Genomic DNA, 144,179 nt, shown 5'->3' with positions numbered 1-144,179 from the left:
AGTCACCCCATTGCATTCACCTCCTAATTGACATAAAAAATTTGTCAAACAATAATTTTAAAAAAAAAAATAAAAATATAAAAAAAAACAACCTAAATATTATTTCTTCTTTCTCAAATAAAATTATCTTGAGCAAGTTAGATATGGTACTTCTTGCAAGGATATCCATCAAATTTATGAAAATGGCCTCGTTTTACACTTTCTAATAAAAAAATTATATATTCCTAACCCACACGTATCTTAATACGTGTTTAGCTGTATTACAAAAGAATACACCTGTGGGCATTCAAAACGACAAATGGCAAAATATGTGCACAAAACACATAAATACGTCACACACAGGTACATTCAAGACATATATTGGACTTGACGTGTGTATATAAGTGTGGATCATGTGCCATCAGAGCATATTATGCCCAAGGTTATGTTTACGATAGTCAGGTTGCCAACCCAAGATTATACGAGTACAATAAAGCTTAGTATTCCATATTTAGAAGAACTTTTTCTAATAGTTATAATCCAATCGTGATTATAATAACATAATTGATGTTGAAACATACCATATCATGCCAAAATCACCAAAATGAAAAACAAAAATGGGAAGTAGAATTAAAGATTATGAAGAACGAACCATTATGCAAAGGCACAAGCAAAATTCTTAGAGCTTCATATAACAAACCCAATGATTAACATCCAACTTTTGTCAACTTTGTAAGGCTCACAAACAATGAGATAAATTAAAATTTTGGTAAATGATTTGTTTTGTAGTAATTGTCAAGAAATTTGGAAGAAAAAGGAAGTGAAAAATAAATTTTCGCTTTTTCGCTTTTTTTTAAAAAAAAATAATAATAAAAGAAAGAGAGAGAAAAAAAAGAGAGAGAGAGAGAGAGAAAAGGACGTGGTGGGATGAAACAATTGTGGAAAGGAGAGGAGAATAATTTTAATTAATTTCATAATAAAAAAAAGATTAATGGATATCCGTTGAAAGCTGCCAAATAGTGGTGGGGGAATGAGAATTTGAGATTTTGTGGGATTCCCCCACCTCTATTTTAAATAATTTTTTTTTATTATTTTAATTATGATTTATGACCATATGATTAGGCATCTTTATGGATTATTATTAGTATTTTTTAATTTAACTTATAACGTGTTTTGTGTGTGGCTGATCACATCATGTGGTCGTTTGTAAAAAAATAAAGTAACTCGTATAACATTGATTGAGTAACCCTTTAACACTAATGAAATACCCCATGGATTATGATGGCCGGTTACACAGTTTGTCCAGTCACATATAAGAATTGTGTTTAACTTAATATTTAGACTTTTAATACATTTCAAAATTGTTTAATTGCACTCTTTCATTAATGCTTATATTGAGAATCTAAAAGGGTTCAAATTGGTATTGTTGATGTTTTTTTGTCTTTTAGAACCTTATTATTATGACTATCCACAAGTGAGTTGTTTCGTACTGAAGCAACTAGTATATTAGCCAACTATTAAAGTTGCTCTAAGCTGAGTAATTACTTACTACGAAGTAGGTACTAGTCAATGCGTGCGTGAATTATAAAACTTCTCCAAATAATAATAACAAATGTAATTTAAAAAATAAAGTCCAAATAAAAAAAAAAAAAAGTTTTATTCATCCAAACTCGAGCATTTGAAAGTGATTTTTGGATACTCAGAAACAGGGTTTTGTGTAAAGTATTTATGGAACCAGGGAGAATAATTGATATGGGAATCCATCCTCTTAGATGCTTGCCCTGCCTTGAAATGGAAACACGGGCATTCGTTAACATCTCTTTAATACTACGTATTACGAAGTAGCAAGGAACACTCATCGGAAAAATTCCATATTGTGACAAACTAACAAAGAGAAGTTTTAGCTTTCTTAGATAACAAAAAGTTTGAATTTAAAGCACATTTTTAGCGTACACAAAACGAATTGAAATGCACTGAGCTAGAGATCCCTGAAAGCTGAGACTTTACTCTTACATTTGGTTGATGGAATCTCAACTGATTTCTAATGTTACATAATTAGCAAGAGCAATAAATGAGTAGAGTACATAGAGAGAATCATTGATCCTTCTACCTCTCTTTGAGTTCCTGTTCAAACTGTAACAGCTTTTCACGCAAGGGTTGTAAGAAAGACTTCAAATCCTTGGTAATACTCTGCTTATCTTGGTGTGGCAAATCACTGCCTCCACTTATATTCACGGTAAGCTGCAAACATACATGGCAAAAGAATTGTCAGAAAATGGTTATAAACCCAGCTGAAATGGCTTCAAGTAGGGAGCACAAACATTCTCACACAGAATCAGCCATTTGACACAGAGAAGAAAATAAATAACTAAATGCTTTATTAAAAAAAAAAAAAAAAAAAAAGCCCAAAATAGAGTGCTCTAACAACAAATACTTGCTACAACCAGCAAGTTATGACATAACCACCTACACAAACTTGTTGGGACCATACTAATATAGTATCAACTTTTTTACAGCTGTTTACACTAATCGTACATTTGGATAACAATGGTACAAGGAAGGAAGAGGAGGGTAAAGGGAAGGGAAGGAGAGAGGATTTATTAGGTTTATCAAAAGAGAACGGAAAAATGGAACCCTCCCATAATTCCCTTCCCCTTTACCCATTCTATTTCCAAATAATAAACTGGATTCCTTACTCCCCTCCGTTTCTTCCAAAATCTTAATCTATATATATTTCGTATTAATTAACAAGGGTACTTTAAAATACCAAATTCCTCCAGGAGGTACCTCTAAGGCTCTAATAACTGCCATTTAAATGAAGCCAAATAGCTCATTGCCCCAACCCTGCATGAATTTCCGAAGTACTTCCACAACTATTATAAGTTATAACTATGTCAACTTCTAAGGCATCATAACATTCATAAGTAATTAAGTAGCCATAGGGCCTTGGTCTATGAACTATGAAAATTTTATAATAGTTCACATTCTAAAAAGTCTTCTGAGGAATCAATCCAAGTACTAGGTGATGGTTGTCAAGATACATTAATGGGTAAGCATTTTCTATCTTTGTCTGGAGAGCAAAACTAGAATGTTGAAGACCACCCAGAGAAAACAGGCAGATATTAGAATATAGGAGAGCATCTTCGTTGGAAAATAAGAACTGGCATATGATAATCCCATATTGAAGTCTATTGACTCCTATCATTGTGGTACATAAACTTTCTTTAGTAATTGTAGCAAGTGATGGTGTTAGACAACACTATGAAATTCAGGACTAATTAGTGATCAGCATAATACTTAAAATAGAGAAACCAAAAAACATTAGGCCCCCAAATTGTAAACTAAACCAGCACCCTTCAGCCAAAACAAATAGTTTTCATAACAAGATGGTGAGTTGGACTGCAACTGCCAATAATTGAAGTCATATAAATTTAAGAGAAAACTACCGCATAGCTAAATAAAGTTAGTATGACAGCACACCCCAAAAGAACCACCTAACACATTGCATAAACAGGCAACTATAGATTTAGTCCCTAAAAAACCTTTAGATTTGGTCAATATATCAAATTACAGTTTTAAACAAAGTTTCAATTTACTGACATACTCATACCTCCAAGTCATCTAATTCACCATATGAGAACTCTGCAATTTCCAGATATCCCTTTATCTTCTTATTCTCTCCACCAACCTGCCATTCACCTGTTCCAAGTTGTCACATGATAATCTTATTAAAGAAAAAACCTAAAAGTGGTATTCTGTGTAAAAGTGAATTCTAAATGCCAACCTTTGACATCAATGGTTAACTCGTAAGTATAGCCAACACGTTTCTTGTTACGAACCGTCACCAAGTAGGCCTGTGTATTATATATTTGACAAAACAGTTAGTTCATATTGCGGATAAAGTATGCACTGATATAAAAATTAAATATGTATATTCCAACTGCCTATGGCCTAGTGCCCAAACTTCATACTAATAAGGTATTAACATTTATCGATATTATACATTTTCTATTTCCTATTTTCCTTTAATCTACTCGAGAACTCCCTTCATCCCAGTTTATGAGCCCAAGTTGGCAGGATATGCACATTAAAAAGTCGAGACAAAGACATAAGTATAACAACCAAACCACATTTCTAGAGTAAGGACACTTGGGGTCTTAGTTTGTGAAAAAGAATTCATTAAGGCATATAAAATGTGATGGAGTTGTGGAGGTAGTACTAATAACACAACTGTGTCAGGAAATCAAATCTTCATGCATGGGTACCTGAAGACAACCACATCCAAAACGGAAGCTCCTGTTCAAGGATTCATTAATCAATAAAGTGAAGCAGCTAAAGAACAACTAATTTTAGAAGGTATATGAAACTACAGCTACAAAAGGTACTTTAAAAGAGGGTGTTGAACAATTTCAAATCCAAATCATAAGCTGAATATAGAAGCTAAATCAGAATTTTGAGAAACAAGTGTTGGATTGACATTCAAAGCCATTTTCAACCAGAATCCAAATTCAAATCCTTTGACAAAAGTTAAAACCTCAGATCAAAGTAACATCTTAATAAAGTTCTACCACTGGCATCATCATGTATATCATATTATTGTAAGTGTAAAATCCATTTTTAAAGAGCAGTTTTACAATAACATCAAATACAATTTATCCCCTATATCCAAGAGCTTTTCTCAATATTAAGTCCAGATTTTAATAGTCTAGACTTGAAAAAGAAGCCCTCCCAGAGTATTAATTATTTTAATACATAACACATGAAAATAGGCTACTTTTATTTTTATTCAATAAGATCAGCAATAATGTGGCGAAGATGTGCGCAAAGGCAATACTCACATCGCCAGAACATTTTGATACTTCACTTATTTCTGCTTTTCCATTAGTAAACTCCAGGGAACCAATAGAACTGAGCAACTCCTGCAAAATGACATAAGGAGGAGCAGTGAGCAGCTAAAGTGCAAATAAAACAAACAGATACAACTGCATGTCTATTGTCAAGCCAATTAATCACCACAAACATGTCAGTACCATATCGACAGGCACGACAGCCAAGAGCATTTTACTAGAAAAGATACACGGGATAAATCAATCAATCGATCAATCAAAGCCTTAATCTCATAAGTGGGGTCGGCTACATAAACCAAAAAGTGATTATTCCGTACAGTCATCCACAAAAATCTTCCTCTTCCATCCCTTATGATCAAATACCTCATTCTCATGCAAATCCATATGCTTCATATCCATCCTAACTCCTTCCAACCAAGTCATTTTTAGTCCCCCTCTACCTCGTTTAACCTCTCATACTCAGGATGGAAAAGGTGCCAAAGTTGTCTGAAATAACTTCAAGATTGGGAGGAAGTATAAAGCTAATTTGAAAAAGGACTCCCCTTTTATACACCAAAATTTATATTGTTTCGTTTAACTTTATTTGCTACTATCTCCGTCTTTTTGTTTGTCCATTTAAGATATTCCTTTTGAAGACAGAAAAATTGACCAAGTGCATCCATTAACATATAAGAAAATACATATTCATGTAAGATCTTGTTAGATTTCACTCGATTTGTAGTTTCAAAACATTAAAATTCAACAATTTTTTATAACACATCGCTGAAGATGATAAAGTGAAGATGTGTGCATTGAAAGGGTAAATGGAACAAACAAAAAGGAGCAAGTTGTAGAACTTATTCCAACTAAATTTGTTTAGGCTTAATTGTCTTGGGCATCTAAATGAGTTCCAAGTTATATGGGTTAATTAAGGGAACGTTAAGTTCAGAAAGTAAATATTTAGGGATCTGAGCAAGGCAGCTTTAGTAATAATATATATCTAGCGTTGTGCATTAAAAGTACATGTTTATTAAGTAAATTTGTGAATTGTGAGATACGTGCTTATTAAAGTTTGGATTCATGAGTGAATTCAGAGAATCCAGTTCAATTTCTTGTTAATATGAGATTAGGTTTTTCTTATTTCTCTTACAGCCAGTCAGCCACTTAATCTCCCCCATCTCACAACCAATTTTAAGGGTCTTCCTCAATTTTAGTGCCCTAATATTAATGGCTATTCAGAAAAGAAAAGGACAGAGCAGAGAAGGGAAAAAAAAAAAATGCATTGCAAGGCTATTTCTCTTCCTTACAGAAATGGAAACAGTACACGTTTGAAATACAAGAATGAACTTGCTTACTATTTTTTCGTATTGAATAGTTGGAATAAGTAACAAAAGGAATGTATAAACCTCGGTTTAGTTGGAAATTATGACATGGATACGATAATGATTGATTTGGGTTTGTACAGGTGAGACTGATACGGGGTGCATTGAATTCCCCAATCCCCACAAAAACCCTTTAATTTAATTATATACCCACACCTATAATTTTAATTTTTTTTTTTTTTTTTTTTTTTTTGACAAAACCTATAATTTTAATTTATTATAGCACTCAAGTTCACATTTCTAATTACATTCTAATCTAAATTGGTGAACTAGACACCACCTAAAAACACTAGAGGGAAATCACATCCTAAAAATACTTGAGCCCCAAACCCCTAACTCGAGATAGAACACTCACTGCACAGAAGGACAAGAGGTATATACATAATTTCTTAATCCATCAAAAAAAAAAAAAGCACTTAATCTACAGACCCAAGAGAAATTTCACGTCAATTTAATGTAATACGTGACCATGTTCACATAAGGAATGTAAGAAAGGGAAGGAAATAGACGATGTTGACTAGAAATAAGCCCTCTTTCTTAAAAACATCAAAATTCATACATTTATAAGATAGATGTGGCAAGTTCCAGTTCAGGGGAGGCAGGCAAATCACAAATAAACGGCCAAAGCACAAAGATTATAATTTGCTTGTGGAGAACAAACCTTAATCCTTTCAGTTGACCATTTGTTAAGGTTCTTCTCCTCCCATGTTCCAGCCTAAAACAAGGATATGAATCAAATATTAGCAAAGTTCAACAAGCATAATGTAACTAAGATAATAAAGTGCGTCAACAAAGAGGACAACTATTGCAAATTAAAATTTTTGAAAGCCAGATATGGAATCACGAGTCTATTACTTTGGCCGGCATAAATCAGCACAATAAACTCCTAAGGCTGCCTCATCAGAAAGTAGAACAAGACTACTTTTTTACACGGAAAATTACTCTACCGCAAAAGCAATATCCAACTAACAGCGTATTAGAGAATTTTTCGACACCCCAACTTAACGACTCAATCATTGAATGAGTAGCACCAGTCATTACAAATAACTCTTTGTCGCTAACAATAGGTTTGTTTTCAACAAATGCCTCCTTAGGTACATTAGTTAACAAAACACGCATACTTACAAGTTACAAGAAACCTCCATTCATTGTAATCAACCTATTACACAATTAACCTAGCAATCCAGCATAATAGTCTAAGTACAAAATTACTAGAATATTCAAGCCAATACCATCCAAACAGAGAATTTAACAATTAAAATACATCATCTCTTACTCCGATAATATCACATTAATCATAAATCATGAAAATAATTTCTAAGAAAACACATAATTGAATACCCATTCCATTTCAAATTAATTGCAACATTCACCGTGATCAAACTTTACAAACATTAACCGTATTTTGTTTCAAAAAAAAAAAAAAAAAAAAAAACATTAACCGTATGTTTACACTAACAAATACCCGTAATAAATAAAAACATATCACCTGGGATCTTATTAATTCATTGTTTAAATTCTAAATATCGACTCTTTAAAATTTTTATTACAACGCAATTAAAGATATTAATGATCAAAACGATACCGTATTCCAAACGGAACCAAGCGCTGGGGCATGAGAAGTTTGTTTGGAAACATCCTGAGGAGAAAGCATCTTAGGAACAGGCGGAGGCGCAGCATCCGACGTCGTTTCTCTCACCCAATAAGTGTAAGAAGATGTCTGCTTTTCCGACACAGCTCCACCCTCCATTGAGCAATCTCTTTCCTCTTCAACCCCAACAAATTGAAAACCCTAATTTGAAAATTACAAGAATGTGGATCAGATTTGAGGGATTTGGGGAACTGGGTATTGCAGATCTGATGAAGGAGGAGAGAGAAAAAGAGGTTAAAAAGATGGTGGAAGTTCGGGAAGTTTCAGAGAGAGTGTGCTTGTGGGGGTGACGTTAGGGATTTGATGGATTCTGGAACTTTCTTTCCTACTTGTTTGGGGAAGATTGACAGTCCAAGTTGACAGTCAACTCGAGCTTTCCAAGCTTTTACAATTGGTTGATTGGGGGCTTGGGGCCTTGGGTAGGGGTGTTAATGAGCCGAGCATGTTCGTGAATTGCTCGAGATTCGGCTGGACCAAAGCTCGGTATAGGCTCAACTTGAGCATGAGTTCGGCTTGAGATCTTAATGAGCCAAGTTTGAGCTATCTTTGGCTCGGCTTGAAAACTTGTAATTTTTTTTGTTCTTTTAAAAAAAAAATTAATCTTCATAACACTAAGGTTTTTGCTAAGTTTTGGAGCTTTCGTTGATGATTTTTTTATTGTTTATATAGAAGAACTAAAACAAAAAAGGAAAGGAAGGAAATAGTTCCACGTTGAAAAATAGAATAAGGGGATAGATATATGAGAGTTATAAAAGAAAACTTTGATTGTCTTAGAAACAATGACTATAGGCACCATTTGGGTCCTTGTTAATTGGACTAAATACTAAAATCCCTAAGCCTCAAACCGAACCGAGTCAAGTCGAGCCTCGAGCCGAATCGAGCCAAGTCAAGCCGAGCTTTTAGGAGTCTCGAGCCTTAAGGAGTATCGAGCTCGAGCCGAGCCCACCTAAGCTCGATCTCAACTAGGGATGTCAGTGGGGCGGGTCAAGTAGGAGACCCGCCCCATCCCCGCCCCAGTGGGGCGGGGATGGGTCTCGGTTTGGCGGGTGGTGGGGCGAGGATGGGGATGAAAACGATACCCGCCATGGGTGATGGGGCGGGGGTGGATTTTAAGTTGTACCCGCCCCATCCCCGCCCCGCCCCACCCGCCCCACTTCGTACCCGCCCCATCTCCACCTCATACCCACATCTATATACTTTTATATTATTTTATAAAATAATTACGCGAAGTAAATATTAATTATAATATTTGTACTACACTTATATTATAAACAAAAATGTATGTAATATTAAGAATTTTTTTTTAATATTATAATCCGTATTAATTATGTAGGATTGTGTATTTGAGACACGGAAATTTGGTGGGTCTTGGGTGGGGATTAGGCGGGTATTTGGTGGGGATTAGGCGGGGATGGATATCCAAGTGGGGGGGTGGGGCGGGGATGGTTTTGGAGTTGTACCCGCCGGGGCGGGGATGGGGATGAATATTAGACCCGCTGCGGGGATGGGGATGGGGATGGGGATGAAAATGTTAGGTGGGGATGGGGATGGGAAGGTCAACATCCGCCCCGCCCCGCCCCATTGACATCCCTAATCTCAACTTGACTCGTGTTTCACTATTCAACTTGAATTGGTTTAACTAGTTGGTTGTAAAATAAAGCTCGAAAATTTGAATACTCGAGTAGATATATTTGTCTGACATATACAGTATGGAGTACTGTGTGTTACCTAAGGTTTAAAATAGAAACTCCTTATATGCTCACATTATGATGCACGAAAACGCAATATCCCTCTATTTTGCATAGTTTGACCATTAATATATTTAATTTATAAGTTGAGACTTATTTTTTTTTTGGGAATTGGAAGTAAAATGAGACTAATTTAAAAAATTTTATACAACAACATTAAGTTATTTATATATGGAGTAATAGGTTCCGATCAGGTCCAACATAAAATTTAATTAGGTCTAATAAATTCAATCAGGTCTAATATATTATTGTAGGGAATTTTTCATCTTCGCCCGTAATACCCCCATATTTTTAAAAACCCATAAACTAACTTATTTTAATATATATATATATATACGTCAATGATTACTCTTAAAGTATCTTATATAATATATTTTAATGCTTATTTTATAAAAGAGTATTATTTACAAAGAATTTGATTTTATAATGCGAGTTGAGTCAAAATTGATGTCTTACCCCAACATCAGATTTCAATTGATAATATTTTGTTCCTGAGTCAAGTGTTGGATAATATTCCTCCTTCTTATTAGAGTTTGCTAAAAATAAATAAAGGAGAATTTACAAGAAAGAAGAGAAAAAGAATGAGAGGAATAGAAGGAAAGAAAAAGAAGGAGAGTAGTAGCAAAATAAGAAATAATCAATGGAAAATTATATAATGATAATTTGCATCATTAGTTATTTAGATATAGGCTGATTATAAATTTGTAATCAGATTATTTGTTAATTGTAAAAAATTGAGATAGAATTTGTATCACATTATTTTTGATAAATAGAAACACAATTTAAATTTGAGATTATACCATCGAATATTAGTTTATAGTTTATAAACACTTTGTGAGTTAGTCTATTATGTTATAGAGATATAATTATTGTTACCTATTTTGTTTATACACAAAAGAAAAGTAAATATTATTTTCGCTGCAAGATTATTTGTGATCTTTCCCAACAGTCTGGTATCAGAGCCGGTTACATATATACACGTTGTATAAAACAAAATGGAAGATTCGATGGTAAGCTTATCGGGAATGATTAAATTGACGTCGTCCAACTATTCTATGTGAAAGTCTCGAATGAAGGATATCCTTTATTGCAAGGATTTGTATAAACCCATCAAGGAAGAAAATAAACCGGAAAGTAAAACCGAAGATGTATGGAAATTGGAGAATCGAAAGGCAGTCGGGCTGATACGACAACATATTGATCAAAGTATTTTTCAACATGTTGCTAATGATACCAATGCCTACAAGCTTTGGAAAAAGCTTGAGTCAATGTATGAGAGGAAGACAACTTTAAATAAAGCTACATTGGTAAGAAGGTTGGTTTGTCTTCTATACAAAGAAGGTAAACATATGGCAAAACACATGAATGAATTTCAAGGCATTGTTAATCAGCTAACAAATGTTAGCATGACAATTGAAGATGAAGTCCAAGCCTTATTACTCCTTAGCTGATTACCCGATAGCTGGGAAACTCTTGTTATCTCGTTGAGCAATTCGGCTCCGAATGGTAAACTCACCCTTGACATGGTGAAAGATAGCTTGTTCAATGAAGAAGCTAGAAGGAAAGAATTTGCCTCCAGAAATAATCAAACTGAAGCACACATTGTTGAGAGTCGAGGGAGATCGATGTTTAGATGCTCCCAAAGTCAAGATAAATCGAGAGGCAGATCGAAATCTAAGAAGAGGTTCACTTGCTTTATTGTCACAAGGCAGAACATAAGCAAAGTGAATGTCGAATATGGAAGAGGGACATGCGATCAAAAAATGACAAGAGTAGTGATAATGAAGAAAAGAAAAATGTCACTGCTACAGCAGTTGGTGACGAAGTTTATTTTAAAAGTGATGACTCATGTTATAGCCTTATAAATGAAGGTTGTAGATGGGTAATTGATACAGGTGCTTCATATCATCTAACTGCAAACAAAGATTACTTCACATCGTACACTAGCGGCGATCTTGGCTTTGTGAGGATGGGAAATAATGGATCCTCCAAAATAATTGGTATTGGAGATGTTTGCTTGGAAACCAATGCAGGGTGCAAGCTAACTTTACATGATGTTAGACATGTTCCAGATATAAGGCTGAATTTGATCTCAGTTGGCAAACTTGACGATGAAGGGTATGCGAATCACTTTTCTAATGGAAAGTGGAAGTTGTCGAGAGGCTCGATAATCATTGCTCATGGAAAGAAGCAACAAACCCTTTATGTCACAAATGGGAAGCTCAACACACAATTGAATGTAGCCGAAGAATGTTCTACCGAGTTATGGCATTAGCGGCTCGGGCATATGAGTGAGAAGGGATTGCAAATCCTCACTTGAAAGAAACTTCTTCCGTTAAAGGATGTTCATTTGAAATCTTGTGTTGATTGTTTATTTGGAAAACAACACAGAGTTTCATTTCGAAGAAATCCACCATCTAGAAGACCACGTATTCTAGATTTGATTTCACACAGATGTATGTTCTATGACAGAAAAATCTCTTGGTGGGGCATCTTATTTTGTCACATTTATTGATGACCATTCCAGGAAAGTATGGGTCTATCTTTTGAAAAGTAAAGACCAAGTCCTTAATGCATTCAAGGAATTTCATGCAAAAGTAGAGAGAGAAATGAGCATGAAATTAAAATGTGTACGATCTGATAATGGTGGTGAGTATAGAGGTCCATTTGAAGAATACTGCAAGAAGTATGGGATAAAGCTTGAGAAAACTGTCCCAAAAACGCCTCAACAAAATGGCATTGCAAAAAGAATGAATCGTACGATCACTGAAAAAGTTCGTTCGATGTTATCTCACGCAAGGTTACCCAAATCATTTTGGGGGGAGGCAGTTAAAAATGCAGTTCATTTGATCAATCTTTCTCCCTCAGTTCCACTTGATGGTGAAGTTCCACAAATGATATAGTCAAGGAGAAAAGTAAATTATGAAAGTTTGAAGGTGTTTGGATGTAGAGCCTTTGTTCATATCCCGAGGGATGAGATCAAAACTTGATAGCAAGACAAAACAATGTATTTTTCTTGGCTATCCTGAAGATGAGTTTGGTTATAGGTTATGGATTCCTTCCGAAAGAAAGATTGTCAGAAGTAGAGATGTCGTCTTCTTCGAAGATCAAACCATTAAAGACATACAAAAATTAGGAAAGTCTACAACATTCCATGAAGAATTTCTTGTAATTATGAATCCAGTTCCTTCCCCGAGTGTAGTTGATAATCACGGGGGAGATGTAAACCAAGAAGATCATCCTCACAACATCGACGATGATGACGAGGATGATAATAATGAGAATGTGGAACAAATGACACAACAAGAAAGTCAACCGACATCACCATTAGAGTTAAGAAGGTCTAATAGAGATAGACGACTTCCAGCAAAATTTGCTAGTGGTGACTTTCAGTTGCTTACTGAAGGTGGAGAGCCAGAGTCTTATGAAGAGGCTCTAAGAGATATTCACCAAAAGAGTGGATTGAAGCCATGCAAGACGAGATAAAATCCTTGCATGAGAATCATACATTTGATTTGGTACAGCTACCAAAAGGTCGACGGCCACTCAAGAATAAGTGGGTGTTCAGATTGAAGACTGAAGAAAATAATCCGCAACCAAGATACAAAGCAAGGCTGGTTGTGAAGGGGTTCAGTCAGAAGAAAGGTATTGACTTTGAAGAAATATTCTCACCGGTGGTGAAAATGTCGTCTATAAGAGTTGTTCTCAGCATGGCAGCATGCATGGATTTAGAAATTGAACAACTAGATGTGAAAACAGCTTTTCTACATGGTGACTTGGAAGAAGAAATATACATGGAACAACCTGAGGGATTTCAGGTTGAAGGAAAAGAGCACATGGTATGTCGTTTGAATAAGAGCTTGTATGGTTTAAAACAAGCTTCGCGTCAATGGTATCGAAAATTTGAATCCTTTATGAAGGACCATAAGTATCACAAGATGACATTAGATCATTGAGTGTTCATCAAAAGATTTGCAGAGGGAGCTTTTATTATTTTACTCCTCTATGTTGATGATATGTTAATTATTGGCCGCGACACCACTAAATCGCTAACTTGAAAAAGGCGATGAATAAGTTCTTTGCCATGAAAGACTTAGGACCAGCAAAACAGATACTAGGCATAAAAATCTCATGTGACAAGAAAATAAGAAGTTATGGCTGTCACAGGAAAGATATATTGAGAAGTTACTTGAGAGGTTGAACATGCATAAGGCTAAACCAGTAAGTTCTCCACTTGCAAGTCATTTTAAGCTGAGTTCTCAACAATGTCCTACAAGTGAGAAAGAAAGAGAAGAGATGAATAAAGTTCCTTATTCGTTTGCGGTTGGTATTTTGATGTATGCTATGGTTTGTACGAGACCAGACATTGCCTATTCGGTAGGTGTTGTCAGTAGGTTCCTCTCGAATCCAGGGAAAGAACACTGAGAAGGTGTAAAATGGATTCTAAGGTATCTACGGGGCACATCAAAATTTGCTTATGTTTTGGTCAAGGAGATCCTATGTTAAAAGGTTACACAGATGCAGATATGGCAAATGATGTTGATTCGCAAAAGTCGGTATCAGGCTATATGATGACTTTTGCAGGGGGAGCTATATCATGGCAGTCAAGGTTACAAAAATGTGTTGCATTATCAACAACGAAAGCCGAGTATATTGCTGTGACAGAAGCTTGTAAAGTGTTATTATGGATGAAGAATTTCCTACAAGAGTTAGAGATTAAACAAGTTAAGTATACACTTTACTGTGATAGCCAAAGTGCTATTCATCTGGCGAAAAATCCTACCTTCCATACCCGTTCCAAACATATAGGCGTAAGGTATCATTGGATACGAGAAGTCTTTGAAGCCAAGCTGTTGCATTTGGAAAAGATTCATACCGACCACAATGTATGGTCAGATCTGATGACAAAAACATTGACCCATGCAAAAGCTTGATGTTTGTCGAGATGAAGCGGGTTTATAAATAATCTCCTAATAAGTCGGAAGGGGGAGATTTGTTGGATAATATTCCTCCTTATTATTAGAGTTTGCTAAAACTAAATAAAGGAGAATTTACAAGAAAGAAGAGAAAAAGAATGAGAGGAATAAAAGGAGAGAAAAAGAAGGAGAGTAGTAGCAAAATAAGAAATAATCAATGGCAAATTATATAACAATAATTTGCATCATTAGTTATTTAGATATAGGCTGATTATAAATATGTAATCGATCAGATTATATGTTAATTGTAAAAAATTGAAATAGAATTTGTATCACATTATTTTTGATAAATAGAAACACAATTTAAATTTGAGAGTATACCATCGAATATTAGTTTATAGTTTATAAACACTTTGTGAGTTAATCTATTATGTTATAGAGATATAATTGTTACCTATTTTGTTTATACACAAAGGAAAAGTAAATATTATTTTCGCATTAAAATTATTTGTGATCTTTCCCAACGTCAAGAAACCTTGTTTTCGAGTCAAACTACAAAATATCAAATTCATTCCTTAAGCCCAAATACATATTTGTAGTACACTAGCACTACACAAAACTAGTACTCTAATCTGGCTATCTTCCCGCTTCATCAAATTAGCAAGTACTACCAAACAAAAAAAAAAAAAAGAGCTATGTCGACAAGGAGGGAACTAACCATCCACTTGCCTCCCACATTGAAGATTACTAGGTTAGGTCCCGTGCCATGCACGGTAATTTTCAATAACTACTCTATAATTATTTACCTTATACTTAATTATAAAAAAAATATATTTAAGTTACTACTTTGTAAAATGAATTAATTATGAAAGAGCCTGTTATTAACAAAATAGATAATTTAAAATACACATATATGGATATTTATATATATTTCACTATCTAATTTATATCATTTCTTCTTTTAACCAAATGAATATCTTACAACTATGTATCTAATTCGTAAATAGATTTACGTTTTACACACTATTAATCCATTCTCTCTTACGCGGTATATAATTTTTTTCTCAATAATCAACTGGCTTAGAAAAAAAATTCATATCTTTCCTAGCAAGCTTTTCAAACATAATTAAATATACAAATATTTTTTACAAAAAATAATCCTTGTTGTAAAAATGGTAAGAGTAGTATATAGCACTATGTATGTCACAAATTATGTTAAGAAGTTGATTTTTATTTGTTTAACTTTAACTTATGGTATCAATATATATAGTGCAAGGATACATTAAATATTTTTAATCTTCAAATTGTATATAAGATTTGTTTCCTATTTTTTTTTTTTTGGACTCACCAGAAAATGACACGTGTCATTGATGGTATGTCTTTTAGTATATAGTTATCCAATATAATCTATTTTCATGATTTAAAAAAAAATCAAATAAAAATAAAGTAAGACAAACATAAATTATTTAAAATAACTTAATATTGGTGTCTTGTTTGAAACTATTGAATCATAAGGTTTCAAATCAAAACCACAAATGGGAATGCTTGTTCCTTCCACCTGAATAATTTTGTACGCATGTCCTGTCAGTTTATATGATCCATTATTAATTCCAACTCCAAATTTTGAAATATTATAAACTTGTCCCTCCGCTAGAATAGTTTGAAATATCACAAGCAAGGAGTTTTTTTACGGAAGCCTGGATCTTTCCTCCCTAATTTATATAAAAAAAATAATAATAAGTATAAAAAAACATAAATATTGAAACTCCATAAAATGCTAGCACAACATATACACATATATAAAAAAAATGATGACAAACATTAGATTACGTACATGTTCATCTAATAGAACCATCTCTAGATAATGTACATCATTTGCATTATTAAAAGATGGAATAGTCCATAAGTAGATAACCCTAGCTTGTATAGTAATATTTTCATTTGACGGATTGATATTTTGTATAAGTGTATAATTTTGTGCCATTAGAAGAAATAGCGTTTAAAGTTTGTAATTCAAAATTTTAGATTAATACTTTTTATAATGGTTAGGTAAGATGTTTTGGAAAAGTTGAGATAAAAATAAAAGGTAAAAAGAATATTGCATGATTTAACTGACTTTTCTTAAATTTATTCAATTTTTCTTATCTTTGTTAAGTCTAAGATTGCATAATTAATTATATAGTCATCATTTTTATTAAAAATATTATATTTGACAAATTTATGTAAATCATTATGTATATAGATGCTCGTATCACTTTTCAAAAAAAAAAAAAAAGAAAAAAGATGGTCGTATCATGTTACCATAATATTTCTAGACTTTACAAATAAGATATGAAATTGCATTTTACTAATTAAGGTATTAGTAATTAAGGAAGTATATATATATGCAAGGCAGCACGGGTCCTATGTTAACATAATATTACTAACAGAACTAAGGAAGTAAACTTTTAACAGAAATTAGGAAATAGTTTACCATAATAAGTGGCATAATAGTTTACTAATTAAGGGAGTATATTTATGCACAGGTGATATGTTACCATAATATTACTAACAAAATTATGCTCTGACCATTTACCATTATTACTATGCTAGACTTTACTAATTAAATATGAAATTACATTTTTTTTTTATTTTTTTTTTGCATAATATTTTACGTAATAATTTAGAATAAGATATCAGAATATTCTTGTTTATGGTATCAATATATATTTGGAAGGATACACTAAAGCTTTTCTAATATTTTTTTTTTAAGGAAAATCTTTTACAGTATTGTGTAATATTCTTTCCTATATAGATATTAAATAATAAAAATAGATGTTATAAAGGGTGGTTACATACGGAGGATACACTCTTTGAATTTTTTACGTTATTATATGTGTTATTATTACTGATTAGGGGATTTTTATCCACCTATCACCGTCTGACAAGTGGACCAACCAGGTTCCGCCACGTGTCCTTCACGTAGGCCAATAGGAGCCTGCCACGTGTCAATCACAGAAACGTCCTCTACGGACCAATTGAGACACGCCAAGTGTCCACCCATGCCAAATGGGAAAACCGGCCAACAAGGCCCAATCCTGTTTAGAGGCCCAGTCAGCTCTAGGTTTACCCTAAACCTAGAGAGTGGCACGCTTCCCGAGGTTATAAATACCCCTCTTAATCCTCATTAAGAGGAGAGGACTAAAAAACAACACACGGATTACACATTAATTACTCTCACCTAGAGAAGTCTAAACACATTGATCACTCCTCCCCTAGAGGAACCAGATCTCCCCCCTTTAATTTCCGCACTTATTACTCCTCAAACAAGTACTGACTTGACCGTTGGAGGCGGAGCTCCTACCACAAGGAGTCTTCGTTGTTTTGCAGGTACAGGCGTCCGGTTCCAGTCTCGGTGTTGTAACTCTCCCGCAGGACATCAGAAAACCCCGAAACATTTTGGCGCCGTCTATGGGGAGAGTACTTCTGAGATGGCATCCGCGTCTGTACCGACTCCTGAAGAGAGGCGTCCCCTAGACGACCCTCAAGTTCAGTCGGACCGCGATACTGAGAATGAATTTGAAGTTGAAGCTCACACAGCTTCAGACGGGACCCTAAGGGCCCGACGTACCCGTCATACCGAAAGGAGGGAGCGGGAACATCTTCAAACTGGAAGTGAGCCAGCAGGCGCACCGCCTGTTCGGCAGCAGCCGACTGATGGGTCTGCTCCCATCACAAGGAACGAACTCATGACCTTCATGAGGGACTTCAAGGGAGAAATTCAAGAGTTGCTTAATAAGAAGCCTGTTCCGGCCAAGGAGCAGTCGGCTAAGAAACCTTCCACTTCACTGAAGAGGAAGCCAGTTCAAGGGCGAGAGGCGACTCCTCATCCTAAATCTAGGAAGCGGGAGCCGACTGCCCTTGATTTCACAAAATACCGTTTTCCTACTCCAGGAAATAGGAAACCTGTTCGTCACATTCAGGCGGACGGGTCGAAGAAAACATACACAGACGCTCGTCTGCTGTTAGAACAGAAGAAGAGTAACCGACTGTCAGAGTCGGCCTCTACTTCAAATTTTCAAGAAAGTCTGCGAAATACCTCGATGAGGCATACCCAGTCGTATCATGAGAGTCAGTCAGGCGGCACCTCCCGTCAGTCAGGCTTTCATAGCGACCAGGCGGTACCGAACTTACCGTTTGTACCACAGCAACAGTATTTTATGCAGCCACCTCCGTTTGGTGGACACGCAGCTAAAAATGTCCAACCTTTGGACTGGCAGCTACGGTTGCTTAGACTTGGTGAACAGCCGTCAGCCTTCTCCAAGGAAATCACTGAAGCCGCTCAGCCGGCCAAAGTGAAAAATGTGTTAGTAGGCGCCTATGATGGCACTACTAACCCAGAAGATCATCTGATGGCATTCTCCAACCTAATGTACCTTCAAGGGTTGGATGATCCCACTTGGTGCAAGTGTTTTCCAGCGACTCTCAAAGGAATTGCACAGCAATGGTTCGGCAACCTGCCGACTGGTTGTGTAAACAACTTCAGGACGCTTGCTTACTTGTTCACCTCCAACTTCGCCATGAACATTCCTGCGAAGAAGACGACCCTTGATTTGGGAACAATTCAGCAGGGTGAGAAGGAGGGGCTTCGATCCTACATCAGGCGGTTTAACCTGATGAGAATACAGATTCAAGGGTTACCGGATGAGGTAGCTTATACTGACTTTTTCAGGGGTCTCAAAGACGGGTCGACCTTCAAATTTGATCTGGTTCGAAAGAGGGTGGCGACTCTTCAGGAGGCCTTGATTGAAGCAGAAGCCTATATACAGGCAACTGATCTTTGTAGTACAGTGAAACAGTCGGACGGGAAAAAGTTCGACAAAAAAGAAGGACGACAGATACAGTCGTCAAACAAGGAAAAGAAGAGAAAAGAGGTCTGGGCGGCTGATTCCTCTAAACAGCCGGCCCAGAAGAAGAAAAAAGAATTCAAACCATACTCCCCAAAGTATGCGTTTAGCAAGGATAGCCAAACTATCCTAAACGAAATCAAGGGACGGATCTCTATTGAGAAGCCGGTCCCCATGAAGGGTTCTGCAAGCAACCGGAACCAAGATAAATTCTGTGATTATCATGAAGATGTTGGTCATCACACCAACGAATGCATCAGTCTCATGCGGTATCTAGACCGCCTGGCTGAGCAAGGTGATCTTGACTCTTTTGTCAAGAAATCCACGGGGAGCACTTCCTCGAAAAAACAGTCGGCCAAAAAGAATCAACAGGCCGACAGCTCTGATACAGATGATGCAGTCGTCTACACTATTGCAGGCGGCTTCGCAGGAGGAGGTCCCACTATTAGGGGCAACAAAACAATATCAGGCGGCTAGATGTAAATTCTGTTCACCCAGAACGGCCCTCCAAAAATTCATTTCCTGAGATTGTCATTACTGAAGAAGATCTAGGAGGGGTCAGGGGGCCGCATGACGACCCTATCGTCATTGAATGTAAAGTGGCCAATCAGAGAGTTGGCCGAATCCTCATAGATACCGGAAGCTCCTCAGATCTTATCAGTAGCAAATGTCTGTCAAAATTGAAGTACAAAACTGATTGTATACATCCGGCCTCCCACCCTTTAGTAGGGTTTGGAGGAGGAGTCGTCTACCCTGTAGGACGAGTAGATCTACCCATCCGCCTGGGTGAAAAAGGGGAAGGACGACACATGGTAGTCCGGTTCCTGGTGGTAGAAGAACTCTCGGCCTACAACATGATTCTGGGACGACCAACCCTAAATAATTCCAAGGCTGTAATAATCCCATCTCTTATGTTGCTCAAGTTTGAGAGGGACAATGGAACAGTCGGCTCCCTAAGGGGAGATCAGAGGATGGCACGAGAATGCTATCTCTCGGATGTCAAGCCCACTGTTATGGCCGCTGGGTCCAGTGGAGGAAAGATTGACAATGTCAAGGATAATGCGCCTGTTCAAGAAGCAGGCGGCAAAAAAAGAAAGGCATCCCAGATGGGGGCCGCAAGAAAAGATAAAAAATAGCAATCATTGGCAGAGGAGCGGTCGGATGAATTCCGCCCTCAGCCGGCTGGTGAGCATACGGACCTAATCTTAGATGTCTCGCGTCCTGACAGAACAGTCAAAGTTGGGACGACTGCTCTAGGGGTCCTAGGTGATGACTTTCACAATCTGTTGAAAGAATACAAGGACATCTTTGCATTCGAAGTCCATGAAATGCCAGGCATTAGTCCTGAGCTGGCGGTACATAAACTGGCTGTGGATCCAAAAAAGAAGCCGGTAAGGCAGAAGAAGCGGAACCATGGCGAAGAAAGAAGACAGGCGGCAGCCGTCGAAGTTAAAAAATTACTTGATGCAGGATTCATTCGGCAATGTTACTTCCCAGACTGGGTTGCAAATGTTGTGCTTGTTAAAAAGCCGAATGGTACCTGGCGAATGTGTGTAGACTACACAGACTTGAATAACGCGTGCCCAAAAGACAGTTACCCTCTGCCTAAAATTGACAACCTGGTCGACTCAACAGCCGGCCATGCTTTGATGAGTTTTATGGACGCCTACTCTGGTTTCCATCAAATTCCTTTATGGAAGAAAGATCAGGAGAAGATGGCCTTCGTCACTGATCAAGGGTTATACTGTTACACGGTCATGCCGTTTGGTCTTAAGAATGCCCCGGCCATCTTCCAACGAATGATAAACACTGTGTTCTTTGATCAGATTGGGAGAAATGTCGAGGCATATATTGATGATATGATTGTCAAGTCTAAACTTCAGACAGGTCATCTGTCGGACCTCCGAGAAACTTTCGCCACACTCAGGCGGCACCATGTCATGCTCAATCCCAAGAAATGTGTCTTTGGAGTTGAGTCTGGGAAATTTCTCGGATTTCTCATTAATCAGAGAGGAATAGAGGCAAACCCTGAGAAGGTGCAGGCGGTCATTGACATGCAGTCGCCCCGTACCGTCCGAGAGGTTCAGAAGTTAACAGGTTGTCTGGCGGCCTTGGGAAGATTTCTAAGTCGATCAGGCGACAAATGCCTATACTTTTTCCAGGCAATTAAGAAAAAGGCAAGGTTTGAATGGGGGCCGGATGCTGAGGCGGCCTTCCAAAAATTGAAAGTTCATTTGCATTCCTTGCCGAGGCTAGTCAGCCCTTTGCCCAAAGAAGTACTTTACATGTATCTGGCCGTCTCTGATCATGCGTTAAGCGCTGTTCTTCTTGCTGAAAGAGACGGCTGTCAGCTCCCGGTCTACTTTGTCAGCCATGTGCTGAAAAATGCCGAGTTGAGGTATCCCTTAGTGGAGAAGTTCGGCCTTGCACTCTTCATGGCTGTTAAAAAATTAAAGCCCTACTTTTTGGCGCATGCAGTCGTCGTGTATACAGATCAACCGATCAAGCGGCCACTGACCACCATGGAGTCGTCAGGCCGAATGATCAAATGGGCCATAGAAATACAGAGCCTCGAAGCTACCTTCGAGCCTAGAAAAGCAGTGAAGGGGCAAGCCTTTGCTGACTTTATTGTTGAGATGACTCGTCCCCCTGACTCTCAAGTTCCAGACCAAGTCTGGAAGGTATATGTGGATGGAAGCTCTACTTCAAATGGTTGTGGAGCAGGCGTCATATGTCAGTCGCCAGAGGGCGACAGGTACGAGTATGCTTTACGCTTCAGTTTTCAGGCTTCAAACAATGAGGCAGAATATGAAGCTTTACTAGCCGGAATCCGCATGTGCAAGGCGGCAGGGGCAAGAAAAATAGACGCCTGTTCCGATTCACAATTAATAGTGAGTCAGTACAATGGCGAATACGAAGCGACCCATACGACCATGATCAAGTATTTACAGGCGGTCCGTCAAGCAGTCGGCTCCCTTGAGGATTTCCATCTGGTCCAAGTGCCGAGATCAGAGAATAACCAAGCGGATGCACTTTCAAAATTAGCATCATCCGCCTCCTGTGATACTCCTCGAACCGTTTTTTGGGAAGTAGTGGAGAAGAGAAGCATTGAGGGAGACCCTATTGGAATCTTAGACAGAAGCTCAACCTTGATGGATCCAATCAGGGCATATCTGACAAACGGTACCCTGCCGGATGATCATCAACAGGCGGCAGTGCTGAAAAGACGAGCCACCAATTTTGAAATAATAAAGGGAGAACTTCACAAAAGGGGGTACCTACAACCCTTCTTAAAGTGCGTTACTCCAGAAAAGGGGCGAGAGATACTAGACGATCTCCACTCTGGTTACTGTGCTTCACATATAGGTGGAAGGACGCTTGCTCAACGGGCAAGGCGCCAGGGCTACTTCTGGCCTACCTTAGAAGCTGATGCTATGGAGATGGTGAAAAAGTGTGACAAGTGTCAAAGGTTTGGCAAACTAATTCACCGTCCGGCTACTGACCTCACCACCATTCATAGCCCCCTACCGTTTTCTAAGTGGGGCATGGATATTCTGGGTCCATATACGCCTGCTACAGGCGGAAGAAGATACATACTTGTTGCCGTCGACTACTTCACTAAATGGGTAGAGGCGGAGGCTGTTAAGGGAATCAAGACGAAGGATGTAATTTCATTCATTTGGAGAAATGTCATCACTCGGTTCGGGGTTCCCATGTCTATGGTTTTTGATAATGGTCCCCAATTTGAGACGCCTGTTCTCAAAAGCTGGTTGGGTGACCAAGGAATTGCACACTTCTTTGCATCTGTCGGCCGTCCACAAGCAAACGGCCAGGTAGAAGCCTTTAATAAAATCATCTCAGACGGTCTAAAGAAAAAGATTGAACGAGTAGGCGGCCTATGGGCGGATGAACTACCACATGTTCTCTGGGCCATTAGGACGACTGAAAAAGGGGCGACTGGAGAAACTCCATTCCTCCTAACTTATGGTGCGGAAGCTGTTCTTCCAATAGAACACTACGAGCCGACTCTTCGAGTAATGCTATATGACGAAGAGGCAAACTGGGAAGCCATGCGCCTGGAGTTAGACTCACTCCCTGAAAAGAGAGGCAATGCTGTCTTACGCCATGAGATTTACCGCCTGAGAATGACTCGATCATACAACAGAAAAGTGCACAGGCGTCCACTCAAGGTGGGGGACTTTGTACTTAGAAAAATGGAAGCTGTTGGTAGGGCTACCGAGTCTGGCAAGCTAACTCCCAACTGGGAAGGCCCCTACCGAATATATGAAGAGGTTAGAGACGATACCTACCGTCTGGAAACACCAGACGGCCAGCCGTTACCTCGAACTTGGAACATAGATAATCTTAAGAAATATTTCTTTTAAAAAAAATGTAAAGTCAAGGACTACTTGAATAAAGTTGCAAATTACTATTCAATTTTGTATTAAGAGGGGCATGCCAACTGACCAACAGTCGGCTACTCTCCATGTTTATATTCATTTTTATTTTAAGAGGGGCATGCCAACTGACAAACAGTCGGCCACTCTCTATGTTTAATTTAAGAGGGGCACGCCGCTTGACCGGCTACCCTCACATAATATAGTTCACCAAGAACTATCAAAAAACATGATCAGACCAGGCGTCAAGCCAACTGATCAAAATATAAAAATTCAATTCGACCTGTCCCAACATTATAGCAGGCGTCCGACGGCATCCATCCGGATGAAATTCGTCGCAGAGAGCAGCTCCCTTTTGGGTGGAACATTGTTCTATAAACTAATCACACGGCACCTATACGACTGTCCCCAAGGGCAACCACGTAGCCGTTTTTGAGACAAGGATAACTTTTATCACTAACCAAACTAGTGGTAACAGTTGACATCTGAGTCGGATTACCGCCTGTATTACTTGGGATAAATGCAGGGGGTACCTCTTGAGTTAATAGCCAACAAACATTGGCGAATCAAAAGGTTCAGCCGGCCTCCGCCGCCAGGTACCTTTACTACTCAAGCAGGAGTGACGGCGACTGAGTAACACCAAAGTTAATTCATAGTCACTATCTCAAACTTAGTATGGAGCCTAAAAGGTATGAGTCGTCCGCCTGTTTTTAGCAAACAGGGGCTCTCAACCACTACTCCTGCTAGGTTAACCTTCAAGGGGTCCAGCCGGCCTCTGCCGCCTGGTACCTCTTCTACTCAATCTAGAATGAGGACGACTGAGTAACACCAACGTTAACTCATGGTCACTCTCCCAAACTTGGTATGGAACCTAAAAAGTTTGAATAGACCACCTGTTTTTTGGCAAACAAGGGCGTTCAAACTACTATTCCTACTAGGTTTCCCTTCGAGTTAATAGCCAACAAACATTGGCGAATAAAGGGGAACAACCGGTACCCACCGCTTGATACCTCTACTACTCAATCACTCGGCGACTAGGACCGCCTGCCTAAAGGTAATCCAGTCTTTTAAACGGGACCAATACCGATTGAATAAATGGCCGACTGATCGCCCAGCTTGGAAACAGACAACCAGTCGTCCAGGGGCATAGGCGGACCATCCGTACCTGTCTACAATCGGCCATGCAAAACAGTCGATATAGTGTACAATTCAATATCAAATATTCAACACTTAGACAAATTTCAAGCAAAATAAAATTGCATTAAAGAAGATTAAAATATTCAAAACACCGGCCCCCTGGCCGGGTAAATACAAGCAAACGGCACGCAGGCCGTGAAAGAAGACATGAAAGCTTAAGAAGGGGGCAAGTCTTCAACATTAGCAGCGTCCGCCTGGTCAGCATTCCCCTTGTTAGACTCGGCCTCAGCTGCATCCTTCTTCGATGCCTTGCCCCCAAGTGGCACAAGCGCCACTATCGGCTGCTCATCCCCATCCAAGGCCTCCTCCAACGCCTCGTCCTCAGCAGCCGCCAGGATCTCTTGATTATATGTTTCAGAACACTGGCGGTACGTTTTTTCCCACGAGGCAAAGTCGGCACTGGGGAAGAGGCGGCTCCAGGTCATGCGCTGGATCTGGGAAGAGTCTTCCATCATCTCTCGGACGAGCTCTCTCTTCTCTTGCTCAGCCTTCTCCGAGAGCTCTTTAGTTAGACTCTTCTCCTGGGTCACCAGGCGTTCCTTTACGTTAGCCAAGGATTTCTCCATGGCTTCGTATGAGAGCATCTTTTGGCGGAGAGGTTTAAGCTCGGCCTTGAGATTGGAGACGGTCGCCTCCAGCTCGCTGTTCCTCTTCTGGGCCGCCTCTAACTGAGCCCGGATAGCGGCGGCAGCCTGCGCCTGATAATAAAGAATATCAATTGTCAGAACTTCATTTTGGGCAATTTGAAACATTGCCTTATCACAGTCAGAGGCGGCCATAGCTTTTGCAGCCTTTACCTCTTTGTTTTTCCGATCAAGCGGCTTGCGAAGGCCGTTCACTCGGAGCAGGGCCTAAGTAAAGAGAAAACATGCGTCAGTTTCCAAACAAAAAGATAACGGGCGTCCTGGAACTCAAATACTCAAAAAATGCTAAGTATACCTCAGCAAGGACCCCTGCAATCCCATCAAGGTCAAGGGTGCCGACACCCCTGACCGCCTCCCTTTCAGATGGAGGAACTGCTTTGATCATGGACTTGGCTACCTCTACCAAGTCAGGCTCCTGAGGGCCGGCTGCATCAAGCGTAAAAAAGCAAGTTAGACCTAGTCAAGAAGGAAGCAAGTGTAAAAGTTTTTACAAGTAATTGTCCATACTTCTAGGCGGCCCCGCCGGAGTTTTAGAAGAAGTGGCCGGCTGCTTCTCAGCCGCCACTGTTTTCCTGGAAGACCCAGGAGAGCTTGCAACAGTCGTCCTCCGGGCCTTGGGGTCCGGCTGTTGCGAGGAAGAAGCACTTGGAGTGCCCGACTGAAAAAAAAAAAAAAAGAGAGTTAGTATATGCATAAGACAACTCCTAAAAGAGGAAGAGTTTCGAAGCCCACCAAGGATGCCCCCTTGTTGGGGGAGTCGGTACAAGACTGTTGCATGAGAGAGGCCCGCAACATGGCCGCCGCAGTCTTGGATGCTGTTATTTTACTCATGGCGTCAGCTGCAAAAAATAAACAGCAAAGTTAGTAAAAATCCCAAGCAAACAAGGCGTGAAAAAACAGAGTATTTGTCAGGCCGGCTACCTCTAGAGCACCGACTGCTGAGGCCACAGGCGGCCAAAAAGTACTCGTCATAGAGCCACTTGAAGCTCGGGACGCAGTTTAGGGGTACCTGCTCTCGTACCCCTGAAGTAGAGTTCACCCTAGTCTCTACTTTGAAGAGTCCTTTGTCTAGGATCTCTTTTTTAGCCTTTGGGGGAACAGGCGGCATGCTGCGGCCGCCTGCGAGAAGAGGCGGATCCCTATTCCACTTGTTAAAGCGTTTGTTCAGCTCCGTGTCTGAACCCTCGATGATAAGGAAGGTGTTCCGCCAATCCTTCCATTTGTTCGCCTTACCTCTCGTCATGAGGTAGCCCCTATGGCTTGTTAATTGATACCAGCCGGTACCGCCTGACTTAGGGGTCCGGCTGAGATAGTTCATGTGGGCGAAAGCCTCAAAGCTTGGCTCCACCCCGTACATTTCGCACCCGGCCACATAGCCGACGGTTACCTGAACGAGTGACGGCTGATCACTAACTTAGGTCGTGTCGTGTGCTTCCATGGTGCTATTTCAAAAAATAATAATAAGAAAAAAATTAAGAATAAGAGAACCGACGGTTACCTGAACGAGTGACGACTGATGAAATTCTGAAATCCTTTGCAAACGGCTTGTCAGAGCACGCGGTAGGCAACAAAAGTCCAAAGTGTCAGAGCAAGTTCAGGGGTCCGAATGTTCTCTCGCAAAGTTCTCAAATGAGAAAATGACCGAAGTCCGCACTTCCTTATATAGGCAAAGTGAGAAGGCGAAGGGTCGCTTCCAAATTCAAAATTTGGGCGGGAAAATCTCTCGGCCATTTGCAAGGTGACACCTGTAGCAGGCCGTCGCCTGTCACCATGCGGCACCTGTCACAGGTGACACGTGACCAGTCACGTGCCACCTGTGAGGGGCAAATGATTAGGGGATTTTTATCCACCTATCACCGTCTGACAAGTGGACCAACCAGGTTCCGCCACGTGTCCTTCACGTAGGCCAATAGGAGCCTGCCACGTGTCAATCACAGAAACGTCCTCTACGGACCAATTGAGACACGCCAAGTGTCCACCCATGCCAAATGGGAAAACCGGCCAACAAGGCCCAATCCTGTTTAGAGGCCCAGTCAGCTCTAGGTTTACCCTAAACCTAGAGAGTGGCACGCTTCCCGAGGTTATAAATACCCCTCTTAATCCTCATTAAGAGGAGAGGACTAAAAAACAACACACGGATTACACATTAATTACTCTCACCTAGAGAAGTCTAAACACATTGATCACTCCTCCCCTAGAGGAACCAGATCTCCCCCCTTTAATTTCCGCACTTATTACTCCTCAAACAAGTACTGACTTGACCGTTGGAGGCGGAGCTCCTACCACAAGGAGTCTTCGTTGTTTTGCAGGTACAGGCGTCCGGTTCCAGTCTCGGTGTTGTAACTCTCCCGCAGGACATCAGAAAACCCCGAAACAATTACGGTGGCATATTCACTCGTGCACCTATATAGACAAAGGGTGGCATATTCTGACATTCATGTTACAAATAGATTATTGATTTGAATAATTGTTTGATTTTCTTAAGTTTGTGGTTTTATTATTGTCTACAGTAAGTCATAGATTAGTATGGATTTTTTAAGATAGCGAATAATCGAATATATAAAGATAGTTAGTGGAGAAAATGGGAAGCAGGTAACGTTATTTAGTTGCAATTAAATAAAATAGTTTCTATTTGGAATTATTACCATTTCAAATGCTATATATTGCTTCAAAATCACAAGATAAGATATTAGAATATTCATGTTTATGGTATCAATATATATTTGGAAGGATATACTAAATCTTTCTAAATTTTTATTTATGGATAATATTTCTTTCCTATATAGATATTCAATAATAATAATAATAATAATAAAAAAAAAAAACCTAAGGGACACACCAGGAGATGACACGTGTCATTGCTGGTGTGTCTTTTAGTATATAGTTATTGATGGATGAAATAGTACCAAAATTATCACTATAAATAGCTATGGTAACATAGCACTACTTCACCCCATTTTCCTTCTCTAAGTTCCTCTTCTCACTTTCTTTCTCCTAATAGCTTCTCTCTCCTCCGAACCACCACCAGTCGCACGCCACCATCGCCTGGCCGTGCACCACCAGCCACCTATCACCTGGCCAGCGACCCTCCGCCGCCTGCTGCCTAGCCGTCATCCACGGCGGCCCCCTCCTTCCTCCCTTGTTCTTTCTTTCGTACCCCTGCTTCAACTAAGAGACCAAATTGGTCCTTGTTCTAGCTTTGATAGTTAATAAAGAGTAAGCTAGCTAGTTGAACTTTTCATCTAATATGGCCTAATGTAATACTTCGTAGAATTGTACTTCACATTTCTACATTTTGTTTTTTTTTTGAACTACTCTATTATTATTTTGATTATTATTGTTATTACTTGTACTACTTACATACTACTCCTACTTACGTATTATTACTACTACCTTTTAATAATATTATTATTACCTACATATGTATTATTACTACCACCTTTTAATATTATTATTATTATTGTTATTATTATTAAATATTAGTTTATAAAAGCAAATATTAAATTTATAAAGGGGTTAAAATAATAAATTGTTCATGCACAACTAGTTAAAGTCAGTATTTTACATCCTTGAGTTTAATGTTTGGAGAGTTCTTGAATAAAAGTTATTTATTATTGTAGGAGAAATTTAGAGTTTGTAATTAGGAATTCCGTACTTGTGTGCAAAGATCGAGGTACGTACACGTGGCTAAATCTTTTATAAAGTGACTTTTATATGCAATGCGATTTACATGTTAAGTGATTTCGAACCATATTTGAATGATTATGAAATATATTTCGGTAAAGCATGTTTTAATTGTTTGATCTTAAATGTTTAAATATTTCATATGGTTGATTATAAATTTGTATTGATATTCAAGATGTTTAAAAAGGAAGTTTTACCGTTTAAATTATCCCGGGTATGGGATATTGAGAGTTTATAATTATCTATCGGATTTATTTATTGGATCTCTGGATTTATGACTCCCACTATGCGGAGATAAAATTGAAGACAATGGGCTATGTATGACCTAGTATTTCCCCCTTGATAGCAATATGTAAGAAGTTACTAGCTTGGGGGGTGTGCACACTTAGGTGGAAAAATGATTTACAAGGATTGAACCCATATTCTATTCTATTCGGAAGTATCTTGAAAGATGTCAATTGCAGAAATTGATACGTTTTAATATGAGAATTTCTATTCATGAGTGGTTTGAATAAATTATGATTTATTAAACTCATATTTTTCGAAAGCATGTTTAATTAACTAAATTGATTTTACATGTCTAGCATTGTATGTACTTAGCATTTTGACTAATACGTATTTCTCTTTTGTTTTTGGCTTGGCCCTACTTATCATTAATGATGTGAGTAGATAGGTGATGGCGAATAGGCAACGCGAACTAAGTGCTGCATTGGGGCGATGAGCGGTGATCACCTAGTCAATTTAGTAAACATAGTATCAGTGTTTTAGTTACTTCAGAAATATTTTGAAATGATAAGTACTTTTCTTCCGCTGCAAGTCTCTATTAAGCCTTATGTAATCACGTGGCGGTAATATCCCCAAGGTACTCCCTAAAGTTGCATTACGATTATTATTATTGAAGAGTAATTTGGGGGTGTTACATCGCCCTACATGTAGGTCATGTTTTTAAGCATGGCGGCGATCCTAAGAAAGAAGCTAGAGAAAAAGAGTCGCCAACAAGTTTTAGGAACTTGTAAACCGTTCACGATTGTGAAGGTTACATCCCATACACAATCACGGAGATTGTTAACTCCATAGTGGTGTGGAACCATGACTAGATGTTCGGGGATGATGGTACGAACTTAACCTTAAAGAGGTCAAACCAGCCCTAAATAGGTCTCTACTTGATTCTTATTGATATTCATGCGCGCTTTTCGATCAACATACATACATCAAATTAGCCCTAAACCTGTTTAATCTACGTTGGTTGATTATTAATGCACAATTAAATCTAATATTGGTGATCACTTGAATTAAAATCATGTTAAACCTAAATTCAATCATCAATTATCTTATTAGGTGTGATTTCAATTACAAATTCCTTTTAAACCTGCAAAAAAGGGGCGTGATCAAGCAATAACAATAAATCATTGTTAATCAAGCAACATATAATTAACATAATAATCATCATAAAAACATCGCAATCATCATCATAAGAACATCGTTAGTAGTAAGATCCTAGGCATGATACTAAACAAAACAATAACAATCCTAGCATATTACTAATAACAAAATCAATACCTTATCCTAAACTTGATTTCTATTCAAGAAAGTAATTAAATTACTTATTTTGATGCTTCGACCTTCTTGCTATAAAATAATACACACGTCATTAAACTTCAAGAAAAATCAATAAACTAAATAATAAACTAAATTAATTAAGAATAAAAAATATAGATTTGGGACCAAACCCTCAGAAATATCAACCTTTCACGTCGAGGTCGAAGACAACGTCGAGTATGGTTTGAAGTATTTGAATCACGCAAAAGGAGTATGGTGGATGATTGGGATGTATCAAGGATGTGTTTAGGTTAATGCTAAGAACATAGGAATTTAGGAATTTATGTGTAGATGATGATCGATGATTGTTAGTAATTGTTGATAGTTGTAGGTGATTGTTTTTTATTGTTGATAAGGATTGTTGGTGATTGTTATTGATTGTTGATGATCTGAAATCGGGGAAAACGACCTCTATTTATAAGGAAAAAAGAGAGTCGAACGATTGAAAAAGATCAGAAGTCTGAACTGGATTAGAACTTTCCCGTCGCGGCGCGTTTGTAACACCCCCGATTTACTAGCTAATAATAAATAATATATAAAGGAAAAATAAACAATCTTTGAATAAAATTGCTGAAGCATACACCTAAATTGGAGGTATTACCGCCACACTCTACAACTTGTCAAGTGCTAAGGCTAACAAAATCCCAGTAATTACAACCCAATAAACTAGGTGAGCTATTTATACAACTTTACAAACTCGTTATAGCATACTAATCGAACACTTGAGCTCCTTTAGCTACGATCACTTGATCAACCTGCTTAAACAATCTTGACTGCTCACCATTAAGGACAAATTCCAAAATAAATCGTCGCAGGGCCACCATAGGAAAAAGACACGGCCACAAACACAAGTAGCACAACAAAAACAACACACACGTCAACAAAAAGCCGAGTAATCACCACATATCAGAATACAAAGAATAATTAACATTACTAGCTCAATTAAATAATGTAGTTCAAAACTACATTACACATTGTACTCTGGAAATAACCTTTATCAAACTCAATCTCGAATAATAATACGATCCTTTTCTCAATCAACTTATCAATCCCATAAGTGTGCCACGCTCTTTGTTTTATACCTAGCCTTGGACATGAGTAATTCGAATAAATAAACCAACAAGTATAAAAACTTGAATACTCTCAATAACCAGAAAAACACCTTGAACCAGACCACATATGGATCAAATCCCACTATAGGGGACCATAGAAAAATATAAATAAAGATTGTATCTCATTCTTAATTTATAATTATCATCTCCTTACCAACATGCCAAGGACTAAGGTATATAATGCTCAGCCTCAAACCAAGAATAAAATAATAATTCTCAACCCTTTTGATCTCATACTTGATCAAATATTCATTTACAGACTCATAATCAATATCTCAATAATGGCACGGGTTCCCAAATAACATAACCATTCGAACTCGATTAAATCATAGTATATCTCAACTCTTATATAGGGAAATAAAACTAATACCCAATTATACTTAATTCACAACCCAAAAACAATACTAATAACCCTAAAACCTTAATAAAAGATACTCCATAAAGCAACAACATTAAAAACCCTAGCATAAGAACACAATCAATAGTACAACAATTAAAGTATATATCACGACATATTAACCAATATATATATGAAACTTGATCATATAAACAATTGTGAAACTTATGCATAATAATACGAATTATAACATAGTTAGTTCCAAGAAAAAATAAACTTGTGTGATTACCTTGTAACGTAATTACTGAAGAATCAAGTGATCTGAGAATGTTTACTCCAATTTTACAATACTCACGAACAAAATAATAAAGTATTGTTGACTTTGCTTGAATTGCAAAATTCATGTTGGAAAAAGCTAAGGTGGGGAATAATTGATGAAGAATTAGTATCCCTTATTTTGGTTTATACGCAAAAGCAAAACTAAGAGAGAAGCAAATTTGATATTATACGGCTGCAATTTATGTATAAAAACTTAATAGGGTTAAAATAGTTTATATACGCTTAAAATCGTAGAGTTCTATTTATATTAAAATAGGGTTTTAAAACTTTTCGAACTATAGAATAAAAAAAGATGTAGATTAGAAAAGCTATTTAATCATTAAAATTAACTATTTTTTAAAAATATATTATATAAAATCATAAAATATTTATTACAACGTTGGCCTTTGTCGTGTCGATGTTGATCACCTCTATTACACAATGTATTTTTCAGGTCGAATTCGGGTTTTTAACTAAAAGTGCGTTTTTAGGCTTGTCCTAACTCACCCTATTTTCGGGCCGAATCGATATTGATCACCTCTATTACACAGTGTATTTTTTAAAACCATACACTGAACCATTTCCTTTTGTATTTTAATTTTTTTTTGGATATAAGAAGCTAAAAGTGAAACGAATATACATTAATTATACACCATCGGAGTTATTGAGTATATTAAAAAATGCTGCATATAACATTAACTTTTTTTTTTTTGGTTGAAATATACTTATTTATTAGATTGTGTGAGTAAAACGCTAATTTGCAAAACCTCCTAGCAAAACCTCGATCAAATTTGGAGTATTTAAGACAAACAATAAAGTTCCAACGTTGAACATTTCAAACAGTCTTTCTGTCCAGTGTTGCAATAAAACAAGTGTTCCCCAGATCAAATATGCCCATTAAGAAAGAACCTTGCAGAAATTTTCTGCGTGGGAGGTAAGCTACATTTTCTTCCTTCTTTATTTTCCTACAATTTTCTCTGTAATTTTTTTTATACAAATTATTATGGGTGTCCTTTGATTTCATTATTGTTCTGTAATTTTGTGTTTTTCCAATTTTTTGTTTGTGGGTTTTGGTGGGTTGGAATTTGGGAGTTTTTGCTCCTCAATTTGACATTTTTTTGGAAGAGAATTGAATTTTTACATACTTAAAAACTCGAGTGGAAGAATGATAAATACATCATTGGTATAAGGAAGAATTTGGATAATACCCAGAAATCCAAAATAGTTAATTTGTTGTTAATTTGCATTGGTATAAGGAAGAATTTGGAGAATACCCACTACCCAGAATGGTGGCGAAGGTTCTTTTGGGAAGAAGTGCTATTTGAGCTAAGATGATGAGTTTTGTTGTACTACCTCCGTCCCCGAAAGAACGACCCTTTTGAGTTGATTTCGCGGGTATTAAGAAGTTAAATTGAAAGTGTAAGAGTGTATGGGGAAACTAAGAAAAGTACATTGAAAAGAGAAATTTACATTGGAATTGCAAAAAATTAGAGAGAGAAAGTAATAAAAGCATATAGAAAAAGCAAAATTTGCATGGGGAAGCTAATTTTGCACAAATATTATTGCAAATTAAAGGGTATTAAAATGCAAATGGGATGAACATTTTGGGACTAAAATTAGGCCATAAGGGTCGAATTTTTGGGGACGCAGGGAGTATAATTTAGCAGTTCTTGAGACTGAAATAGGTTTTTCGAATGTTCCAAATGTAACTTACTACAATTAGGATGGAAAAAAAAAATGAAAGGAAGTAATAAAGTAATGTTCTGATTATGATTTTGGTAAATGTATTTAGTACGAAGGAATGCAAGTAATGAGAAAGAAAGTTTCATAAAGTTCTCACCTCGATTTAATTCGGTTGGATAAAGTGCTGATTATGTAAATTTTGTTTCAATTCACCATATTAGTTGATTAAATAAAGGAATTCTTTCATTATTTACAGCAAAGGAATGCATATTCTAGATTTTTTTGGTATGTGCAAGTCATTGTGCAGTTTTGATTGCATTTTCCAAAGAAGAAAGTGTCTAGTTTGGGAATAAAGTGAAGAAGTGAGTTGATTGATCCATCTTATGTTTGCCTCCTTGGGGTTTTGTTTATATTATAAATTTGTTTTTTATTTTTATGTCACAGCTCATTACTCTTTTCTTTTTAAGAATCGACCACATCATTTTCTTTTGACTTGTAAAATAGTTTTCACTAGATACTTCCCGAGATACTAATGGTAATTGAAATTCAAATATAGAACTCTCTAGAAAAATGTAACTTCATAACAATAAATAATTAAATAATAAAGTTTACTAGGAAAAGTAATAATTTGCAGTAAATAATGAAAGAATTTCTTTATTCTTTCCTAGTCACAGCTAGAAATTTATTTGAAAAATTTATGTGCTCACTAATTAAAGGCAAGTTGGCCTATTTCAGCTCATAAACTATCGTAAGCTCAGTTTAAGGCTTGCGTCTGTATTAGTTATACCCCCCTTATGTCCCACTAAGGAAGAGGAAATATAGAGATGAATAAGAGCTTAGAATTTTGTATGCTCTTTTTGGTGGGATGCACTAACATCTTACCATCCCAGAAGTTTTTCTTATTTATGCTGGGTATTAGCGATATTAATGATGCAAAAGCTGTATAAAGGTGATTGTTTCTTTGATCTGTATGGAGATGAACTGTTGATCCACAATGCTGCAAAGTTGAACATTGTCTTCCCTTCTTGTAATATTGCTACATTTGCCTTCTATTGGAGTTTCATATTTGTTGCAACGAATCCTTGTGTAATAGACTCAACACTCGCTACATTACTCGAATAGAATTTTCAGTGGCTAACAAGAATAAACAAGAAGCAAGTTTGATTGATTTAGTAGCTTGAGGCTACTAGTGTCCTAGCTATTAACTTGAGGTTACAACTCTCAAAAACATAAGTCTAATAGCTTGATTATCTCATTTCAATACATTCCCTTATATATACAAGAACAAGGGCTGCAAGAGGCCTATCTAACATCAATTAATTTTGTCTTCTACTACCTTTGAATTGATTTCTTCCCCCAAGTCCATTCAGTAACACATTCCCTTGGTTTCCCTTTGAATTAATGTCTTTATTTTGTTGAGAAGGAAAAAGTGATTTATTAATTTTGCTTATTTTTGCACCATTAAATTTGCATTGGAAGGACTTATGAAGTGTCTTTAAGTGGAAATTTAATATATATATATATATATATATATATATATATATATATATATATATATATATATATATATATAGGGGAGGGATCCTGTGAGAAAAGGTCCATATGTGAGAATCCATACTTATATGAGAATTGATCTAAAATTTAGAACTTGTGAGTAAAAATTTAAAACATACGAGGAAAAATTGAGAACATGTGACTCAAATTAAAATTTAGAACATATGAGTTTTAATTTAGTGTGTGAGTATTAATTTAGAACATGTGAGTAAATATTTAGAAAATCTGCTTTTTGAAATTTTGAATAATGAGTAAAAATTAGAACATCTAATTTAAGATTTATAACATGTGAATAAAAATTTAGAACACCTAGTATAAAATATAGTAAATATAAGTAAAAATTTAGAACATATGCTTTAAAATCTAAAACATATGATTAAAAACCTTAGAGCACACGTTTTAAAATTTAGAACATCTAAGTTAAAATTTTGGAACAAGTCATTTAAAATTTATAACATCTACTTAACTAATTTATGGTTTAGAACATGTGAGTACTAATTTAGAGCTTCTGATTTAATTTAGAACACTTGAGTAAAAATTTAGAACATCAAATTTAAAATTTAGAATATACGAGTAAAAATTTAGAACATAAAGAGTGTTCTCACATAAAGGAAGTATTCTCACGAAAGCTTTCCCCCCTATATATATATATATATATATATATATATATATATATATAATCTGATCAAGTGTTTGTAAAAAGTGGAACTAACCTGATATAATTTTTCCATAATTTTAATTGGAATTTAACTTGAATATGGGAAATCAGTGTACAATAATATTCGTGAAATGGTGAAAGTGGGAGTTAATATTGTAAAAAAAAAGGAGCTGTATGCAACCTTACCAAATCAAAAGAAATGTGTAATATTTGCGTTTGCTTGGAAAAAAAAGCTGGCTTATTTTGGTATTCTGATCATCACAATTTTCATATTTCATTCAGCTGTCGTTTTGGTGATAAATGTAAATTCTCTCACGCCACTCAGCAACAGCCAAAATCCAATGCTTTTGGGTTTGGTTCACAGACTGCCACAACTTTCCAGCAGCAGAAGCCCAATCCCTTTGGTTTTGGTGTCCAAAATGGTGGTCCAACCGGTGGTTCTTCAGGGGGATTTGGGCAACCGAATTCAAATAAGGTTCTTGTCCCCACTTACCTGAAATCTCTGTGTTTTCTTAGTGAGTAGCTTCTCCATTGTCCATAATGATCTGCTACTTGCAGTCAACTGAGCTTTTTTTTTTTTTTAGTTTTGTTTATACATAAAATCTTTTATGACCACTGATTATAAGATTCATTTGCTATTTACTGATTTCAATTTGTGACTCCACAGCCTTTTGAGAATAAATGGGTTCGCTCAGAACAGCCCCAGAATCAGTCTCAGGCCGCTAGTCACAAGTAAGTTTAATTTAACTTTTCTTCATGTCTGGAGAATGAGTGGAACAATTTTCTAGTTTCTTCTTTCAAGTTGTCCATTACTTATGATGTGGTAATTTGGCATCTGTAGGTGTACAGATCCGGATTCTTGCAAGCGTCTTATTGCTGAAGATTTTCAGAATGAGAGTCCACTTTGGAAGCTAACATGTTATGGACATTTTAAATAGTAAGTCTTTTTTTTGGTGATTTTAGATAATAGGTTTTGTTTACCACATCTGTTTGTCGTAGCCTGTGTTTGTTTATATCTTTGTTTATTGGGAAGGAAGCATTTTTCATTACTCTGATAACAGTTTCAGTAGTTGAGTCTCCTGGTAAAGTGTTTACTATGAGTTTTCTAATGAATTGATAAGTCGTTATCAAAAATTTGGCTGTTTCATGAATCTCTGATTGGATGGTTCCTTGTGCTACCTTTATTGGCATAAATCTCCAAGTTGACAAATTTGATATCAGAGCAAAAAGGGCTATTGGGAGGGTTTTCTGAGCATCTCAATCAATACTAAAAGTGATAAATTCATTTAGATTTTCAGTTCAACCCCACTTCCCTAGAGGGTTTCAACGAAGAAGGGGGTGCCGTGTATGCAATACAAAGACTTCGAAGGAGTTGATCTTACCGAGTAGTGTTCTTGCCTGATTGCACTTGTGAGATTAAGTTGGGTTTAGTGTTTTAATGCTGTTAAGTTTTCTCCTTCTTAAGAAAGGTTTAGTTTTGTCTTTCTTCACAAAAAGTCTTGTTAAGCTGCAACAACCCTTTTCCGGCTAAGCACACTGACCTAAAATTGATCCTTGGTTACTCTTCTCTTTTAAAACTAAAATGCATGATATTAAAGGCGTGTGTCCGCGCACATGCGTGCGTGTGTGCCTATCACTCTCTATCTTGAAAAGACTGATAATTTTTTTGTTTGTTTGTTTTTTTTCCCATTTAAATTATAGTTATTTTTTTTAGAAAATAATTGCAGTTGCATAAATATTATGCATAGCAAGATGTATGTGAGAGCGAACTAGTGAAAAAATATTAAATATGTAATTTTATCTTATTTACCCACTCCTAAAGTGTATTTAATATGTTGGGAGTATATCTGAAGGTGAAAATGTTATCCATTAGTGCCTTTTCGAGCTGTATTAAAAATTCAAAAGTATATGGCTCCTCAGGTTCTATATTTTATTACTAATATTCCAAGGATAGGATTTTTTTTAACTATCTTTTTTTTGCAGCTTTCCATGTGATATTACCGGTGATATTAGTTATGAAGAGTTGCGGGCAGTGGCATATGATGATGCTAAACGTGGCACCAGTTTGCAGTCAATTGTAAGCCTTTTGCCTTCACTGCTAAATGAGGCATTAATTTGCTGTCTGTTGAAATTTATTGATCTTAAGGATCTTTGTCTCTTTGATGATCATCATTTATCTTACACATATTATTTTCTTCCTAGTTGGCTTGCAAGATACATTATTCCCATTCAATGTAATTTTTCTATGTTTATGCTGATTGGTGCTCAATGGAAAACAAAGTGTTTACCTGTGAAATAGCTGTACAAAGTAGTTTTTCTGAAGTCTGGATAAAGTTTTGTATTTTGATGAACCGTATTGTCTGTAATGAAAACTGTAGGGTCTCTAGCTATTAATACTAAAGGGATTCATGGAATCATGGGAATGCATTAGTTTTTTCAAGTAGGATAACTGCGGTTTGTTCTACATATGTGAATTGACAGAAAATATAATTTTTTAACAGGGAAAGATTGTAGCCTTTTGTATTAAATTTGTTTCCTCTTTCCTGCTAAAATATTTCTGTGTTTGGTAATCTCATCAGTTCTTTTTGGTTTCATATTTTGTAAGTCTTCTCTAATTTACCTGCATGGAAAATCTTTGTTTCATGACCAATTTTGTTGAGTTAGTTTGTGCTGAAGCCATATTGTTAGCTAGGGACTGTTGTTTTTGTTTAGAACTAGTAGCTTTATTATTTCCTTTCTGGAATATTGACACTGGGGTTCTGGGTGACATACTTACTTTAAGTTTGTTCAAATTTTTTTACTATGACTTAACTCTTCCTTGCACAGGTTGAAAGAGAAAGGGGTTTAGTGAATTCTAAGAAGATCGAATTTGAAAACTTGCTTAAAAATCCATATACAAAGAATACACTTCCTGCTCAGCCGAACCAAAGTTTATTTCCAGCAGCTAACGCCAGCTCACCATCACCGACGCTTCAAAATAGTGGTTTTTCTTCATTTGCATCTTCAAATCAACAGAGTCCATCTCCTAACCTTTCATTTGGTGTGAGGCAAGTATCACTATGTTGAGCATGTAGCTCTAGGAAGTTGTGTCAAGCATAAAATTGTGAACACAAACAGTAACCTAAGAGGGGCTACAAAAAACACGCTAATGTCAAACATAATGCTTCATATCAGTACTATACTACCATCTAATCTGTAAATGTTGGAGCTCTGAATGAATTTTCTGCTATACTTTTATGATTCTACAATGATTCAGTTTACCTGATATGGTTGAGCATTCACTTGTTGCAGGCCTTCTACTCCATCAAACAGTGCTTTTGGGCAGTCCCAAGGCCCTGGCCCATTTGGAGAAAATAGCACTCCTTCAGGTTAGCAAGTGCACCTTTCACGTCCCAGTGCATCTAGCATGTGCTATCCTGTATTTTTCTCTTTTCTATTTAAGTATTAGACATTCCTACGTGAGATGCTGAGAATAGATACTTGGACACTTCAAGTTAAAAAATGCACCATTATCTGATAAATGTCCTTGTCCAAGGCTTATAGTCTTATACATATATATTGGATACTTTAGCTGAGTCCATGTGCCATACATGGTATCCTTTCATCCGTAGGGTCTCCATTCATCTCCTCATCTTGCCACTTGGAGATAAATTGTTTAACTAGCTTTTACAATCTGCAGGTCCCTTTAGCACTCAAGTTTCTGCACAACCAGGTGGAATTCAGCCTGCTGCCAACAAAAGTGGCTTCGGCAATAGTGGCATGAGTAGTCAAGGTACTGAATATATCTCCTCATCTCGCAACATGGAGATAAATTGTTTAACTAACCTCTATTTTCACTAGGTATTTTTGGCACTCAAGTTCCTGCACAGCCAGGAGGAAGTTTTGCTGCCAACACAAGTGGCTTCTTTGGCAACAGTGCCATGAGAGGTCAAGGCAGTCTATTCCCTGCGCAAGCAGGGGGGAGTACCTTTACTCCTCATGCTGTAGGCTTCAATAATATTGGAATGAATAGTCAAGGGCCTCAAGTGCCAGTGCAAACAGGTGGAGCTCCAATTACTTCCAACACAGGAGGCTTTGGTAATAGTGGTATAAATAGTCAAGGCAGCCAACTACCTTCAACTTCATCAGTATCACTTCATACTCAGACTCCTGCAGTCAACAATTCTACTACAATTTTCAATGGATTTGTTGCTGCTAATGGATCTCAACAAACGACGTAAGTTTAGGTTAACATATCGATTATTGGCATCTTTCCATATCACAAAATTAATGTGTAAACTGATGTATTTGAGCTGATTGATAACTTTATGTTATTGTACTTTAACTTTGACCGTTCTTGGCAGAACATGACCTTGTGTCTGCACCCACCTTCATGTTTAAACCTTAAATTTTATTATATACCCGTGACCATATTGAAACTGCTTTAATTATGATTTTCTTGTTTTCAGAGACAACAATCCTCCAGAGATCTCAGCTGTAGATGCAAGCATTTGGTTGAAGCAGGAGTGGAAGCTTGGAGAGGTAAAACCTTCTATCACCATTTCTTCAGCTCGTTGAACTTACATATTTATATTATGGTATAATAGCTTTTCTAATCAACAACCCCCACCCCACCCCCCCCCTCTCCGCGGTAATTTTATAAGCTGCCAAATGTATCCTTATGGTGAAGTGCAAAGTAGTAAATTTGTTAACACTGCTACAAGAAAGTTCTCAATGTAGTGTAATGACTTTTGTGAGCAGCGTCGGGATACAGTGAAATATGAGAAGTGCTCATATGATCATAGGAAGAGTAACCACCCCCTCACTTGAATTAGAACTTTAGTAGTCATCAGGATGTATAGAAATAACTAGGCATGTTGTCTTCACCTTATTCAAATTATATTAAGTAAAAATAATTTTAGTTGAGGAAAATAATTTCAGTTGAGTAAAAAAAGTTGAGCTCAACCAAAATAAATTAAGTTCATAAAAATAAGTTGAGCTCAACCAAAATAAATTAAGTTCATAAAAATAATTTAAGTTCAGCAAAAATCAGGTGCAGAGAACAGGGCTATTTTCAAATTCTAACAGTGTATGATTGGATTTCCTGATGTCTTTACTAAAAATAAGAGACGATGGAGCTTAGTAGTACTCAATTATTTAATGAGTTGTTTGGTTTGGTACCCAATGTAATACTTTGTAGCTAATTAGTAATTGCAGAGGAGAGACTATTGTGGCAAATTATAATAATCCTTGAAATCTTGACTTTATGTGTCTTGCAATATGAAAGCTGGTTCACATACCTGTTTTGAGCACGAAATGTCATTCATTTGGTTTCAGATTCTTGTGCATATGATCCTATTTGTCATGTATAAGTGTATAACCCATTTAAGTTCCCTCTCTACAGATTCCAGAGCAACCACCTCCGGAAGCTTATGTTAGATAGAGTTTTATGGCTTAGAGGGTATTTGGACTTGCTCAAGAACAAAAGGTACAAGTGAGGAGGCTTGCTAATGATCGTTGATGTCTAAAGAAAGAGTAGCTGCTATGAAGTTCACAGTTCATAAACTGATATATTTTCTCGATCCTATCATATAGGTTGTGATTTTTGTGAACATTTTGTTTTCAACATGAATTGATAGATTAGCGTTCTAACGCCTACACACATGTTAATAGGTTTTAGGGAATCACATTTTATCTGAGGTTTCAGCTACTTGCAATGAAGGCATCATATTATAATGTAAATGAAGATAGATACAACTGACAAACTTACTCTTGGTTTCACGAAAAAGTTTTGGGTTTGTCCATGAGGCCAAACTTTAATCTCCACTTGTTTAGTTTTGTTTCTGAAAGATGGTTTCAAGATAGTATCTTGTACCCCGGGTTCATGGACGTGTTTTCTTGAGATGGTGTGTCAATGACAGACTTAACAATCCATTGATTTGTTTTCCATGTCACTCTAAAACTTTAGGAGTCACCCAAAAACATTAATTCAAGCCTAGATTGTGAAGGGAAGACTGATTTGTTTCGCCTGTACGACTTTTCACAGCTTCTCACTTCTACTAATCTAAGATTGTTTTCTGTAATAGTTTTGGTTTTTGGACAGATCATATTTGGTTCAATATTAGTTTGATGGGTGTCAATTTACGTTTGGGTTACCGTATCAAATCATGTTTGATTAAAGAAAACAGGGGATAGGTAACTTATGGGGATAGAATAACCAAGCATCTACAGAAGGAAATGAGATAGAAGATTTTAATTGCCTAACTATACTATTGGAACATCTTTACAAACTTTGAAAGAAAAATACTCCGTATTGCATCTCTTGAAAAACACAATATTAGTGAACATTTCATGTTTGCTCAGAAACATAGCCTTGCAAATTTATATGCCTGGCAAAACAACCAAGAGCAGCATAATTCATGCCCAGATTTTTATCCTAACAAAATTGGCCAGAGCTCACCAACTCTGCTAGGAACCATGTTTCACTTCGGCTAATCCAGTTCAACTTCAACACATTTAACGATCGACATCTATGAAAAACAAGATCAAGAGACATTGGTATTAGACTGGTCGCCGAAAGAACTTTGTATGCTATAAATATAAAAGATATTGAACAAGCCATGATCACATAATGGCATAAACAGTCAGGGTTACAAGGAAACCCCATAGTGCTCCTGCTATAACTTCAACCTCAGTGTGACCAATTGATTCTTTCAGAGCTGCATTCGAATTAGTTTTCTCTAATTCTTTCCCCCTCTCAGCTGTACTGTTCAGTAGCCTAGATCCGAGTAATTGAGTTGCACTTGTCTGTTCTTTACTTAAAGTATTCAGTTCTTCAAGGAGACGTGAGCCTTTTAAATTTGTCGCTGATAACTTATCTGGTACAGAATTTCTGATTTCTTCATTGTCTTTCATTACAGACTTTATCTGGTCCTCCATCAGCAGCCTGTTTAGTGTTCTAGCATGAATTCCAACTTCTCTCCTTACTCCCTGACAAGAAAATGTATTTTAAAAATCAGGGGCCATTAATTCTAAGCTGTTTAGTAAAAAATCATCACCCGGAAAAACAGAACAGTGAAACAATGTGTATCGTTCTCTTGTGTTGGCAGCAGTGATCCACATAGCTCTTTCCCAAAGTTACAGACTAGGTTGACTTTGTAAAATCATACAGGGCTATTGGCAAATGGAGGTGGGAGCAAGGAACCCATAGAAAAGACAGATTACAGAAAAATAGGTGTCACCAAATGTAAATGAATACATTGATTTATACCTGTGCATCATACATAACAAGTCCTGCGTAAACAACACTCATTCCAAATATTGAATCGGAGAAGCCCCTGCATTTAAATAAAAAACATGTTAAAAATAAAAAAAAAGGACATACTACGAGTACAATGAAATGAATAGAAACATAAAGAGTAAAAAACCATAGCATTGCTAAATAAAAGATTTTACAAGAGTCTAACCTATCAAGTGCCAGAGATGTCGCTGCAGCCACAACTGCCTGTCAATTGGAAAAACAGAAGACCTAAGAAATGCAAAAAGATCAGCTTACAAAAACCCAATCTCCCAAACTACAATCAAAGGTAGTATTCCATATAGTGACATTCTATTACTAAACACAAGGGAGACTACTTCAAACATGGGTATGCCAAAACATATTGACACATAAACCCTGTTTTCTCAAATCTCAGATCAGAAAAGAAAGTACCACATCACAGAAGGACTATACAGAAAGCACTTTCACTTGCTTCACATTAAGCATGCTGAAATGAAATATTTCAATAAAAGCAGTCCTATTTTCCTTTACATAAGCTTACAAAAATACCCTTCATATGAAGGACGTGAAAGCAGTCGCACAAATTTATGTCAAACACCAAAATTACCGTCTTGACAAACCTGGTATGCTACATTTAAGTATATAACTATTTAGTTATATTCATTTTCTTATTTTTTTTGGACACAGAATAAACTATTTAGTTTTATAGATAAGAAGATTCACATTAGAGGCTATTATTGGGAAATTGAGGAGCGGTGTTATGCTAGAATAAGCAGTGCACAACACTTTGTATACGCTCTCATATATTTTTTAACGTAAAAACTTTTTAAAGGCATTAATTTTAAGATCTTTTATCTATGAACTGCCCAAGTATGTGCAAACTTTCAAATCTGGGAAATGTATGATTTAAATATAATCATTGGGATTTCACAATATGACATAAAACAAGAAGGTACATCAATGGCCATGTATCATTTGGTTCATTTCCCACAACTTAAAACACTGAGGATCTTATATAGTGCCCACCTTGCATTTAATGAAGAGGATGATGCAAAACCTAAATGGTGAGCACAACAGGGGACAGGGTTTTCTTTATAACCATCCATATAGACTTGAACAATACCCCTCTCAAGCTCTAACTCCTCTCTCTTGCTGGACTCACTGTATAGGTAGAGTATATATTATGATAAAATAACATTTGATGATATGATTCCTGTCTTATAATACTATGAAATTTTTGGGAGTTAAAAAGCAACTTATATAGCGAACAGGGAACAAGATAGGGTTTTACTTGCAACAAATCTTGCTATAGTCAGATTTTATGCTCATCTTACAACGCTGGAAAATCTATCTCATTATTTTTCTTCATATTGCTAGCACTTCCTTTGCAAATTTTCTTGGTATACATGTTTTAAGTCCTCATACCCCTCTTCCTATTCCTCCGAAAAGAATATACCACCTCTATTTCAAACTAATAGTGAAGTATAAGGTTATACATATACATAGAGTTGGCTATTGCATTGGAATTCAAGACTAATAAGTTATATTGTGTTCATATTTAAACTGCTCAAGTTAATAATACGTTAATATATCAAGTGATTACAAATTTACATTAACATGAAATAAAGTTAGTTAAGTGGTCAAATAACTTGAAATTAAGGCAATAGGACATCGAATTGAGGCCAGGGTGTAAATGATTAACACTAACCATCTTATCTGGTTGAAAGGAATACCCATGGATAGAAGATAAGAGAGTGAAGTAAGTACATCACACACGACCAAGGAAACAAATGAATACCACTAATAAAACTCCATTTAACCAACCAAATTCGCCGAATTCGATGTAAGTTTAATTTGAAGGGTTCTGTTCAGAAAATCAAACACATCATAAAAACCAATTATCAGAATCAAAGTCAAACAACAGCATAAAACAACTAACTGAAAGTGTGTGCTCACAGAAGAATGAGTAGAAGGAAATCCACCAGCTTGAATAACAGCTTTTATATCAAAACTTTTGCCATACAGCAAAACTGATGTAAATGGCTTTGCTAATTGCCCAATTGCTGCTGATACACCTGCTGCAATCAAAACCTTTCCCAAAAAAAAAAAAAAAAAAAAAAAAAAAACCAAATTTTAATCAGAAAACGTAAAGAACCCTCCAAAATGAATAAGAAAAATCCCAAAAAAACATGAAAAAGAAGAATACCCATTACCTTATTTTGGGTGATTGTTAGAATATCATCAAAACCAATGCTAAGTTGACAAGTGAATTTAGGGGGAGAATAGGAGGAATTTAGAGGGAAATGAAAATGACCCAGATTAGGTTTTTTCCTGTTTTGTCTGAGAAAAGAAATGGGTGTTCTTGGATTAGAGGTATTGGGGAGAAAGCAACAATTTACTGACATTGTTGAACACTTGTTAGAATAATACTACAAGTAAACTTAGCTCCTACAAAATACACCCAGAAAATCAAAAGGGTGTATATATATAAAATATATACATATATATAAAAATATATAAATTGGAGTATCGTATTATTACTAGATTTGCTTATAAATGTTACACGCGGGTTTAGTAGATAATGAGTGGTTGAGTTTTTGATTTTCAAGAAATACAGTTAAGCCTATGTGAGTATGTGTTGCGCAAAGGCTACACATAAACCAGGTGGTTTATGTGGGCCATGTATAAACCGATAACGTGATAATCTGTAATTGGTATTAGTTTTAGGCTTCAGACATAATATATTTTATTATTTCATTCAAATTTCAAATCAAATTTTCAAATTATTTTAAATCAGTTTTGTATTTTCAATGCACAATCAATGTCCCCCCACGTTCCCAACCACCCCATTCTCTCCTCTCTCATTTTTTTTGGCCGATTATTTTTTGGTCTAGTTTTTCTCCCTTCTCTCTCTTCTTGTCCTTCATGTTCTCAACTTCAAATTCAATTTTTTTTTTTTGGTTCCAGATTTTTTCTGTAATTTTTTAATTTTTATTTTATATATATATAATGTTTATTATATTTCATAACTAATTCATCGCCTATTATCTTTGGCTAAAAATTGGTGCATTTCAAATTTTGATTTTAACCATTTCAATTTTGTCTCTCTTCTCTTTCTTGTTATGTTCTTCATGTTCTTGCTGATTTTATGAAAAAAAAAATTCATCTTTTACTTGACGATTTATTTGTTTTTTCAAAAATTCATATGAATATACAATGTTATGTTAAACATCAAATTATAAATTTCTGCAAGTTAGATTATTGACAAGTAACAGATGTTGGACATTAGATTAATCACAAGGATAACACATTAAACTCCTTGAATTATCACGATGACATATTTATAAGAAATTATTATCCAGTTTTAGCACCAAACTCTTAGTAAAACAAAGGAAAAAAAATTGAAATTAAAACAAAGGAAAAAAAATTAGGTATCTTAAAAATAAAATGGATGGTAACGTTTGTAAATTTCTAATTTATATAGTAACAACATTTATTTAAATAGTATACATTAACTAGATTACAGTAACAATAATTATTTAAATAGTATTCAAAATATTTATTATACTTTTCAAATAATGGCGGTATATACTATAAAAATATAAAGTATGAACATGTTAGCATGGAGAATATTCCGCAAATTTAGTTATTGATGCAACAATTTTAAGTTCTAAGACATGTTTATAGTAGTAATGATATTAAGGAGCATATATAATTTCACTTTTTTAAAAATAACAATTGATCGAGAGGTGCTATTTGTCCTTATAATAATTAATTATCTAATATAAATATTACGGAGCATAATTTTACTTTTTGATCGAGATTTAGTTGTTAAATATCTCAATATTAAGAAGCATAATTTTCCTTTTAAAAAACAACAATTTATTGATCGAGAGTTTCTATTTTATTTTATAATTACAAGATTAATAAATGGTGTGCCTTATAATAGTTAGTTATCTAATATTAATATTAATATTAATATTAATATTAAGCAATGAAAACATAACTAGTAATGCTAGTTGAAAATGTCCTTACAAGATGTAAACAAAGTTTCGAAAATTTTAAGTATTATTATTAATATGTTTTAAATCCTTTACTTATTTTGCATTTTAAAATCCTTTTTGACAAAATTATATATTTATTAGTAACCAATAACTATTATTTGTGATGCAAAATTAATTTATTATAACCCTCCACCATTTTATTTTAACCCTTCACTATTATTTTGTAAATGATTATTTTTGCATATTGGTGCTAGATAAAAGCAACAAAGAGAAAAGGAAATAAAACAACAGACACAAACAAGTGGTGGTCATCCATCCAAAGGAGCAACAAACACATAAATACCATAACATAAAACATAAGTGCAACTGGCTGAATCACTGAATTTCCAAACAAAAAAGTCCTGATACAAACCATAAAAGAGGCTCAAACAATACACGGTCTTCATCCACCAGTAACAACAAGCTATATATGTTTCCAAACAAATAAGTCCTGATACAAAACATAAAAGAGGCTCAAACAATACGCGGTCTTCATATGCTCCCGTAACAACAAGCTATATCTGTTTCTTCATATGCTCAGAGTCTTCATATTTAATCATAATCAGAGTCTGCATACATGAGTAGGGAAAATTCCGAACTATAACCCAGTTGTATATTAATTTAACGCAACCAATATGGAATCAACAATCACACTAATATTCAAGTAAAATGATAGTACCTTTGCTGCAGCAAACTTAAATGGTCACGCATCGGCCATTAGTTCATCAAGACGTTTCTGCTTCACCTGTGAGGTGTGATGTGTTAAATGTGATATAATAATCAGTGAAGTAGAATGACATAAATTTAGTATTCATACTTACAGGTAGCTTCCGAGAAAACGTATTCGCCTTCCCTTGATTGGAATGCCCTTCCCCTTAGATTGATTTGTCTTCCCCAAAGAAGTATTAGCCTTTCCCTTTACCTTACTTTTTTGTGCATTTCTCTTTCCCTTACCTGCTGGTTCTGCCTTTCCCTTTCCGTTACTTGGTTCTGACATTCCTGCCTTTCTCAGTCCCTTCCCCTTAGGTGCATGTTCATCCTCCTCAACACCATTTCCTGCATCCTATATGATATCCAAACAGCAGTAAGTGAATAAAATAATAAAAGGATAAGCAGTCAAAGCCTTTAATATTGAACGAAAGCATAAATCTTACAGGACTAGGCTTCTTATTCACTACTAGAAATAGGTCGTTTTCCAACGGAATCGTTTCGACGGACTTAATTTTCGTTGGAAAATTCGAATTTTCCGACGGAATTTAGGTCTATCAGAACAGTCCGTCGGAAAAGATAGGCTTGCGACGAAAAATCCCTCGAAAATATTCCGACGAATTTTTTTTCCCTTGGAATTTACTGCTTCCGACGGAATATTCCCTCGGAAAATTCCCTTCTAACGGAAATTTCCGTCGGAAGCTTTAAATTCCGAGGGAAATTAAATCCGTCGGAACATATTAATTTCCTACGGATTTTAAATCCGTCGGAAATTTCCGACGGAATTTAACCCTTTTCCGACGGAATTTTGTTGTTTTTAAAAAAAATAAATAAAAAAAAATAACAAAACCCTAAACTCCTAAATATACGGACCCCCTCCCCCCTCCCCCATCCCTATTCATTTCTCTTTCCTCACCTCTTCTCTCTCCCCGCCTCTCTTCTTCTCTTTCTCCTCTCATTCTCCTTCTCTATCTTTTCGATCTCCTCTTTCTCTCCTCTTCTTCATTACAATCCTAGATTCGCTTTCTCTCTCTTCTCAAACTGCTCATTCGGTCCTTCCCTTTCTCGGTTCCTCGTTCCTCCTTTTGATGCGGCGTTTCGCGGCTTCTCGCTGGTGGTGTGGTGGTGTGAGGTGTCCGCCTCTGCTGGTGGTGAGAGGCTTCGCGGCTTGACTCGGTTTCATCAACAACAACCTAAACATCAGTTGTAGATCTTGTAATTTAGGTTTGTGTTTAGATCTAGTTGTTTTTTTTTTAAATAAATGTTTAGATCTAGTTAATTGTATATGTAATTATAATGTTAATTTATAAAATTTATTAGACAATTATATATTTATACATTTCTATTAATTTTCCTTGTTTAATTTTGGTTTTTTGAATTTTTTAGGGTTTTTTTTTCCGGTTTTTAGGGTTAATGGTGGTGGTGTGGTGGTGTCGGTGGTGGTGGGGTGGGCTGTTTTGGTGGTGTCGGTGGTTATGGGGTGAGGTTGTGGTGGTGTGGGTGGCGTGGGGGAGGTTTGGTGGGTTATTAGGTGGTTCTGGGTTGGGTTTGGTGGGGTGGGGTGGGGTGTCTGGGTCTGGGTGGGGTGGGGTGTCTGGTCTGGGTGGGGTGGGGTGTCTGGGTCTGGGTGGGGTGGGTGTCTGGGTTTGTGTGGGGTGGGGTCTAGGTGGGGTGGGTGTATGGGTCTGGGTTGGGGACGTGGTGGGTGGTGTAGGCTGGTGGCAGGGGTGGATCTGGGTGGGGACTGTGGTGCCGTTTTTTTTTTTTTTTTTATTTACTTTTTCGACGGAATTTTCCGTCGGAATATACCTTTTTGGACGAAAATTCCGTCGGATCATCTCCCCCACCGACGGAAATTTCCTTCGGAACATATCTTACTCCGACGGAAATTTCCGTCGGAACCTTGCGACGAACTTTACTTAAAATCAACTAAAGCACCGACAGAACATAATCCGTCGGAAATTCCGTCGGACTAGACTTTTCCGACGGAATTTCCGATGAAATATCGCGAAATTCCTACAAAGTGTATTCCGACGATGTGTTCCGACGGAATTTCGTCGGAAAAGGGCATTTCCGACGGAATTTCAAGGTTTTCCGACGGATTTTTTCCGTCGTTGATTGACTGTTTTTTAGTAGCCAGTTTCAGCTAACGATTTTGTGCCTTGAACCCTTAGGCCTGCCCCTTTTCCTTTTCTTAATTATAGGGTATTTGATAACAGGGTCCATGGCAGGTGGACAGGGGTCTCAGGCTCTGCAGTAGCAGTAGGGGCAGGGTTCCTAACTAAGGAAATCGTTCTGTCTTCACCGGCTAATGACAGTGTACTAACTACAGGAACATGTTCCTGACTCTTCTTGTCCTTACACTCATTAACAGCTGTTTGAAGCTTCGATTGTGCTTCAATAACCATATGGATCGTTTGATCGTTCACCATGGCAGCAGTTTCACATAAGGGCTTGAATTTTCCCATCATTTTGTTGAATCTCTTCACATTGTCCGACCAACACATTTTCACAGTACAAATTCAACCAACAAAGTAATACAACCAACCAACACAAATCAACCTACCAATTGAACAACCAACAAAGTAAGACAATCAATTTTCAAAAATTAACACAAATCAACCAACACGTTTTCACAGCATAAGACTACAACACATTTTTAAAAAGTATAAATTGCATTTTAAACAAAATCAATTGGCCATTTTCAACAACCTCAAACCCATTTTAACAGAGGGATTGAACCTCATAATCCCATTACTTTCAAAATTATTCTGATTTCGGTCGCAATTATGATTCAATTTCATGAAATGTTGTCGCATCAAGAGAAGAACAAATCAAAACCCTAGAACAGAACAGAACTTATGACTGGAAGAAGCGACGAAGAAAGAGAAAAGAAAACTTCACTTACCTGCTACTTCAATGGAATTTGACAACTTGAATACCCGATTTTTTCATCTGGTCTGGAATCTCCACGAGCTTTAGACTAGCACTACTAGAAAACAGGCCATTTACGATGAAAAAATTCCGTCGGAAACACCCTAAATTCCGTCGGAAATTCCGTCGGAACTGGTTGTTGGAACACCCTTTGTAGGTAAAATGGCCAATTCCGTCGGAACAGTGTTTTCCGACGGAATTTCCGTCGGAACAGTTTTTCCCGACGGAATTTCCGACGGAATTAATTCATCGGAAAAGGTATTCCGGCCACCGGAAAGTCCGTCGGAAAATTCCGACGGAATACAAATCCGCCGGAATATTCCGACAGAAATTCCGTCGGAATACAAATCCGCCGGAATATTTCGACGGACTTTCCGTCGGAATCTCCTGCAAAAAAAATAAAAAAAACACGTCGCGCCACTACCGGCACGGCGTGTCACCACCTCAGACCACCAACGACCACTATATAAGACCCACCCTAACCCACGCATAACCACCCACCCTAACCCAGACCCACCCTAACCACCCCACCCTTTATCCAGACCCACCCTAACCCACGCATTCCAACCCTTACCCTAAACCCACCTAACCCAGACCCACCCTAACCCACGAATAACCACATCCACCAACCACCACCACCGTTTTACCACATCCACCAATCACCACCACCCTAACCCAGACCCACCAAACCCTAACCCTTAACCCGAACCCACCCACCAGACCCACCAAACGAAACCCCCCTAACCCGAACCCACCAAACCCCCCTAACCCAAAAACCACCCACAACCGCCCACAACCACAACCACCACTAATGAAACGTGTGAATTTTTTTTTAAAAAAAAAACATACCTTAAGGGGCGAATTTTGCTTCGAATGTCACTCGAATTTGGTTTAATACGGCCAAATTCGATCATGAAACCTCTAGATCTAGAGGTTTCATGGTCGAATTTGGCCGTATTACCATGGGACGCCGACGAGAAGGAAGAAAGAAGATGGAGAAGTGAAATGACGAGAATGGCGGTGGTGGTGTTGCGTAGCGGCGGTTGGTGGGTCTTGTTTAGCAGCGGCGGTGTGAAAAAGGAGAAGGTGAAGAGAGGAGAAGAGAGCAGAAGAGAGGAGAAGTGAGAATGGCGGAGGAGAGAGAAGGAGGGAGGAGTTCAGAGAGAAAGATAAGAGGAAAGAAGAGAGGAGAGGAGAGAGAAAGAGAAGAGAGGCGCAGAGAGAGAAGGGGAGAGGAGAGAGAAAAGAGAAATGAAGGGGGAGGGGTGTTCCGGTTTTCTTAAGGGTTAGGGGTTTTTTAATTTTTTTTTAATAATATTCCAACGGAAATTTCCGTCGGAATCTTCCGACGGACTATAAATCCGTCGGAAATCGTAATTTTCGACGGAATTATCTGTCGGAACCTTCCGACGGATTTTATTTCCGTTGGAAATTTAAAGTTCCGACGGAATATTCCGTCAGAAAGCCTATATTTTCCTACGGAAATATATTCCGTCGGAACTTTCCTACGGAGTAAAAATTCCGTCGGAAATTCTGATTTTTCCGACGAAAATACACGTTCGTCGGAAACTGTCCGTCGGAAATTGACCTATTTCTAGTAGTGTAGAGCGCCATTGATAGAGAGGAGAGAGAGAGAGAGAGAACATAACGGCTGATACAGAGGAGATGTGTGAATTTTTTTACCGTTTGCTCAAACAGGGAATCGTTAACAAGGTAACGCCATTACTCAAACAAATTACACATAGGCTGTCCCCACGAATTCGACTCAGCAGCTTAAGAAGTGAAAAACATCACATTATTTTCCAAAATACCATTATGAGAAAGGCATGTGTTTCTTATAATGAGGAATTGGGGCTCCCTCCCAAAAAATTGGAAAATGATGATATTGACACGTGTCACAAGTAACCTATTAAACACGTCACCAAAAGATCATGTTCTATTTATAGTAAGCGTGTGTTATTCATGGCAACATTTTGAAATAATTCAAACGTCGCTTCATTTTGGGAAGACCGTGCAAAGATGTTATTATCCATGGCAATTTTTCCAAAAAAAATAAAATATCCTTCTATAAGATGTTGATATATCATTATTTTTACCCATTGAAAATTTGAAATAGATTTTAAAAATGAGATTTGAGAAGGTTTTCATAATACATATGATTATTTTGACTAAATTAATAATTAGTACTCTAATGTCCTTATTATTTTGCCTCATTGCTAATTTTTGGGTTAAACTTTGAAATTTTGTCCATAAATTCCTGTGAAATTCTATATAATTTTTAGATATAATCCTTATTCTCATATTACAATGATTTTCTTTTTTAAAGTAAATTTGCAGGAAATATTTTAATAACACATCGACAAGCGTCCCTTTAGTTTTGCTTCCAATAGTATGTACTTCCTCCGTTTCTTTTTAGTTGATACATTTCTTTAGTCACGTTTGTCAATGCACAAATTCAACCATTGATATCTTTAATTACCGATAAGTAAAATTATGAAAAGTCGAAAATATATATATCGTGACGAATCTAACTAGAACCCACATGAGTATGTTTTTTATTACGTACGAAGCACAAAATACAATCAAAAGGGAGTGTGTGAATAGTGTTAAAGTCAAAACGAGTTAACTAAATAAAGACGGAGATAATATTATTTAATTAATTTAATAATTGTATCACAAGATACAAAACAAATCTGAAAAGTCTCAAGAGTGTGAACTACGTTCTCCCCTCTGTGTTATAATAAGTGTTACACTTATCAAATGCGACTATGTTTTGATAAGTGTTACACTTCCCTTTTGGGCAAAAAACTACATTTTTATATTATATCTTTCTCCTTTTATGGTCTCCACTTAAACTCACTACTATTTTTTTTTTTACAATTTTTTAATACTCCTAATACCCTACTCGCCACTTATTTTATTTATATTAATTAAGTTGCCTAAAATTATGTGACAATAAAAGTGTAACCCTTATTAAAATACGGAGAGAATATTGAAAAATGAAGAAGAAACCTATTGAACATAAATACATCCAATAACAATTGACTCTTGTGAGTACCCACATTTAACATTTCACTTTAAATGTGGCAGTAGTATTAATTCAGTTTTCCACTTCTTTCCACTTTAAACCCCCAAAACTAAGAGAACCTTTCATTTCATTCATAATAATCACTCGTTCTCTGGATTTCCAACTCTCATCTACAATTTTTCTGCAGTTTTTGACTTGATTTTTTTTTTTTTAAAAAAAAGCAAGTATGGCAGTAGTAGAGATAGTAGTTTCAGCAATGTTTAAAGAAGTGTTAGATAAACTGGTGTCGGAAGGAGAGAAGCAGTTCGCGAAGCTGGTTAACAAAGGAAAGAAATCTAAAAATAAAATAAAAATCGAAGAATGGAAGGATGAGCAGGAGATGATTGAAGCGGTGCTGAACAGAAGCAATGTTATGGGCAAAACGGTCGTTGAAGAGTCTGCTGGTTGAATTTTATGGGAATTGCTCAACTCCTCCTTTCCCATCTCTGAAGACTCTAGAATTTTCTCATATGAAATCCTGGGCATTTTCCATCCTTGAAACCCTTTATATGTACGATTGTCCATCATTGCAAGGCAATCTACCTCCTCTTTTGCCTTCTCTTACAATGCTGATTATCAATGAATTGAAGAATATGGAGGGTTTCCAAAATTTGAAGATTGCACGTTTGGACTAAAAACAATGGCATATAAAATCTTTTGCCTAATACCATTGCACACACCTTCTTATACCAGGTGACAAACTACCCTTCTAGAGCTGCAGAAAGCCTCTCCAAGTTCAGACGTTCATTCAAGCAGGGGCTTGGCAATTATTTTCGGTGACAAACATATTGTTATTACCCTTCTAGAAGCTTGTCAAAGCTAGAAAGTTTCAACGATGTTTATTACATTAAGCAACAGTGTGACCAAGGGTTTTTTTTTTTTTTTTTCCTTTATGCAAACGAGGGGCTAGGCCCCGAAGAAAAAACAATAAAAGGGAAAAAAACTAAGGTGGGACTAAACGTGGCATGGCCACGCCAACAACATCATTGTACAAAATTCGACCCAACGATAGTGGGGGACTTGAATCAACTCGATCTTGTTGTTTTGAGTAACACCTTAATTTGCTAGCCAGTCTGCGGCCCTATTTGCTTCTCTATAAATATGTTGCACTTCCACTTCCCACTTTGCATCCTCTAGCATCTCTTTGCATCTGTTTACTATAGGAACACTTTGCCCTCTATAGTTGCTATCGCCATTCATAGCTCTTACCAAAGCCTGATATCTATTTGCACCTGTATCTTTAGAGGATTGATTCTTGCAGCTAATTCCATGTGACCAAGATACACTGGTAATGATATTTTCCTTTTTTTTTTTAATTTTTTTTAACAGAAAATTAGTCTATTTTTAGTACCCTAATAACCTGTGTTATTTAAGTGGGTTTTTTGACAAACTGTGGGCCTTTTGTATTTTTTTTTTGTTTGTTGAGTAGTTCCGTTAAATTGGATTTTCTATACAGATTCTAGTTTCAGATTCATTAGTGAATTTACCGTCTATTTGATTTCCATTGATTCATGAACAAATACAGCTTCTTCTATCATTTTACGTACGTAGGGAATTATATTTGATAGGAATTGTTTATCAAATGTTGTGTTATGAAATTTCCTTTATTCTTACTTCTTCTATCATTTGTATATCAAATGATGTGTTATGAAACCGTCCCTCCTCCCTTTCCCAACCCCCAAAATCGGTGGTTTCGGCGAATCGGCGATGGGGAAGGGAAGAGGGCCAGTGTTAGCGGTGGGGAAAGGGAGGGGGTTGTTTTTGAGGGTGGGGGAAGGGAGGGGTGGTTTTAGGGGTGAGGGGAGGGACAACCATTTGGTTTCAGGGGTTAAGGGGACGGCCAGTCAGTTTTCGATGGGGTTAGGGGTGGGCTGGGATTTCACGGTGGGGAAGGGGGAGGGGGTGGCTGGGATGGGTTTTGGGTTTTTTTTTTTTAATTTTTTTTTTAAAAGTTTTGGAGCAATCACATATTGACACGTAGCTTTTAAAAAACACAAAAAAAAAATTATTTACCCTTTCAACAGGTCACCGGTCATTGGCCTGTTGAAGAAAAATACTCATCAAAATTGGGATTTTAAAAGTATATAAATTGTTCAACTAATGTTGGGATTATTAAAGTGAATTTTTCCTATAAACTTTTATAGCCTAAAATTTTAATAATCCCCTGCTTTTGTTTTCTCACCTTTAGTAATCTCTCCTCGAGATGGTCAATGGCTCTAGGAAGCACCAGTGCTAAGAATAACTTCTGGCATTTCGAATTTTTAAGAATCTTGCAAGCTAGGTCAGCCCCATGTTATAATTAAGGGTGAATTTTTTTTCATAAGGATATAATCTTTATAAAATATGGTAAAATCATGATTCGTTTTAGTAAACTATTTTCATAAGATCCATCATTTATACGAAGTATATATTTTAGCAACGCTTTATTAAAAAAAATGTATTGAAAGAATTAATGTTTTAAAACTACACAACAAGATCTAATCCAGTAAGTTCTTAGATGAAAGCTCATAGATTGTAAATTAATTATTGGTCATAGATCTTCCATATGTAAAATTTTCTCTTTTTAAATTGAGGATTCATAATGTGACAAATTAAAATGAACATAAGGAGTTATAAACAGTGAAAATAGAAAATTATTGTGACACATAACTTAATTAATCTAGTCACTTAAAATTAAAAAAAAAAATATGCCAATACAACACATTTCTCATTTCCATGTCACATTTCAATAAAAGCCAAAGGGCAAAACTCAATCAATAACTAAGCAATAATGCACTACAAGTTGAAATAATTGTAGCATAACCAAGTTAGAGGAGCACTCTTCTAGCTAGGAGCATTTACCATCATCACCAACAATCTCATCACACAAATACACACCCTGACAAGCGATACCAAACGGTGGCTCATCGACGGCCAACCACTCATTAACCGGAAAATTAATCTTCCGACAACCCCGACTTGGTGCAATAGAGGTAACTTCAACATAGTCCACGTACCAACCGGGAGATACGCCGGTGTTATCATGAATTAATGTCATGCTACAAAGGGGGCCTTTTAAGCATTCACAGCAAAGGTATCCAAATTTCCTCTTCTAAAGTAGTAATGATATTTGCTCATAATCCCCCAAGATTGAAGGTTTGTGATGTTTAAACGATTGAAATATTTGTCACGTAATTCAAGGTTTACTTTAGCATACGTTGTTGCCATTTTTACATTTGCACGTACGAAAATTACGTAGGTGCATTCATCATCATCATCCTGAAAGAATTGATCAAATTAAGTAGTATAGGTTAATTAAATGTGCAAATCAACATTAGTAATTATTGTAACTTTAAATTGGAATGGATTATGGAGTGTAACCAAATATAGGTAAATTTCATAAAATTTACATAGAAATTTAGCACTATAAATAATATTTATCATAACAAGTCCCTTCAAGTATATATGTAATTGTTATATCCTAATATTTAAAGATTTTATCTAATATTTTTATGGATAAAATATGATATCTTAAATTATTTTATAAATTCTTATACTCTATTTTTGTTATCCTATAAAAATTATCTTAAACCCTATATATATATATATATATATATATATATATATATATATATATATGTGTGGCCATATGTGCCGCCGTGAGTGAAGAACTATGACTCAAGACAATTTTTGTACGAGTCTCAATCATCAAATTCAACCTCTCAATTCCTTATATATACAACACCGTTGATTATTCCCTGCTAGTACTTGTTTATCGTTCGGCAAATCATTGTTAAAAAGAGCTCTGACACATTAAACTCCCACCATATAATGATCCTCTTACTTTACAAAATTCAAGCTTTTTTTTTATGCGAGTACACTATATGCGTTAATGTGCGATCTCAAGTTTTCGGAAGGTAATCACACGAAACTTATTTTGGAGTTGTTTGTATTATATTACGTATTATTATGTGTGAATTGTTTAATTTATTATTTGTAATCTTGTACATATATATGATAAATTAGTATGGTATTATATGATTTGATTGGTTTTGAATAACGTATTATTTTTGTTGTATTGATTGATGGTGTTATTATTATTTCTAGGGTTTTTAATGTTGTTGCTATAGAGAGTATTATTTTATTGAGGTTTTAGGGTTATTAATGCAGAGTATTATTTTTGAGTTGTGAGTTAATTATATTTGGGAACTAGTTTTATTGTCCAATAAGAGTTGAGATATTTTATAAACCGGAAATGTCGTGTTACATTATTTCGGAACCCGTGCCATTATTGAGATACTATTTTATTAATTTTTGAATGGTTATATGATCGATGTATGAGATCAAAAGGTTGAGAATTATTATTCTGTTTTTGGTTTGAGGCTCGATGTTAATCACCTTAGTCCTTGGCATGTTGGTAAGGAGATGATAATCATAAGTTAAGAATGAGGTACAATCTATAAATTTTTCTATGTTCCCCTACAATGGGATTTGGCCCGTATGTGGACTGGTTAGAGGTGTTTTTTTGGTTATTTAGAGTATTCAAGTTTTTATACTTGTTGGTTTATTTATTCGAATTACTCATGTCCAAGGCTAGGCATAAAACAAAGAGCGTGACACACTTATGGGATAAATGAGTTAATTGAGTAAAGTTCCGTATTATTATTCGAGGTTGGTTTTGACAAAGGTTATTTTCAGAGTACAATGTGTAATGTAGTTTAGAACTACATTGTTTAATTGAGTTAATAATGCTAATTTTTCCATTATTCTTTATATTATGATATGTGGTGATTACTAGCTTTTTGCTGACGCATGTGTGTTGTTTGTTGTGCTACTTGTGTTTGCGGCCATGTCTTTTTTTTTTTTTTATGGTGGCCCTGCGACGATCTATTTTGGAATTTGTCCTTAATGGTGAGCAGTCTAGTTTTTCTAAGCAGGTTAATCAAGTGATCGTAGCTAAAGGAGCTCAAGTGTTTCGATTAGTATTTTATAACAAGTTTGTAAAGTTGTATAATAGCTCACCTAGTTTATTGGGTTGTAATTATTGGGATTTTGTAAGCCTTAACACTTGACAAGTTGTTGAGTGTGGCGGTAATACCTCCGATTTTTTTAGGTGTATGCTTCCGCAGTTTTTATTTAAGGTTGTTTATTTTTCCTTTATTTTTTATTTATTATTAGCTAGTAAATTGGGGGTGTTACAGTAATAATCCATTTTTTTTTCACGAGTGCCACTATATATATTTATATGTTATGTAGTAACAAAAAGGAAATAAGTAAAGGTGAAAATGAGATCACTCATGCCTGTAGATTTACTTTATAGATAAAAGAGGCAGAAAGTAAAGGAATTCAATTACTTGGGTCTCACTTTGTAGGTAATAGATGATAAACCATAACAATAAAATGATATCATAAATAAATAAATAAATAAAGTAAAAGTGAAAGAAAATACAACTTTAGGAAAAAAAATTGATTGGAATTTTGGGATGGAGATATTACGAATGTAATTTTGGCCTCAACTGTTGTTCCTCTAATTTTCTATGTTCCTATATACTCCGACTACTTTCCATAATTTCAAAGATTATTCTAAATTATTCCCAACATACTTTTTCTATATCTTTTTAGTTGACACGTGTTGACTTTATGCAATACTCACGAGTTTTATTGAATTTGCACTGGTGTTGGACTTTTAGTCTACATTCTTATTTTACGGTGCTCAACTTTAAAACTTTATATTAATTAGGGATTCCAACACGCGTGATGTGCGCGGTATGGCTAGGCCTAGCTTTGAAAAAAGTTATTACCGATGACCTTTATACCCTATGCCTATTTGCATGATATTGTATTACAACTATTTGCATAAAGTGATAAATGTGTTGGATGTTGTGTAGATGTGTAATGTTCGAAATCTTAGTAGAGATACTTTGATTTCACGAGGGAGTGGTAAAAAAACTATCTAAATCTAGAAATATAAATGTCTAATAAATTTTAAGTATTTATTGAGACGACCTGAATAAATTAAACAAGACATATGACACAATTATATACTCTGTAATTCTTGTGCACCATATATGTTAATTTAATTTAGAGTCTCTTTAATACTTTGTATTATATATTGTTTAAATTCCAAATAAGAAAAACAAAAAGAAATGGAGAGAGTAAAAGATGGCATTAAATATTGAAATAAACACAACTTTTGAAATCAAATGAGGGCAAATATGTAAAAGAACTTCTTTAGGGATATAAGTGTCCATGCATTAGTCATAAGAGTTTAGTTATACTTTTTATAAGGTAGGGATGGAGTATACATGAGCTAATGCATGACAAATATCAATGTTTAGAAAAATAAATATTCCATTAGACATAAATCTCATTATAGTACATAGATGTGGAAGTTTTGTGGGAAGTTTTACTTTTGACAACATGTACGAGTATAATGGATATGGAATAACTAAAAAATATACTCCCTCTGTATTTAAATAAGTGAATTGAAACGTTATGACTTTTTCAATTACAGGATGTGAAATGCATACTGAATGGAATTAAGGATTCTTGTTATTCCAAGTTCAGATAAACAATAATGAGTGTGTGTGAATTAAATGATTATTTTCTTGTGAATTAATTATGAAATATGACAAATTTGATTAGTTAAATAGACATATAATTTAATGTTGTATGTATATATAACAAGAACTAATTGCATTACTATATAAAAAAATTTATTGAAATTTTTTCTTGTTTCTATATGATAAGTACCCATAATTGATGCATATGTAATTGTCTCATGTATTTCAATTTAATATACTAATTTAATTTTACATATACAGCATCTTAAAATTCATAATTGTTTAAATATGTATACTATCCAAATTTTGATTATGCAACCACATGTATCATACAAATACATAACCATTAATGAAAAGAATATTCGTAATAGTTGAAAAGCCACATCAAAACTCGTAAACTGATAAATAAATAATACTACTATAAGATGATAATTGTGAGAATTATATGGAATGAAAAAAGGGCCCACTAAAGAAGTTTTTATGATGAAAACATAAAACCACTCTTGAATTATAAAGCAAGTTAGTTCCTTTCGTACTTATAATTTTGTTTACATTTTTTTTTTTTTTTTTTTATTATAATATCATTAGATATATTAATAGTTAAATATGTGTATTGACAATTATACTGTATTTCGTATGTATATATAATCATTTTAATCTATATTATATACTTTATAATTCCTCTGTTTTCTTCTAAATGCAACAAACTTTCTTTGCACATGCTTTAATTAAGGAATAAATTAAGCAATGTAAACGGACAAATTATTCAAAATACTTTATATATACACGTAATATATGAATAGACGCATTTACAAAAGTGATTTTTTTACACTGAATTACGAATACTGACACTTAATAATAGAATAAAGGGAGTAAGTATTATTGTTTTTAAAGTTGGTTGACGCGTACACAGCGTTCCAACAAAGAAAATTAGATAAAACTCCATGCTATACACTTATGTTTCATATTTTCTATAATATATGGATAAAAATAAATAACTTTACGTACTAATAATACAATAATTATGTTCCATTTCTAAATTTATTACACTTGAAAAAAAATGCCAATTTATAATTGTATTCTTAAAAATAATGCAAATTTTCATCACACCATTTGTATACATTCTCCATTTTATTCTATCTTTGCAATAAAACTTTTTAAATGGAGTCTTCTTGATCAAACCATGGACTCTTGTTAGGCCTTTCAATGTTCCTAAGAGCCCTCCACACAAGACTATTGCACTTAATACCAGATCCAAAACTTATTTGCCAAACTCTATCACCTCTTTTCATCTTTTTATTAGCTTCCAAATAAGCTAACTCATACCAAACACTACTACTAGAAGTGTTACCAAATCTCTCCAATGTTCTCCTTGATGGTTCCATGTACTCCGTCGTGAGCTCTAAGTTCTTCTCGAATTCATCGAGCACTTTCTTGCTTGTTGCAATGATGCAAAAATGATCAAATGCTTGCTTGAAGTTCGGTATGTAAGGCCTAGACGAGGTTTTGTTACGTAGCAAAGTGGTGAAGAATTGAAATTGTTCGGTGAATGGTAGGACTAGTGGCCCTAGGGTGGTGATGTTAGCCTTGACTGCATTTCCACCAACTTCTAACACATCTTTGCTTACTGAGATGCCTAGCTGCCCTTCGGCGTCTTCTTTCAAGTATATGCTCTTGAAGCTCCTATTGTCCATGCCTTTATTAGTGCGAACAACCTACCGAGCGCATAGGAAGAACCAATAAAAAATCAAAAAAAAAAAAAAAAAAAGGAGAAAAGGAACAAATTGTTAACATTGAATCATATTGATTGGTTCTTGGCCAATAAGATCATTGGTTGTTAGTTATAATGAATCATGAATGCTCTATGAAAATATGTCACTTGAACGTTACGTTGTTCATAATATGAAAATTTATAGTCACACATTATTTATTTTAAAAATGTTTAAATATTATCAACATACCTGGTCTAATGGTTTATAATTGAAAATGCCCTTTTTTTTTTTAAGCAATAGGATTGGACTTGGGAAGAACATAGAATAACATACATTTTTGTACGGTTTTAGCATATCCTTGCCTAAGGTTTTAACACATCCTTGCCTAAAGTAAGGTTGAAACAATATAATAAAAAAAGTCAATACAATATGTACTAAAAAAATCAAATTGTGTGAGTATATGCATGAGACCATGTTGTTTCATAGCAAATACATTAAATCTTCATGATATTTAGAGTAAGGTGATGATGGATATATAGAGATATTTACCTGTTTCAACTCATACTTGGCCCTCCAACGATCAAGGCGACGATTTGAGAGCAGCATAGCAGCACCTCCAATCCTAAGGAAGCAATTTGGGAGCACCATATCTAGTTCTTTTCCTGTATACCAAGAATGGCTAATGATCTCCGTGCTAACAACAAGCGCGTATGAGCCTGGATAAACATTCAAGAGGTCTTGAGCCATGTCAATGGCCACACCTCCGGCAGCACAACCCATACCACCAAGATTAAAGCTTTGAACATTATGCTTAAGCTTGTAATGGTTAATTACCATAGCAGAAAGAGATGGTGTAGTGTTAAGTGTAGTACAATTTACAATGAGTATAGAAATGTCTCTTGGATTGATTTTTGTAGTTGCGAAGAGATCATCAATAGCTCCGAAAATAACCGTTGCTGCTTCTTCTCTAGATTGCTTGAGAGATCTCTTGAATCCAGGCTGAAATATTGCCTTAGGCAAACATGTTTCATCTCCAATGCCAGAATATTTTAGGGCTTTTTCTTGAAACCCTAATGTTTTTTCATCAAAGTTGCCTGATTTTCTAGCCAAGTCAATGAACTCCTTCTTTGAAACCTGTCATGATAGTTACAATTTTATTCATGATTAGTAGATGATTGTCAAATATTATAATAGCATAGAAGAAATTACATTATAATGTGAGCAATACAACAATATTATTCACCTTAAGCTCCTTTGGTGGTGAATAACAAGCAAAATCAATTAAGTAGGTAGGTCTTGGAAGAAGGAAATTATAGGTAAAATCAACCAAGTAAAGAAGACCTAGAAATAAAATGGAACTAGAAAAATCATAGTTGTGGTCATAGTCATCCCATATGAGTTTTCCTAGATGGGCACCAACGATTAAGGCTAAAAGTGGCGCGGTGACAATGTACAAACCATGGCTAATCAAATACTGGTATCCAAGCTTCACATATTTAAGATTCACCGAGTTAAGAAAGTTGGGTAAACCTCGTCGAACCCTAACTGAAAAATTAAGGGACCCTGCATAAGGACCTTCATTCTCAACTCCGGTATTGACAATATCTGTGGAGAAATTCTCCATCTTGGTTGACATACTAGCTTAACTTAAAAGAATAAGAAAAAAAGAAATAGAAAATTTGAGAGTGTGGGTGTATGTAAGGGAAACTTCTCGGCCTGTAAGACAATGACATATGAGAGTGTGGGTGGTTAGAAAAACTAAATTGTAATATAGCATAAATTAATTTAACATGTTAAACAAGAATTGAGTGACATGTAAAATTCATAGAAATATTTTAATATTGAAATAAATGACGTTGAGGCTTAAAAACAACAACAAAAAGGAGATAGGAAGTTGATAACAAACCAAAAGGGTTTATATGCATGATAGCGCATGAAAAGCTGGTTTTTTGTATCCAAATTTGAGAGCTAACGTATAAAATTTCTTCTTGCATTCACCAATTGCTTCTATCTTTCAATCATCTATATCCTTTACTTTATAGGTTCCGTTTGTTTTGGTTAATTCAAATCAGGAGATCGTAACTTATACGTTCAAGTTAGGAATAACAAATGAGAACACATTCTTGAGACTTAAGAATGGAGTAATTAGTATACTGCACAATTTTTTTTTTTTTTTTTTTTCCCAATTACGCTTGAGGAGATAGGAAGTTCCTCAAGGAATAAATGGAGCTGCTGCGTTCATAAATTAAGAGAGAAAATGCTCTAGACAATTTTTTTTTACTTACATTTGCATCAATTGCCGCTCTACAAAATTCTGTATAAACAACACGGTTTCTATAACTACCACAGACATTAACTTCCCCCAAAACTATGCTGCTACATAAATTAGTTGATCTTCGGCTTTGATCGCTTGGGTTTTAGAACCAACCAAAGGATAAAGAAGACAACCAAGAAAGCTGGAATAGTTGTCATGTCAAACACAACCTCAACCTTCTGCTCTCTTGTGCAGTGTATTGGATGGAGCAACGCCACAGTAGTATTCACTTTCTCTGCAAATCTACAAGAATGAAAGCAAACTTCAGTAACTTTTTTTTACCATCTTGCACAGAAGAAATGAATATCAATGAATCACAAACTAAAAAAAATAATTTCTACATCTCGAACAGGAACAAATCTCAGCTCAGAAACGAAAGGCAAGAAACAGGTGTTGGTAAAAGTTTCACATAACCAGAAACAGACAAGACTAAGGCAAGTAAACTAAAGCAAGCACGAAAATTCCAGACCTTTGTAATTTGGTACCATCTAGTTGCCATGTTCATCATTTTATCAAGAAAATAGCAAAAGACTAGAGCATCTTTCATTCTCAACACAAGCCGCCATAGTATCTACTAATTATCTAGAATGCATCACAGGTAGTAATAGGGCATCGTTTTGCAACGGTAATTAAAGGTAATTAAAGGTGATAGTGGTAATTAAGGTAAGGGATGATATTTATGAAATTAAGAATTACTTGGCCATTGTATACATATTAAACTTATGTCATATTATCACGTCTTTTTATCAAAATAAAACATGTACTATGAATACAGAAACATATTCAATGTTTGCTAGAAGTAAAAGCAGTCAAGAGTTCAAGACAGTATATATTTAACGTATGCAGCCTAGATATCTATAAACAGAATGGACTATTCCCCTATCAGCAATCTATTTTTCTCGTATGCCTTACCCTCTTGATGCGTCGTCCAAGGTGTTCAGAAGCTTTAATGCATCAGTGTAACGCAACTCTCCGGTAACAGTAGCAATCTGAAAGAATATTTGATCAGCACAAGCTTAGATATTCAAGGCCAGTGTTGATGAGAATACAAATAACTTCAGCCACTCACTCTTTTCCACAAGCCAACAGCAAAATTATACTTGTTCACTAACTCCCGCTCCTGGGACTGAAAAAGCTTGAACGATTTTTGAGCTGTTTGTAGTCAAGTTCACACCAGGATAGACTTTCCATACGAACAAATATAGGCCTCATACGTTATACCACAAAGTACAAATATCAAAGTAGGCAAGTCAATAAAGAGTAGCATTATCAAGTCTCTTTTTTATGGCAACATCAATTTTTGATACCCATCAATTCTGTCATTAAGTCTCATAAACACTATCACTGAATATATCAATTTCTAAAACCCTTCACTGAATATATCACATAAATGGATCACATAGAGAGAGAGGGGAGGGGGGAGGGGGTGAATCAAATATCTAGCATACAAAACAAATGGAACAACTGAGCAATATTATTCATAGCCTTTCGAAAGGATTTGTTAACTGAAAATTCAAGGATACTAGTCTGTTCAAAGGCCAGACGGTGAATAGCTGAGTTCACAAGCTGGATAGATTCTTCAAGACTTGTGATAATATAGCTCCTGGCTATGGTATCCGAGTGAAATTGAGAAATTCTCCAGCCTTGAGAAGTGATCGAAAGAGGGTTGCATCCCATGGACCATAACCAATCCTATGCACATGAATTACAAACGTCATTAGCAGAAGTGTAGAACAATCATTCATACAAAATCATGTCATCAAATTGTATCATCAAGAAAGCAAGAGCCCATAAGTCATAGTCATGATTGTGATTGATTTTACTCCATAAAGCAAGGGCTAGTTTATCTTAAAATAAATAACAGACCAAGTATTTTTTTTGTTTAAACTGCCCAAGAACATCTCCATCAGCTAACAAAAGTAAAGCATAACAGCACTCCTTTAGGGGTTTAGGTATGTGTTTAGAATGGGTAAATCCTATACCTTGTGTTTGTTAACAAAAATACCAATTTTAAAACCCATACCTCAAACCCACAAGGTACGGGGTTTAGCCGTTTAGAAACCTAGGGGGAATGTGGGTATGGCTCATACCATACCTTCAGGTAACAAATAAAAGAAAACTGTTCATTCCCAAACAAAACCAAACACATGGTATTAAGCATCAAGTTCCAACTCCATAAAAGTCTGATCTCATTCCTGATTCCAAACTCATTCCACCCTACAAACCAAGTGCTCCCTTAGATGTATAAGATCAAGAAGTGCAGCAAAGCGTACTACTACAATTTTAAGCAAATATAGAGGGGGAGAGAGAGAGATCCACAAGCCTATACCATAACAAAGAGCAGCTATTTAATGATTTATACATGTAAAGGGAATCATCCAGAAAACCAATGACACCAGAAAGCAGGATGGACATAATATTTTTAAGAAAGGAATCAATAGGAACCTGAAAACAAAACAGCTATTTGGATTTTTAACAGCTTAAGCAACACTTATATGATTCAGACCTATATAATGAGGTGTGGCTTAAAAAAACTCATAAACTTAATTTACAAGCAACCTTTAAATGCTTCAAATGAAACATCAGATATGAAGAAAATGTCAACCAATTAACACCATGGTTTAACAAGCACCCTGCATACCTCAATAGCAGTTTCATGGGCATGACTATAGACGAGATGATGAGGTAGCAAACCAGCTAAATGTTCAGAAGCAGCAGCAATCGCAGCTTTAACGGGCTTCCTGAAACAAAGAGGAGCACAATGAAGGTTAACACCGACTATAGGAATAATAGCACAACAAAATAAAGGTCTGGAATGTGATACGCGTGTTTATATCTTCTTCTAGCTCAAATCTCATGTTACTAAGATGGAGTATGATCTTAAGTGACGAGTTAGATGATAGTAGCAATTTTAATAGACAAGAAACTGTTTCATAGCATATGATTGCTAAACTCCCAATTCAAACAATTCGAAAATCACTTGAAGAAAGGAAAGAGAAAAGGTAATCAATCTCAATCATGTCTGAACTCTAACAGCATGTTTGGTAGCTGGTTATAAGTAACGGTAATGGGGATTATTAATTTAAGGGTAATTCATCAAGGAAAGTAACATCCTAATGTTCATAGTAATGCAATCTCATCCCCAAACTTGTTGTTCTTTATAAATATCCAGTACCACTCAATACCATCCCCCACTTGCTAATACTAAGTAGATGGTGATGAAAATTTGTGAAGAAAAAGAGAGTTGTTTAAGATAAAATTCAAAATTTAAGGACAGAAGCTAAGATATTACAATCTTCTCAAGCCTGGACACACGATAGAAGGAATACACACCCCCTTTTCCTGCTTCTAAAAGTTGTTCTTTAGTTTAGAGAAAACTAAATGAAATAACTTTTAAAATTTAAAGAAATAGGTTCAATCCAGAGTAATTTGAAGCCAGGAATACTTTTTCAAAAATCTGATAAATTTTAAGTAGTCTACAAGACTTAGAAGAAAGAATAATTTATTCAAAAAAAAAAAAAAAAAAAGAAGAAGAAGAAGAGAGAACAACTGAAACAAGAAAGGAGATCAAACATGAAGTTGCAATGGTAGCATGAAGCTAAAAAACATTAAAAAGGATAAAGGTAGAGGTGGAGGTAGGAAACAAGGGGACAAAGGAACCAAACAGAGTTTCACTGTATTGATTTAAAACACCTTCTGAATTTGATATTTCCTATATTAAAAAGTACGTAGTATTCATTAAGAAGCCCCTAGCCAAAAAAAAATTCACTTAATGAGGCCATACAGCAATTTCTCAGCAAAATAAAAACTGATTTTACAAATATGTCAGTAGGTTAGATGTACTAGTTCATTATAATCAAGTTTGAACCGATGAAATAATCTTGGAAAAACAAAATTGTAACAAAAACAAATACGATACAGACAATTTAACCTAAAATTAAAAATAATAAATAAATAAATAAATAAAAATAAAAAATACTTAAAGAGAAAACTGGTCAAACTAGGGCAACCCTTTGCCTGAACTTTTTTGTAGTGGCTTCAGTAAAATGGTTCAATAGGTTGTTTTCCTAAAGAGAGAGTTTCAATGGTGGGTTTACAAAATTACAGACACGAGTGGGTAGCATACTTTGGTTCTAGTTGCTTTCTATTAACTTAAATATTAATTCTCCTGGATGTTCACGGCCTGGCTGACTACCACATGGGATGTAGTGCTCTACTCTTCCTTTGAACTTTAATATTAATTCTTCTGGATGTTCACTGTCTGGCTGACTGTCACTTGAGATGTAGTGCTCCGCTCTGGCAAAGTCATGCAGTTCCAACATGCCCAGAAGCCAGAGGCAACAAAGGTTCATGGTCCAAGGGCTCAGCACTTTGTAAAGTAAAGCATATAATCTTTCCTCCAATTTGAGATAAACCATTCGAGAAAACCTCTGGTAAAAATGGCTGCTCAAAGTGCACATCCACTTTCTGTGATTGGAAGACAGCTATTCTTCTTTCTACAAATTCTATAATCTGCTGTTAATTTTTTAATATTTCACTTTTTAAAGAAAAAAATACAAAAGAAAAGGATGGCTGCACATCTACATTGTAATAAACTCTGTAATTAAAAGGAATAAAGTCACAAAGGGTTGGTAGCTTGATATTGTACCAGTTCATTACCGACTACCAAGTGTCAAGTACTGGACAACTGTCATCAACAAGGACCATAGGGGTAAAAAATTAATGTTCAAAGAGGTAAGAAAAGGTAACATATACAACTCCATGGTCTTTTGAGGTTGAAACTATCTTCTCAATCTTCCATGTATTCTTCTACAGTCCCTCAAAACAGTTACTATCTTTCTTCCCTGAACTCTTTGTTCTTCCCTTCTTTAAACCAGGCAAAACATAAATTTTCATTTAAAAATATTATTCAATAAAAAAGCAGGGGGACCAGAAAAAAATCCTAGCCATCCCCAATATCTTCCTGCTGTCCCAGGGATGTTTAATAGAAAACCCAAATTCAGGTTGCATCTAAGGCCCACAATGCTAGCCTACTTGCCTATTACAACCATAGGCCAGTAAGTTTCACTATTGCTCAAGCTACGAAATCAAACACAAATAAGAATATGTCCCTGTCCTCAAGAAGCATAAACTTGGCCCCAATATTCATATTAAAATGACACTCTCCTAGAACCCTCAAATTTGTCTTAGAAAAGAAACTATTTAAAGGACAATGAAGAAAATTTGAAAAGCACACAGAGATTCTTACCTTAAATCCCAACGAATTGAATGCCCATTGCACTGCAAATGGCTATCCCAGGAAGAGGTTTCAGACTGAACAACAATGATCATATCAGAAAGTGCTTTTGCCTGATAATATTTGTCAACCAGCAATGAATCGCCATGGATGAACCAGAAAATCGGAACCTCTAATGTCAACCTGCTATTAGCATGCATTCCTGCATCAGCAATACATGCATTTTCAAGTTGGGGTGCAACAGCCCACGGAATACAGGATGATTATTCAATATATTTAATTGGAAAAACAAGATTGCTACGGCAGACAGCTATTCATCAAAGCATATACTTCCTCTGGATGTTAATACTTGCAACATACCTTCTTAGCACGCTATTTGAGGAAGTGGTGATAAAAGGTAAACGGACAAATTAAGATAAAAAAATTTAAACAGTAACAACTTAATACCTTCATCTTATCGGTGGTAAATTTATTTCAATAAAATTGTCCATTAACCTAGTCTAATATCTTCCTTAAAGTGTGTGCTAAAGTGGTGTGTTGCAAGTATATAAAATCAGAGGAAGTATATACTAGTAATTTTCCTACCAAGCCAATATGAATTTGGAGCTCCATGCTCCACTAATGGATGTGAGCCAATGAGCACAAGTGAAAGCAGAGGATGCTTCAATGCATAAACATATTAGTTCCAAATTTTTGAACAAAAAAGGGATATTAGTTCTGAAACATGGTTAGATCGTGTCTCAAGAATACAGCATGTTTGACATTTTTGTACATTTACAGCCAAACTCAAATGAAGGCCATGTATTCACCTTTTAGAGCATTATGATCATTCATCCTCTGCAATTGATGTTGAAGAATGGAAGAATCAAGATAATTGGAGACAGTTTTTCTATAGGTTCCATTCACAAATAACATTGGCACGGCAGCTGCTCGCCGAGACACCGAGAAAGCCATAGCCAAAGCAGGATCATCTGAAAGCACCAACCTACAGGCACCACAAACACATTAATCTATGGTGAAGTGCTGGCTCAGATTGCAAGACAATGCATGACTATCATGACATTGTGACCAATTTGTGGAAACCAGACACAACTGATTGGTTCAGCTGGAAGAAGAGATCAATCATACTAGCTTAATAAAGGAAAGGTTTAATTGACTCAACAGGAGCAATAATTATAAGAAATTTGATTTATACTTTTACACATGGAAGCCTAAATAAAAATATATTCCTAACAAAATATTTCATATCTACTACTTCTTTCACAAAGTTGTCAGCCTCCAATCATAATGTTGTCCAGTTTAAACTTCTATTCGACCCGCTGTATTCAAATAGCACATATACTAATGCAAATTATAAGGTGGCGAAGCAAGAGTATTAACTATTAACAACCCAGGTCATACTCAACGTAATTGCTTCCATTACAGTTAATAAGCACAACGGGCTTAAATCTATTAGCAAATAGCAATGAAGGTGAAGCTTTTTGCTAGCAAATTATTTAGAACGTTCAATTACACCAATCTTTCACCTGACCTGAATCAAACATCACCGAACCTATCTTAGAGCTGTAGCTTCTGCTCAACTCCCTATCTTCTAAAGATGACCACAAACAATAAGGAAATAAGAAAATGCTGAAGGGATTAACCCATTCAGTCACAGAGTGGCTTAGATCCATCCAAGAAAATCAGCAATCTTGTTAGTGTTATAGATTGATTTTATTCAAACTGCTTTGCTTAAATACAAGCTTATTGAACTGAGAAAACATATTTACATGTTACATTTAAGAAAATCCCACCCCCTTCATCCTTAATAAGCTGTCATATATAGGAAAAGTACAAGTAAAAGGGAACATTTAGGACATGTTCTCTTCACCTTATAAAAATAAGTTTCAGGTCTAATAAATTCAGGTAAGTTCAAATAAGTTACAATAAGGTCCAATGATTTTAATAAGGTCTAATAAGTTCAATAAGTTAAATAAGTTAAATAAGGTCTAATAAGTTTCAATAAGTTCTAATCAAGTCTAACAATAAGGTCCAATAAGTTCAATAAGTTAAATAAGTTAAATAAGGTCTAATAAGTTTCAATAAGTTCTAATCAAGTCTAATAATAAGGTCCAATAAGTTCTAATAAGATCGATCACATCTAATACGTTTCAATAAGTTTAATAAGGTCTAATAAGTTTAATAAGGTCGGATAAGTTTAATAAGGTCGGATAAGTTCAGATAAATTCAGTTAAGTTCAAGTCCAATAAGGTGAAGAGAACACACCCTTACTATCTTGTCTCCTGCTATTCTTTTCACTTTTAGGCCAAGCCAATCACCAAATTTCCACTCCATCCTTCCCACATAGTTGTGTCCGTATTCCTTTTCGGGTGCCCAAAAAAATTGTGCTCATTTGTGGATCTTTCCTTTTTTTGTCATATGATTTTGGACAATTATACCCTCATAAGCATATTATCAGATCATGCATGTCCCCTCTCTTTGCACAAAAATCCATGTCATAATTATTAGAGGTGATGAGTTGTTTTGGCTTTTTCCTCTTTTCACATTGGACAAAAACAAATATCACATGTTTTTACTTTTTCATCCATGATGATTTTTTTTTTCCTTATTTTTTTAAAATACAAAAAGAACAAAGCCACATGCAAAAGGACATGAAAATGTTCTGTAATCATTGGGAATGACATGAGAATGTACTATAATCATTGGGAATCTTCTCATTCCTTAAATCCCGTAAAAAAAACTCAAAACAGGCACAACTAAAGTGAGCAAGTGTATTTTGGAACATCCCAAAAAGAAAGCATTGACAACTTATGGAGAGAGCAGCAGAGATACTTACATATGCTGGCTGAACATCACCTTTTGAGAAGGCAAAAGCAAAGAAGAAAGCCCATCCATTATCGCCTTTAGATCCACAGGCAACTGCTTAACATTCCTGACTTTCTGCAACAGCAGTGATGACATTATTTTCTATTGTTCAGGATTGGCCTATCAGCTATGAGAACTGAATACAAGGATCAAGTTGCGAAAGGGAATTAAATTCCGTGTAAAATTTAGAGATGTTTAAAAGAAATTAAAAATATATCACAACTCTTTTAAAAATTGAAGGCATCCATTCTTTGACATCAATTATCCACCAATTTCTTTCATGTATAATGATAAATTACTGCCAATTTCTTTCCTCAATTATCTACCAATGTTTGAGGAAGACCTCTTATCAAGGAGATAAACATTATCAAGGAAGAAAATTTAAGAGACTAAGCAAGACCTCTTACACATACTTAGGAAGCCATAAATGTACATACATGCACATACACACACACGTGCGCATAAGTGCGCACACTCAAGGGTGGGATGAGAGGGGAAGGGGACTAGAGATAGACAACAGATAGAGGGAGAGGAAAAGAGAAGGCTAACTAAAGGGTGAGAATATCATACATCTTGAGTGATGAAAAATAGCTGATAAGATATCTGCTCATAGTAATGGAAACGTCCGTCAGCCACAGAAGGGGCTATAATGTGCCTCATTGATCCCCATAAAATTGAACCTAAATGTGCCAGAAAGGTATCACGCGCAACAGTGTAATTATGAGACTCCTGCAGTAGAAGCACAACTTGTTTGAGCACATAGTTTCCTCTTAATATATAAAAATCCAGTCTAAGAAAGCATATTTACATGTTACATGCCATTGATGCAAGTTATTTAATATTAAGGGCAATTCAGAACAATACCACATCGTCATCACGGAAAAGATTCCAACTCTCCATTCGCTTTAACGCATCCACCGCCTTTCTCCTGCGATTTTCATCATTTTCTTCACCTTCCATAGACTGAAGCTCATTTGTTAGTTCCTGCATTCTCTCGTCGAGTTCTGCAATAGCCGTTCCAAAGTTAGCTCATTCATTAATTCCTGCATTTTCTTCACAGGATTGCAGATATTGCTATACCCAGTATTTTATCAACCCAAGTAGATGAGAACCAGCAAGAATCAGATGGTTTAACATAAAAAAAAGCTTGATCAGAAGTTTAAAGAGCAAAGCCAGTTACCTTCACAAAGAGCAAGCTTAACTCTCCTTCCCTTGCAATGTTTAAAAGAAAAAAGCTCATAGATATCAATTTCTGCTAGAAGGATATCAATAGCCTCATGTTCTCTCTGCAATATTTCCAAAAATAACTAGTTACTAAGAAAGCCAATAGTAAAAAGCTAAAGCAATCTTTTTGGTACCAAGCAATGAACTACAAATGTATTTTATTTTATATCATCATGAAGAAATTATTTTACAAATGAGCAGCAAAACAGCAGAAACTACAAAAGCAAAGGACATGTTGTCTTCAAACAGCCAAAAAAAATAAAATAGAATATGATCCCTTCACTGTGTAGCTATTACAATGCCTTATTCTGCTCACAATAAGAAAAATTCAAATCATAGCCCTACTCCTAAAAGAATGGGATGAGCTGCATGAACAAAAAACATCCTCTCTTCTGTCATCCACAAGGATCCTCTTTCTTTCAGCTTCTACAGCCATATGATCAAGCATACTCATTTTCTTCAATTCATTTTTAACTCCCATCCAAGCCATTTTTGGCCTCCCTTGGCTCTTGAAATCTCCATGATCCCAATCCACCACCTTCCTTATTGGTGCATCCTTTGGTAGGAATCTCACATGTTTAAGCCAACATAATCGGATCTCCCTTATCCTATTCCCAATATCTACAACTCCTACTTTTTTTTTCAAATATAACTAGCTTAAATCCCGTGCAACGCACAGTTTTACCAAATATTATAAAGATTTATAATAATATGTAGTTTAAATTTTTTTTTATACAAAGTTTTTTCTCTTTATAAAATACTCCTTCCGTTTTTTTTAAATGCATCAGTTTGACTTTTGCACTATTCACATGTCATGTTTGACTTAGATTTTTGCTATTATAAAATAAATTAGGTTATTATATGATATATCGTTAGATTCATCACAACGTCTACTTTCATAATATAATTTTGTTACAATTTTTACTAATAAACAATTAAAGATATTAATGGTCAAAATTACGTCTTGACAAATGTGCCGGTTAAACTAATGCATTTAAAAAAAAAAAACCGAGGGAGTATACAATAAGGTATTCATATTCTATACATTATTTCAATAGAAATTTTAAGTTGTACCCATATGTCCTTGTATATATTTTAATTTTAAATTTTAAATTATGATTTTGTTTAGAATAATAATAATGTATGGTTAATTATCACTAAGTAATAGTTTTACTGAATTTGGGAGTGAAAGATTGCATTACATTCAAATTATTATTTCTTGATATACTATATTATTGAATAATATCTTATACAATAAAAGATATGGAAAATATGTGAATATTTTTTTAGAAAGTGAATAACAATTATATGATTTAGTGAATATTTTTTTTAAGAAAGTGAATCACAATTATATAAAAAAGTGAATATTTTTTTGGAAGGAAGTGAATAAATAAATGAATAAATAAATAAATAAAATAAAAAGTTTTGGACGGAAATAAACAGCACCAAGAAGTGACACGTGTCATTTTTTGTGTCTGTTTTAGTATTATGTTATTGATTGTCTATTTAATGATAAATGTTCTATTGTGTAGCATTAAAAACTGGTAGCTGAGTTTGTTTGTTGTGCACTATTCATATACTTCCTTCAATCTTTTCAGTTTATCACATATGCTAACACACAAATTCAATAATTAATACTCCCTCCGTCCCAATATATAGTTCCTATTTGTGTTTTTTTCACGGTATTTAAGAAATGTGAGGAGAAAGTGAATGAAGTACATAAAAAAAGATGAAAAGTACAATTATAGACAAAAGTTAGATAGGAGAAAATGAATGAAGTACATAAAAAAGATGAAAAGTACAATTATAGACAAAAGTTAGACAGACAAAGTGGAAAAAAGTACAAAGCAAGTGGAAAATTCTAGGATAATTTTAAAGTAAAATGAATAATGTTTAAAAAAAATGAGGGTATAATAGTCTTTACATACTATCCAAAAATAGAAACAGGAACAACATTTTGGGTCTCCAAAATAGGAAAACAGGAACTATAATATGGGACAAAGAGAGTATCTAATTATTAATAATAAAAAGTTGATATTATGAAAATTATAAAAAAAAAAAAAAAAAAAAAAAGATCATTCTAACAAGATCACACATGACTATGTTTTATCATAACTATAAATCACAAAAGCTATCAATGTAAAATTTGTGAATAGTGTCAATTAAAAAAGAACGGAGAAAGTATTACTTTGTCAAATTTTGGAGTACAATTGCATTCATCCCCCCCCCCCCCCCGCCCCATCCCACACTTATTTTTTGCTTTCTTTCTTTTTGTAACGTTTAATTGCTCTTACTAGTTTCTTGACTTAAGCAATCCTACATTTACCCCCTTCTCATTTTTTTCCTGCTTAGCTTTGTTTAATGTAGTCATAGGAATGTATTTAATTCTCTTTATTTTTAACTAATTATTCCAATCAAAATTTCCTATTAATTAATATCATCATAAATTACTTAATTGGAGATGATAAAAATAACTTAAAGATAAAATTATCACGCCTAATTAGGCCCACCCTATGATAAATTTCTAGATCCGCCACTGACTTTGTCCAACAATAGGTTTATCTTCTTAACATACTCCTTCCTAAAGTTCAACATCAGACCCATATAGTAATGTTGGTCTATGGGCACACTACGATGTCTTCTTAACATACTCCAACAAATTAGCTCAATTTTTCTTTTTCGTTTTCTTCTTCTTCTTCTTCTTCTTCTTCTTCTTCTTCTTCTTTTTTTTTTTTCTTTTTTTTAATTATTGGGTGGACAAGTAAGACGGAGAATCATTGCACACAAGAGAATGTTTGAAAAAAATTAATTGATAAGGCCATGAGTTGAAGTTTCTGTACAAAATCAATTATGGAGGTAATAAGAGACGAACATTAAAGTTGTAAATAAACAGAATGAGCAACATCACATGTTCACACCCTATCTTTATAATCAAGACATACTTACGTCCCCAAAAACAGCAAATCTTTCTTGAATTGCATCTTGAAGACGATCTTCAGCTTCCTCTTCTGAAATTTCTGAAAGCACAAAGTTCAAAAAAACATTTTCAAAATAATGCTAATCAATAAAAGAATACATAAATATATATTAACAAGTATGATTCCAATTAACCTACTCAAAAATCAAATTCAGGGTAAGAAAATCAGTTGGAGTGCATGGACAAGCAGTGCAACTAGGAACAGCCACTTTCTATACATCTACATTATAATTCCTCCACTCAGTTTAACTTTCGTGTATTAGGCTTTTACACAACAATAAAGGGTTATTGTATTTGTGTTAGTTTCTCTCTTCTATTAACACTTATCCTAACCTAATATAATGGAGTTTCCACATTCTATTTTCTACTAGCTTCTATCTAGCTAATAGGTGTGGGGATGCTGAAGTAGTTATGGCTTCATTGGGGACTCTAATGAAAGGGTGATCCCAGCTTCTTTTTCAGAGTAAATGGACTCTAAAACAACAGCTACTGAGAAACAAATGAAAAGGCTGAAGACATTAAGTAGGATAATTGGAGAGAGGACAAACTAAGTCTTTAAAGTGAGGATAACTATACCTAGACTCTAGAGGCTCTCGCTTACAAGGGAATAATTGGATTTGGAAAACCATGAGCCAACCCCAACCAGGAAAGCTCCATTTTCCGCAAGAACATAGATTGAAAACAATTAGCTGAGACAGCTAAATAAAGGCATCTCATAGACTATTAAATTCATGACTGGTAAATTATCACTCTTCGCCAAACCTGCAACTGCACCCATTGTTTTTGTTACATTTGGCAAACTTTCCTCCGTGCGAACACCTTGCCCTCCGACAGCAGGACCCCAAGTAAAAGGACCAGCACTAAGATCAATAAATGCCCATCTGAAGATCATGTAACCACAGATCATGAAAAAGTTGAAGTGTTGCAGTAATTAACCAGTGGTAAACCAAAGGGGATTAGTTAAGCACCTATCTTTTCCTATCCATGTATCAGTTAAACATTCAGCATGGAGGTTACTGAGGTCCCCAGATTTAAGCTCCTTCTGTAATGCAAGCTTTAGATCTCTGCTTTTCCCATTCAACATCTTCAGACCAACAATAATAAGAAGAAAATTAATACATCGCCAATGACTTTAGAGCTCAAACATCATTTCTTTTCAAGATAAATTTAGAAAATATGCAAAGAACTACCTGCAAAACTTTGTTCTGAATAACATAATCTATATCCTTTCCTTTATATAGTTCTTCAATACTATCTAGAGCTTCTGAGCATCTATTAGACCACTCCACCTGCAAAAAGATAACTTTCAATCAGAAAAAAGAATGGCATCTCGCACATACCTAACCTTCCATTTACCCCATTTCCCATCAGATTTGCACCCAAACACGATAAGCTAGCAACAGTAAGGTTAATTAAACTTAATTTTTCAGCAGTTTAGGGCTAGCACACATATTCATTGAGGTACCCAGGAGAAGAGCATACACGTGATAATGACTTATACATACAGGCACTCTGCATAAAGAGCATACCCACACGTGAGGTACCCAGGAGAAGAGCATACACGTGATAATGGCTTATACATACATGCACTCTGCATAAAGAAGGTGAACATGCACAGACACACTCATGTAAACCCACAAGTCCAAACATGCAGGAACAAGACACATCTATTGTAACACCATCCCAATAACTACTACTATTGAAAGAGAATTCAAAGAGAATTATGGAAAATATGCCAAATTCTAAACATATATAGCACAAACCGTATCAGTTTCTTCAGTTAATGTCCATGCAAACTTAGCCATTGGATGCTTTTCATACAGAGGTCTTTGAATCTTTTCAATAGCTGAAAATATTTAGCCAAAAGAAATTAATTAGCAGAGTAACAAAATGTTCCTTGTCAGCAGTTTAGGGCTATTAGCCAAAACATAGGATTACTAAAAGAGAAAGAAGCTTGAGAGGTAGTTCCCAAACCAATAATACTCTCAGGAACAATCTTTGATTCACGCACTATAGCTTGCAAGCTTGTATTCTGCACCCATAACACCACCATATTATAAACAATAAATGAACCCGAAAAGATAATTATATAAATATAAAAGGAAAGCATTTACTGCAATAATGACCAGAAAGGCTGCCATAATAACAAAGGATTCCAGAGCAAATTTGAAATGAAGATGACGTTTTCCTCAAAAGCATTTATGCATGATAATATACCAAATGGATGAAACAATAATCCAAAAGTATACTAATCCTAAGTATAAAAACAATCAATAGATTGGAAAGAATGGAGCACCTCTCTAAGAAAATTTATCTCAGACTCAGACAATCCTCTCCTGCAATCAAATCATGGGTTCAATTAAAACAAAAGGAGATAAATGACATAGCCATAGGACCTGTCCCCCAACTTAGGCGATACAGCAAATTATGAAAGGTTGCTAGATGTAACAACAAACCTGTAGCCATAGTGGGTTATATTAGTACGATGCTTCGGGTTCAAAACAAAAATGTTATAAGCATTTCCAAGTTGCAAGTACTCAATGAGGCTATCATAAATCCCTTCCATCATATCAAGGTCCACTTGCCACAAAACATCTTTATTTTCCCTGTGGGAGAGGAACATAAAATAGAGTAAAAGGTAAGAGGATTTCCATGATTTGAGAATTTTTACATAAAATTGAGGACCTTTTCAAAAGATGGCATTGCTTAAGGCATTTTACAATTATATACTCCAATTGCTAGAGTTTTTATTCATTAGGCTTTAAACAAAGTTGGGCCAGTATCAAACAAGCAGTTTAAATTTGGATCACATTAGTTGAAACCAAATGTTTCTTCTAAACTATGTTAATGTTTTGCTTCCTCTTCGTTAGCTCTTATGTCCCCATAATATAATAAAGTCATGACAAACTCTCAACTTCTTTTTATTGAGGTAGTAAAGCTATATCCTCAAATATCCCTTTAAATGGAATTAGTTGTTTTATAGAAATGAATGAGTAAAAGGGGTAATTTTCTAGTTTTAAGGGTGTTTTAATGCTCACAACATCAAGAACACTATTTAGACTTATGTGACAAGTATGAAGTAGTTGGTCAATTATATGCCCCCATATAGTATGGAGACACACATATAACACATGTATGGATACATCAAATTTTGACAACTAAGGAAAGTAAATGAAATCACACACACATTATTTTTTAAGGAAAGAGACAGACTATAATAAGAAAAGTTTCCCCCAAAAAGTAAGCCACGTTCGAGTAAAATAGTACTTCCTCTTTTTTTTTGTTACTTACACTTTTTCACGGTATTTCAGAAACGTGGGTCTCACATGATTTAACACACTTAAAATGGGGTTAAAAATTGTTAGGCTTAGGAGTATAAATAAGTGGGCCATGAGCTTTAAATAAGGTTAATAGTATAACTTTCAACAAAAAAAAAAACTTTCCAATTATAGTGTATTGCAAGTATTACGACATTTCCATTTTAGGGAAGTGTTGCATGTACTATAGAACGGAGGAAGTAGTATTTTTAGACAAAAACGGAATAAAGCAAAAGTTGGAAGAGCTTTGTGGAATGGAAGAAGTATAAGACAAGGGGGTAGGAAAGAACATGTTGAAGTATATTATAATTTAAATATTTGAAATTACTTGAATTACAATAATACTGTGGAACTTTTTCAATTTGTCAATTTGCAATATACTAAATGTCATACACACTGCAAGGCTCACAAAGTAGCTTGGAAACAATCCATGTGTTTTACTTTGAAATATACTAAATGATTAAGAAATGCAAATAGATATCCGAAAATACTTTGTGTGTCTGTGCGAAGGTGAATCAGAGATGGGGCTGGAGGTGAGAATCAGAAACAGAATAAGGGAGAGTGATCAGAAGAAGGAAAAGCTTCAGTATCCATCCCTAACGAGGTAAAAATGAAATATTATGGAGTTCAAGTGTTTTAAGATAAGATCTGAGACCACCATCATAAGCTTCCCAAAGACAGTGGCTTACAAATAAAATACTTCACTCAAAGACATAAGGCCCAAACATCTCTATCCTTAATTTTTGTGGATTTCACCTTCTACTAGACCTACAGTTACACACCAGAACCTAGATCTACTTCAAATGCAACACCTTTCTTGTAAGGAAAACCCATGGGCCTACTCAAGCAAAACTTCATCAACCAGACACATCAATCTTTTCCTCCAGGTATCAGACCCGCGTTTATTGTCCATGGTCGAGTTATATCATGTCAATGTGAGAAAATCAGAATTTCATCAATGTCCGATGTCTGCTGCCATCAGCAAGAAAAAGATAAAGACTGAAAGGAAATGAATTATTCCATAATTGCATTGTCCAAAACTAGTAACAGTAGGCATATCCTATGACTTGCGAAAAATCTTATGTGGTCCAGAAAATACCCCCAACAGAAAAGTAGATAATAACTACACATTCAGGTTATATGAACAAACATGGACCTCAGCAGAGACTACTGTCTTACTAATGTTCAAAATTCAAGTTTCCTATTCCAGTCCTCAGCTCCTTAGAAACAAATACTGGAATTACCCTGCGAAAAAGCAGCCTTTTGGAATTTAAGCTCCACATTCATACCATCATTTCACATTATACATGCCCGTATTTAGGAGTTTTGAACTAGAGTGGGTGTCTAGGTATATTCATTTTAGTAGTTTTGATATAGTTGCTGAGTGTAATCAGGCCGTCAGGGTATTCAGTTTGTCTCTTGGTTTTGTAGCTCTTATTTCATATTCACCTTGCCTAAGTGTCCACATATTTCTCATTTCCCTGTTTCTAAAAATCCATGAACTTTAAACAAACTCAGTAACAGTAAAGCTGCTTATAATAACTAATAAATTAGCAATCTGATGAAATCCATTTAGTGTCCTAGTATGGTACTGCAAGCTTTTGGTACCCCCAAGTATTATATTGTTTTATCCCTACAGAAGTATTATCCAACTTGCATAAAGCTAAAAAGTAAAAGCAGCCCAAGAGACAAAAGTCAAATGTACACATTGGCTTGTTTCACATGACATTGCCAACACAAACTTTACAAAACTTTGGGCCCCAGTAGAACACTTAGACTCCAATCTTTTAAAGGCATGATCTTCACAGATAGATGTGACCATATAAGAGGAAATTTTGCAATCACAACATACCCAGTCCCTGAAACATCATCCTTCCGAGACAGAACAGCAATAGCACGCTCCAAAACGGAAGTAACTTTTTCATTCATTTGTATAGCATGAACAGAGAAACTGCATAAATAAGTTCCAAGTTTCAGTATCAGGAATCACAGGGCAATAAATTAAGTAGAGTCTGATAAATACCACCCAAAAACATAATTTGGACTTTGGAGAAAACATTACTTGTAGTTTACATGACTTAGTGTAGGAAAATGATGATTTCCTTTGTCAACGTTGATCGTGTAGAATGGGTTCAGCACTTCTTCAATCTGTGGGACCCGAGTATGTTCAAAAATATGATCAATTTTTGTAAACCATCTCTCAAGTTCTTCAGGTTGCAGTGAAAATGCTGAAATCAAAGGATAAGAGAATTCATAAAAGACCAAATAACAATTGACTCAAAGTCTCCGACATAACTTAGTCAACATGTACTCATGTAGTAGAAAGAAACTCAACATTAGATGATAGATACCTTGGTTTCCACTTCCTTCAAATCCAATAAAAATGAAATTCACGGGAACTGGAAAGTGCATAGAATCAATTTCCTGAAGCTTCAAATATGTAGCAATATTCCCTGCAAATTTAGATTAAGCATCACATGTCCATCAGTTACGAAAAAAATTTCCATCATATAAGAAAATTTACTTCCTGGGTGTCACACATTAGAGAAAGGAGGTCTAGGAGCAACAACAGAAGGGACACGTAGCACAAAGGCCTATGATTCATCCATACATTCTAGAACATAATTGTTTCACTCCAAATACATAATTGTTCATTTGTTCCCACTTAGAGACCAGATTTAGTCATGAAAAAATACAGCAAGATCAAGACTTTTATCTGCTGTAATTTTGGGATAAACTTGATACCCAAGATATTTTACACTGAAGATTGAAAAGAGCCCATTCTCCCGATAGATTTAAGATGTGTTTGATGAACGACAAGAATAATCACTTTTTTGCATAGCGCCATTTGAGATTACTTAAGTGGTATGGATTAGCTCAGATTACATCTTGATACATAATACACCTTCATTTTATCTTATAGGGTTCACTATATTCATTTCGACAAACCATGACTACAGACAACTTCGCTCTCTAATCATGTCCATCTCTGTACTCTTTTTCATGTGTTCCTTTCACCATAGGTCAACCCCAACAACCAACACTTAGCGATGATACCAAGGCATAATCACACAAAGTTGTACCATATAATAATTTTTTTTTATTTATTAAATATAGGGCCATGTTTGTTAATTATCGTAGGGTTTTATTTAGTTTTCTCATAGGGAAGTGTAATATACTATGTAGGAGACATGAGAAAGGTTGGATTTGTCTTATATATTGAATGTTTTAAAGTAAAGTTATTGCTAGGTTTTGCTTGCATAAAAATTCAAGAGCTCTTTCTAAGGTTTGAACATTAATTAACTAGGGTTTTAGGTTCATTGGCATCATTGCTCCAAATATTTGACAAAATGTTCAAAAGACAAACCACATATAGTCAAAACCCAAAGCAAAAGATAAACAAAGCAACGATACGAGCTAACTACCTGCCTTGGAGTAGTTCAAGGCTCCACTCTTTCCAGGACTGGAAGATTCCAATTCATCAAAATCTGAACATTAATTGAAACTGTCATGCCAAAAATTTATAGAATTTATCTAAATTTAAATTTTGCAGCTTCAATAAAACAAAAATTAAATTACCATGGCTCTTACCACCATGTATGACAGACTCGGTCCAGAATCTGCTCTTTTCTTTGAGATTGAACAAGGAAAAGACAGATGACATTCCGCGTTTACGATGCGTTGGAGACTCATGTGATCCAGGAGCAAAAATCTGACACAAAGTTTCCATATTATCATGATGAATAATTGTGAGAGTGAAGAATTTAAAGGCAAACAATAAAGCTTGGTTGAGCAAGATGGTAAATGGTTAGCATAATTTGCCTAATAAGATTTAATTTCATCACTATCTTTTAATCATATGAGAATCTATCATTCCAGAAGCAACTGTGAAATAGGAAGGCAAGGTTTGAGGTTTCCATGAAATATAGCTAAAGAAAGCATTTGATCAACATTCACATCTTGTAAGAAACCTGCAACCCCAGACCACAGAGAAGAATGAAACCCATCCTAAAATTTCACACATCAAAGTAGTCAACAACTTTCAGGTCAAAATAATTCTTCACGCTCCATGTCTGTTTAGCAACAATGGGATCTTCTTTGGCAAGCTATAATCCATAGTTTGTAGGGGATGACAGCAGATCCTGGCTAGGTTTAAATACATAAGCCTGGACCGCAAAATATCAAACCCAACTATTTAGAACTAAACATGTCTTCTATTTACACTAGAGGACACAGCATACTAATTGTAATCTCCTCAACAACCGAAACCCATCATAATCTTAGCCATAACTACTGGACACTCCACAAGGGACAAAAACATAAGAAAAATGGCAAGATTAAATAAGCATAATCTGTGCTCCCAAGGAGATATAAGCCCTATTCAAATCATCTAACTACTTATATACCTGCTAAACCCAAGATAGAAGGAAGCCCTTGTATGATTATCCACTGGATTAATTTCGATTAAACAACTTATCGAAATACACCCATTTGATGCTAGACTAGGACAGATAAATATTAAGTCATGCGAGGAGCTCAAAAGTGAAAACTCTGATAAATGGGTTAGGTAAACATGAACAGCAAGATACTTTGATTCATGTTTACTCGTTTAGTAGTGAAACAGCTACACAATTTGAATTAGGTTATACATGAGTTTTATTATTTGAGCACCTCTTTTCAATTCAGGCAAAAACCCAATTCACCCACTTCTCGAGTCTTTATCAATAATAAATTAATAATAGCCAGCCAATACATGCAAAACACATGTAAGCCATGACAGTGTAGTTTTAATTCATTTTCTTCAGCAAAAGTGCGCAACCATAGCGAGATGCTCATTTAGCCTAACCTTCTCTCATAATGTGTCTATTTATAATACTTCTTCAATTTCACTAAAATTGCAACACTTGAAGTTCACACATTTTTTTTAATGTAAGAGGAGAGTGAATAAAAAATCTAAAAGTACTTGTATATTTTAAGGAAGATAGTGAGGAGGAGAGAGAGTGTGGGCCAAGTACGTATATGAAAAGTTGTGTGAAAAAGAAGTGTTGCAATTATTTTGAGACATCCTGAAAGAGGCAAGTGTTGCATTTTTAGTGAAACTGAGGAAGTATGACATAGAACTGTGAGTATCATTTCGAAAAGCAATGAAAAAAACTATTGAATTCACCGAACAAGCTGATACAGAAGGAATTCAAATCCAAATTGCCGGCCGTATCGATGGAAAGAAATTGCACCTATCGAATGGATAAGAGAGGGTAGGGTTCCCCTACAAACCATACACTCGAAATTATAAGGGTTCACATTGGATTACATAGGAAGAGGTGGGTCGGTCAAGAATGTTACAGCTCTGGTATCAGTCCCATCTGCTCAATGAAAAAAGCTCTTAAATAAAAATAATTATTAAGATTTGTGAAAAAAGACATCAAGTTCAAATGCAGCACTCTAAACCTCATATGGTAGAGCAAGAGGACTTCTTCTTCTCAAGGCGATGGCAAATGGATATCCATTTCAGAAGGATTGCAAATTTTCAAGCCCGCGATCGGTTCAGAGGTAAAGAGTACTCAAGGGTTTTGTATCGGTATGACATATAGCAAGGAGTGTGGAGTAACTCAGTAACCCCTATTAGTTCAAATTCCGTATCGATTACTTCAATTATGGGGCCATTATTTCATCAAAGGTAGCATAGGCGCATAGCAAAGCATAGTAATCAGAAAAATTAGGCATCATAGTATCAAGAATCTCCAAAAACCCATAATATACAAATCAAACGCAGCAATCATAATCAGATTAATCAACACAAATTTTCCTACTTTCCTTACTAACAATCATACAATTATTGATAAAATTAACAAGAGGAAAACCACAATTAATAATCAAATCAAAAGATGCGAAATTGAGGATCAGAGAGATTACCAGTAAAAGAATGAAAACAAAGACGGAAAGACGAGAGAACTTCGGAAAGCGGAGTTGGTAAAGCAGGATAGATCCTTCGGCCGCCATTGTTGTGGCAGCAGAAGAGCTTGACTAAATCTATGGAGTATCGAATTGGTGGAAGGAAAGAGAGAAAATTTCAATGGCGGAAATCAAGGGTGGTTTTCTGGAGTTGTAGGGAGAGAGTGTGATTTTGCGTCGTGGTCGAGGAGGGGAGTGCAGTATGGCTTGAACTTGGGTTATCAATTCTCACATATTGGGTGAAGTGAGTCAACTCCGGCTCGAACTTTAGGATAGCTCGTCTCAGGTTCTGTTCTCTTTACGATATGTAATTTACAATTTTTGCATAGTTTAAACTTTGTTACATCATGTTGAGCTAACAAGGTTTGAATAGTTCTAGAAGCCTATGTCGGCAATATCAAAATTCAACAATAGTTAGATTCTTGCATTAATTTAGACAATTGTAATAGTAACTAAATCAAGGTTATAAATAGTCATAGATGTAACTCGTGAAACTCAAACTTTTGAGTATGAAAATATAATTAAACACTTTTGAGTGTTCTTAGGTTGAGCTTCACATCCCTAACCCCTTGGTGGTGTTTCTGTATCCAAGGTTTTTCTCAATTGTTCTTATTGGTGTTTCTATATCTAGGAACTAGTAGAGTTGTATCGTCGGAGTAGCCAACCGATATGGTGTCTTTGGCTAATTCTATTTGACCCCTACCTAGTACGATGTCATGAGCCTAATATACTTATAATGCTTGAACTTTTTTTTTTTGTGTTTATAGAATTACAATGGTTGGTTGAACATGATAGTAAAATTTCTAATAAGGAAATTATTGGGGGTATTGTAGAAAAAAAATTTATTGAGCTAAAAGTTGAATTCACTTTATAGGTCTTATTTTGGCCATTATATTAATCATCACTTTGGCAATTTCTGATTCAATTACACTCTTTGATTCATTGAGAATGTACCACATACTTGTCGGAATCCACCCGTTGACTCAATTTTTCTAACGTTAACCTCATGTGAGTGGCATGTATTTTCCATTTTTAACATTTATTGGCAAAAAAATACCTATGCAAGTTTCGCACAATTTATTAAATCTTAGATCACATATTCGCACTTATGATATACTAGTTGGTCAATATAAAAATGAATCGGACAATTTTAGTCTTATATTGAGTTGGATCGCTTTTGCCAATTCTAAGTGATTCATGATTAAGGCTTTTAATATATAACCCTAGGCCGTATATCACGATCGAGACCACACCGAAAACGACTTAACTTTTCCAAGTCTGACTAATAGATCATGTATGTCAAAGAATTTAGGCAAAAAAGAGGAAAACAAACATATAGGGAATTACCATGAATGTACTATTTACATCAAGAGACTCAGAATTTTCTTTCAATTTGACTACATGAGGAAAACCAAAATCTATTAGCCTTGGACAATCTAATTAAAGCATACCCAGGCGCCAATTTTTTACTATCCCAACTCCAAAGAGGCACCCCGCTTGCTTGTAAATCTCCCATCATGGTTTCAAGTAGAGTGGCACGGCAATATTACAAAGGCGTGTCATGCCGTCATCCAATGAAAACCCTGAATTTCAAATAAGCTACAATCCTATTTCTGACAATCTAATCCTTGCTTCTTGATTTATAGGCTTGATGGTCCAGTTGCGTTCAGTAGATTGTGGATCCATCTTTCTTATATTCAAAACCTTGCTGTGATAGTTTATCAATGATCTTCGGTGGCCAATACTAACATAGGTTACATCAGCAGCTTCAATCAAGCGGTATAGATGATCCTGAGTAGAGACAATAACAGCATTAAGCTTAAATTAGCAAGATGTAAATATACATCAAGTTTTAAACATGATCATTGGCCAGCATTCCGCTTTCTTATCAACACTAGGTGTTGCAATGGAGAGAAAAGCAATGATCATTAGATTCATATAGTTTAATATCAGATGAAAATATCTTAATGACAGGAAAGATTTGTTCCTAATGAATACCTCATTATCCTCATCCAAAGCACTGGTAGATTCATCCAGGAGGATCAGATATGGTTTAGCAAGCAGAAGACGTGCAAAAGCAAGGCGCTGTTGCTCACCCAAGGAAAGAATACTCGACCATTCATAAGTTGAATCAAGACCAAACCGAGGCACTAAATAGCCAAGGCGAACATCCTCCAATACTTTTATTAGATCCTCGGTAGTAGGCTTAAGTGACCTTGTAAAAACACAGCCTGACCCCTCAGTTTGCAGCAAGAAAGGTGGGCAACCTACAGCATCATGAACAACTTCAATCTTGTTTCTAGAGAGAGATCAATACTAAGAAAGCAACCCATAATATAACAAGAAAGTTAGCAGGAATTGTGGTCAATTTGTGCCGCAGCCAGTGCTCAAAACATTTTTTCTTTGACAGAACAATTTCACTGAAAATTTGACATCTGGAACAGGATATGCAATCAAATTTTCATGACTACTGAAATCAAACTTGTGATCAGCATTCCCAAAAATTGTGGCAGACTGATAGCAACACCATGTTCCTTCAGCCTAATATTCAGTTCAGCCGCCAAATCCTTTTTCTTTATATTTTCAGTAAAGGAGGAGGAGGAGGGGGGGCGGGGGTGGGGGGGGGGGGGGGCGGGTGCATTTCTTGAGTTATAACACTTCTAAGTGCTTACCAGTTTGCTCAACCCCATCTGAAGTTGGAATTTCAGCCCATGTTGGATAAAGCAACTGCTGGCGCAGGGAGCCCAAAACCATATAAGGTTTCTGGGGAAGGAAAAATATACCCCTAGAAGTTCTATTCTTAAATGGATCACTTTCTTCAGCATTTTCATGTGTAGAGATAGATTGGTGATCATCCGATTCTTTCACATAAAATGTGATTTTTCCGCTTCCAGAAGTCCAAAGACCAGCCATAGCTCTTAACAAAGAAGTCTTACCACTTCCACTAGGCCCAGTTATCTGTAGACATAAGAATGAGCCTGTAATTAGCATATTCCAAGCTGACTACTTACAATAGCAACAGAATCAAAGTAATGCCAGATTTGTTATTTACCAACAGATTATCCTTTTCGTTAATTGACAATGTTAAATCCATGAGAATTGTAGACTTTTCTGGAGTCACCAGAGTCAAATGCTCCAAATCGACCAACTTTTTACTACTTCCTTCGGTCAATGATCCATTTGAATCCAATAAAGTCTGAGTTGTTGGACTTGTCACATTCTGATAGATAACATACACATTACTTGTTGAATCAGTGAGGTTTTCTGAGATGTTACTATCAAGAAGATCATCAAATTCGCCTGCGCAAGTCAAGAAGCCAAAATAAACCATCGCAAACACAAAGCTCATTATTTTTAGAGCAGAATTAATGTTCAAAATGACTTCAGGAATTAATGATTCAACATATCATGGGATCACTCTCTGGAAGAATAATCAGCACGCACAGAGCTGCTGTTTGAGCTCTCCACATACCATATCAATGTTCACATAGTTTAAAACTTATGAGACTGTAGTACAAACAGCACTAAGAAAAACGTGGTTTATTCAGACTAGGAATATATGATTACAATTATAATGGTTATTTCATTTGTTGGAACATATAATGTTGCTGTCGGACATAGTATGCTGGGTAGGCAGCCAGGAGTAGAGCTGCATGGGCACTGCCCTCCCAACTTAACCATACTCTAAACTGGGTCTTGTTAATGCTGTTGTATTAAATTATTCAAGGATCACAAGATATATATATATATATATATATATATATATATATATATATATATATATAGGAGAAGCAAATGCTAGCAACAAGTGTTTATATATAAAAATAAAGGCAGCTCAGTCATGAGGCTATCTGCATGCAAGTTAGCTAACTGCAGATATACAAGGGGAAATTTGATACCTAGACGGTCAATCACAGCAGAGAAGGCACTGATGGCTTGAAATTGATAGACAATGAGGGAAACATCTCCAAGGATGTGGTTAAAAGCTGATACGGACTGATTAATGACACCAAATTCAATCTTTCCAGAAAAATACAAGGGTGCAACAACTGCTGCAGGAAGGATTTGAATAAAATACCGGTAACCACTGGTGAAGAAATCCAGGTTTCTCGAAGCTACCAACAGGCGCTGCAGCACAGCCAAAAAAACATGAGATTAATGATGACACACTGACAACAGGAGTTTTAGTTCCTAGTAAATCTACATATTGCATTTTTATCATACGGAAGACATTTTTAAGCAAATGAAGAGAAATTACAAGTGTCCAATGCAGTGGATAAGACAGCTCATCTATATGGTTCAGAAGTCATTTTCTCCAGCATGAAACACATCATAATTTTAGTAGCAGAACTCCACATTGACAGCAGTGGTATCCAGACAGGCTGGTCAGTTTCATATTGATAATATAGGCAAAGTAACACAGCAAGCAGGACATGTGACAGAAATAACCACATTATCCTTTTTTTTTTTTTTCTTTTTTTTCTTTTTTCTTTTTTTTTTTTTTTTGAGAACACTAACCACATTATCTTGCAAAATGGAGATCTTTATTAATGTAGGGCCTCTACATGTAGAAACACAACACTTAGTAAACATAATGAAGAATGGTGAGCTAATTGCAACTTAGTATATGCAATTCCACTTTTTAAGTCTTTTATAAAATTATAAAGGGATATGGTCTCATATAAGGATATGCAAAAATCTTCAAGAACCCTCATGTTTGAGAGATTCGCGTAAAAACTTTGAGGTCAATGTTCAATACTTAATTCCCATTCCCTTTTGGTGCCCTTCTCACCCTCACCCATTTGCTGCCTCCCATCAAAATCCAACAACAGCACAATCATCATCATCGCTCTTATTCAATCTTCTCACCCTTTAATCTTCCATCTCCTTCTCAACCACAGCTCTAAACCACCTCCAACACTCAGTGTACATCACTTTCTACCCCAATAACCCCATGGCAATTTTGAAGACGATTAGATGAAAGAGAGATAAGTCATCACTAGAGAGAGAGAGAGAGAGAAAGCAAGCATAAATGAATCAACACCAAGAAAAAAGAACAAAGCTTTACTCTGCATTAATGACTGAAAAAAGGCATGACAGAGGAGGCAAGAAGTAAAGTAAATATAAAGCAATAGCAGCATCGCCTGACAAAACTCAAAAGAGGAAAGCAGAACTCCAATGCTAGACAATGCAAAGAAGAAAGTGTGAATCATTTTCAAATGTATTATAATTTAATGCACTCTAGCCTATTATCTTGCAAATTAGAAGTAATTGTCAATCTCAACCAACTTTCAATATGCGTTTATGACTTATGTTAGTTATGTACCAAAAAAATTATTGGCATAACATATTTGATGACTGCTTACACATATTTCACTACACTATGAATAGCAAACTGAAGACCCCTCTCAACAGCTAGCTTTATCATATCTCATATTTAGGGAGCAAATGAGTTGACCAAAGTAAGGATAAAGGAAACAAATTAGAAGAAAGGGCTTCTAGGACTCTAGGTGCATGTGCATCCACTCAATTAATCAGACACTAATCCTGAACTCCCTGCATATTGGTTCTGTGAGATAAAACTTTTTCAGTGGTACTTCATCAAGACAAAAACTAGACACTACAAGGCGGCAACTCACTTAAGTTTTTCTTTGAAGAGCAGAGAAGAGTAGAATTGCCATCAGAAAATACATTGCACACAAAGACCAGAGACAAAAAAGATGATAAAAGATGAGAATCCTTACAGTTAAATTTTGAAAAGCACTGCTGAACCTTTGAACTAGCATTTGCAATTCATTTTCCTCACCACTATAGAAAGCAATTGATTCTGCATTTTCCCTGACACGAACAAGTCCATAACGGAAGTCTGCTTCCTTTTTCTCTTGCAAAAAGTTCAAATTCACCAGTCCCTGAAATCAAACATAATGGATCAATAAACAATCAGAGATGAGAATTAAGCAGCAAAATAAATTTTTTAAAAAAACAATTATTGAAACAGCCACATTACCTTTCCCAGAAAAATACTTATAGCTGTTCCCCCAATTGAGTATATCAGAAGAACAATAAATAGCGGAGGATAGATGCCAAATAGTATGTTACTAAATGATATTAAATCAATTGCAGCATTAAACAATGTCAAAGAGAAGGCAAGTGCTGTTCCTGTGAATGTACTCAGATCATCAACAATCCGTTGATCTGGATTGTCAATCGTTGACTGTGACTGAATTTTGTAAAAGCTCTGGTTTTGCAAATAACGCTTCATGTAAAAGGTTGTCATCCAAGATCTCCATCTCAAAGAAAGGGTTTCTTTTGCATAATCTCTCAATACAAAAACCTGCAAAAATGAATCCTTTTATTATCAACAGAATGACAGGCGACAGCTGGTAGAATTACTCGAATACAAACACTATAGCCACCTACAAGCACAAATTATAGTTTATCTGTTCTCAGCTCAGTATAAATTGAAACTCAAAGCACCAGAAGGGGAAAAAAAAAAAAACAAAAATACGAAATGAGCCACCAACCATTAAATAAAAACTTCATTTTCCCACTAAATATGTAAGATATAACACTCTTTGTTTTATCTTTGATATAAAGGAAGGATATTAAATAAATTTAAAAGCTCTGTAGAAAGTTGAGAGTGTTCACACATACTTATTTCTCAAGGAAAAATCCATATTACCTCCATTCATATAATGCTGGAAGATTCTCTTCAACATTATACATTGAAAATTTGCTTGTGTAAATAAATTACTAAGGTAGTGTCATCTTCGTTTGAATTTCACATATTTTATCTTATCCTATTAGCCCTAAACCTATCTTATATGAACTTAATAGCCCTTTTTCTTACCTTATCTAAACTTATTAGCCCTTACATTATCTTATCTAAACTTAACAATCCTTGTTTATGTGAGTTCATTAGCCCTTATATTACCTTATGTGAACTTATTGGCCCTTATATTGTCTAAACTTGTTAGATCTGAAATAAGTGAAAATAAGGTGGGCAGACTTTCTTCCCTGAAAACTTCAACTATACAAGCATCAGTACATTACAGCTACACACTAAACAACCAGTATAAAGAAGAAAAGACTGGCTAGACAGTACCTAAATAAAGTTGAGCGATGTGCTCACCGGAATGCCAACAGAAAACCCGCCAAGGTAATATAATAGCTGCTTCATGAATTGGTCTTGATCTTTGTCTGGAGAATATAATACCAAAAGATGCATCAGTAAGCCATTCAATTGTAGTATAATCTGACAATCCTAAGAAAATGAAGCCAATAAAACCAATAAAAAAAAAAAATGACTTTCCCTCCATTCCTTTTTATTCTTTACTTTTTGACTTTTATGGTCAACTTTAAAAAACTTTGACCTTAAAAACGCACTATTATAAACACCAAAACCATAACATGTGAGATCTTGTTAGCTTTGGCTTGAAATACATTTCATAATATGTATTTTAAAATTTTTACTCAAGACTACTGAATATGTTCGTGGTCAAAGATGTGCATTGGAGATTATAAAATTCAAAGCATAATGAATAAAAAGGAACTGAGGAAGTAAAATAAAAATAATAATGATAATCATAAAATATTGTTGCACATATTCGCATAAAAATGATTTCCAAACTGTTCTACTCTAGGATTTTACGATTGATGATTCATCATCCAATCATATTTTGAATTGTCTAATCTACAACAGCTATGGTTGAACTTCTAGTGAGGCATCAATGACTCCAACTAGATGATCACTGCATGCTTCAGAGGAGACGATAAGGGACTCGAGTATTGAGAGATAATGCAACAATGTATACAACTCTTTATGTGGTTCGTCGAAGAGTTTGGCAGTATCTGAGCAGGCACATAAAGTTTCCTAAGAGAGACAGAGTGTGGAAAATGAAATTCAGAATAAATCACTTAAGGGATTATCCAGAGAGTGCTAGCCTCCTGCTCACCAGACAGCAAGATCATTGTTCGATCATTAATGATCTCAACTGGCAGGCTAGAAATTGATAAATTCCAGCAACAAAAAACAAAGTAACCATGTACAAAGCATCTTATGGAGTAATTCATTAGAAATCAGGTGAAACCTCCTGAGTGGACGCTGGAGAATACACTCCTCAGCATGGGTATTTATTCTAAAGCTTCATCAATCTGTGAATCAATGATGTACTCAAAGTGACAGAACATCATAAAGTGCACTATAACTCAATTTATATTTGAAGGCTGTGGCCGAGATATACATTTCGACTAAACTAGACAGCAACAATTGTCATGTCTAGTTGAAAATACTGGACACAGTGGTAGTACAACAGGTTATGTTGACCTAAGATTTCAATGTCCTTCAATTAACTCACAACTCAATGTATTAATGCTATCTTTTCACACCGTTCTATTGATCTTAAACGTGTTGATTTGCATTCCTGTGATGCTACCAAAGATAAATTAAGATGTTCATGAACATTCTCGATTTTCCATTATTTTACTTTTCTTGTGCCATGAAGGCACACAAAAGATGCAATCCTTGTGATAGGCTAAAATTTTAAGTCATGAATATCCTAAATTCCTAACTTATGAACGCGGTGAGGGGGGGGGGGGGGGGGGTGGGGTTGTGAAGAAAAAGAACAATGCATGAATCCTAACAGCCCGTTTGATACACAATAATTCATGGAAAGTCTCATGTCAATTTTTACAATAATGCTTTCCTATCCCCAAACATCTCGTCCTTCATAAATATATTATATATACTGTATTCCCTACACTCTTAAAGATGGAGACATGGAGTCTCATTATCATGACACTGGTTTAGGACTTTCCCTACAATATTGTAGCCCTTAGAGTGCATGCATATTGCACGGTACAGAGATAGGCATTACTCCTAGGCTCCTACCACTCTTGTCACTAAGAAACAAAAGATGTGTCGTGTGTACCAGCCCACTCCAACCAATATGGCAACTATGCATAACTTCTCCATTTTTACAAATCTTCAACACCAAGAATATATTATCTTAACCCAACTTTGAATCTTCCAATATACATAAGCACAATTGTACTCATTATATTCAACATCCAGCTCTACTAGCTAAGTCCACATAAACAGATCAATTTACTTATCCACAATATTTTATTTCAGACAGAACCACACAAAGGCAGTGATGTAGACAAGATTCAATCTCATGTCTTGAGTAGCACCCTGAGACCAACTAAGCTAGGCCGCATCCACATAGTTTGTTCATTAGTTGAGAACACAATTCCATCATTAAGAACACATCCCAATAACAGCTAAACAAAAGAAAAATTGAAAGATAGTAGAAGAAAGTGTACTACTCACTAGCAAGAGCATTGTAGAAATCACGGCCAAGAAAACTGAAAGCAACGCTAATACCAGTAGTCCCCAAAGTCAAAGCAAAAACAGCAGCCAATTGCAATCTAGCTTGAACTTTATCTTCTGATGACCAATATGGTTTTGCCACTTTCAAAAACCTCCTATACAGTGTACCAACATCAGGCAACTTCCTCTGCAATTTCATCAAAAAAAAAACCATTTTATCAAATAATCTCAAAACCCCACAAAAATTAAACAAAAACCCATCAATAAACTGTCAAAAAAACAAATCCAAAAAAAAACAGAAATAAGTTAAAAAAAAAAAGAGGAACTAACAGCATCAGAAACAGGCGAATTCGAAGAAGAAGAGCATTTAATACTAGAATTCCTTTTCTGGGGTTTCAATTTAAGGAAATGGGTACATGTAAATGGGATAAAATAAGAAGACTTAATTGAATTTGAATGGCATGAAGAAGAAGATGAAGATGAAGATGATGAAGAAAGTGAAGATTTTCTCCTAAGAAGCGGCATTGCAGGTGAAGTGTAGAAGTTGGAAATTGTAGTACAAGGAAAAGAGGTGAATGAAGAAGAATGAAGAGGCAACATAATGTAATGTATTTGGCGGTTTATGAAGAAAGGCAGTTACGCAGAATAGAAGGTACAGGTGCAGGTGCAGCTCGTGTAAGTGTGTGAGTGCAGGAAAGGAAAGAGGAGAGAGAATCAAGATTTGTTAAGAGGTGGGATTTTGTGACTCTGCTATGTTACGTGTGTGGCTCTTGTGGAGTTGTGGTTACTACACTTCACTCCTTATTACTCCTTGTTTTTTTGGCAACTCATAGTCTCATTTACTTGCATGAATGAAATGGGGAATTTGTAGCTCTTGATCATTTAATAATCTAAATGAGACTATGAAACAAATATACAATGCGATTATGATGCAACGAAGTCGATGATAGATTAGCTAATTTGTATAAGAGCACCCATAATGGTGGGCTAAAGAATTGCTCATGGGCATTTTGGTGGGCAAGCATGTCATTGATTGGATTACAATGGTGGACTAAAGAAAAGTTGCCCATGGGCATGTATTCATTTGCCCAAAACTTGGGCAAAAATTGGGATGAATAGTAAGATGGTAGGCCCCACATATTGCTGATGTAAATAAAAAAAATTTGGTGGATGTTGCATCAAAATTTTGGTAAGCGAATGGTGGAGCACCACGTGGCAGGTTCAGGTAGCTGACCAATAGGAAAATTGTAGCCGTTGCCAACGGTAATAATGTTTGTAATGTAATTTCTGAAATAAATATTTATTAAAAAAAATAAAAATTTACCAACGATCATAAAATTTAATTCTCTATAAATAGACATGCATTTTGGTATACACGACACAAATAAAAAAATAAGTTACACAAATTTAGACTAGTTTTTATTTATTTAGAGTAATATTGTTAAAATATAAATGAAATTAATAAATAAAGAAGTGTTGTGTAGGAGAGAGAAAGTAATGGTGGGGTATTGAAAAAATAAGAGAGAGAGTGGTGGGCAAGCATTATTTTTGCTCACCATTAGGAGAGAAATTGTGAAAAAAAAAATTGCCCATGGGCAAAACTAATTTGTTGAGAGAGAAAGTGGGTAGAGATATATTGGGCAAGCATTATTTTTGCCCACCATTGGAAGTGGTCTAAAAGGCGGAATACCTTTTGATTAGGGGATTTTCCCGTCCAATCAGTGTACACCACGTGGACCAATCAGGTCCTGCCAAGTGTCCTCCATTTGGACCTCTCAGGGCCTGCCACGTGGCACACAGCCATTTGTCCACCATGGACCAGTCAAGCCACGCCATGTGGCCTATTGATTGCCAGCTTGGAAGGAGGCCACCTAGGCCCACTTCCCGGGAGAAGCCCAGTCAGCTCTAGGGTTTACCAAAAACCCTAGAATTAGGCACGCTTACCAAGGCTATAAATACACTAATTAATCCTCATTAGAGGGGATTCGGTAATTAATTACTCTCACCTAGAGAAGCCAAAACACATTGATCACTCCTCACCTTGAGGAACCAGATCTCCCACCTTTACTTTTCCGTACTTATTACTCCTAAAACAAGTACTAACTTGACCGTCGGAGGCGGAGCTCCCACCACAAGGAGTCTCCGTTGTTTTTCAGGTACAGGCGCAAAGATACCAGTTCCGGAATTGTAACTCTCCCGCAGGACATCAGAAAACCCCGAAATACCTTTCTCAATTTCACCATACATTCTTATATGCTCCTCAGTTTCATCTGAAATAACGGAATTTTTCTCCCCATTTTTCCCAAATTGCAATGTTTCACACTGGCAACCCAAATCCTCCTAGATCCTTTCTTTTGTACCTTTGAGGAAGATATATGAAAACTTAAATTATATTTAGTTTTTATAATCACTTTAGTTATTATGCTAATGACAATGATGATTTAATTTATTTTACACAAGTGAAGATTGGATTTTTCCAACAAAGGAAATAGAAGTACGCGATCTCTTTGTACTTTAGATTTTGTTTTGTCATTTTTGTATATTGCAAGTGCATTTGGTTAATTGAATGTGTATTGTATTTTACCATAAAAGTCCTTATTTTCATCCAATTAACGTTATTACAATGACTTAATTATATGCTTACTTATTATGCGAAATTCATAATAATAAGTCAAGGCAGAGAAGAAATTCTTGAACCCCATTGCTTCTTTTTTGCATTAAACATTAAGAATTTTGACATTTGACAACTATTATCCAACCTTCTACTCTCTACCTAAACCACTACATCATCAAACGGCTTTTTTTTTTTTTTTTTTTTATTATTATTATTATTATTAAGTGTGTGTTCAACATTAGCTTATGAGTAGCTTTTAATGATTTGTCAAAGTCAAAACACTTTTTTTTTTTTGGAAGACAAGTCAAAACACTAAATTTGAAGATATTATTAATTTATCATGGGTTAAGACAATCTAGATATGGTATAATCCTCTTAATGAGTACTTAACCAAAGAAGAGTTTAAAATTACTCAAACCAAAAGATAAGAATGAATATTATTAAGATTAAAGACAAAAAAGAGAGAAAATGAGTTTTCAAATTGAATCTAGTGTGTTCTAGGGAAATTGGGTTGAAGTTTTATTAAGCTAATCTAATTATTTGGGATAATAAGTTGGCTTGACACTGAGGTTAGGCTGCTGGCAAGATACAACCTATTGTATATTTGTATGATAAGATTTTTTTTTTTTAATTTTTTTTTTGTTCATATTTTTAATCTGGTCTATTGTTTCAATTGTTTGTGTTTTCACTTTCGCTAATGGCAAATCTAACATTTAGGACTACATTTAGCATATTACATTTAGCATATTCCACAGCACAACCATAAAAATAAAAACAATAGTGGCCAGTATTTTGAATCTCAGACTTTACAGTTTACACTTTGCACTTGCCTAAAAAGAATGGGAGTCAAGAAATGGGATGGTAAATACAGACATAAGAAAAAAGGCTGCATTCAGGAGATCAATTTGGCAAATGTGAGAAAAAATTATGCAGCCTAGATTTCAATAAAGATGTTCACCAAACCAATGGAATATGGAAACCTACCCTGCCTTTCCCCCCAATATTACATAATTGACAGCCTACCTTAACTGTATTACATAACGAAACATCAGGAAATATTCTGATTTTTTTTTTTTCAGATTTTCCGCTTCAAAAGCACCCGCAACTTTGGTGACAATCATCAAAGAAAAAAAAAAAAGATAGCACCTTGACTGAAGTCTCAGAACCAAAACATTGTCAGAAAGAGAACGCTGATACTGAAAAAACATGATCGTACTCCGGAAACAGGAAACATTAGCTCTGACCCATTATCTGAGGGCTCAATCATTACTGGAAATCTGCAAGTATCTCGAGATGGATCTGATTTAGTGATAGCTCCTAGGCCTTCAAACTTGCATGCTTCATCATCCTGATCATTAATCTGGTAGTAACTATTGTAAGCATAAGATATATTCCCTCGAGCATCCAAGTCGCCACAAGTGCTTCCATATCCAAGGCTAGTACAATCAGCTCGTGCACAAGCATAACTTACACTAGGAGCAAGTCTAGAGTCATCAAGCTTTACAGATGGTTTCAACACACACCACTGACGTTCTTCATATGTTAGACCTTTTGCCCTGACCAATGATCCCAAATTTGTAGTACCCAGGTTGAGTTGGTACTTAGGCTGCCCATCAAAAGTGAATATTCCCCAATGGCGTTCAAAGTTTCCCGGCTGAATGCTCTTTTGATCCTCATCTATTAAGCTAAACAAGTATGCATCGATGGGTCCAGGCCTCATTGGTGACCCTTTTCCATTTGCAGTGCGAGTCATGAAGCCTTGGTTGAATCTTTGGGCATATTTGACGTTAGCATTGATGTCTCCATCAGTTGGCCAACCTATTTCTCCAACTATGATGGGCATGTTACCAAACCCATTCTTTTGCAAAGCCCAGACAAGGGTGTCATAATTAGCATCAAACATGTTGTAATAGCTAGTACCACCATCATTAAGTGGGGTTGCATTGCCATCGAAGAAGGCATACTCCACAGGGAAGTTGGAGTCAGTGTAAAGACTTATGAAAGGGTAAATGTTCACAGTGAATGGTGCACCATTGTCACTTAAGAACTTGACAATTTGAACCATGTAACCATGAATATCATCTCGAAAATCACCACCAGAGGGCATGGTGCTAGGACTTGCATACACATCAGCGTTGCTGGGAACTGTAACCTTCACTTGGTTATTATGGCCTGCCTTTACTAAGGCATTTTGAATGTTTTGAAGGGCAGGAAAGGTAGTTTTTAAAAAAACTTCCATTGTAAGTTGCTAAAAATGGCTCATTCCCAACCGCAACATACCTGCATTTTGAGAAAGTATAAGTAAATTAACTGATACAGACTAAGCTAAATAAGCCACATGCATACACCCGTATCCATAGCAATTTTCTTAAGCTAATTGAGACTCTGCATAGCAGAATATGACACTGATTACTTGACTTCTGTAAAGCAATGTAAAATAACAAAGTAGCAGAAAACTGAATTTACGTCACAATGGGAAAAAAAGGAACAACATCAGAAAACAGTGTTTATAAAAAGCTTGTTTGACACAGAGTAATCCACTATATTGGTATATAAACCTAAAACTAATTAATACCTATAATGGTTGATAAAATGTTATAAACTACTCCCTCTGTCCCTAATTTTTTGCCCCATTGTAAATATTTTGGTCAAACTTTTAAAACTTGGACCATTAATTGTCATTGATCTATGATAGTTAAAATAGTCATGTGTGATCTTGTGTTCGTCTCATTGTGTATTTATTTACATCAAATTTTTTATAATTTTTACGAGAATGAAATAAGAGATATATGCGTTTTAAGGTGCGTCTTGGAGACCGTGATAAGTCAAGTGAGGCAAAAATAAAGGGATAGAGGGAGTAACTCCTATCACTGAAAGCCTATGATACAAGTTTGAAAAAATGTTCAAAACAAAGACTTAGCACAAAAGGTTCAAACTCAATTCTTGGTTTCTATGCCTACACAATGGGCTACTATCAAGGGTAAGGGTTGAGCCTAAATTGACTCCATCCTAAACAGCTACCTGGAAATGACAATGTTAATACGTTAACCTGAACTTTAGCATTAACATTTCCTAAAATTTGTACCACAATTTTCAAGGAACATTGCAATAAGTCAACAATGAAGGTTTTTTTTTCTAAAAATTAATTATACAGTGTGCAAAATAGCATGATTGGCTTTTTCACCAGCTATTTATACTCATACAAGTTTCCATGTATGGTTTAACTGTAAGATTAAATACATTTCACTAATTATAGATATTAATACAAGTTTCCATCAAACTAAAGATGTCCCAAGAGTGTTGCAGCAAGAAAAACATAGCAAATTATGCAACAACCCAATGAACATGCAGTGACAGGAAAGTCTTCAGAATTATGAGGCGATTACACATTGGGTAATTATAGTCCAGCAACACATGCTTTTACAAAGACACAATGGCTATATTTGGACAATACTATACAATTAAGCTCAACTACGTTCGCAACTTTTACTTCCCTTATTCCCTAATATTGCAACAATTACCATTTTCCCTTATTCCCTAATATTGCAACAATTACCATTTTAGTAAGTTTTACAAATATTTTAACAATACCATATTTGCACATGCTTTCTCTCTCTCTCATCATCTTAAATTTCCTATATTCCCCCTATTGTTGTAATATTAGGGGAACAAAGGAAGCATTTCACAAAGCCGTGAACTTAAAGCAAAACTCATCAAATGTTTCACCATTATAAAAGCAATGTCACATAGAAACCTCATTTAATTTACATAGATGTTCTAGTTTCAATGAGATGGACAAAGGTAGTTTGAGCACATACAACTAGGCACTCCCGGAGATTAAAATTTACATTAAAATAGGAAAAGAGACATTTAGCATTCACTCGGTACTACGCCGATAAGCAAAATATCATCTGCACTTGAATGTCTTCCCATATGTTACAATGCAATTCCAGTATCCTCGGGAAAAGGTCTTCCTGGTTCGGAAAATTCTCGAATATTAATCATACTTGTATGCATTCAGCATCAATACAACCAGTTAAAAGAACAGATAGGCCGAAGAGAAGCAACTATAATGTACTCTAGTTACATAGACATGTAAGAACCAAATTTTACAATAATAAGGACTTTGATTATAAAAAAGTTCAGATAATGGTCAATCAACCGAGTCAAAATTTTTACTTTTTTTGGACTAATAATGAGTTTACATGTCTGGTACTACCATGTGCATGGTACATCCAAGTGTATGACAGATTGATAGACATGCAATTGATGCAAGGTTCAAGCATAGTGTATGACAGATTGATAGACATGCAATTGATGCAAGGTTCAAATAAAAGCTACTCGAGTTCAATTTACAATTAAAATAAGCTCAGATAAGTGTCAAAAAGTTATTAGAAGTTCATATAAGATAACTTCGGGTAAAAAGAACGAACCGTTCACACTAGCACTTAAGCAACTAGCTTCTTCTACCAAGCCAAAACAGAACAAAAATCAAAACATATGCAAACAGAACAACATAGGAAGATACAAGAAGAGAGAGAAAGAGAGTAAACCTAATATTGACTTTGTTTTTCTTGACATGTTCAGTCACATTCTCTGACACCCATTTATCAGCAGCTTTACTACTTGAAGCAAGAGTTGAAAGCATGTCATTAGGAATTCCAACCATAACTTCAATCCCAGTTTTACCAAGAGCATTTAGTGTGCTATAATCTGCATCAAAAAGCTTCACTTTTTGTATACCATTTTCTCTCAACATTCTCACCACTACATCTGGTGGTAAAGGGTGTGAACATTGTGTGCCCCAATTAGCACCTATTCCATTCACTGTTATTACCATTGAAATCAACCAAAATAACCCAAATATAACAGAAAAACACCCTGTATTTTGCTTGAAATATGCCATTTTTTGTCTTTAATTGGGAGTTCAAAACAATCAATTACATAAAACCCTGAAAAATAAAGATCTGAGGATGGAAGTAAGGTGGTTTTTTGGGGTTAATTTAGTTCAAAAACCCTAAAATGGAGATGGGTATTTCAAAAAACAGCTTAAAAACTGAAATTGTAGAATACCCATTTCATTTTTTGGCAAAAATTTGGGGAATATTTGTTGAATGTAAAGTGGGGTAAGAAGAAAAGATAAGAACTTGAGCTAAAAAGCAGCTTGGAAAGGCTGAAAATGTTGGTTGCACAGAGAAAGCAATCAGATTGAAAAAAGTATTTGGCTTTTCAATAAATAGATAGACATGAATAAGGGAGAAATTGAGGAGGTTAATATGAAGAGAGCTAAACAAGTTAAACTGAAGCAGAAGTGTCTGGAGTAGAATAGAGTAGAGTAGGACTTTTGAACTTCATTCAAGTAAAAATTTAGGTGAGAGAATGAAAAATGAGAAAGACGTTGGAAAAGAATTACTGTAACTGTTGTCAACTTTTGCACTTTTTCATTGAATATTTGTGCAAAAATTTTAATCGTACTAGATAAATAAATAAATTTGACAAAAATATATACTCTTAATATTTAATAAGAAGTACGAAATTATATATTTATACTAATATTTTAAAAGGCGTTTCTAAGTGCCACGTAGACCCCCTTTTTGGCCACGTCAAAGTTCGAACACTTGACTTTTTAAAAGAAAAGTTATTGTACAACCATCTAGGCTAATTGTTAATTATGCTTTAATATTGCAAAATAAATAATATTATAATGCAAAGTATTGAAGACACATACTACATACAAACTATTAGATGCTCTTACAAATTAGCAGTTGCACAACTACAAAATTAGTAACCCGGGGCAACGCTTGGGCTACTCACTAGTTAATGATTGAAATAATGCATTAAGAAATGTAAATTTAGAGTTTCAATCTTAATGAAACATGAGAATTACTCCCTCCGTTCCTTTATTTTTGCCCCATAAGTGTGTTCACTTTTTAATTTTTGGTTGTGTAAAGTTGACGAGAGAGAATAATAGTGGGTCCAAATATTGTATTTGGGAGGAAAATCGTGGTCCCTATTACTGCTTTTCTAGTATGGAACAAAATAAAAGAGACCCGAACACCCCAATAAAAAAAGTAGAGCAAAATTTAAGGGACAGAGGAAGTATAAAAATTACTTAAAAGTTAACAGAAAAAATTAAATAATTGCAACTTGTAAGTATTAAAAACAAGGAGGATTATTGTTTTGCTTTATAATTGTGATAATACTTGTAAATATCTAGACGGGATTCGGTATTAATTTAATTGTCTTGACTAAACAACTTAATTGGTAAAGAGAATAATTAATGTCTGAAAAAAATCGAAAAAAAAGAGGCATTTTTTGCAGCAAAGTATTGGGACAGGAGAGAGTGAGAAAGACCAGTTGATGAGCGAGAATGAGTCCCCCCAATTTGTCCTTCTGGTAACAGAGGAATCTTTTAATTACCAACATTTTTTTTATTTTCTTGTCTTAAACTTTAAAATTTGTGTGGTTAGGTGATATAAACAAAGATGTTACGGCTTAAAAGTTGTGCTTTGGAGAGAGTATTAAGCAATAGTACAATAAACTTTTTTTTTGAACAAAGTTTAAAACTGTGGGACTATGCCACTCGTGAGGGGTTGATCAATAGTCAATATCTAATTACAAGCGGAAATTGATTTTGACGCATTTTTAATTGATCGAGCATTATTTACGAGTATGAAAATAAGACTAAAAACTAGGATAAAAATATGTGATTGGCTTCCTTCAAAAAAGAAATTAATAAAAAAAAATCCAATGCATTAGAGGCGATTCAAAAGTCCAGTGATCCAAAGCCAAATTTCGAACATTTGTTCATATTTTTTAGTTTTGGATATTTTAGATTGGATATCCGAAAAAAAAGGGTTATTGAATCGATTACAGATTGCATTTTTTTGAAGGGGTTCTATGATCTGATATGAAGATCTAGTGATGCGATCCGAATTGAAAATCCGATGATTTGATTCTAAAATTCAGATATATGATTCGAAAATTCAGATATCCAAAAGTTTTCAAATCTGATAATATCACACATTTTCCAATTTGAATTTTCAATCGGACCCAAAATCCAAAATTGAATAGACTACTTAAAACCATGTTTTTATATTACAATGGGTAACCGTATACCCGATGCCAAAATCATATATATGCGTGCCTAAGAAATTTCCCCCGATATTGTTTAAGGTAATAAAAAGAGGAAAACATTAGGTGTTCCCTCCTCACAAGAACATTAGCTATCCAATTTGATTTTGTTCACTTCTCTATAGATGTGGTTATTCTCCTAATAATTGGAATTCTGCATTAGGCCTTGTTTAGTTCAACTTATTTTTACTTATTTCAGAAAAAATAAGTTCAGATCAGATCATCATTTTATGTGCAATTTTTTATCGCTAAATATCATTAATTTTGTAATGAAAAAAAATTATGAAAATTACATATTAATAAAATATACATTATTACGAATCTAACAAGATCCCACTTGATATTTTTTTCCTTAAAAATTATCGTACACTTAAGGTCAAAGTTTGGTCAAATCAGACAATAAGATCATATCAGACTAAATAAGATAAGTTCAGATAAGCAAAAATAAGGTAAAATAAACAGGGACTTAGTAATCAGATTTTAAAATTACAAATTGTTAATAGCTTCAAAAAGTCAAGAATTCAAGAAATAAAAAGGACAAGAATCCTGGAGTTTTTCTTTTCCTTTTTTTATCAAAGAAATGGGTATTGTACACTAAAAAAAATCTAATCTAAACAAATATGGGATGTTGTCAAGTTGGGAATTATACTCAAACTCTATTCTCACGTAACAACCAATAAACAAGCTGTTAAGTACTACCATTTATATATTTTAATCTTGTATCTAGTTGTCCACTGTTGCATTTTGGTGTTATTCAAAAACTTTACAATTCAATCTGGCTGTATGAAAAAAAACAAAAAGTGCTCAAGATTACTTAAACAAAAATGTACTCGTAACAAAATTTATTTAGCCAAAAGTTTATGTACGGATTAACATTTAGTGTACTTTGTTTGTCCAATATAAATTGCAAATCAATAGTGTAGTTTGAACTAATTATATCATTATATGACAACTAATTTCGGACAAAAGAATACAATTTACACAATTAGTCAATCACAAAATTAGTCGATTAAAAATTGTAGACGAATGTGTCTTATTAAAATCGTTACTTTACTTTTAGGATAATTAACCAAACTAAGCTTAATTACAAAACAATTTTTTAAAATAGACTTGTGGCCAAACTATTTACCAAACTAAGTTTTCAGGGTAAAACGCTGTCTCGGACAGCGTTTTATACCTGATTTTTTAAGAAAAAAATTCAATGTGTATAATGTTGTCCCATGTTGACTTTTTTTTTTAAATTTTTATAATTTCGTAATTTCTGATTATAAATTTTCTAAAAAAAAAACCAAATTTCTGATTTAAATAAAAAATTAATAAGTTAGTGAAACTGTGAAACGCTCACTAACTTATTTTTTTTTTTTTTTTTTAAAAAAAAAAAATCAGAGACAACTGCAGAGCCCACAGACTCAGTTAGCTACGACGCCAACCCGGCCCCGATCCGGCGATCTTCTCCACACTCTTCCTCTTCACCATCCTCTCAACATTTCTGTCTAACATCTGAGTTCATTGTTAACAGAAAAATTATCCTATTTTCTAATTGACCAGCAATAAGTAAAATATCACAAATTCATAATCAATGCCATTCAGAGCTAAAATTCAATTGCAGAATGATTCAAATTCATCACCATCCCCAACACCATTGGTACATCAATATTGACATTTGCATACAATTTCCGAATTAATACAATATCAACTTTGCATTTGTTACGAAAATCATCACAAACAACCCAAATGAATTAAACAACTTCAAATGAGCGACTAAACATACTAAATACAACAATTGGGTTATTAGAAAAGAGAAATTGGAATTATAATTTCTAATAACGGACAAACCTGAAATCTCCTGTTTAAGAAGCCGATCAGAAAAGGCCAAATGCATCAATTGGCAAAAGATTAAGCAAAATTGGGAATTGGTGGTATGAGATTTTGAACTCAATTTGGTCGGAAATTCTACATTGGGTAGCATGCACCGTTGATGAGGAAGAGGCGAAGAGCCACTGCCCGCTGGTTTCGCCGGCCATCGGAGACTGACAGCCGTTGTTGGTGTAATAATCGTAAAGCAATGGTGTGTTTGCAGGGTCTGTGGGCTCTGCAAACCGGGTTATCTCTGATTTTTTTTTTTTAAAAAATAAAAATAAAAATAAATTAGTAAAACGCTGTTTGAGGCCGCGTTTCACTAATTTATTATTTATTTATTTAAATCATAAATTTGGTTTTTTTAAATGGGACAGTGTTTTTCATATTCAATTTTATTTTTTTTAGAAAATTTAAAATTAGAAATTACGAAATTAAAAAATAAAGTCAACATGTAAAACGCTGTTACATTGATTTTTTTTTTTTTTTAAAAAAACCAGGGTATACGGACAGCGTTTTACCCTACAAGCTTAGTTTGGTAAATAGTTTGGCCACAAGTCTATTTTAAAAAATTGTTTTATAATTAAGCTTAGTTTGGTTAATTGTCCTTACTTTTATAGCTCCTTTTACAAGTTGGCAAGGACTCAAGGAGTGGCTTTAATATCTATGTACAGCCTAACATACACAAGGTACCTTTTACATGTACAAAAAAATTGTATGATACAAGTCACCTAAAGGCAAAAATCCCTAGATCAGCAAGATCCTTCTCTTAAAACTCAAGTATCTAACCGAAAGTTTGAAACGCTGTGCAGAACCAGTTGGGTGCTGATGATGAATTTCAATATGGCTGATCTTAGGCACTGACAAAAAATCATGTTCGGGGTAAAAATAGAACTGAACAAAGAAATAACCTCACTTCTTTCGAATGATCAGCAGACTGATGAAAGCTATCACACGGCTAACAAAACCAAACGCAATGAGGATTAAGATGCATTCTTGCCAAGCATGGAGATTATAACCCAATTTTACAAGAATGCCGCAACGATTTATAAGCCATACTCCATAATACCTGCAAGGAAAAGGAGCTGTTCAGTTTATAAATCTTACGTATTATGCAAAATTCAGACCCCAGTTAAACCAGATCCACAAGCTCTTCTCTGCTTAGAATAAACTTGCTTGGCGTAAAATAAGGGACTGCACCAAGAAATAGATTTATAGAATAATATGCACTTTGACTTTTTTCCATCACAAATTAGTTGTAAAAACTTGCAAACACCACATAATTTGCATACCTCCTCGCGTTTGCAATCACTAGTGCTTCCAGAGTCCACTTAGGGTAACATAGGTAGGCTATGCCTTTCAATGCCTCATTTTTCAGTGACTGACTTGCAATCAGGGTTAAGCAAACAGGGAAAAGCACTGAAAACTGCAAGAGGAAATCCAAATTTAGCAGGAAGGCAAAGAACAAGCATGAATATCACAAATAATCAGTAATATGAAAAATTTATCCAAATGACCTAGTAACTTACCAGTTGGGCAGGACCAGGGTTCAGGAAGATGGCAAAAGCATAACCCATTCCCGTCACACAATAGACAAGACAGATCAGAACAGTATAATTGTCAATGAAGGTAGATCTTGGATTTGTGAAGAAGTAAAACATAGAGAGAAACACAACAGGCTTGATCAATGTATTGAAATGGTCCACAGTATCCTTTGCAAGGAAATGTGCTAAGCTGCTGATGCCAGAAGCACTCTCTCTCAAGTATTGTAACTTGTCCTGAGAAAAGGTTCTTAGTGCAGCAATTTGACATAAGAGAGCTGAAGTAAGGGAAAAGTAGTTAGATCATAATAAGACATGAACGCAACTGTGAGGGTAAAACTCAAAGCTAGGTGCTGACAAAGAAGAAAAGCTTGGTAAATAAGGCAGATTAAACACCACTCTAATCAATTTTTTTTTTGACCAATGGGTGAAACGCAGTCATGGAAGTCAAGAAGCTTAACCAATAATTAATCTAATGGTAGGCTTTAAAATTTTGGATTGTCAATGATGATGAATTGTTTTCAATTATCATCAAAGCCTCAACCTACGAGAGAAGTGCAATGTGGAATTCAAAAATATGTTAACAGTTGCTTTAATTTTAAACTTACATATAGCAATGATAGTATATGTATATCCAGTTGCCCCAAAGTCTGTGTCACTGATTTTGGTAATAGCACCTAGGCAAGCTCCGGCAAGTAATAGTATAATATAATCTGTTGCCTGTAACCTGGCTTCTCGTAGTCGCTGCTTGGTTATCCTGGAAAAAAATAAAAATAAAAAAACTTAAAACCTATATTTCTTAATAAATCATATACAATCACAAAAGAAATAAAAAATAAAAGAATCATATACAAAGTGTAAGTAAACATTTAAGCTGATCATGAATTTAAAGTAGGCAGAGGCAATGGAGTTTACTGCTAGTCTGCTAATAACAAGTCTCCCTAGATTATCGAATTAAACAATATACAGCATGAATACCACAAACTGCTAAAAATAAAGCAAAGCAAACTGGGACATAAGAATAACTGGGATCACTTTGATATCTGAAAATTCTTTAATACAAAACAGATAAAGAATGCACAGCAAGAATTAATCTGAAGTCCAAACATAAACAATTCTTAGGGCATTTAGTCCTATGGGAACAAAGATTTAGAGGTACTTCAGTGGATTTAAAAGGACATGTCAGGATTATAAGCATTTGAATTATAATAGATGGACGTCTATTCATTGATTTTCAAAATATTGAGTGCACACCAAGATTGACCTTTTCTAGGGCATACAGGCACCAAATTAAAAGATTTCTTCTGGGCTGCTGGCAGCAACAGCCTAGTCTGGAAGAAGACCGACACCAATGCATATAGAAGTTTCAAAACAATTTCCTATAAGGCTCTTACTCCTAGAAATCTAGCCAAAAGCCTACTGAACTTGCAGCTATAGTGCACAATGTCAGACAACAAGATCATACACAAATGCTTATTTCACTGATAATAAACTATACACGCTAAAGATCAAGTTATGAAAGTGTAGATATGATGATTTACAGAAGATCATCACCTGCCAAGGAAGTACTTGTATTGCCGGACTATTCCAGGGGTTCTACGATCAGCTAAGTCCTTTTGCTTGAGGAAATAGTGGTGGATGTGGTCACGTCTTTGCTCAACATTGGACCTTACGTCCTGCCAAATTTCTGTGGTAAAAGATTGGAGCTCACTACCAGAACCACTAGATTCACTTCCACTTCTCAGAGGATTTCCCAATTCAGCAGCTCTGGATTGCATATCCTCCGGCACCGTATACCCGTTGTGAAGCAACCATCTTAAAGGAAGGTCTTTATAGTTAATACTGGAACTAGGGCTTGGCTCCACCATGCCCTCCAGAATATCAATATAGTGATCCGGAGGGTTCACTCGTTCTGGAACATTAATTCCAAGCCCTCCAAAATATTCCTCTACATTTCTTACTGATCCATGATAAACCATGTGACCACCCTTTGCAAGAAGTATCAAATCATCAAACATCTTGAACAGTGCATAGCTGAAAAAGAAAAGTAAGGAATGCAATGTCATATCAACAAAGATCAGCTTCTATGACTATCAGGTAAAGGCATAAAGCAGTTCCAGTAATAACATGCAGATTATCACATTCACATGTTACAAGAGTACAGCATATGAAAAGGAACTTGGATTCTTATATTGAATGCCTTCACTATTACATGTATGCCTGCATGCCAAATTGCTAAATTTACAGTGCTCGGCCTCATATTAAACAAACATACATGGAGATTCTTTGATTCTTTTTTTTTTCTTTTTTTTTATTTTGGTAATTTCTTAACACTGTAATTCCCATCAGGTTTGAACTACAGAAACTTGGATTCTTTTCAAAAAGCCTCTTTCCATCAGGATAGCATACCTGGGCTGATGAACTACCATGCAAATGTTCACTCCTGCAAGGGCTTCATGTTTGAGTGCTTTTAGGAGTAATCTTGATGATGAACTGTCCAAACCAGAAGTTGGTTCGTCCAAAAACAGAAGGGAAGGTTCAATAACCATCTCCAGGCCAACATTTACTCGCTTTCTCTGGCCTCCAGAGATTCCTCGTTTCTCCACAGTTCCAACCAAGGAGTCCCGCACCTCCTGTAGCCCCAAGCTCATAAGAACTCTTTCAACAATTAGAACTTTTTCTGCTCTTGGCAATTTAGTGGACAGTCTTCAATCAGGGGAAAAAAAAATAATCATCAGTGCAGAGAATAGTACCAACAAGAACTACTAACAGGAAACAGGATAAATCAGAAAACAAACTGGGAACCTGAGGTTCCTCCTTTTACAGTGAATAATGCTTGTGCAATTGTGAGTTTTAGGAACAGATAACAAATCGATTATATTTGTACACACAAGAAAAGAAAATAACAATAACAATAAGGGGAGTAGCTCCTAGGCCTTATAGAGTGAACAGATCTCTCTACAACTGATTTTTCTACACAGAAACAAAAAAGACCTTGCTGATATTATACTATCCATCAATATTATAAGATGGCTAAGTAATAAAGTGAGATTTCTGACACAATAATATGACAAGCTTAACAAGATAAAATCACAAGCAAAAGCCTAGAAAAATGCTTTTTACCGTCTCATCTCCAATCCTATTTGGTATGCCAAGTTCTCTACAAATGTTGAAAGAACATTCGTTCAGACAGTTTCTTTGGTATGAACAGCAGTTCAATACCATTGATAATTCGCAAATCTAAAGGTCTTATAAGGCTATCATTACTACCATCCACGTCACATGCTTATTTATTTTACTAACACGAAGTTAGTTACAGGAGAGATTGAATGTTGGTGGTGTTTGTTGAAAAATTGTTTTACAATGCCAATGTGGCATTAACTTCAAAGTGATAACCAACATACATTCAGTCTCCGCTTTTGGAGAAAAAGGTGCTTGTAATATCAGACGAATCATTTCTTTCCTATTCAGCTTGGAGCAATAGGGTTTAGAATTTAGATTCTGTTACGAGATGCATTCATATCACTGACTAGAATGGATTAATATATCATTCCTACCATGCCATCGTACTTTTATATGAGGAATGAAATCCAACATACCTGCACCAAGCACTGAATCGAAGGTTCTCCTCTACAGTCAAGTTCCCATGTACAATATCATCTTGTGGCACAAAACCAACTATTTTCTTGTAAGAATGAATCGACTCCGGTTTTCCATTTATAAGAACTAAGCCACTCTTCTTGCAACCAGTTTCTTTTCCTGCTAATGCAGACATTAATGTTGTTTTTCCTGCACCTGATGGACCCATGACGGCAGTTATACGGCCAGGCATAATTTTTCCCGTTAGACACTTCAAAAGACATCTTTGCTTGCCTTTCAATGTCAGAGTTAGATCTTTAAAACCAACCTCGATTAAAGGCCTTTTCTTTTGTTCATCTCCGGTAGCTAATGAAACCACTCCAGAAAAAGTTATATTTTCATACTGCCTCTCTTGAGATTTTTCTTTCTCAATTTGAGCATATGCATACTTGAAAATCTGACTGTCTGTACGAATTTCTTTTTCTTTGAGAATTTTTTCCTTTGAGTTTTTACCTTTAATCTCAAGACCTAATCTAGCAGGATTATGAGGCCCACCTTCAGGTATATGTAAGCCTGATCGATTTATTGGTCCCTCTAAACCCGTGGATAGCTGCAATGCGCTTGAATTACCTGCATTATTAGTTGGCAGTGGAAAACTATCTTCTTGGACGTCAAGATCATGCAAAATCTCGAAATTTTCTGGATGATTTCTGTTTGAAAATCTTCGTGATAGATTAGCTTGTAACTTGCCTGCATGCTTTGTAGCAGCATCTTTTGCAACTTTCCACCTTGCTCGCACAAGTTCCTTCTGTTGCACACTTCTAGCAGCTCCTTCTCTGTTTCTGGCACGTCTTCGCTCTCGAATGGAAAGAATTTGGTCCGAAAAGTTGTAGATGATGAGAAGAAGAGCAACTAAAGCAATCTGCATCAGCAAGTGGAAGATTACAATTCCCACCAGTAGCTTTTAAAAATGCAATATTGTAGTAGTATGGATACAGAAGAAAATTATTAACATTGAGATTGAAGAGAGGTACATAATGTTTATAGATTGATGCAAGCAACATACAGGACTTTTAAAAACATGAAAAATAAATTGCTTACTATTAGCATAATTCCATAAGTGTGGATATTCTGTTCCTTTGAATTTTCCTTGCATGAGATCAACTTGGAGCATCCTGCACAAAAATAAGTCAGGATTTTGTACAGCCAGGTGTAAAGTATAATTTACAAAGTGAAATAACCAGAATTCTTTCAAAGCATGCATTTTTCAAAATCACTAAAACTGTAATTTAAGTTTGATGAGAAATTTACGTGTTTCGGATGTAGAGCCTGTCAAGCAGTAATGTCTGAAATTAGATGAAACAAGATTAACATACCATAGTGAAATATATGTCTACTATAAGGGAAGCCAGATATATTGTGTTTTGAAGCATTTAAATTACTAGCCAGAAGATGCCTTTCGAGCATTGGATATAGGAATACCCGTTATCACATGGTCTTTTTTCAGTGGTTGTGGGACAATATGATCCTGCAGGGCAGAAAACCTCTCTACTTCTACCGACATCAGCCCATATGTTCGCTCCACCACATGTATGGTTCCTTCCTGCGGTAAGTTGATAATTGTATCTGTGAAAACCCGTCACATATTGTTAATAAAGGGCTGCAAACTAGGATAAGGAAAGGAAACTTTAAGACAGAGAGGAGGGAGGAAGAACTTGTACTTACGGTTCACATAAGCCAGTTGTTTGATTAAAGGTTGCCAAAGGACAGTATGAACCCAAAGGGCAAGCTTCAAGATTAAAAAGCATAAATTAGGAGGAGAGGTGAATGAAAACAGCTAAATTCGTAATAAATCATAAGTTCATAACATTCGCAAAAGGAGTTAATATGAAGGAAACTATCATCTACAACTACTAATCTATTATTTTATCATTCACATAAGTTGGTGTTATGACTGATTTAAAGTGAAGGCAACAGATAATAGTAGGAAAGATAAGTTTGAGCAAAGTGAACCACATTTATGTGAAGAGTAGAAATGATGACACAAAGAGAAAAGACCAAGTAAAACAGCATATCGTAGTTACTAAAATTACAATGATATTCTGTAGTTAGGCATTTTCTTGTTGTTGTGAAGGAAGCATAGGAAGTTAAGAGTAGGTTGACCATGATAGCAAAATCTCAGCCTAATCACAAAATAGGGATAATGTTATAATATTATATAAGCAAACCAACATCTAGCATCTTCAGTATTAAGACTTAAAAGTGCAAAAGACCTCAAGCAAGTTTGATGAGGAAAAAAATCAGGCCCTACAAAAGGAATGAATATCTAACAATCTAAGACTTCCCAATAGCATAATTAGGTATTTGCATGTTATAATGTGGTTCCCCATTGAAGTTATATTGTATTGATAGAAAATTAAAATGGACTAAAAACATATAATCAGATAATAGCTGAAATTAGTTTTAGCCTCAGTAACTCAGGAGAAAGTGATAAAGTTGAGACACCTACGCATCATGCAAGTAAGACCTTGTGGGCAAAAGAAACCCTCACAGCAACTTTTACATTCAGAAGTTCTTGCAGGTATCTCCTTGTCAATAGTCTCCAAATCTAATTTTTGAACAGAACCAGTGCTGCAAGCCCATCCGGGCTCGCATCCAGCAACCCAGGAAGTTAGATTACAGTTCTTGTTAGCTTGAAGGCCACCACCATCAAAGAAGCTACTCAAGTAGACCCTTATCTCTGCTTCTGTGCACAATCGGGATGCAGCATCTGTATGCCAATGTAAAAGTTCTAGATTACAACACTGTAAGAAAATTGGCAGTGATTTAGATGAATTATACATAGGCAACAAATAAACAGAAAGTACGCCACCCAGTACCCATTACAAATCACTTCCATCACCAGCACAGCAATACAGCATTCAACAAGCCTATTTGCAATTTAGCACAGGTACATGAAAAAAGGACTGCTGTTGTATGCCAAAGCAACTAGGGTTGTACGAGAATATATACAAGGCAAAATAGGCCTCAACACCCTGAATTACAGCTTTGGTGCACCCGCACCCCAAATTTTGAGTAGTAATTGACACACCATCAACTATTGATTTGGGTGCAACGCATACCATTAATGAATATATTGGGCACTCAAAATGAGACATTTCTGGTTATTAAAGGGTAATTCGTGGCACGCGTTGCACCCCCAATCAATAGTTGGTAGTGTTCTAATTATTAGTCAAAGTTTGGGGTATTGGTTGCTCTCAAGTTATAGTTTAGGGTGGAACCCAATTTTATATATTTATATGCTCCCTTTTCTTTACCAAACGTTATTCTCACTTTTCAAAATCAAGGGGAGATTTCTCTTCAAATACATTATGCAATACCTTGGTATCAACAACGATATTGACCAAGATGCCACATTAGCTAATTTCACAAGAAATCGACATGAATAGGGGGTGTGCATATAATTTCTTAAAATGGGCTAGACAAATTATGAACTGTGTTAGTAGGTCTGAAGGTTAAGGATACATTTTGAGTAACTAACAGTGTCTCACAGTTGCAAATATAACACTAGTCTTTGCCTAAGTACACTTCTAGTCTTCCAATATGGTCCTTTCTTAATTTAAACAAAAGAATGAGCAAATGATGACCAAGCAAAACATATTTCCCATTTCTTGCGCTATGGTCCTTTCTTAATTTAAACAAAAGAATGAGCAAATGATGACCAAGCAAAACACATTTCCCATTTCTTGCACTTAAAATCCAAGGCAGCCTATGATACCTTTATATAAGAGCTTAAAAAGCACTCTTCGTGAAGAATTACATATCCAAAATGCCAAAGTCAACCAAGTTTATTTATTTACATAAGTGATACACAGTACATTATAAACTTCAGGAAAAAGAAATCTATGATTGTGTTTCCTTCTTTTTATGTAGATTCAATCGACTTATCTGTCACATTTTCAATTCATGTCATCCAAGGACAGTTTCTGTTGTGATTCAACCAAGTCCTTTATATATTATATCAGTCAACCTTAATGACTCATCTAATTATCTGAATGAGATAGATTGGACTAAAGATTCACAGATAATGTACAAAAATTGTTTAATCATACCTTCAGTTTTTGCCATGCATGTGGTCAAAAAGTCCAAATTTGAGTAATTAAAAGCTCTATTCCAATCCAATTTCCTGTAACATGATAGTACATAAAATTACAAATAATGATCACAAAATGATTGTGGAACATGTAGTATGAGCTTTCATAAGGTTTCGATATATTTGGCCTGGTACGGCATTTCACCTTACCAAATGAAAGGGGGATACTTTTATTAAGCCCAAGATTTATCTTCTAATTTAATACTCCTTACACTTCATAATATGAATCATATTAATGAGGTTACTGACAATGGATATATGGGGTAACCAATGATGATGGGGATATTATACATGCAAATATAACTTACTCAGTTACTAATGAAGTTATATAGGGGTTGCTGGTAATGATTTGATGAAGTTAACGAAAATGCAGAAAATGCAGCACATACAATTGAGCATTTGAGCATGTGATGGCATGGAAAACCTTATTGTTACCTTAATCCTCTTTTATATTCCCTAATTCCACAAAATATCTCTTCTCAAGCAGAATTGGCAATTTTTATTTGTTCAGAAAATATTACAGTAGTCGTTTGAAAAATGCTACCATAATGTTTTAATGATTATTTAGTTCATAATTAACATATTTTTCTCCGAGTAATAAATTATACTACCTCCTCTGTTGACAAGTTTAGACTTTAGCACTATTCACTCACTTCCCTTTGACCGTGTTTTGTGCTTTATACATAATGAAAAATATAAACATGTGGAATCTTGTTTGATTCACCACTGTTAAAGGACCAACTAAACCAAAAGCTTAAGCTGATGGTTGAAACCCTGAATCGGGTTATATATTCTATCACACCACCTCACATGAGATCCCATTGGGCTTGACGAGTGAATGTAGCATAGGCCCCACCATACCCAGTGATTAATAATCCACTTTGAAAGGAGGGGTGGATGAGATTCAAACCCGTGACCTTTGTGTCACTCTGATACCATGTTAAAGGACCAACTTAACCAATCGGTGTATATACTCTATCAGCCACCGTATATATTTTCAAAATATCAACTTTTTATAATTTTTGTTTATCGGTAATTAAAGATATTAAGGGTTGAAGTTGTGCATTGGCAAACGTGACTAAAGAAACGTGTCAACTAAAAAGAAATGGAGGAAGTATTACTTTATTTTTGGTATAAAATCATATTATCAACATTTTTTTAATTTATCAAATTTTTAGTTTCAGTTATGTAATTTTTATTCTTATTTTACGATTTCTCGAAAAAAAAAATTATGTTGGATTTAAATTTTTAAAAATTATATTTGCATTATAGATATTAGAAAACTAATTGTGTCCATATTATAATGTGAAAAAATAAACCGATCAAATTGTTTATCATTAAAATGATATGGTAGTCATATTTCAAACTATGATGGGAATGGCATATGTGTAAGAAAAAGTAAGAATGTGTGTGGTGTAAAAGGATTTTTGTAACTAACAAATACAACCAGAGGTTGTACTTTCTAGTAATTTTTACCTTAAAATCAAATAATATGGAGTAAAAATGATTTAAGTTTAATTAAAATAAGTTTTCTTTCAAAAAAAAAAAAAAAAAATTAAGTTTAGAAAATTAAGTTTTAATTAGTAAAGATCAATAAAATGGGGGGAGTTTTCCTCTATCCCAAAATAATCGACATATTGATTTTTTTTCACTAATGATATATTAACATTGACAATAGTTCTTTGGTAACATATTAAAAAACAAATTTTATCATAAAATTTCATAATATCAACTTTTTTTTAATACCGTACATTTTACTACTGTAATACATAAATATACTCTGTATATATTTAAGGTCAAACTAGTGCAGATGGAGGGAGTAACTAACATTGTTAAATACTCCATAATTCGTTTATCCACTAACCAATCAAGTAGTCCAAATCATCAAAGCTGTTGAATATAACTCCAAGTCAATGTACAATATGCAAGTAGAGTTTAGTTATCATTGCTATTAATAGAACAACCTCACATTTATGTACTACTAGTAGCATAAAACTTATCCTGTTGTATAAATTGGAGGGAATATTTATTGCTAACCGCCTCTTTACCCCCCGACCCCATCCACAAAAAAAGTTGACGAAGCCCAAATATACAAACCAACACCAACTAAAAATGAAGTACGAGTAACAAAATAAAACTCGATCATATATAATCCTATAATATTACCGTATAAATTCAGAAATACATGACAGAATCATACGTCAATTAATCAGTATTACTAACTTATGCATTCGTCATAGAATCGTAGTTTAACTAGAGAAAAATCAAGTTCATAAGTCTGATGTTAAAAAAAATATTACGAGTATAAATCAAAAGTTTTGTAAATCAGCCTGATTAATTGGATGTTCCTCGTTCAACTTTTTAAAAAAAAAAAAGGATTAAGATTTACTCATCAAGAAAGCAGAAGCCAGCACGGCGTTGCATCTCCAACGCAATCCTATCAGTAACATTTGCAACTCCGCTTCTCAACTCCAATCGCAGCTCATCTTCATTTACATTATTCTGCGCTTGAGCTTGAGCTTCTACTTGTACGGCCGCCATTGACATCACCACCACTATCAACACCGCCATCGTCGGAACTAGCCAACATTTTCCAGCTCCGACACTCATAATAATAACTTCAATTAATCCAACAAATTAAGCTCAAACTTCAATTAATCCAATAAATTAAGCTCGAACTTGATAATATTTTCCAGAAAAAAAGATTTAAAGGTGAATCTGAAATGGAGGAATATGATGAATTTAGGAGAGAGAAAATGGTGATGGAAGGCGGCCTGTGAATTAACAGGAATCAGTGGAATCAACAAAAACATAATTTTGAAGTTGGATTAAAATAATAGAGTGAAAATTGAAAGGGTTGAACAGTTGACTCGGCTAATGGTCCCTTTAAAAATCAAGTTGCACGAGTCAAATGAGATTTCGGAGTAATTAGTATTGGCTGCTCAGATTTTAATAAGTGTTTCGTCTATTACACGGTATTTTATTGTTGAAGTGGTAAGCACTGCAGTTGAAGAGTCACTTGAAGAACGACATTGTTCTAATTTGAACGATTTTGTTTTTATTATTTGAAAAGGTTGACGACCAGGGTGTTGGGTCCGTACTCCCAAGAAGCCCAAAAGCCGTAGGGCATGACCAAGAGACCCAAGAAGCAAGCCAAATAAAATGAAATCAAGGCAAACGGCAGCAAACACCAAAAATATGAAGCAGCAAGAAGGAAAGAAGAACACAATATGAAGATCTTGTCCTTTGAATATTATTCTGAAAATATATGTAAACCCTACCAATCCCTAGGTATAAATAGCTAGCAAAATATGTACAATCTCATTCATACATTAATACTCGAAATATTTGCAAGATATTTACGAATTTTGTGTCTATTCTGATCAAGGAATCCATTGTTACTCTTATTTCCTTGTTATGTACTCGTTCTTTATTGTGTTATTGTTCTTGGTTGTTGTGATTGTTATTTGCAGGATTGATTATTATTACTCCTAAAACCTTAAACAAATTCCTAGAACTACCCTATTAAGATTTGCCCCAAACAATTTGGCGCCCACCGTGGGACTGATAATCAGTTAACCTGCCAAAAACTCCCCAAAAGACCAAAGAACATCTTCCAACCATGACTGGACAACCAGTACCCTTCACCATAGCCGAAATCAATGAAGGAATGAACGCATTCCGCCAAACCTTAGACCAACAGAAAAGCCAGATCGAAACCCTATTAGAACAAAAAGTTCAAACTGTGGCTAAACTCACCAGCTTAACCAAACAAAATGAAGCCCTCCGTAACCAAATACAGTCGGTTGTATCCAAAACAGCCAATACCAGAAAGAACACCGAAAGCATAGCCATGCAGCTCGATTTGTCAGGAGCTTTCCATACCCTTGGTAACGAGGAAAAAGGTTCTAACTATAGGGACGCAACCCTGGATGAAGGTTTTATTGATGCAGGTACTTTCCAAAAGAGCAAGCAAACAGGAACCGAGGAGGGAAAGATAGAAAAGGTGGTCTAGGAATACCTCAAGGCTTTCGAGGCAAAGATTGCAAAAACTCCCAGAGTGCCAAAGCCCATGGAGGAAGAAGCTGCAGACGGCTACATAGAGTCACCCTTCTCAGAAAAGATCGCTATGGTAGAAGTGCCAAAAAGGTTCACCACACTCAGCATGGCCATGTATGATGGCACAACAGACCCTGATGAGCATGTGTCCCTCTACAAACTGAAAATGATGACCAGCTCTATCTCCAGAGACATCAGGGAGGCAATTATGTGCAAAGGTTTTAGAGCCACCTTGTCAGGTCCAGCCCTAACTTGGTTCATTAATTTAGATAATGGGACTATTCGATCTTTTGTAAGAATGGTCAACCTATTCAAAATCCAGTTCGCTAGCAGTAGAAAGATTGAGAAGCAATCCTCAGATCTGTATAGAGTCGTGCAAAGGCATGGAGAGTCTTTGAGAGACTACCTTAACAAGTTCAACAGGGAGAAGATAGGAATACACAAATGCGATGCTCCCACAACTATTAAAGCCTTTAGAAGAGGACTATTGGACCATAGCGAGCTCTACAAGGAATTGACCTAGTATTTCTACACCACTTTCGAAGATGTTCAAGCCAAAGCCATGGCCCAAGTCAGGTTCGAAGAGGATGTCTGTGCAAGAAAGACTGCCAAGCAAGATCGTTCGTCAAGAAGGAGCAACAACTTTCCCAGAAGGGATCATAGATTCAAGCCATATTAACGGTCCCGCTCCGAGGAGGGAACAATCAATGCTGTCGAAAGAGAATTCACAGATTGGAGGGAAGATCCTAAACTCCCCCCTAAATTACATGGATACTGTTTCAATGTTAACCATGCAGGTGTGATTAGGACCCTGAACAAAATGGGAGATACCGTGCAATGGCCCAGGAAGAGCGACATGCTAGGAGAAAAGAAAGATCCATCGAGGTGGTGTGACTTCCATTTAGACATTGGTCACACTACTGATGAATGCGTGGCCCTCAGAAAGAAGGTTGCCTACTTGTTAAAGAAAGGGTATCTCAAGGAACTCATGACGGACAAGTCTAATGCTCTAGGCAGAGAAAGAGAGTCCAATCAAGGTGGACCCCTGCCTCCCCCTCCAATCGTCAAAACAATCAATTACATCTCCGCAGGGTCAGAAGTGTGCGGTTTGACGTACTCAACAGCAAAGCGTCACACCAAAGAAAGTAACATGAACAAGCCAGTCAAGAAGGTGCAAGTAAAGATAGATGTTCCAATCATATTTGAGGAAATTGATGTAGTGGAAGAGTACCATGATGGCCTTGTGATATCACTCCTAGTAAAAAACTGCTTAATCAAGAGGATCCTAGTTGACAATGGAAGTTCAGCTAACATCATTATGCCGATGTAGTGAAACATATGAACATTGACGAGAAAGACATCATCAACAAGTCAACAATGCTGGTCGGATTCAGTGGAGAAACTAAGAAGACCATTAGAGAGATTACATTGCCTACCTATGCAAAAGGGATCAATCTGCAAGTGAAGTTTCTAGTGATCGATACTCTGTCATCCTACAACATAATTTTTGGCAGACCTTGGATACATGAAATGAAAGCCATCCCATCTACATATCATGAAATCATCAAGTTTCCTACCAGTTGTGGAATCCAAGTAATCAAGGGAGACCCAAAGGAAGCCAAAGAATGCTACAAGATAGCCTTAAAAGCAACATCTGCAGAGAAAGAGTCAGCATAGCAATCAGAGATAGAGATTCAGTTGGGCCAAGAGAAGATCAGCATAGTAGAAGAGCAAGAAGCAATCGAGGTCCAGCTGGATCCGACCATCCTGATAAGAAAGTACAAATAGGGGTGATAGGCCGTCGTCGAGCCTACCAAAGATAATAACTCCTATCTTGGTCTCACTAACAATAGTAAAGGTAAGAAAGGGTCGAACCCAAGAGAGGCGTTGAATCAACCACCGAGTACTACCGTTTAAATAAGCTAAATGAATTCTAAATTGGGTTGGTTTTGAGTAACTTCTTCTAATTCAATTCAACTAAAGCTAAGAGGAGATTAACAATATTAAGAGGAATCTAAGGCTTGGGTTATACCACTCAATTTCATCACAAATCACAATAGCATGCAACAATCAAGGTAAATTAATGGGATAAATTAGGGGAAGTCATCTAAAGCACCCAACTACTCTCTCAAGCTAGAGGGATTACTTGAATCATGAATACAACCTACTCTCGTGGTTACATAGCATAAAACAATAGTTAAAGCATAATCACGATGACATAAACATTCCCTTGACCGGTAATCCCTATTCTCATGGCATTTCGGGTCAATCAAGCATAAGGGAGCTAACTCAAGTTCATCTCTCGATCCTTCGTTGAGAAAGCTTGGATAAATAGTTCTAGCAATGGCCATATACAAGAACTAAGTAATTAAACCACTTAAGCTCAACTAATTAACATCCCACAACAACCAAATTAGCACATGCAACAAGTAATTAGTGACTACATTGAGGGTTTTACCCAAATCCTAGAATTTAGACTACTCACAATCCATGGAGGTTAAAGCAATTAGAGGTTTCAAGCAATTCATGAACAAGTTCAAACTAAGTATTAAGCTAATTAACAATCTAAGCATGCAAGAATTAAGCAAGTAATCAACAACAAAGTAAAAAGAAGTAGAAAAGATGAGTAAGAAATGGTTACTATGAAGCTTCAAAGTGAGCAACAATGGTGGATTTTGTCTTCTACAATGATTGAATTTGAATGTTTCCAAGCTAATAATTGAGAACTAACTAATGATTTGAGAATTTAATGTTCTAAGATTACAAACTAAGAGGAAAGCTCTAAAAAAAACTGCATAGTGTACAAATGAGCTCCAAAGGGGGTATTTATAAGACCCCCAAATAAAAAGGACGGAGAAAACAAGAATCGGGCTTGACTGCAGGTCCGCACGGACGTGCAAGGATAAGCACGGTCGTGCCAGATTTTGCACGGACGTGCAGAGGGGTCAGAATTGAGGCAGAACGTACTGCTAAGAATCGAGCAGATCCGCACGGACGTGCAGATATTGGCACGGACGTGCAGCTACATCTGCATGGACGTGCTTAATTTGGCACGTCCGTGCAGGCCTTGGCAGAATGTTCTAAGTTTCTGGAGCACTCCTGCACGGACGTGCAGGGTCTGGCACGGCCGTGCAGGATCTTCTAAGCCCTTTTTTTCCATCTTTTCTTCTATATTGCTCCTTTCCTTGGCTTCTTTCAACCATCTTCTTGCTTCTAACTTCGGCTTTGTATCCATGGGCCCCATTTGGTCGTTTTTGAACCTAGAATCTCAACAAAAACACCAACAACCCGTGAAGCATAGGATACACAAAAATTGCATAATAATAGAGTAAAAGTGAACCAAAACACAAATTTTATCAAGTAAACTAGGTTCAAAAACACCCTAAAATCATAACAAATAGCAATTTATCAAATCCCCCCAAGCTAAGCTTTTGCTCGTCCTCGAGCAACACAAACATGTTAAACCAAAGGAGGAAAACAATTTGCTAACATCAATCCAAGGAGAGGCAACAAGGAGGAAGCATAAATACACAAATCCGCATGGTGACAACCATCATCACTTTTAGCACAAGTGAGAAGCAATTTAAACCTCTAAGTCGCCTTAGAGGACGAGTTTTTATCTCGTGAGGGTTTCCATTGAGCTTAACCCACAACTCACGCAGACCATGACAAAACTATCAACTACACAAATTCCAATATTTTTATCACCCAAGTCAACTCATTGGGATATAAATCGCAAGCAAGTCAAGTGAGAAACTTTCAAGGATTACCAATCATATAAATGTACACTTGAGTTGGGGGTAAAGAGGGAAACTAAGCAAGGTTGCATTAGGATACTTCTTTAGACCTTTTACTAGTTCATTAGAGCACATCTAGATATTCCAAAGTTGTAACAAGCCCTCTTTCGGTTATAAAATCTCAAAAATGCTAGTCCACCTCCCAAAATGCACACCCAAGGCCCCTTAATTACACTCTAACTCGGGAATTTCATAAGAAACAATAAACAACATGTTCGACAATGTGTGGGAGGCATCCACAAGTTGACCTCTAAAGAAAAGAAAATCAAAATTTTGAGAATTTTGGGGGAGTTTTTGTTCTCCCTTCTTTTCTATTTTTTTTTTCTTTTTTTTTTAACATTATTGCACTCGCCTCTTTTAACTGTGAGCGGCTCTTTCTTTATTCGAAACGTGTGGCTTATTATGCCACTTATTACACATAATACAAGTAGAGCTAATTCCTTAATAGAGTTTCATTTCGGGGAGGAGAGGAGGCACATTAAGGGCACAAAGGACCGAAATTTGACTCAAACATATCCTACTTTGGGCAAATTTGACAATATCCTATGCTAGATGTGCAATTGAGCATTCATCGGCTTTCATTTCATATACACTAATGCAACCAGGATTAATAGACCTCTAAATGACCCCAACTCTTGCATACACCCTTCTAAAAGAACTTTTACTCATCACTCAAGAGTCAAGCAAGCAAAATATATTAGCGTCGTCATTTGAGTTTCATCCTTGGGCAATTTTCATTTTTCAATATTTTTTCGTTTTTCAATTTTATTTTTTATTTTTTAGTAAGAAATGAAAAATTACAGCATTAGGCTAGCTAAACTAAGCATAAAAATAATAATAAAAACAAACTATACATCTAAATAAAAAGATAAGAGAGGTATTCACAAGATAAGAAATTTGGATTTAGGGTATTGGATTTCAAAGGGAGCAAATTTGGATTTAAAGGATTTGGATGTTAGGGAAGAAGGGAATGGGAATAAACAACATGCAACTCAATCATGGAAACACGAAAACACAACATGAACCAATGACACATGAGAAATCGCCCAACTCCGATCTGAGACTTTCGAAACTTGTTCTCATATTGTCAAAAGAAGTCCTCATGTCTTCGTTTGATTTCCTTAAGGTCTCAAATTCGGTGGTCATGCGGGAAAAATTCGCATTCATGTTGGCTACTTGCTACTCAAAAGAGAGGTATGGGTTGTTTTCACCCACACCTTGATCTTGGTAACCCTCTTGGTCCCTTTGTTGGAACTCGTGTTGTTGATGAAATTGCTGTTGCTGAAATTGTTGATGATGTTGATGTTGTTGAAATTGTTGATGATGATGTTGTTGTTGTTGTTGTTGAAATTGTTCCTCACCGCCTTGGGCCTGGTCATCTTCTCCACCCGGAATCCACTCAAAATCCGGCTCAAAGACCCAATTCTCGGGGTCGTAAATAACCGTGGCTTCCGGATTTGGCAAAGTTGCATAGGGGCGCCTACTTACCATCCACGTGTAGGTCTTACCCTCTTCATCTTCCTCCAACCAATGCATAGCCTTGAGGGAGCGGATTTCAAGCATCGTTGGTCCGGGAATGATCTCCAAATCTGCAAAATTAAGATCAAGAAAAGCAGCAATAATAGTTATCATCCCCCCAATTGTTATCATTCCACTCCCCGAGGATACGTCATCTAGGTGGTCTACAAGCCAAGCCCCTAAGTTCAACCTTTCGTCACCCTCACTCAAGTGCCAAAGAAAAAGCAACTCACGGTTAGAAACTACACCCAAACTATCTCCCCTAGCAAAAATAGTATTAGCTATTAGGCGCTGGGATAGTCTAAAGGCGGGGTGTACTATGGTCGTGGCCTTGTCGGTCCTAGGATCTCTAGTAAATAGGCTGGTGATTTTTCTCCAAAAAGATCTCCATCCGTTGGCCACCCAAATGCTTGGTTTACTTGTTCTATGGTCATCTTGTGATGGGTGTTCATCAATTGGAAGGTCAGGTAACGGGGGTTGTTGCGGTTATCTCGGTGGACATATAGTGAGGAGAGGAATTCTAAGGTAAGCCGTTTATAGGTGTTAGCATGCATTTCTAACCAATTTGGGACACCGGTTTGAAAAAAAAGTTGTCTAACATCATTCTCTACACCTAAGGCTTCGGCTACCTCATGGTTGTAAAATTTCGTTGGCCGAATTCTTTTCCTACTAATTCTTAGGTAGTTTCCATGAAATCCGAATTATTAAAGACAATACCTAAGGTGTCCACTTGCGGTGGTTCGATGGTTGATGGAGGTGGAGGATTTCTAAGCCTAGCGGATGAGGTGTTTCTTGGTTGGTTTCTTCTTGACATGATCAAAAAAAATTTTAAACCACTTCAAGCAAGCACAACACCTAATGAATAAGTATTTGAAACACACAAGGCTCTAAGTCTTCCACCTAACCAACACACAACAAGAACAAGCCCGAAAATTAACCAACAATGATCTTATAAATTCAAACAATCCAACACCAAAATTGTCAATGCGCACAATTTACCAACAACAATTCAACAATCCAACACCAAAAGCATCCATACTCACACAAACCTATCACCAACCAAAATTTCAATGCTCACAATTCACCCAAATTTTTTTCTTTTATACGACTAAACTAACAACATTCACAATTACTTAACAAAATGTCAACAATTTCAACTATTACTACTCATAATATCAACCAACAAGCATTTAAACTATATAGGAAGAGCTTGAGATTAGAAAGATTATACCAAGAATGTCGTGGGTGTAGAACCCGCAAATGAACCTTTCTAGTACTCCTTGTTGTTGATTGAAAGCCCTTGTTCACCCAATTTGCTTAAAGAATCAAAATTCAAGAAACCCCCAAATCAATTTTGAAAGTTAGGGTTTGAGGAAATTTTGGTATTTTGGGGTTTTGATGGTGAAAAGGGGGTCGTAATTTGTGAAGAATGTTGAAAGAGGGGTGAAAATTGTAGTTTAGAATAGGGATTTGAGTGAAAAATGGAGTTTGATGGGTGAGAATAAGGTATGGAGAAATAGTAGTATGGAGTATGGAGTATGGAGTATGGAGGAGGAAGGAGAGTTTGAGTGTGAGAGGAGTGAGAATCGTGGGGTGGGGGTCTATGCTACTCTTTTTTTTTTTTTTTTTTTTTTTTTTTTTTGGAAAAATCGGCTTATTGCTGTTCAAATTGAATCTGCACGGACGTGCAGGTATTGGCACGGACGTGCAGATTTCTGGCGAAATAGGAGCCTCTTCTGTCTTCGATTGCACGGGCGTGCAGAGGTTGGCACGGTCGTGCAACTTGGCACGGTCGTGCTGATTTTTGGCACGGACGTGCGAAGGTTCAGATTTCAGCTATCCATTTTCTGTCTGGTTCTGCCTTCATCTGCACGAACGTGCGATGTTCTGCACGTCCGTGCATACCTGATGGTGCACGATTTCTTCTTCTTTCCTTTTTTTTTTTTTATTATTATTATTATTATTATTATTATTATTATTATTATTATTATTATTATTATTATTACTTCTCTTTTCAATAAATACCTACAAAAGATATATATATAAAAAAAAGGGTTAGTAATAATAAAAATAAAACAAATGAAAAAATAATAATTGAGAGAGTGTGAGGAACTCGGGTTGCCTCCCGGAAGCGCTTTTTTAACGTCACTAGCTTGACGACATTGCGGGATCAAATGTTAGTGAGGAATATCGAACTCATCAAGGTGAACAACTTTTGCCTCTTCATTCACAAAACCGTCAAAGTACGCTTTTAGCCTTTGGCCATTTACTTTGAACGGTTCACCATTCTCTTTGGAAATTTCGATTGCACCATATGGGAACACCTTCTTGACGGTAAAAGGTCCACTCCATCTTGATTTTAGCTTACCCGGAAACAACTTCAACCGGGAATTGAATAGTAGGACCTTGTCACCTTCCTTGAACTCCCTTTTGTTGATATGCTTGTCATGCCTATCCTTGGTCTTTTCTTTGTAGATCCGTGCATTCTCATATGCATCCAATCTTAGCTCTTCTAAGGCATGGAGGTCAAGCAACCTCTTTTCACCGGCACTTTGAAGGTCAAAGTTCAACGTTTTAATAGCCCAATGAGCACGATGCTCAAGTTCTACCGGTAAATAGCTTGTAAGGGGTGGTGCCAATGGGAGTCTTGAATTCGGTGCGGTAGGCACATAGAGCATCATCTAGCTTCGTAGACAATCCTTTCTAGACCTATCCACCGTCTTCTCTAAGATCACCTTTATCTCCCGGTTTGAAATCTCGGCTTGACCACTTGTTTGAGGGTGGTAAGCCAATGACACCTTGTGCCTCACACCGTACTTCCCAAGAAGAGCTTGGAAGGACCGCTTTGCAAAATGCGAATCTCCATCACTAATGACAGCACGTGGCACCCCGAACCTTGGAAAAATGACCTTCTTGAAGAGTTTGACCACCACCTTAGCATCATTAGTAGGAGATGCAACCGCTTCTACCCACCTTGACACGTAATCGACGGCCACAAGAATGAATTTATTCCCAAAAGAGGTTGGGAAAGGCCCCATAAAATCTATGCCCCATACATCAAAAATCTCCAACTCAAGAATGTTGTTCAATGGCATTTCACTTCTTCTTGAAATATTGCCGGTTCTTTGACACCGGTCACAAGCTTTCACTACACCCCACACATCTTTGAACATGGAAGGCCAATAGAAACCACATTGTAAGATCTTTGCCAAAGTTTTGTTAGCACTCATATGTCCTCCACAAGGTGAGGAGTGACACATTGTGATAACACTTTCAATCTCATCATCCGGGACACACCTTCTAAAAAGGCCATCAATACCTTTTTTAAAGAGCAAGGGGTCGTCCCAAAAGTATTGGCAAACATCATGAAGAAACTTCCCTTTTTGTTGATAGGTGAGGTCGGGAGGAAGAATAGAGCAAGACAAGTAGTTTGCAATGTCCGCAAACCATGGTGCCGGTGCTTGAAGGATAGCAAATAGTCGATCATCCGGAAATGAATCATCAATTGGCAAGTTATCAAGATCACCTACAAAGATAGGCAACCGTGAAAGATGATCGGCCACAACATTTTCGGCACCCTTCTTGTCTCTAATCTCAATATAATAATCTTGCAAGAGCAAGACCCACCGTATCAATCTTGGCTTAGGTTCTTTCTTGGACAAGAGGTACTTCAAGGCCGCATGGTCGGTGAAGACTATGACCTTAGAGCCCAACAAGTAGGACCTAAACTTCTCAATTGCATGAACAATGGCTAGAAACTCCTTTTCCGTGGTTGTGTAATTCCTTTGTGCCTCATCCAATGTTTTGCTAGTATAATAGATAGCATGGAGCTTCTTGTCCTTCCTTTGTCCAAGAACGGACCCAACGGCAAAATCCAAAGCATCACACATAAGCTCGAAAGGAAGCTCCCAATTAGGGGGTTGAATGATAGGAGCCGAAATCAAGGCCTCCTTCAACCTATCAAATGCTAGCAAACAATCATTAGTAAACACAAAAGGGGCATCTTTTACCAACAATTGAGTGAGCGGCTTTGCCATTTTTGAAAAATCCTTTATGAACCGGCGGTAAAAACCCGCATGTCCAAGAAAGCTCCTTATCCCCTTCACATTTGTAGGGGGTGGGAGGCACTCAATTACTTCAATCTTGGCACGATCTACCTCAATGCTCCTACTAGAAATCACATGACCAAGAACAATTCCCTCCTCTACCATGAAATGACATTTCTCCCAATTCAAACTAAGTTCACCTCTTGACATCTTTTTAACACTTTAATCAAATTTGAAAGACAAGTGTCAAAAGATGAACTAAAAATAGAAAAGTCATCCATGAATACCTCAATTGATGATTCAAGCATGTCGGAAAAAATAGACATCATACACCTTTGAAATGTGGAAGGTGCATTACAAAGTCCAAATGGCATTCTTCGATATGCAAAGGTGCCAAAAGGACATGTGAATGTAGTCTTTTCTTGGTCCTCGGGTTGGATTGGGATTTGAAAGAATCCCGAGTATCCATCCAAGAAGCAATAATGACTATGTGATGCTAGTCTTTCCAATATTTGATCAATGAAGGGGAGTGGGAAGTGGTCTTTCCGGGTGGATTTATTCAATTTTCGATAATCAATGCACATCCTCCACCCGGTGACCGACCTCGTGGAAATGGTCTCACCCTTATCATTTTTGATGATGGTCATGCCTCCCTTTTTAGGCACAACTTGAACTGGGCTAACCCACTTACTATCGGAGATAGGGTAGATTATGCCCGCCTCAAGAAGTTTTAAAACTTCTTTTTTCACCACTTCCTTCATATTGGGATTGAGCCTTCTTTGGTGCTCAATCGAGGAAGCATGATCATCATCAAGTAGAATTTTATGCATGCATATGGTGGGACTTATCCCCTTAATGTCATCAATTTTGTACCCAATGACATCTCTATACTCCCTTAAAACAACTAGGAGTTTCTCAAGAGAGGTGTCATCGAGCTTAACATTGACAATAACGGGATAACTCTCACTATCATCAAGAAAAGCATATTTAAGTAGAGGGGGAAGGGGTTTAAGTTCAACCTTAGGAGGAGGCGTAGTCCTCTCCTCTTTTGCCTCCACGTTAAGCACTTCAAATTTCATCACATCGTGGACCAAAGTTTGGTTGAGTAAGAGATCATACCCCTTTGCTTCTTCACCCTCCTCAACTAAGCTTCCCGTTAGGGTAGCTTGTAAAGGATCTCTTTCATACAATCTTTCTCGGAACTCTTCTAAGTCCCTCTCCAATGTGTCAATTCTATGAACTTCATCAATCAATGGCTTTTTCAAAGTTTGTGAGAATGAAAATGAAATTTTCTCATCTCCCACATTCAAAGTCAATCTTCCTTCTTTCATATCAATCACCACTCCCGCCGTGTTCAAAAATGGTCTCCCCAAAATGAGGGGTACTCTTGAATCTTATTCCATCTCCATTACTAAAAAATCACATGGCACAAATACTCTTCCAACTTGAACCGCCACATCTTCGAGAATCCCCAAAGGTAGCCTAACCGTGCGGTCGGCTAGTTGTAAGGACATTCTTGTTGGTTTCAAGTCTCCAACTTTCAAGCTCTTTGCAATAGAATAGGGCATCAAGCTCACACTTGCCCCAAGATCACATAAAGCATCCATAGCTTCCAAATCTACAATCTTCACCGGTATTGCATAGCTACCGGGGTCACCAAGCTTTTAGGGAAGCTTGTTTTGAATGATTGCACTCACCTCCTTAGGAAGGGAGATGGTTGCACTCTCTTCAAGCCTACTCTTGTTGGATAGAAGATCCTTCAAAAATTTTGCATAGGTAGGCATTTGTGACATAGCATGAAGAAAGGGGATGTTCACTTGAAGTCCTCTCATGACTTCAAGAAATTTTGAAAACTTCTCATTCAACTTCTTCTCTACAATTCTTTGAGGAAACGGAATGGGGGGCTTATGTATTCTCATAGGGGGCTTTTCTATTCTTTCTTCATCTCCCTCGTCTTTCTTTGTGGCTTCCTCATCACTCTTTTTCTTTTTTCTCTCAACTTCAACTACTTCATTTTCAAAATCATCCTCACTTCTCACCACAACTCCCTCATCTCTCTTTTGTGGATCCTCTTCACTCATAACTGGGCCCTCATAACCCCTTCCCGATCTCAAAGTGATAGCCTTAGCTTGCTCCTTTGGGTTCACTACCGTTGAGCTTGGAAAGTGACCACTAGGATTGGAGGATGAACTTCCAACTTGTTGTGCAATTTGAGCCAATTGGCTCTCCATTATCTTATTATGTGCTTAGAGTTGTTGGATGTTTGCATTCATATCCGCATTGTTCCTTATTTGTTGAGTCATGAAAGTTTCAAGAACGGACTCAAGGCTAGTCTTTTGAGGAGGTGGAGGAGGAGGAGCGGGTTGGTTATATTGTGATCTTTGGTGGTTTTGATCCCTTTGGTTAGGATGGCGGTATGGAGCTTGTTGGTTTTGAGAATGAGGTTGGTTGTAGTGGTTTTGAGGTTGGGTTTGATTTTGGTTGTAGTTATTTTGTGGGGGGCCTTGGTTGTATTGCTTCCATCCCGTGTTTTGTTGGGGCTTCCAACTTTGATTGTGGGATTGGGAGTATTGTTCATTCCTTTGCCCAATTGCCGCCGCTTGCTCTTGATTCGTTGAGTTGCAATAAGAGGACAAGTGATCATTTCCTCCACAAGTCTCACAAGACATGACTTGTGAGGAAGAGCTTGAGGGTGTGAGGGTGGCTTGATCTAGCTTGTGAGCTAGCATATCGAACTTTGATGCAATAAGATCTATTGCACTAAGATCATGAATTCCGCCCTTCTTTGTTTGAGGTTGCCTTCGATCACCTCCATATGCATAATGCTTGGCCACTTCTTCAATCATCTTATATGCATCATCCACCGATAGCTTTTTGAGGCTACCACCGGCCCCGGAATCAAGGTTGGCCCTTGAAATAGGAGTAAGACCGTCATAGAAGCTTTGTACAATGATCCATGATGTAAAACCATGGTGGGGGCATTTCCTTGTGTAATCCTTGAAACGCTCCCAAGCTTCACTCAATGTTTCATCAATGTCTTGATTGAAATTGGTGATCTTTCTTCTTAATTCGGCGGTCTTTTCCGGAGGACAATACTTTCCAAGAAAGGCTCTAGTGACTTCGTCCCAAGTACTCAATGATCCCTCTTCAACCGTTCTCAACCAATGCTTTGCTTTATCACGGATGAACTCTTCCGAAATGTTGTTTTTCTTGATGGTCGTACACAACTCAAGAAAGTTGTCCAAATGAGCAAAAGGACACTCATGAGGACTACCTCCGAATTGATCGCTTTGAATCATACGGATGAGTTGTGGTGAAAGCTCAAAGTTGTTTGCATTTGTGGTGGGAAGACGTATGCCACTTCGAAGTTGGAATGCGTTGGGGTGGTCATAGTCTCTTAAAAATGGTTGAGGAGGATTCTCTCTCATGTTATCTTCTTCGTTAGCTCTAAAAACCTCTTCCGGATCAGAATCCGAATATACAATGGAAAACTCGGGTGTGCCTTGCAAGAGTCTCCTCACGTTTCTCAAAGTCCTATTTAGCTCTGGATCAACGGGAATAAGCGGTGATTGCTTACTCTTTCGTGTCATGCAAAGTCAAACAAAGCTAAGAAAAACGTTAGCAATGACTATCATAAGTTAAACACACATAAACAAAAATTAAGGTAAGAAAACTACTATACATATACACACATCTAGTCTCATTCAACAATAATACATTCAATGTGACTTTGCCTCCCCGGCAACGGTGCCAAAATTTGATAGGCCGTCTTCGAGCCTACCAAAGATAATAACTCCTATCTTGGTCTCACTAACAATAGTAAAGGTAAGAAAGGGTCGAACCCAAGAGAGGCGTTGAATCAACCACCGAGTACTACCGTTTCAATAAGCTAAATGAATTCTAAATTGGGTTGGTTTTGAGTAACTTCTTCTAATTCAATTCAACTAAAGCTAAGAGGAGATTAACAATATTAAGAGGAATCTAAGGCTTGGGTTATACCACTCAATTTCATCACAAATCACAATTAGCATGCAACAATCAAGGTAAATTAATGGGATAAATTAGGGGAAGTCATCTAAAGCACCCAACTACTCTCTCAAGCTAGAGGGATTACTTGAATCATGAATAAAACCTACTCTCGTGGTTACATAGCATAAAACAATAGTTAAAGCATAATCACGATGACATAAACATTCCCTTGACCGGTAATCCCTATTCTCATGGCATTTCGGGTCAATCAAGCATAAGGGAGCTAACTCAAGTTCATCTCTCGATCCTTCGTTGAGAAAGCTTGGATAAATAGTTCTAGCAATGGCCATATACAAGAACTAAGCAATTAAACCACTTAAGCTCAACTAATTAACATCCCACAACAACCAAATTAGCACATGCAACAAGTAATTAGTGACTACATTGAGGGTTTTACCCAAATCCTAGAATTTAGACTACTCACAATCCATGGAGGTTAAAGCAATTAGAGGTTTCAAGCAATTCATGAACAAGTTCAAACTAAGTATTAAGCTAATTAACAATCTAAGCATGCAAGAATTAAGCAAGTAATCAACAACAAAGTAAAAAGAAGTAGAAAATATGAGTAAGAAATGGTTACTATGAAGCTTCAAAGTGAGCAACAATGGTGGATTTTGTCTTCTACAATGATTGAATTTGAATGTTTCCAAGCTAATAATTGAGAACTAACTAATGATTTGAGAATTTAATGTTCTAAGATTACAAACTAAGAGGAAAGCTCTAAAAAAAACTGCATAGTGTACAAATGAGCTCCAAAGGGGGTATTTATAAGACCCCCAAATAAAAAGGACGGAGAAAACAAGAATCGGGCTTGACTGCAGGTCCGCACGGACGTGCAAGGATAAGCACGGTCGTGCCAGATTTTGCACGGACGTGCAGAGGGGTCAGAATTGAGGCAGAACGTACTGCTAAGAATCGAGCAGCTCCGCACGGACGTGCATATATTGGCACGGACGTGCAGCTACATCTGCACGGACGTGCTTAATTTGGCACGTCCGTGCAGGCCTTGGCAGAATGTTCTAAGTTTCTGGAGCACTCCTGCACGGACGTGCAGGGTCTGGCACGGCCGTGCAGGATCTTCTAAGCCCTTTTTTCCATCTTTTCTTCTATATTGCTCCTTTCCTTGGCTTCTTTCAACCATCTTCTTGCTTCTAACTTCGGCTTTGTATCCATGGGCCCCATTTGGTCGTTTTTGAACCTAGAATCTCAACAAAAACACCAACAACCCGTGAAGCATAGGATACACAAAAATTGCATAATAATAGAGTAAAAGTGAACCAAAACACAAATTTTATCAAGTAAACTAGGTTCAAAAACACCCTAAAATCATAACAAATAGCAATTTATCAAGGAGCAGAGTTGAACAAAGATCTCAACAAGCAAGTCCTAGAATTCTTGGAAGCGGAGAAAGATGCATTCACATGGACGCACGAAAACATGAAGAGAATCCCTCCAGATGTAATTACACACAAGCTGAACGTAGACCTAAATCACATGCCAGTAAAACAAAAAAGAAGAAAGTTTGCACCAGAAAGGAACAAATTAATTAATGAAGAAGTTTAGAATTTGCTCAAAACTGGAAAGATCAACGAGGTTAAGTACCCAGACTGGCTAGCCAACTGGAAAGAAAAATGGGACGTGGAAAATATGTATTGACTTCACAGAAATCAATAAGGCCTGCCCAAAGGATCCGTTCCCACTCCCTCACATCGACGCCATGGTAGATACAACAGCAGGGAACGAATTACTCTCCTTCATGGATGCATACAGTGGATATAACCAGATTCTCATGCACAAAGATGACCAGGAAAAGACAGCATTCATAACTAGCTAGGGAATATATTGCTACAAGGTAATGTCTTTCGGGCTGAAGAATGTTGGAGCAACATACCAAAGACTAGTCAACAAGATGTTTGAAAAGCAAATTGGAAACACAATAGAGGTATACATAGATGACATGGTGGTGAAGTCCAAGAAAGCAACATATCACGTAAGAGATCTCAAAGAAGCCTTCTCCACCTTGAAGCACTACGACATGAAGTTGAATCCCACCAAGTGTTCATTCGGAGTCCAGTTAGGCGAATTCTTAGGCTACATGGTGACACAGCGAGGAATAGAAGCCAACCCAGAGCAAGTCAAGGCCATACTTGACCAAGAACGACCAAAATCCAAGGACATACAAAGCCTTACTAGAAGAATAGCAGCACTAAACAGGTTCATCTCTAAGTCATCAGACAAGAACAAAGTCTTCTACAACGTACTGAAGAAGAACAAAGAATTCAAATGGGAGCAAGAACACGAGGAAGCATTCCAAAAGCTAAAGGAGTACTTAGCAAATCCTTTGATACTTTCCAAGCCAAAGGAAGGAGAGCCACTCCAGCTGTACCTAGTAGTATTAGAAGGGACAATCAGTGTAGTCCTCACCAGAGAAGAAGACAAGGAGCAGTTTCCAATCTATTATGTAAGTAAAACCTTACTCAGTGCGGAAACCAGGTACACTTCCTTAGAAAAGATCATTTTAGCCTTAGTCACTGCTTCAACTAAGTTACGCCCTTACTTTGAAAGTCGTGTTATATGTGTGCGTACTAATTACCCTATTAAGGCTATCATGAGAAAACCAGAAATGTCAGGAAGGATAGAAAAGTGGATGATCCATCTCAATAAGTATGATATTCAATACAAACCTAGAACTACAATTAAGTCACAAGCCTTGGTAGACTTCGTGGTAGATTTCAGTCCAACTCTTGAACAAGAAGCACAGAAAGAAGTATTGTCCCTCCAAGAGCCCAAAGGTGCACAAAAATGGAAGCTCCATACAGATGGTGCAACAAACATATGAGGTGTAGGCTTGGGAATAGTGATAACATCCCCCCAAGGAGACAAGATTGCCCAAGCTGTAAGGTGCAATTTCAAAGCTACCAATAATGAGGCAGAGTACGAGGCATTAATCACAGGGTTAACCATTGCCAAGGACATGAAAATAAAGCACCTAGAGGTAATCTCTGATACTTTACTTATTTTAAACCAAATTAACGGTGAATATGCAGCAAAAGATGCCAAGATGGTTGCATATCTGGAGGTAGTAAGGAACCTCACAAAGGAATTCGAAGAATTCAAAATCGCACAAGTACCCAGGAACTTGAACACTGAGGCAGACGCGCTAGCTAACCTCGGATCCAACATCAATCCTGATGAGTTCGGAGCAATACCATTGTACATATCATGTCTCCAGCCATAGAGAAGGAATCAACCATGAACATCTACGAAGTCCAAGCAAACCCTACTGATGAAGAAGACAGTTGGATAAAATCCTTTAATGATTTTCTCATTAACAAAGTAACACCAAAAGGAAAAGTAGCTGCACATGTATTCACCATGAAAGCGTCCAGGTACTTCCTTATCAACAACGTACTCTTCAAAAAACAACAGTTGGTCTATACTTAAGGTTCTTAGAGAAACAAAAAGTGTAACATGTCCTACAATCTTTACATAGTGGGAATGCGGAAATCATTCAGGAGGAAGAAACTTAGCCAACATAGCCCTTAGAATGGGGTATTACTGCCCAACATGAGAAAGGACGCAACAAAATTCACCAAGAAGTGCCTAGCATGTCAGAAACATGCACCAATGACTCATCAACCATCCGAGGAACTGCACCCAACACTGACACCGTGGCCATTTATGAAATGGGGAATGGACTCTCTTTTTTAAGAAAGAAAAAAGAAAAGAAAAAAAAAGTTGATTAAAAAAAAAGGACGAATTGAAGAAGTTGAAAGAAAACAAGAAGGCAAAGCAAACAAATGTCTGACATTTCACTAACTCAATTTTGTATATCAACTAAAGAAATTTAACCCAATTTTAGTTGAATTACACTCATTTTGGACGGCAACATCACCGCAACGAAGGATTGAGTGAGGCGACCTCTATATTTTCTTGATTGTAGGCCAAATTCAGGTTAGCAACACGAACCATAATCCTTCAATTTTGCAAAATCGTGATTAAATTATGGTATATTGTTGTGTTGTTGTTAAGGATTGTTTCATATTGTTAATAATAGTTATCATAAATTATTGGGTATAGTAGGTGTAAATTTGGTAAAACTAGGGTTTTAATGATGCGGGAAAATTGGGGATTTTATGTTGTTTCATTTTTTTGGGTAAAACTAAGGTGTGAAAATTCGTGTTTTGTGTGGATAATGTAAATATTGATGTGATTTTCCCAATTCCCCTTAATCTTCTTAATTATCTAGTTTTCTCATCATCTCTCATAGTCATAATTGAATAATTGGTTATAATGTAGGTGTAAAATATGGTAAATTCAGTTGCTTGATGTGATTTGGAGACATTTGTTGGTGTTTGGTGTGGGTATATTCACTAGATTGATTTCACAGGTAGACATGCCAATTGATGTATGTGGTAATGTCACTTTAAGGTTTTGGAATGGAGTGTGTTTTGAGGTTGATAATAATGGTGAGTTAGTCTACGTGGGTGGTGAAGGGAAGACCTTTCAAGTTGACCCTGATGAGCTATGCTAGCTTTGACCTTGTAGTTATGGGCAAGAAGTGTGGGAAAGGGCTTTATGAGAAGAAATTCAATGGTTTGTTTTATCTAGTTCTAGAGATGAATTTTACAAGTGGTCTAAGGTAGATTCATGGAGATCAAGAGGTATTGGAGATGGGGGAGTTAATTCTGAAGCATAGGACCATAGATTTGTATGTGTTGCACTCTGAGAAAGGGCCTGAGCAACTATCACCACAAATACATTTTTACCCACTTAATTCAACTCCCACCCACTTAAAAGCAGAAAAAATAAAACCAAGAAGGGGACCACACAAAAAGATCTGGACTCCCACTAGATCAAGCCCTAGCTTAGGTTACAGTCAATAGAAGCTTTGGAAACACAACAAATTTTCTTGTCCTCACTCAAAGATTCTTCCACCTCACTAACATCATTATTATACCCAGCATCCTTATCCCATACAGAAACTAAAGACCAACCTCACCAAAAAAAACCCTAACTTCCCAGATCGAATCACACAAATCAGCAGCAACACAAATACTCCTTTGGCTGATTATGATTGGACTGACCATAGGCCTGATAGCCCCATACCATATAACCTATTGTTCAGTGATATTAGTGAAATTGATGATGAGGCTTATGACCCTAGTGGGGATGATTTATTGATTGATAATGAGGATGATTTTTTTAAGGATGTTGATTGCGATAAGTATGAGCTAGAGGAGGAGGTTGATGAGGAATTAGAAGCTGCTAACAACCTTGTAAACAATAATTCAGATAATGATGATGAGGAATTGGTAATTGCTAGGCAGAGAGTTAGACCTTGCAATTCCCACTTGGATCATTTACTCAAAAATCTTAAGAAGGATGATGCTAAGAAGAGGTTGGTTGGTGATGATAATGTTGTAGGCAACGTAAAAGCAGGGGGGGTCCTAGATCTGGTTCTAGATATTATAGTGAATATGGGAGTAGTGATGATGATATTCACACAACCCCGGACAGCGGTGATGAGGATGAGGCAAAGGCTACCACAAAGAGGGGGATGTTAGTGAACCCGAATGCAGAATTCAAGAACTTTGTGTGGAAGGAAGGGCATAGGTTTGCAACTAGGGAGGATTTTAGGGTTGTTGTGTCTAGGTATGCTGTGAGTCATGGGAGAAATATCAGTTTTGTTGTGAGCAACTAAAAAAGAGGGCTACAATTAGGTGTAAGGCTGGAAAATGGATCAGGTCGGGTTGGGTTCGTGTTCGGGTCAGCTGATTTCGAGTCAACTACCCCCCTAACCCAAACTTGATCCATTTAAATTTTCGGGTTGAGAATCCCAACCTGAACCTGATATTTTTGGGTTCGAGTCAACACGAAAGTAACCTGATTTAACTTGATTTTTTTGTCTGGGTTTAAATTAGGTTATTTTGACCCCGAAAATGACCTTATATTAACCGGGTTTGGGTCAACCCGGATATAACCTGATTTGACTTGATTTTTAAATTACATTATCTAGCAAATCTAATTAAAGATTACATGCCAAAATATAGCATACTAAATAAATTACAAACCGGAATTCAAAAGCTACCAATGTTTTTAATTATTTATACAGTATTTATATAAAGTAGTTCTCAAACAATGTACAAAGCTACAAATCCAAATTCAAAAAAGTTGAAGTTGGGGCGATGTATGTGGCGTGTAAGAATCCAAATCTGCAAAAAAAAAAATGAAAGCAAACATCAATAAAAGAAAAGGACTCAATCCCTATAATACAAATATATAACAGACAACAATTAAAGCAAAAAAATACAATACCGTATAAATTATGATTTGAATAACAATTAGAACAACAAACAACATCAAAATTAGGCTTTGATTAGCAAAGAAAACCCAAAAAGGGGTAAAAACAATATAAAACAAGCCAAAAAAAATGCTCAATCTAACAAAAAAAAAAAAAGCTCACAAACTGAATAATAACATTCTCAGGTTCTAATTAAACGATTTTAAAAACATCTAACCTAACAATATAAATCCAAATTATATGAATAAGACAACAACAACAACTGACATGCAAGATTGTATAAAAGAAATTAAATAAAAAATTATATGAACTTGACCATATAATTTATATAAACAAAACAAAAAATCAACAACATGAAGCAAAATACCTTGATTGATGAAGGAGAGGATTAGAGGAATGCATCTCGTGGAGGACTGAAAGGGAAATGGCTGAGGAGATTATGAGAGAGAAAGAGAAAGCTGGCTCTTGAGATTTGAGAAAGAGAATGTGAGGATTTTAGGGTTTTTCTTTTTGTATGGTGGCTTAGCTTTCTTTGGGCTTGGGCTTAGATTTCCTTTTTTTAGGTTTGTTTTTTTTTAATAATATAAGTATATTACGTTCGGGTTTTCATGTCGGTTTCAGGTTAACCCGACTTGATTTGACCCGAAATATTTTCGGGTTAGATGGGTCATTTTCGGGTTGAAAATTTCAACCTTAACCTAACCTATTTAATTATCAGGTCGGGTTCGTGTCGACCCATTTAAGTTTTTGGGTCAAAAATCTCAACCCAAACCCATTATTTTCGGATTGGGTTCGGGTCGGTTTTCGGGTCGTGTCAGCTTTTTCCAGTCCTAATTGGGTGTTAGGTGTTTGAAGGGGTGTCCATTTTACTTATATGCTAGTTGGCATTCTAGGATGGGTACCTACATTGTGAGGAAGATTAAGGACAACCATACATGTCATAGAGACATGAAAAGGAACAGGTAACTTAAGACAAGGTGGTTGCAAAAGAGTTTCTGGACGTTTTCAAAGCAAAACCTCACTGGCCTTACTGTTGATATTGTTGACACAATAAGAAAGGCCTTTTTCATGTTGGTTAAGAAGCGTTTTGCTTATAAGGTTAAGTACCACGCACATAGAATGTTCCACGGTTCAATGAAAGACCATTATAACAAGGTTGGAAGCTACATGGAAGCACTGAAAGCAAGTAGCCCTGGCATTGTTATTGAGTTGGTGACTGTGGGAGTTAACCAAAGATTAGTGCCTACTTTTTAAAGGTTTTTTTTTGCTGTTTTGAAGGTCTAAACAAGGGGTAGAGGGAAGGTTGTAGACGGGTTATTTGTGTTGATGGTGCTTTCTTGAAGACTTTTTTGGGTGGTCAAATAGTTAGTGTTGTTGGTAGAGATGGAAACGAACAAATGTACCCAATTGCATGGGCTATTGTGGAAGGGGAAAACAATCTTTCTTGGGAGTGGTTTTTTTTTATCAAACTGAAGACATATTTGTCCTTGGGTGATGGAACAGGTCTTGCCATCATATCAGACGAGCATCAGGTATGAAGTAAATTAAATGTAATAAGTTGTTATATATGTTTTGACTTGTTTAACTAAGTTATTATATCATATGTGATTGCTTGTTTAATTCTCATAATACTATCATATGTTGTGATCTAGTTTATTGTGTGCGTTCTAACTTTTGTGTTTATTTCAATTATGTCAAGGGCATCCTCAATGCTATGTTTAATATGTTGCCAAAAGTAGAGCACATACATTATGTTAGACATATTTATTCTCATTGGCACAAAAATTTTAAAGGGGATGAAATGAAATTGCATTGGCTTTTTAGAAAATAGCTAAAGCATTTAGTTTAGCTGATTTTAATGATGCATTGGTTGAACTTAGAGAAAACAATGAGGCTGCTGTAGAAGCTTTTGAAGGGTATAACCCTAGGTTATTTTGTAGGGCATACTTTGATCCAAAAATTAGGACCGATGCCATTACAAATAATATGGCTGAGACTTTTAATGGGTATATTATTCAAGCTAGGACTAAACATGTCATATACATGTTATATTAGAGTCGAATTGATGCAAAGATTAGTATCCAAAAGACAAGAAATGGAAAAGTGTCAGTCTTTACTATGCCCTAGAATACAACAAAAGCTCGATAAGGAGAAGAAAAAGGCAGCCAACTGTAGTGTTATGCCCTCCGCTGATCATTTATTTAATGTCATTTACTATTTTGGACCAACTTAATGTGGATCTTCCATCAAGGACAAGCACTTGTAGGAAGTGGGACATGACGGGCATTCCATGTTGCCATGCAATTGCATTGTATCTTTTTTAAGGGTTTGGCTGCTGAGTGTTTTGTTAGTCAGGCATATACCAAGGAGGTATACATGATAGCATATGGTGGTTCGATTCCACCATGTGAAGGTGAAAGATATTGTCCTAAGGTTAATTGGAATATTGACCCACCCCCCCATTAAAATTGGCCCTAGATTGCCTAGGAAAAACAACATAAGGGACCCATAAGAGGATCTAAAAAATCCAGGTGTGCTGAATAGGGTAGGATCGGAGATGACATGTAGTGTGTGCGGAGTCAAAAGGCATAACAAGAGAGGATGCCCAAACAAAGCAACGCCAAGCCACTACTACTGCTGAACAAGCTGCTAAACACACTACTGTTGCTTCTACCTCAACTTTAACACAACACCATGCACTCACAGCTCAGCCAAGTCAAATTGGAAAGAGTGGAAGGCTCATATTTACTAGTCAAGGGTAGGGTGGATGTCAGACTCGTGGAAAAGGTAGGGGAAGAGGAAGGGGCAAACAAGTTGCTAATGATGGTGGAAATGCGATTATAGGAGAAGTAAGGGGTAAGAAAAAAGTATTGCATTTTACCTTTAATTTTTACAACTTTGTCTGGTGGTGTATTCTGATAATGTATGATGTATTGTCTGTTGTGTTATGATGCTATGTTGTTTGTGTATTCTAGTTGTGTTTTAGGGGCCTGTTACCACAGGAAGAGGAAGAAGTAGTGTGGTCGATATGTCAAAATTTGGGCCACAATCAAGCCAAGCCTCATCCGATCACGAATCTTAGGAAATGTTTAATGTCCCAACTATGTTTTTATAAACTTAATGACTATAATGTAATGATAACCCCTACAAACTTATTTTGAACTCGTGTAAATTTTTTTTTAATGAAATATTGAACTTTTTGTAGTGTCACTTAAGCTATTGTAAACTTGTCTAATGTGGCTAATTTATGCCATCTATGCCAGGCATGGTTCTTTGTAATACATGATAGGAAAAGTTATGTTTGTTTATGCTATTGTCGTATGTTGGTTCATAAAATGTTGTGTCCTCGTACTTATTAGTCAGAAGTATAATATTGTCGTATATTGGCTCACGTACATTTAGAAGCACACAAACACCCAAAATTCACATCAACATACTACAATTCCTTGCTCCATTTTAATTATGAAACTAAGGGAATTCCTCAATAAATAAAGCAA

General features: G+C 36.1%; 12 protein-coding genes across 13 annotated transcripts; 2 read left to right on the top strand and 10 right to left on the bottom strand.

The window, feature by feature from the left end:
• Positions 1 to 1,851: 1,851 nt before the first annotated feature.
• LOC110710180 lies at positions 1,852 to 8,228 on the bottom strand. The gene is made up of 6 exons (XM_021888444.1): positions 7,773 to 8,228; positions 6,849 to 6,902; positions 4,818 to 4,898; positions 3,764 to 3,833; positions 3,590 to 3,678; positions 1,852 to 2,220 (listed from the first exon to the last, which is right to left on the bottom strand). Exons 1-6 carry the CDS (start codon positions 7,935 to 7,937, stop codon positions 2,086 to 2,088), a joined length of 594 nt encoding a protein of 197 aa, XP_021744136.1. The 5' UTR covers positions 7,938 to 8,228; the 3' UTR covers positions 1,852 to 2,085.
• A 24,946-nt stretch (positions 8,229 to 33,174) lies between these two features.
• Positions 33,175 to 42,399, top strand: LOC110710140 (zinc finger CCCH domain-containing protein 16-like). The gene is made up of 11 exons (XM_021888394.1): positions 33,175 to 33,610; positions 36,854 to 37,046; positions 37,239 to 37,303; positions 37,413 to 37,508; positions 38,555 to 38,648; positions 39,398 to 39,618; positions 39,863 to 39,939; positions 40,251 to 40,343; positions 40,412 to 40,787; positions 41,020 to 41,092; positions 41,955 to 42,399. The coding sequence occupies exons 1-11, from the start codon at positions 33,567 to 33,569 to the stop codon at positions 41,991 to 41,993; spliced, it is 1,371 nt and encodes a 456-aa protein (XP_021744086.1). The 5' UTR covers positions 33,175 to 33,566; the 3' UTR covers positions 41,994 to 42,399.
• Positions 42,400 to 42,802: 403 nt separating this feature from the next.
• LOC110710141 lies at positions 42,803 to 46,318 on the bottom strand. Its single transcript, XM_021888395.1, has 5 exons — positions 46,043 to 46,318; positions 45,786 to 45,920; positions 44,017 to 44,054; positions 43,821 to 43,887; positions 42,803 to 43,540 (listed from the first exon to the last, which is right to left on the bottom strand). Exons 1-5 carry the CDS (start codon positions 46,232 to 46,234, stop codon positions 43,175 to 43,177), a joined length of 798 nt encoding a protein of 265 aa, XP_021744087.1. The 5' UTR covers positions 46,235 to 46,318; the 3' UTR covers positions 42,803 to 43,174.
• Positions 46,319 to 61,983: 15,665 nt separating this feature from the next.
• On the bottom strand, positions 61,984 to 64,776 carry LOC110710408 (3-ketoacyl-CoA synthase 10-like). The gene is made up of 3 exons (XM_021888702.1): positions 64,079 to 64,776; positions 63,385 to 63,969; positions 61,984 to 62,838 (listed from the first exon to the last, which is right to left on the bottom strand). Exons 1-3 carry the CDS (start codon positions 64,469 to 64,471, stop codon positions 62,281 to 62,283), a joined length of 1,536 nt encoding a protein of 511 aa, XP_021744394.1. The 5' UTR covers positions 64,472 to 64,776; the 3' UTR covers positions 61,984 to 62,280.
• Positions 64,777 to 64,983: 207 nt separating this feature from the next.
• Positions 64,984 to 86,979, bottom strand: LOC110710407. 2 transcript variants are annotated; one of them, XM_021888700.1, is made up of 25 exons: positions 86,682 to 86,979; positions 84,348 to 84,480; positions 84,194 to 84,256; positions 83,120 to 83,221; positions 82,831 to 82,996; positions 82,621 to 82,719; positions 79,908 to 80,057; positions 79,748 to 79,787; positions 79,426 to 79,483; positions 79,215 to 79,297; positions 78,642 to 78,740; positions 78,420 to 78,535; positions 78,214 to 78,332; positions 77,421 to 77,491; positions 74,431 to 74,536; positions 74,115 to 74,254; positions 73,821 to 73,979; positions 73,222 to 73,325; positions 71,195 to 71,370; positions 70,398 to 70,587; positions 67,791 to 67,890; positions 66,673 to 66,841; positions 66,219 to 66,301; positions 66,062 to 66,138; positions 64,984 to 65,392 (listed from the first exon to the last, which is right to left on the bottom strand). In XM_021888700.1, exons 1-25 carry the CDS (start codon positions 86,766 to 86,768, stop codon positions 65,221 to 65,223), a joined length of 2,862 nt encoding a protein of 953 aa, XP_021744392.1. In that variant the 5' UTR covers positions 86,769 to 86,979; the 3' UTR covers positions 64,984 to 65,220. The 2 variants fall into 2 exon arrangements, with proteins under 2 accessions (XP_021744392.1, XP_021744393.1); XM_021888701.1 differs by having other exon boundaries at positions 84,360 to 84,480; positions 86,682 to 86,977.
• A 992-nt stretch (positions 86,980 to 87,971) lies between these two features.
• Positions 87,972 to 96,818, bottom strand: LOC110710278 (ABC transporter D family member 2, chloroplastic-like). The gene is made up of 10 exons (XM_021888551.1): positions 96,382 to 96,818; positions 96,052 to 96,238; positions 93,853 to 93,920; positions 92,728 to 93,054; positions 92,465 to 92,629; positions 90,620 to 90,848; positions 89,773 to 90,020; positions 89,393 to 89,678; positions 88,719 to 88,987; positions 87,972 to 88,511 (listed from the first exon to the last, which is right to left on the bottom strand). The coding sequence occupies exons 1-10, from the start codon at positions 96,649 to 96,651 to the stop codon at positions 88,320 to 88,322; spliced, it is 2,241 nt and encodes a 746-aa protein (XP_021744243.1). The 5' UTR covers positions 96,652 to 96,818; the 3' UTR covers positions 87,972 to 88,319.
• Positions 96,819 to 99,434: 2,616 nt separating this feature from the next.
• Positions 99,435 to 104,068, bottom strand: LOC110710272 (glucan endo-1,3-beta-glucosidase 6-like). Its single transcript, XM_021888543.1, is given in 3 exon segments — positions 99,435 to 100,895; positions 100,897 to 100,945; positions 103,219 to 104,068. Coding segments are annotated over 3 exon segments (1,473 nt in total). The 5' UTR covers positions 103,572 to 104,068; the 3' UTR covers positions 99,435 to 99,824.
• Positions 104,069 to 108,216: 4,148 nt separating this feature from the next.
• LOC110710174 (ABC transporter G family member 24-like) lies at positions 108,217 to 119,888 on the bottom strand. Its single transcript, XM_021888439.1, has 14 exons — positions 119,319 to 119,888; positions 116,889 to 116,962; positions 115,286 to 115,546; positions 114,502 to 114,565; positions 114,259 to 114,402; positions 114,088 to 114,122; positions 113,878 to 113,951; positions 112,797 to 113,698; positions 111,607 to 111,903; positions 110,752 to 111,231; positions 109,806 to 109,954; positions 109,186 to 109,475; positions 108,949 to 109,082; positions 108,217 to 108,725 (listed from the first exon to the last, which is right to left on the bottom strand). Exons 1-14 carry the CDS (start codon positions 119,537 to 119,539, stop codon positions 108,569 to 108,571), a joined length of 3,282 nt encoding a protein of 1,093 aa, XP_021744131.1. The 5' UTR covers positions 119,540 to 119,888; the 3' UTR covers positions 108,217 to 108,568.
• A 2,438-nt stretch (positions 119,889 to 122,326) lies between these two features.
• Positions 122,327 to 122,665, top strand: LOC110710433. The gene has a single exon (XM_021888725.1). The coding sequence runs from the start codon at positions 122,327 to 122,329 to the stop codon at positions 122,663 to 122,665; it is 339 nt and encodes a 112-aa protein (XP_021744417.1).
• Positions 122,666 to 128,480: 5,815 nt separating this feature from the next.
• LOC110710432 lies at positions 128,481 to 128,984 on the bottom strand. The gene has a single exon (XM_021888724.1). The coding sequence runs from the start codon at positions 128,982 to 128,984 to the stop codon at positions 128,481 to 128,483; it is 504 nt and encodes a 167-aa protein (XP_021744416.1).
• A 2,759-nt stretch (positions 128,985 to 131,743) lies between these two features.
• Positions 131,744 to 132,580, bottom strand: LOC110710430. The gene is made up of 3 exons (XM_021888723.1): positions 132,167 to 132,580; positions 132,047 to 132,106; positions 131,744 to 131,974 (listed from the first exon to the last, which is right to left on the bottom strand). The coding sequence occupies exons 1-3, from the start codon at positions 132,578 to 132,580 to the stop codon at positions 131,744 to 131,746; spliced, it is 705 nt and encodes a 234-aa protein (XP_021744415.1).
• A 15-nt stretch (positions 132,581 to 132,595) lies between these two features.
• On the bottom strand, positions 132,596 to 133,777 carry LOC110710429. Its single transcript, XM_021888722.1, has one exon. It carries the CDS (start codon positions 133,775 to 133,777, stop codon positions 132,596 to 132,598), a length of 1,182 nt encoding a protein of 393 aa, XP_021744414.1.
• Between the last annotated feature and the right edge of the window lie 10,402 nt (positions 133,778 to 144,179).

The sequence above is a fragment of the Chenopodium quinoa genome, unplaced genomic scaffold (genome assembly GCF_001683475.1).
Source record: "Chenopodium quinoa cultivar QQ74 unplaced genomic scaffold, ASM168347v1, whole genome shotgun sequence".
Taxonomy (NCBI): domain Eukaryota; kingdom Viridiplantae; phylum Streptophyta; class Magnoliopsida; order Caryophyllales; family Amaranthaceae; genus Chenopodium; species Chenopodium quinoa.
This window is presented reverse-complemented; position numbering and strand designations above follow the sequence as displayed.

Excerpts from the sequence above, each read along its gene's own strand:
- LOC110710141 (XM_021888395.1), bottom strand. The coding sequence starts at position 46,234 with ATGTCAGTAAATTGTTGCTTTCTCCCCAATACCTCTAATCCAAGAACA. Across the intron at positions 45,921-46,042 it reads TAACAATCACCCAAAATAAG|GTTTTGATTGCAGCAGGTGT; the intron begins GTAATGGGTATT and ends TTTTTGGGAAAG. Across the intron at positions 43,888-44,016 it reads ACATCTCTGGCACTTGATAG|GGGCTTCTCCGATTCAATAT; the intron begins GTTAGACTCTTG and ends ATTTAAATGCAG.
- LOC110710278 (XM_021888551.1), bottom strand. The coding sequence starts at position 96,651 with ATGTTGCCTCTTCATTCTTCTTCATTCACCTCTTTTCCTTGTACTACA. Across the intron at positions 93,921-96,051 it reads TTTCTACAATGCTCTTGCTA|ACAAAGATCAAGACCAATTC; the intron begins GTGAGTAGTACA and ends TATATTCTCCAG. Across the intron at positions 89,679-89,772 it reads ACGAAAAGGATAATCTGTTG|ATAACTGGGCCTAGTGGAAG; the intron begins GTAAATAACAAA and ends TTATGTCTACAG.
- LOC110710140 (XM_021888394.1), top strand. The coding sequence starts at position 33,567 with ATGCCCATTAAGAAAGAACCTTGCAGAAATTTTCTGCGTGGGAG. Across the intron at positions 38,649-39,397 it reads GCACCAGTTTGCAGTCAATT|GTTGAAAGAGAAAGGGGTTT; the intron begins GTAAGCCTTTTG and ends TTCCTTGCACAG. Across the intron at positions 40,344-40,411 it reads TAGTGGCATGAGTAGTCAAG|GTATTTTTGGCACTCAAGTT; the intron begins GTACTGAATATA and ends TATTTTCACTAG.
- LOC110710432 (XM_021888724.1), bottom strand. The coding sequence starts at position 128,984 with ATGATGCTCTATGTGCCTACCGCACCGAATTCAAGACTCCCATTGGCA.
- LOC110710407 (XM_021888700.1), bottom strand. The coding sequence starts at position 86,768 with ATGGCGGCCGAAGGATCTATCCTGCTTTACCAACTCCGCTTTCCGAAG. Across the intron at positions 74,255-74,430 it reads TAAGCTTGCTCTTTGTGAAG|AACTCGACGAGAGAATGCAG; the intron begins GTAACTGGCTTT and ends CGGCTATTGCAG. Across the intron at positions 67,891-70,397 it reads TCAATTCGTTGGGATTTAAG|GAAGCCCGTTAAAGCTGCGA; the intron begins GTAAGAATCTCT and ends TCTTTGTTTCAG.
- LOC110710433 (XM_021888725.1), top strand. The coding sequence starts at position 122,327 with ATGAACATTGACGAGAAAGACATCATCAACAAGTCAACAATGCTGGTC.
- LOC110710429 (XM_021888722.1), bottom strand. The coding sequence starts at position 133,777 with ATGAGAGAGAATCCTCCTCAACCATTTTTAAGAGACTATGACCACCCC.
- LOC110710174 (XM_021888439.1), bottom strand. The coding sequence starts at position 119,539 with ATGAGTGTCGGAGCTGGAAAATGTTGGCTAGTTCCGACGATGGCGGTG. Across the intron at positions 115,547-116,888 it reads ATGCATGGCAAAAACTGAAG|ATGCTGCATCCCGATTGTGC; the intron begins GTATGATTAAAC and ends ATTGGCATACAG. Across the intron at positions 109,083-109,185 it reads ACCCTGGTCCTGCCCAACTG|TTTTCAGTGCTTTTCCCTGT; the intron begins GTAAGTTACTAG and ends TTCCTCTTGCAG.
- LOC110710408 (XM_021888702.1), bottom strand. The coding sequence starts at position 64,471 with ATGTCAACCAAGATGGAGAATTTCTCCACAGATATTGTCAATACCGGA. Across the intron at positions 63,970-64,078 it reads CACCACCAAAGGAGCTTAAG|GTTTCAAAGAAGGAGTTCAT; the intron begins GTGAATAATATT and ends CTATCATGACAG. Across the intron at positions 62,839-63,384 it reads CCAAGTATGAGTTGAAACAG|GTTGTTCGCACTAATAAAGG; the intron begins GTAAATATCTCT and ends TGCGCTCGGTAG.
- LOC110710180 (XM_021888444.1), bottom strand. The coding sequence starts at position 7,937 with ATGGAGGGTGGAGCTGTGTCGGAAAAGCAGACATCTTCTTACACTTAT. Across the intron at positions 3,834-4,817 it reads TATCAAAATGTTCTGGCGAT|GCCTACTTGGTGACGGTTCG; the intron begins GTGAGTATTGCC and ends TATAATACACAG. Across the intron at positions 2,221-3,589 it reads GTGAATTAGATGACTTGGAG|CTTACCGTGAATATAAGTGG; the intron begins GTATGAGTATGT and ends GTATGTTTGCAG.
- LOC110710430 (XM_021888723.1), bottom strand. The coding sequence starts at position 132,580 with ATGGAGAGCCAATTGGCTCAAATTGCACAACAAGTTGGAAGTTCATCC. Across the intron at positions 132,107-132,166 it reads AAGTCATGAGAGGACTTCAA|GATCTTCTATCCAACAAGAG; the intron begins GTGAACATCCCC and ends AAATTTTTGAAG. Across the intron at positions 131,975-132,046 it reads CCATCTCCCTTCCTAAGGAG|ATTGTAGATTTGGAAGCTAT; the intron begins GTGAGTGCAATC and ends ATACCGGTGAAG.